Here is a 144,179-nt window from a genome sequence, read left to right as displayed (position 1 = left end):
AACAGCTTTAGATCATGATATGTCTAGCATGAGAATGGTGAATGCATACCCCTGAATTGTTCTACATCAGAGAACTAGAAACTGGAACTAAATATAAAGAGTAGGGCTTAGTTCTTTTTATGTACCTCTTATACTTTAAGATTTGTTAATCTTATAATTGAAACATGAGTGTGTAAGTCAGAAAACCTCAAGGCAGAATCTATATAGCAGATTGCAGTAATAAAAATGATCATATATATACATATATATATATATATATGTAAGAGACATAAGAGGAAAAAACTGAGTTAGTAAATATTTTTAATAGTGACTTTTAGCAGAGTCTATGTTTGTGTGATATACAAGGAATTTAGAATCACTAGGGTGGTCATAATAACATCACACCATAAATGTGAAATTTGCAATGGTGATTTCTGTTGCTCTTTTAAAGAGCAACAAATTAATAGTTAGAAACAAACCAGTTTTTTTCAAACTCCTGGTTCTTGTGTTAATAATTAATACACAGAAAAGTTATTTGTGTGGTAAAAGTTTTTGAAGCCCTTTTTCTTACCTGTCAAATCAAATCCATTCCTTGATCTCATTCTTTTACTTCTTAGCAGTTGTAATCTCTAAGCCTAAAGAAATTCATGGGGAATGAGTGAATTAGTCGTATTGCATCACTATTTCCCATGCTATATTGCCAATTCTTTTTATTCTTGAGCTTAAAAAGGAGCTCTGAAGGGCTTGTTCAAATGTGCAAATGTTTGCAGAATGAAGACAGTAGAGAAAAGAGGAGAGCTCACTTTTATGTAGGTGCCTTTGTAAAGAAGTAATAGAGCATACATTTCTCCTTGTTACCCAAAATTTCAATACCCTGAAAAGTAGCTTTGTTATAAGAAATTAAATTAAAGGAGGGAAAACACAGTATCTTAATGGGGGCAGCAATAGGCTGGCTATCTGCTATGCATGTACATTTTCCTGGGAGTCAAATGCAACCACTCAAGCTAATAAGCAATATCTGATCAAAGTCTTACTGTCCATAGCATAGCTTGAGCTATCATTTTCTCTTTAAGTGGCTATCATAAAATTATGTAATTTAAGTTATGTTTTAAAGTCAGACCTATAGCCATGGCATATATTTTCATTACTAATTAGAAAAATATGTTACCAAAACAATGTAAGACTTTTATGTTTACAAAAAATGAACACATACATTTAGAGAAACTTTATAAAGATATTTTGTGTATAAAAATAAATCAGAGACGGGTCAGGCAGTAGCTAGCAGGTTAAGCACATGTGGTGCAAAGTGCAAGGACCAGCATAAGGATCCTGGTTGGTCACTTCACAGGTGGTGAAGCAGGTCTGCAGGTGTCTGTCTTTCTCTCCCTCTCTCTGTCTTCCCCTCCTCTCTCCATTTCTTTCTGTCCTATCCAACAACGACAAAGACATCAACTATAACAACAATAAAACAATAAGGACAACAAAAAGGAAAATAAATAATATATACTTTTTAAATCAGAGGACTAAATTTCTTGTAACACATTAAACGTAAGAGGTTTTATTGCGAGCAAGGAAATTAGAGCAAAGGACTGACTGGGAGAGCGTGTTGAGGTTAAACAATATTTTTTTTTACTTATTTTTAGATGCCATAGAAAGATCACACAATTCACACAACCACACAGTCAACCTGACAACCCTCTCCTTACTTAAGGTACCACTCACAATGTGACGTGGTCACCACCCGCTGTGTTGCCAGGCTGGAGGTCCTTTGTTCCACTGGTGCCACTGGCTTAGCGAGGGGCGCTGGCAGCTGGGAAGCTGTTACTGAGGCAGGTGGCATGTGCTTTAGGGTTTTAGCCCACCTGCAGCATCCCGTTCAGTAATGGTGGAATTGCTTCCTCCTCCAGCTGATTTCTGAGCCTCTATTTATACTTAGCTGGCCTCTGGTTTCAGAGTTACATCTCCATCGGCAAGGTTGGGGTTGACGTCTTATCTGATGCACACATATGTCTCTGTCTTATCACACCATGCCGGCGCACTACGGTTACTAAAGGTACACTTGGTTTACAAGTTCATGTTCACTACATGTATATATTCACTACATTAGGGTTACATGCTCACTACAGGTTTATACATAGGGTAAATGACAGATCATGAATCTCTAACTCTTTGTAGCAGCTCTATGAAAAATTCTGTCTTAAGCTACTGTTTTATAAAAAAAAATACTTGATTTATTTATTGGATAGAGACAGAGAAATTGAGGAGGAGAGAGAGGAAGGGAGAGGAAGAGACACCACAGGACTGCTTCACTGCTTGTAAATGCCCCCTCTGCAGATAGGAACGGCGGGGGTGGGGCTGGTACTTGAACCAGAGACCTTGCCCATGTAACCTGTGAGTTCTACTGGGTGTGCAACATCCAGTCCCAATTGAAGCCACTCTTGATTTTTTTGTCTCTCTAATTTGGGATTTAACTGTTCTTTCTTCTGGCGAAATTAAACAAATCAAGTGCTAAGAAAGGTCTTACATAAATCAACAATGAACAGTTTTGAGGAAGACACTTTTTTTTAGCAATACAGTGTGGCATTTTGCTTAGGTGTTGTGAAAACTGCCCTGATTTTGTTTTCTCCCTGAGAGTGAGAATGCCATTTACTTCACCTGTAAGGAAGCAGGACTTTCTTCCCTTAGTGCTGCATCTACTTGGGGTCCCTTGGTTTTACATAAAGAGTAATAGCTTGACTTTTATTTGAATGAAGGCACTTCTTGTGTACATGTTGATACAATAATCCCCCCAGTGAGACGCACTGGACAATGAACTGTTGTCTCCTCTCATCCCTCAGGAGCGTCAGTCAAATGGAGTAGATCTACGTCCCAGATACTGCACTCCCTTTTTCCAGTTAGATCCAGTTGATGATAACCAAGCTTTGAGTGAGGCCCTGAGCAATGGCCCTACTAACTCCATCTTCATGTGTACGTTCCGATGAGAGTTGCGTGCTACCCTGCATCTATGGCTGTGGTGTTGCTTGACAACAGTGTGCGTTACCTCACAAAGCACCGTTACTGAACACCTAGCAGACTCAGCATTCTAATTGTCTCCTTGCTGAGCATCTCTTTAATTCAGAGACTTCTGTGCTGTGTGGCCTCTGAAATGCATAACTGATCAGATTGTGTAGTGGCTATTGAAAGTCTGGAATGATTGGAGGCCACTCATTCAAAAGGAATCAATTTTTATGAGATACACTTAGGAGTAACTTTGCTTTTGTTTTAGACCCAGACTTTATATTCCATCTTCCATTTCCTGTTTCCTTCCATGTGTTCATTTTTGCTGTTGAAAGGAAAAATAGGTATTTATCTTGGCATCAGACCTCTTTTGGTGCAGCTATTATCTCCCTAACTTCTGAGCTGCTAAACTATAGAAATGCGACACAACCTCTGTAAATATCAGTCATTCAGTCTTCACAAGTGTTTTTAGCAGTGCTCAGTTCATAGGTTTTGGAAGGACCTCTCATCAATGAAATAATAACACATTTGCATCAACAATGTTCATATGCATAGACATAAGCATACATATGCCTATTATTAGAAACATGGACATTTTGACCATTGCATATAAATAGACTCTTTACATTTTTATTTCCTATTTTATTCCAATAAATCCAACATAGCCAGTTAAGAGAGAACCTGATAGCTTGGCATCCAGCAGAGAACATATATTCAGGATAATGCTCACAGCTTGCTGTAAATGCATGTCTATGAAGACAACCTGACACAACCATGAAAACTGTTTTGCAGAAAAATATAGGAAATGGAAGGAATAATGGAAAATATAAGTATATTCTAATCGGTTTCTAGGAAAGAGGGATGTGTGCATGAAATACTCTTCAACTGAAGGCTGACACATGATATGTCAAGATACATTCAGTGTTCCCATCTGAAGTTCAAATGGCAATTCTATTCTTAGACATTCTTTTGATTTAAAGTGCCTCCTCTTCCTACGCAGTTCAGTGGAATCACTTTTCTTTTGTGAAAATAAAAACCACTGTCTTGGAAATTATATTCCTACTAGTGTTTGAACTAGTCAGTCCTACTCTAAAACAGATGCAAATCGCCACCAGCCAAACACCCCTTTGTTTTAGCCCAGTCCTGTGTCTTGATTTTCCTTTTCCTCTTCTCAGTTTCCCCTCCTCCTTCTTCTTCTCCTTCTCCTCCTCCTCCCTCTCCTCCTCCTTCTTCTTTTTGACACTGTCTATAGCTTATTAGTGGACTCTATATGCACACAGATCTGTCTCTTAATTACCATCTTTTTTAAAAAAAAAAATCCCTATTTCCTCCTCTAGTCCTTGGATTAGGAGGTAAAAAGAAAGATAATTAAACTCCATCATAGTTTTTCTTCATTACTGGATAGAGACAAATTGAGAGGGGAGGAGGAGATAGAGAAGAAAGGAAGAAGTTAGACACCTGCAGACCTGCTTTCAGCACTCAGGAAGCCTCCCCCCCCAACTTAGATGGGGACCAGGACTTGAAACTGGGTCCTTGTGCACTTCGATGCGAACACTTAACCAGGTGCGCCGCTACCTGGCCCCTTCAATGATAGTTTTAGTGCTGAAAAATCCTGTTTATTAGTCATATACTTCGACCAAGATTTAAACTTCCTCTATCAGGAAGAGGAAAGGAACGGCCAACTGTTTTATCTGCAAATACACCTTCAGGAGTCAGGCTGTTCTGGGGCTCACACTTACTCATCTGCCACATACCTCTGAGCCGGCATTGCACTTTGCGCGATGCAGAAACCCATTACCCAGCAAAGACACAGGCTAATTGTAAAGCACCGAGTCACCTGGATCTACAGGGCACTGATTATTCCTCCTGTCTCCTTCCTTGTCCCACCAAGTGAATGGCAAAACTCCTGTATGCTGATTTATAGTGTCTAGCCCAAGAATTTCTGAGAGAGGTCTGGCACCAGACCAAGGGAGCCAAGGGAGCATGTGTGTTGATAATTTGGTAAATAAAAGCCTTTTATACCTTTGGGCTGGAACTCTAAGCAAGACACTAGAAAAGCAGCATTCTAAAAATTGCTGTTGAGGGCATTTTCAGAGAACCTAGGAGTATCAACTCCATTAAGATAAAGAAATACGGGAGTCGGCTGGTGGCGCAGCGGGTTAAGCGCACATGGAACAAAGTTCAAGGACCGGCATAAGAATCCCAGTTCGAGCCCCTGGCTCCCCACCTGCAGGGGAGTCGCTTCACAGGCAGTGAAGCAGGTCTGCAGGTGTCTGTCTTTCTCTCCCTCTCTGTCTTCCTCCTCTCTCCATTTCTCTCTGTTCTATCCACAACAAGGACATCAATAACCACAACAATGTTAAACAATAAGGGCAACAAACTGGAAAATAAATAAATATAAAAAAATTTTAAAAAAATAAAGAAATACGTACACATGGTTGCAAAGCCAGCGCTGGCAACTGGAAGGGGAACACTGCATTTTCCATAATTGCCATTTTAAGAAAATATTGCAGATATGGAACTCCAATCTGAGTAGGACTGTGTACTAATGTTTACTTCATAGTCAGTGAAAAAAGAAGACATTGATCTTATTTCTAAGGAAGGCATTTACTTAGTTTCTTCATTTTTATATAGTTTTATTTAGCCTATACTCTGTGATTACTTCTGTATAGTAAATGCCTTCTTCAAATAAAGGCTATAACTACATTATAAAGTCCCCCCCTTTTATGCCTCCAGGGTTATTGCTGGGCTCGGTGCCTGTACCATGAATCCACTGCTCCTGGAGCCCATTCCCCCCCCCCCATTTGTTGCCCTTGTTGTTGTAGTTTTGTCGTGGTTATTATTGTTGTTGTTGATGCCGTTGTTGTTGGATAGGACAGAGAGAAATGGAGAGAGGAGGGGCAGACAGGGGAGGGGGGGAGAAAGACAGACACCTGCAGACCTGCTTCACTGCCTGTGAAGCGACTCCTCTGCAGGTGGGGAGCCGGGGGCTCGAACCAGGATACTTACACTGGTCCTTGCGCTTTCTGCCATGTGCGCTTAACTTTCTGCACTACCGCCCGACACCCTCAAAGCCCCATTTTAACGTTCGGTATCTAATTCAAATTTCACTTATATCTCAGAATAAGACTCATATGAAAACAGACATAAAGATTATTTTCAAGTAGTATAATATGTGTAATATTAGCATCTCTCTCATCCAAATGTCTGCTATCTGGAGGCCAACTCTGCTTCTGTGACTAGGACTGGATTGTGATAAATATAAAGAAAGAGGTACAGACACACTGACATATTTGAATTGGAGCTTAATATTAAAAAATTATGGCATAGGGGGCCTGGCAGTGGTGCACCTGGTTGAGCACACATGTGCACAGGACCCAGGTTCAAGCCCCTGGGCCCCACCTGCAAGGGGAAAGCTTCACGAGTGGTGAAGCAGGGCTGTGGGTGTCTCTCTCTGTCTCTCCCTCTCTACCTCCTCTTCCCTCTCAATTTCTCTCCGTCTCTACCCAGTAATAATAATAAAAATAAAGAAATACAGATATTTAAGAAATTGCAGCGGGAAGCATACAGATTTAGTGCTTTTATTGCAGAGGATCTGGGAAAGCTGTTACCCTCCACTATTAAGGCCAAGTCCTTTTGTTTTCATACCAACATTTTCCCTTGAGACGCTCCCCCCAGTCCCCTTGCAGACTGCTCTCATATGAGGTTGAGCTCCTACCTGGGTCCTGGCCTGGTACAGCTGGTACAGCCTGGTACAGCTCCCTCTCAGGCCCTGTGCTTTTTCTAAGACTGCCCTGACAAAAAGTCCACAGAGCACTACTCCATCAGCTCTCAGCACCTATGCATCATTTTATTGCCAACTACAACACAGTGTGTGTAATGAAAGATTTTAGAATGATTGGCATTTAGGGAAATTACTACGTGAGGCAGTATACCTTTCTGTAACAGAGACTCTTAAAATTTGTCTAAAGTATTTTCCAACATATTGTATACCTTTGTTTGCTGTTTGTTTTTGACATGAATAAAAATGAGTAGAACTACAAAAAACAACAACAACAAAGAATTACCTATATTGTTTCACCCGCCTGTTATCTTAAATAGACTGATGGCTGAGTATCTGAAGTCGTGAAGACAAGTCTGTGTATTTCTCAGGACTCTAACTCCGTTAGCGTCTCTGTGTGTTGGGGAAATGTTGTTGTGAAGACTCCCTTACCTACAGTATCCTGAAGTCTGTCCTGGGAGGGCAGCTATGTGGATTATCTAACCCCTCCTCCCAAACAATAAGGATGAAAGTCCTGACCCTCAGGTGAGGACTTCTAGCCATGCCTCCTCATCTGCAGGTGTGACAGACACTTGACCTCACAGTCACATGTTACCAGTGTTAGCCAGGGCAGTGGCAAATTCTGAGATTTGCTTTACTGTTTATAGTCACATAACCAGTTTCCCTTTTATTTTATCACTTGAAGTTACTCCAGCAATGTATAAAACAAAACAAAACGAACAACGAGGAGGGGGAGGAGTGGGTGGTGGTGTTCTCCATCAAGTGCCTGGGTTCAGCTCCCTGCTCCCCACCTGCGGGGGGCGGGGGGAATTTCATGAGCTGTGAAGTGGCGCTGCAGGTGTCTCTCTCTCCTTCTCTGTCTTGCTTGCTTGTCTCAATTTCTCTCTGTCCTATCACATAAAAAGAAACTAGGGAAGGATAGAGACAGGCTGGGAGTATAGGTCCACCTGTCAACACCCGTGTCCAGTGGAGAAGCAATGACAGAATCCAGACCTTCTAGCTTCTGCTCCCCATAACGACCCTGGATCCGTGCTCCCAGAAGGATAAAGAATAGCGAAGCTTCCAATGGAGGGGATGGGATGCAGAACTCTGGAGGTGGGAACTGTGTGGAACTATACCCCTCTCATCTTACGGTCTTGTTTTTAATTATTAAATCAATTAAATTTAAAAAAAAAGAAAAAATGGTTGCCAGGAACAGTGGATTTCTTGTGCAGGCACCAAGCCCGAGCCATAACATCAATAGGAAAAAAACAAAATATTGGGAGTAGGGAGGTAGCACAGCGGATTAAATGCAGGTGGTGTAAAGCACAAGGACCAGCGTAAGGATCCCGGTTTGAGCCCCCGGCTCCCCACTTGCAGGGGGTCGCTTCACAAGCAGTGAAGCAGGTCTGCAGATGTCTGTCTCTCCCCCTCTGTCTTCCCTTCCTCTCTCTATTTCTCTCTGTCCTATCCAACAACGACGACATCAATAACAACAATAACTACAACAATAAAACAACAAGGGCAAGAAAAGGGAATAAATAAATAAATATTTAAGAAAATGTTTTTGACTTCAGATGTAAACTTGTATTTGTTTGGTATTCCATAACTTATTTTAAGTATGAATTTATTGCAGTTGAGGAAAGCTGTTCTATAGACAGTACTGTTACTGTCACTTGGGTTACAGTTACACTTCTGCCCAAAATAATGCTAGTGGCTCACTTCACCTACTTGGGACTCCATGTTCTTGTAGACTCTATAATAATCTCCTATTATGCAGTAATCCAAAAAATAATAAGCCCAGGTAATGGTTCATTTTATCAAAATCAGGTGGGCATGGGAGATAGTAGCAAAGAAACTCTCATGCTTGAGACTCAAAAGTCCCAGGTTCAGTCCCCAAACCACCATAAACCAGAGCTGAGCTGTGCTGCTCTGGTAAAAAAAAAAAAAAAAAAAAAAAAAAAAAAGAAGTTAGGTAGCTAAAATTGGAATTAACACTTTATAAGGCTTTTTTTTTTTGCCTCCAGGGTTATTGCTGGGGCTCAGTGCCTGCACCATGAATCCACTGCTCCTGGAGGCCATTTTTCCCCCTTTTGTTGCCCTTGTTGTTGTAGCCTTGTTGTAGTTATTATTGTTGTTGTTGATGTTGTTCGTTGTTGGATAGGACAGAGAGAAATGGAGAGAGGAGGGGAAGACAGAGACGGGGAGAGAAAGACAGACACCTGCAGACCTGCTTCACCTTCACCACCTGTGAAGCGACTCCCCTGCAGGTGGGGAGCTGGGGGCTCAAACCGAGATCCTTAGTGGGTCCTTGCGCTTTGTGCCACGTGCACTTAACCCGCTGCCTTACTGCCGACCCCCTTTATAGTGCTCTTACATTACTCTTACATCAGAAATTTTGTTGCTGTATGACTAAGATTCTAAAAAAAAAAAAAAAAGTGCGAGAAGAAAATAAAATCCACAACAGAAATGACCATAGAAACCACTTTCCTCATGCGTATCTGAGACTGGAGATTCATGAAGCCCTCTTCCCTGCCTCCCTGATGCATTCAGCTGTACGTGCGTACTCAGCCGTTACAGAGATTCCGAATATGAGCCAAGGACTCCAGTAGGAAACATTTTCACATATTTTGCTTTTGGTCTCTTCTTACTAAGAACTTTGGAGAGTCTAATCCTTATGTTGATTTATGTCAAAGAATCACATTGTGCTTACCTTTTTTGTCCACAAGTAATATATTTTTTAATTAAGTATATCATCTTTTGGGTATTTGCCAAAGCAAAAAAAAAGACTAATATGTTTGGCTTAGAGAGTTAAGGTATAAAATACTCAGATGCAAATATCTTTCCAACCCCTTTTGCCTATTAACAATTTCTGGAGATATTCCTGTGATTATTTCCTTGATACCGTTAAGAAAAACTTGCATCTTTTTCTGAAAATGGGATTAAGTTTAAACTTAGTAAAGGGATCCACAACCTTGATTTGTCATGATCTTGATATAAATTAGAGCAGTTGTGAGACCCCCAGATGTCAGTAATTCTAAATCACCCTTTTTAGCATTTGTTAGGAGGATTGCAGTCATGAAGGCAATTAATTGAGCCAGGTTGCATGTCTGAGGAGCCATAAATTTCTCCAGTACTAATGCACTTCTAGCAAAGAAATTGATTTCTCTTCTCCTCTCTCTCCTCTGAATTCCCTTCATTCCAGTGTTCTCTCCTTTTCTGACCACCTTTCATCATCTCTCCTTTCCCATCTGCTTCAGAGTTGTTTGTGAACAATAAGGACACTGAGAAACCATGGCAGATTCAACCTCATGAAAACTGATGCCACTCTCTTGTCAGCCCAATGGAAAACAAACCTTCCAAAGACATTTGATCTTCAAGATGTTCACCTGAAAGACAGGACCATGGTGGGCCCCATTGTGAACAGTCCTCACCCCAGTGTTGCACCCTTGAGCAGGAAGAGAAAGACTGAATAGTTTTGGGCACAGTGCCACACGCCAGGGGCACTTGGCCACATGAAGGCTGCCCAAGCCCTTTCTGCTGTCAGGTGAGGGAAGATAAAATGTCTATGACCCTTAAAATGCATGCCCACACTGCACTGATGCACACTGAGCAGCAAGCTTTGAGGGGAAAATACATTACTTGTCTCTGTCTAGGTAGCATGGCAAATAACATAAAATTAAAATAAAATGCCAGGATAGGGTTATTTGAACAATGTAGTATGAGTCCGTCAAACATTTAACTTCCCTTCTCTATCTTCATCTGTGGACTAAATTTTGATAACATCTACCCCATGGTGCTGGATGAAAATTAAGTGAGGAAATCAGTGGAAGGCACTGCTAACAGTCATGGAATGGTAGATGCTTGAACGTCTTTATTGAGCAACATCAGGGCAATATTTCTGTGCATCCGCTTTATAATTACTGTTGGTTGAATTCCTGTGCACAGGTGAAGAATGATACAGACTGCCCCATAGGTGAAGATTAAAGTCTACCCCCCCCCCAACAAAAAGGTAAAGTCAAACCCTAACACTCCTGCGAAAAGAAAAATTTGGGCTTTCTAGTATTAGTATTTTTATTAGGATTCCAGCTTTTCTCATTTCCAGTTACATGATTTTCTTAATGTAGTTAGTATTTTATAAAAGAAATTCTATTTACTGTAGTAATCTTTCTTTGCCAGTTATGCAGATTCTTCCTGGGGTCAAATCACAATCACTAATTTCAGAGTGGACACACATATAGAAGTAATTGTGGAATTGTCCTCAGGAAAAATGCTGGTCATTATTGAGGGAGCTATAAAGCTGAAGCTTTCCAAGTAGAAGGGTAAATACTTTCCATGTAGGGTTTGGTAGGAATACGGCTTATGGCTTCATTTGGTCTCCAGAGAACTTTCAGGATACATGCTTGATCAGACAGATGCTCTTTAAAAGCTGCACTCGATTAATTTTGTGGTCATCCTGTTAATATTTTATCGTAGAAGTTAGAATCTTTGCTTGGTTTCTGGGCACTAGTGCCCGCTGCAGACACAGAAGCCCATCTACACTGACTATGGACTGGCTGGCTGCCTCTGAAAAAAAGGTCACCTGTCCATTTGTGGCGGTGGTCATTGGTCACAGACTATGTGACACTGTGGTTTATCACGACTTGGCAGAGAAATTTCCCCCAGAGGAGTCCCAGTGAAGCATTTTGAGACATTCTGATCTTTGTCTGGCAGTTTTGCGTCTGACTGCAGATGTTCCTGTGGCCAGGAAATGGATGATCTTTATCCCAGTTCCTTTGGAGTAGGGATAACATGGCGAGAAGTAAACCAGCTGTGCAGTAGACAGCAAGTCAGGATTTGTGGATTCAATTGGATGCTCAAAATATTGATCCCGGGGGTTGGGCGGTGGCGCAGTGGGTTAAGCACATGTGGCACAAAGCACAAGGACCGGCGTTAAGGATCCCGGTTCGAGCCCCCGGCTCCCCACCAGCAGGGAAGTCGCTTCACAGACAGTCAAGCAGGTCTGCAGGTGTCTCACTCTCTCTCCCCCTCTCTGTCTTCCCCTCCTCTCTCCATTTCTCTCTGTCCTATCCAACAACGAACAATGTCAACAGTGGCAATAATAGTAACCACAACGAGGCTACAACAACAAGGGGAACAAAAGGGGGAAAAATGGCCTCCAGGAGCGGTGGATTCATGGTGCAGGCACCGAGCCCAGCAATAACCCTGGAGGGGGAAAAAAATTGATCCCAGGGGCAATCAGAGAGAGGGGAAAAATAAAAGAAGGGTTGTCTTGAAGGGTTTTTCATGCACTCCATAGAGAGAGAACGTTGGGAAGAAAATGGGCTGACCGGGCCCATGTAGCTCAGTTCCTAATATGTAACAGAGAGACCCCTCCTGGCAAAGCTGAAATGAGAGATGAGTGGCGCGTCCATATCGCAGTGACCAGGAATGCGGGACAAGGCGAGAGATCTCAAATACAAGCGCCGTCCCCATGCAGTCATGCTTCACACACGCCAGAGACGATGTTCAGGAGGTCTTTGGTCTGAGCATCATGTCATCCATCCTGCCACCTTTCGGTTACCCATTAGTGACAATGAATCCAGCCTCGAGGGTGATGGACGTTGCTTGGTGGCTTGGGGATACTTATCCCAAAGGCTGATGTGCCCTGCAGACCAGCAGCAGAACTGCCGTGCCTCCGGATCCACACCTCCCTTTCTGTGACTGGCCAACAAGGAGGAAGAGTTGCATCATGTCCCCCTCTTCTCTTTCCTTGGTGGGCTCACAAGACCCCTGTCTTCCTTATTACTATAGGTTGATGCAAAGACCACATTCCAGGATTTTTAATTTAATTAATTTATTTATTTTTAGAAAAACCCATAGGACAGTAGATTTAAAGCCTTCTTTCCATGCTGGGTTCTTTGGTTTTTGAAATAACCCATGTATTCTTATTTTATTTATTTGTTTATTATTAGAGATTATTATTATTATATTATTATTATTAGGGGAGGAATGACAGAGAGACATCTGCAGCCCCGCTTCACAGTTTGTGTGTGTGTGGGGGGGCTTGAACCTGGGCCCTTGTGCACTGCAGTGTGCGTGCTCAACCAGGTGCACCACCACCTGGCCCACAACAATGGATTTTTTTATTTTTACTTCATTTTCTATTGCCAGGTGGTGGAACGCTATACATAGTTCAGGGGTTGTTTCTGAAGCTTCCACAATAATTGTGATGCTGATCTAGAGTGAGTAGGAGCCTCCGATGAGAATAGGAGCTCAAAGCTCCCCCTAAACTTCTCTTCAATAGGACTGAGACTAAAGGAGACACACAGGGAGAAGGGCAACAGACACGATATGACCCGAAGTCTAGGAAAAGTAGTTAAAAGTGATGAAAAGTTCCTGAAAACACTGAGTGCATAGCAGTCCGTATTGGATTTCTACTGCTGTTGTGATAAATCACCACACACTTACCGGCTTAAAACATCAAAGATTTACTGTCCGATAGTTCTGGAAGTAAGAAGTTGTAAAATCAAGGCCTGAGCTGGCTTGCATTCCTCTTGGAGTCCTTCTTCTGGGCAAGGATGCAGGCCCCTGTCCTCCTTAGCTCTCAGAGGCCATTTCTCCCTCTTGGCCCATGGGCCAGACTCTCTCCACCTTCAAAGCGAGTAGCCCAACGTTTCAGCTCTTTCTCTCTGACCTCTGCTTGTCTGTCACCGCTTCCCTACCTCTCATCTTCTGCATCATGTCTTCCCTGATGATGTTCGGTCACCGAGGTCATCCAGGAGAGTTCCCCTGGTTCATGATCCTTAAAATAATCACATCTGCAAAGCCTCCCTTGCTGTGTAAGTAATATCTGTTTCAGAGGTTAGGATGGGGGACTATTGATCTTTCAGCTATGCAACCTTTTCAATAAGGCAGTAAATCCTCTGAGAATTATTTCTTAAATTTAATAGGAAAGTTTAAAGGAAAGTTGGAATATGTGAATGAAAAAATTGACCCAATAGATTCAAATATTACTGATATAGTTTGGATTTTTTTTACTCTAAAATAAATTTACACTTATGAAAATCTGCATATGTGTAAGCCAAGATTTTTTTCTCCTCATATACCCTTCACTTTTGTCTTTTACCTGGGCACTTTACAACTTTATGTTCAGGGGCCAGGTGGTGGCGCACCTGGTTGAGATCACTTGTTACAATGCTCAAGGACCTGGGTTCAAGTCCCACTCCCCACCTCCAGGGGGAAAGCTTTGCGAGTGGTGAAGCTGTGCTGCAGGTGTCTCTCTCTCCCTCTCTTCTCGATTTCTGGCTGTTTCTATCCAATAAATTCAGATAATATTTTTTAAAAAAGTATATTCCCATTTAATTAATGCATTAACTAAATCTGTTGAATGCATATCCTGTATCAGAAATTAGCATATTTCTTTTGTATCATATTCCTGGGAATGAACAACTGAGCTAAATATCATTACTCCAGAATAATATCTTAGAGGGTAGGAATACCATGGTCAGGAAGAGTATAAATACCGTGCTAAATTGTGAAACTGTGTAGGCAGAAAGTAATTTGGGAAGGGGAAATTGTCCAGGTATAAAAATGTAGATATTAGATATATCTTCTGTATGTTATGTAGTTAGGCAAGGTCTTTTTGAGGGGAAAAAAATTGCCATTGATTAAAACCTGGAGAAAAATGAGGGGACAAGTCTTGGTTTTATCAGAGGTGGAGAAAATAGATTGAGGAAACGCTCTGGGCAGTCTTGTAGAGCTAAGAAGGACACTGCAGCTGTAGCAGAGTGGGACATGGAAAGGAAATGAAATATAGTAGGGACAGGTGTGGCATACCCTGGCTGAGCACACAGGGCCCAGGTTCAAGCCCCCCGCCCCCCCGGTCCCCACCTGCAGGGGGAAAGCTTTTCAAGTGGTGAAGCAGGGCTGCAGGTGTCTCTGTCTCTTCCTGTCTGTCTCCCCACCCCCTCTCAATTTCTGGTTGTCTCTATCCAATAAATACATTAGTTAATTAAGATGATGCAAATACATATGTGGAAATATAAGCATAATAACAGCTTTGTGCATTACTGCATAGATTTAAACTTTTTTTCTGGTTGAAATAGAAAAAAAAAAGAGAGAGAGAGAGGGGCTGGGTGGTGGCACACCCAGTTGAGAACTCATATTACTATGCTCAAGGGCCCAGGTCTGAGCTCCTGTCCCTACTGGTGGGGTTCACTTCATGAGCACTGAAGCAAGTCTACAGGTGTCTGTCTTTCTCTATCTCCCCCTCCTCCCTCAATTTCTCTTTATTCTATCCAGTGAAATAGGAAAGGAGAAAGAAAGAAGAAGAAAAAAAGGTCACTGGGAGCAGTGAATTAGTAGTGCTGGCACAGAAACCCCAGAGATAACCTTGGTGGAGTGAGAGAAAGCAATTTGGGGAAGGCAGGGAGGGAAGGAGGGAGGGAAGGAGAATAGGAATGGAAGAAGGGGAGAAGAGAGAGAGAGAGAGAGAAGAAAAAATATATACACATACATAGATATATTAACAGGGTTATTTATGGGCTTGGCTCCTACACAATGACTCCTTCATCCTAGCAGCTCCGTTTTCCTCTTTTTATTTGAGAGGAGATGAGAGGGAGAGAGTGGGAGAAAGTGACACTTACACCATTGCTTCACTGCTTGTGAAGTCCACCCCTCTGCCCCATCCATAGGTGAGGGCTGGGGTCTTGAGCTGGGGTTTTCGTGCATGGTGAAGTGTACACTCTACTCGCTACACCATCACTTTACTCCTACATACATTATAATTTAAGACCATTGATATTAGCATTTTAATAATAGCTGCAGGGCAATGGATAATGCTAGACCTAGTTATATTTTGCAATAAGTGTGTCAAAGTCTAATATTTGCTTAGATGTAGGTTCAGGTGAAGGCCATAGCATAGTCTCCAGAATGAATATTGTCCTCTTAGAATGTTTTAGAGGAAGAAGGTCTTGGCCAGCAAATGGTGTGAAGTGCTTGAACTCAAGATACCTTTGGAAAGCAAAATGAATGAATCATGCCACGTGAGGTCAGGGCCTCTGCCTGAGCTTCCAAGGGAAGGGAGTTATCATTTCTAGAGAGGAAAGATGACAGTGGAACCTCATCTGTGCAGAACATCTAGAGCTCATTGACTATGTCCATTGTGTTCTGAATGTAGCTGTCATTTCAATTGATGGATAAACTTAGACTTGAAATCTAGTCTGGAGGTAGAAACTGGAAATAGGAGAGTGATGCAGCTGCAAGCCAAGAGCTGGAATGAGAACACGCTGCACTTCCCATCACGACTCAGTCTTCACATCGCCTTCTTCCTATTCTGTGCTTCTGAACTCTCCGGTGCCCTTCTGATGTGCTTTCTTAGCGACCAGTACTGCCAAGCCAGCACCAAAGTATTTTCATGTGTTGAATATGGACGTAGTGGGCAGCCGCCACCCCCACAGGACAGCATGTAGGGTGTGCTGTTGCTGTTACTGTATTGCAACCCTAGAACTAAGTAACTGACTCATCACATCTGACGAAAGAAGTAAACAGGAGCCGACCTACGCTATCTGTGAAAGGGAGAAACTACAGGGATAGCTCTGTGGTTAGTGTGATGTTTGCCGTGGAGGAAGGAGGGCCAAGGCCTCATGGCCTTGGAGCACTCTCAACGCAAAAGCATGCACGTAAGATGTGAATGGTACTTTCCGTCACAGACCTTGTAAAGCACACTTCTCTACTGTATTCGGATCACTCAAAAATAGTGACTGTTAGAACCTAATGAAATGATTAGCAAAGAAGAGGAAGACTTAAATATGAGACGACAGCTTGCTTCATGGTGTTGTCTGTCTTAAATGTGGGAAGACTGCTTCATGGTGTTGTCTGCCTGTGCAGCTGGCTGCCTCTGAGAATGTGTCAAACACGTTACCCCTTGGCAATTTCATTTAAACCAGATTTCATCTCTCACCCAGATCTTCCAGGACTGACAGATGCCCATTAGTACACACTGCAGTAATTTACAGCGAGGAAGCACAATCAAGTCTATGCAATACTTTTCACCTGAAGAATGTTGTGAGTCATTGAAATTCAAACACATAACTAGACCTGTAGGATATTAACTTAGATCCGCGCTCTGTCCACCAAGGAATGTCAGTGTTTTAGAGAAACGGATGTGGGGAGGATGGGAAAGACAGGGACTGGATTTGGGGGCAGTCAGGAGCGGAGTCAAAAGACCCCAAATCTTCCTACATCTAAGACCATGGATCCTCAAGCTTCCTCCTAGAAAAAAAGTCAATAACGCGTCAATAACTATCTGTTATTGCTTTTTTCTAGCTTCTTTTTCAGGAAGGGACTCATGGTTTACAGTAAATACAGTTGTTGATGCATGTGTAAAATTTTCTCAGTTTTCTGCAAAACTCTCTCACCCCCAGCCTAGGTCCTTCTCCACCATCACACCACACTGTCATGCACTGAGACCTGAAGGCTGCTGCCCCCACCCCAGCCTTTGTTTTGGTGCAATACATCAAACCCAGTCTAAGTTCTGTTTTGTGTTTCCCTTTCTGTTCTTCCTTCTCAACTTCTGTCCATGACTGACATCATCACATATTCCTCCATCTCTCACTGGCTGATCTCACTTAACATGATTCCCTCAAGCTCCAGCCAAAATGAGATGAAGAAGGTGAATTTATCATGTTTAATAGCTGAGTAGTATTCCATTGTGTGTATAGACCACAACTTACTCAGCCACTCATCTGCTCCTGGATATTATAGATTGTACTGGTACACACAGATCATTTTAGATGAGTGTCTTTGATTCCTTAGGATCTATCTTCAGGGGAGGAATTGTTGGATCATAGAGTAGGAACACTTCTAGCCTTCTGAGAGCTCTCCAGACTGCTCTCCATGGAAGACAGACCAATTGACATTCTCACCAGCAGTGCAGGAAGGTTCTTTTGCCCCCATAACCTCTCTAGCATTTGTTGTTGCTTGGCAACTTGAAGAAAACATATAAATGCAATGAACTCTTTCCACAATGAGATAGCCAGGCACCCATATCTATTAATATTTAGCACTGGAGCTTGTACAACCTCCAGATCCTTGTCAGTCTGAGCTCACAGCCCATGGTCACAGCTGGGAACATTTTACTCACAGTCCATGGTCACAGCTGGGAACATTTCAGGCTGTGCTCACTTCAGAAACAGGCTTCCTCGAGTGGCAGAGTAGGCTGGCCCAGCCTTTTTGTGGAGAGTGGGGCAGTCACTACCACTGCTAGTTCTTAGTGAGGGTATGGTCCTGTAGAAGCCTCCAAAGGGCTTATGATGACGTTCCCAATAGGTGTGTCACTGACTTTTGGATGTTAATTTTGTAGCCTGTCACCGTACTATATATTGCCTGATAATTTCCGGGAGCTTTCTGCTGCATACCTTAGGCCTGCCTGCCTGCCTTCTCTCTTCTCTCTTTTCTCTTTTCTCCTCTCTCCTCTCTCTCTCTCTCTCTCTCTCTCTCTCTCTCTCTTTCCCTCTCTCTCTCTCTCTGTCTCTCTCTTTCTTTTTTGCCTCTGGGGTTATCACAGGGGCTCGGTGCCAGTACTATGAATCCACTGCACCCAGAGGCCATTTTTTCCCATTTGTGTTGCCCTTGTTCTTGTTCTTGTTGACATTGTTGTTGTTGGATAGGACAGAAATAAATTGATAGAGGGGGAGAGAAAAACACACCTGCAGACCTACTTCACCTCTTGTGAAGCAACCCCCCTTGCAGGTGGAGAGCTGGGGGCTCGAACCGGGATCCTTACACTAGTCCTTGTGCTTCATACCATGTGCGCTTAACCCGCTGCTGTGCTACCTTCTGGCCCCCTCCTTAGGTATTTCTGTGTATACTGTGATGTCTTCTGCAGATAGTGCGAGTTTGACTTCTTCTCTTCCAATCTGTATCCCTTTAATTCCTTGCTCCTGCCTGATTGCTATGGCAAGAACTTCCAACACTGTGTTGAATAGTAATGGTGATAGTGGGCTGCCCTGTCCAGTACCTGGTCTGAGGGAGAATGCTTTCAGCTTCTCTCCACAGAGTATGATGTTGGCTGTAGGTTCACTGTGCATGGACCCCACTGGGTTAGGAATTTTCCATCTCTTCCCATTTTTTGTAGTGTTGTGATCATGCAGGGATGTTGGGTTCTGTCAAAGGCTTTCTCTGCATCTGTTGATATAATCATGCGGTTTTTAGTTTTCCTTTAAAGGTGTGGTGGATCACATTGATTGATTCATGTATATTAAACCAGCCTTGTATCCTTGGGGTAAATCCCACTTGCTCTGGAAATGCAGTATTTAAAAGTCCCAGTAGTTTTCTATGTAGAATAACCTCCTTGAGAATGAACTTAATAAAATTATACCTTGTTGAGGAAGAATAAGAAGCCGTCAGAAGAACAGATACAAGCTTGTCGTCTGAGTGTTTCAGAGCTGTTCAGGCTGGCGCATTCTCACTTCTGGTCTTTCCACTAGGATAATGCTCTCTTATTCGTAGTGGAGTATCATGAAATCTACTTCTGGGGATGTTGTCTGCGTATTCTCCACTTTTTACCCCACTCTGATGAATCTGTGTTTAGTAACTAGAATAACTTCCTTTGAGAGTGGCGGTGGACCCTGGAACGTTCTCAGCAGATGAACCAGACCGGTTAGTAAATAGAGCTCAAGAAGGGTCTCTGAAGGGGTGGGGGGTATAGCATAATGGTTATGCAAAGAGACCTTTATGCCTGAGGCTCTCAAGTCCCAGGTTCAGTCTCCCACACTGCCATAAGCCAGAGCTAAGCAGTACTCTGGTAAAAAAGAAAAAAAAAAAAAAGGGTCTCTGAGGGGCCTGGCTGCCTGGGGAAGTCCACCGGATACCTAGAACTCCCTAGAATAAAAACCAGAAATGTCTCTTAAATGAACAGTCCTCAAAGGTGGGAATATGTACAAACCTCGCCCACTTTTAGAGACCAGAGACACTCGCCCTACAGGGGAAAGCATGCCCAGGAAACCGGCCCTACTGTGCCTGGTCTGTTTCTGCTGCTTCTCATCTCCCGAACCCCTTTCCCCTGGATTTCTCAGTGAGGCTCTTTCCTGGGAACAGTCTCTGTATGTGGAAGCCTATTTAACTGTCCAAGCCGATGAGTTAGATCGGCTGAGAGAAATGGATTCCTTCCTTTCTGTGGCCTAACAGATGAATGGGGGAGCAGTCCATCATCCTTGCTCTGCATTACCTATACTTCAGTGTCTACGGATGATAGCGGGTCTTGACACGTGTACATTCACCTAGTGGGATGGGGCCTATGTGAGTCAGCAACTAATGTCAAGTCCTTTAAATAGGTCTTCGTAGCCCCAGTTGGTAATGTGATTCAGGATGTACATTAGTGCTTACGGAATTAAGCCCATTACTTCAGTAATATCCACTCTTCGAAATTATATATTCGAACAATATCGTGTTGTCCTCTATAATATCTCTAAGAGCGCTTCTATTCACTAACTACGAAACGGAAAGTAAAAATTTTGTCTTCTTTTTTTTTAATTGCCAGCAGGGTCATTGTTGGGCCTCAGTGCCAGGCACAATCAATCCACTGCTCCTGGAGGCTATTTTTTCCTTCCTTCCTTCCTTCCTTCCTTCCTTCCTTCCTTCCTTCCTTCCTTCCTCCCTCCCTCCCTCCCTCCCTCCCTCCTTTTCTCTCTCTAACTCTCTCTCTAATTTTTATTATGACAAGGAAAAATTGAGAGAGGACCAAGAGATAGAGAAAGGGAGAGGGGGCCGGGTGGTGGCGCACCTGGTTGAGTGCACACATGACAGTGCACAAGGACCCAGGTTAGAGCCCCCAGTCCCCACCGGCAGGGGTAAAGCTTCACGAGTGGTGAAGCAGGACTGCAGGTGTCTCTCTCTGTCTCTCTATCTCCCCTTCCTCTCAATTTCTATCTCTATCCAATAAATAAATAAAGATTTAAAATTTTAAATGTAAAAGAAGATAGGAAGAGAAAGTCACCTGCAGACCTGTTTCACCGCTTGTGAAGTGATTCCCACTACACCAGTGCATGAACCAGCAATGTCATGCCTGAGATCCCTTCTGCAGAAGGGGAGGTTGGTGAGCAAAAGTCTGAGATGTGTGAAAGGCTTACTGAGGCCCACTGGCTTTCATTTCCTGTCTTCCCCTTTTCTTCTTGTTGACTCTCTCAGCCTTCTAGATATGTGTGATTCATATCTAGGAACCATAATAAATTTTGTCAGTTTTCTAGATCTAAGCAATTTCTTGAGCAGTGTAATTAATTTGTAAGAAGACATCAGCCAACTGTAAAGCTTGCATTTTGAAATAGCAGCTCAGAAACTTGTTAAAATATAAGACTTGCCATAAAAGTAAAAATGACACCAATAACAACACAAGTCACTGAAACCTAATATATAAATAAATTACAGCCATGTTATCGGGGAAATTATAATGAATGTTGTCTCAAGATTTTTCAATATAAGATCCATTTTTCAGGGTACTCATAAATAAAATGTAAAAATGAGTAAATCTGACATGTATTTGTTTGTAATATGAAAACATAGACATTCATTATGGATATACTGAAAAGAAATAGCCTCCAAAAATATTTTTTCTATTCCCAAAAAAGTTAGTTCCTCGGTTTGAAACAGTACTCTCTAAGCTCTTATACAGTTTTTAAAAATATTTTATTTATTTATTATTTATTTATTGCATAGGGAAACAGAGAAATCAAGAAAGAAAGGGCAATAAAGAGACTGCGATGGGGGAAAGCTTTGCAAGTGGTGAAGCAGGGCTTCACTTAGTCACTTAGTCAGGTGCATCAACCCCCCCGCCCCACTGTCTTTAAGGTTGTTACTAAGTACAGATTACCCCACACACACACACACACACACACACACTTTAACATGATCACCACAGTGGCTAGCTGTGGACTATGTGGTGCTGCTACTTTCTTTCTAGCTCTTCGGAAGGGGTTTCCTTAGCCAGCAGGTAGCCCATTCTGCACAGACCTTTGTCTGCATCCAGTGTCCCTTTACTGCCTTGAAAAGATACTTATAAGGATCCGCTCATATGCTGTCGAGCAGTTGCAATATGCTTAGAAAACTTTTTTTTTCCATTTGGAAGAAGAGGACCTACACAAACACACACACACACACACACACACACACACACACACACACACACACACACACACTCTTTTTTTTTCTATGCTATAAAGACAGCTGAAGCTGTACAACTTCAAAGCTGGCAGGTTTGCATTTTTATCAAGGAAAGAAAATTATGCCATATTGGAAGAAAAAAAAAGTACTATTTTTGAAATGTGAGCAATTTAAATTATGCATTAGAATATGCATAGGAAAACTTTCTGATTCATGTTAACTGGTTACTTCAGTGTAACCAGAGCCATCGCGTAGCCTTCCTGAGCGACTTTTCCTGGGGGGCTGGAGAGTGAGCTCACTGCAGAGCGCCCTTGCTTTGTCATGGCCACAGCCTGGCCCACACTTCCCTGAGGGAAGGCTGGTGCTGTCCCCGTCCCTTTCTGTCTGAAAAGCTTGTCCTGCAGTTAGGCCACCCCAGAGACAACCGAACAGCAACAGAGTTTTGCTGGCATGTGAGCAAAGCCCAGGGGCTTAGGCAGAAATGAATTCTACCCTACACATTTGCATCATGAGCCAGAGCAGTTGCCAGCTGAGTGTGTCAGAGATTCTTCTCACTACTCTCTACTCCACCGGTGAGAGATGGTATAGACGCACACTTTCCATGTGTTTATTCTTTCCCTTTTGTTGCCCTTGTTGTTTTATCCTTGTGGTTATTATTGTTGTTGTTGTTGGATAGGACAGAGAGAAATGGAGAAAGGCGGGGAAGACAGAGAGGGGGAGAGAAAGACAGATACCTGCAGACCTGCTTCACCGCCTGTGAAGCGACGCCCCTGCAGGTGGGGAGCCGGGGGTTCGAGCTAGGATCCTTAGGCCGGTCCTTGCGCTTTGCACCACCTGCGCTTAACCCGCTGCGCCACCGCCTGACTCCCTTTTTTTCTTTACGTGAAATGGCATTTACTGGAGGCTGCCATACTAGGAAGGGGTGTGTGGGTGTGTGCACAGAGTTGGGCTGCGGTGTTCACGTAGCACCAGTCAGTCAGCCTTATCAACTGCATGACTTCCTCCTCAGAAAGGATGTGAAAAGTCCTGTGCACACTCAGCACACTCTGAGCTCAGCGACTGGCACGCTGACTCAGCACCCTCAGTGGCCACACCAGCCAGGCCTCAGGCCTGTGGACTCCTCCCTTTGTTATCAGCAGGGCTTCACTTCTTCTTCTAGCGTTTGCCCTTCTTCCGCAGCCAGTCAACAGCATCAGGTTGAGCCTGATGTAAAGTTTCGAGACCTCCTTTGAATCTGGAGAGGTGGCAGTCGTTGACTATGTGGGGCATAGTCTGTCTGTAGCCGCAGGGGCAGTTCGGGTCATCTCTGGCTCCCCAGCGATGGAACATAGTGGCGCACCGGCCATGGCCTGTTCAATAGCGAGTGAGGAGGGCCCAGTCATAATGTGCTAGGTCAAAGCCGGGTTGATGCTTGCAGGGGTCTGCGATGAGGTGTTTGTTCTTTACCTCAGCTGACTGCCAACTCTGTTTCCAAGAGTCTGGAACAGAGAAGTTCAGTGTAGGCGTAGGGGACCAGATTGGGTGACGAGACGTCAAGCGTTGGACAGGGTGGGCGAAGATATCTGCGTATATTGGCAGGTCCAGTCTAGCGTAGATGTGGGAAATGAATTTAGATGATGCCGCATCCCGACGAATATCTGGCGGGGCGATGTTACTAAGAACTGGCAGCCATGGAACCGGGGTGGAACGGATGGTTCCAGAAATTATCCTCATGGAGGAGTATAATTTGGAATTGACCAAGTGGACATGGGGGCTACGGAACCATACTGGGGCACAGTATTCTGCAGTGGAATAGCATAATGCCAGAGATGATGATCGTAATGTGGAAGCGCTCGCGCCCCATGAGGAGCTGGCCAGTCTTGCAATGATGTTATTCCTCACGCCCACCTTTGCTGCAGTTTTTATGAGATGTTCCTGAAATGACAGGATGCGATCGAGAGTAACGCCAAGATAGACTGGCTGGGCTTCGTGCCGGATTCTCGTATCGTCAAGCTGCACATTAAGCTCACGCGAGGCCGAGGCATGGTGTAGATGGAAAACAGATGATACCGTTTTTGCAGTGCTAGGGATTAGTCGCCAGTTTTTACAATAATCAGATATCAGAGACATGTCTTTCATGAGTGTTTCCTCGAGGATGTCAAACTTGGATGCCTGAGTTGCACAGCAGATGTCATTGGCATAGATGAACTTCCTTGAGGAAGTTTCTGGAAGGTCACTGATGTAAATATTAAATAGCGTAGGAGCCAGAACAGAGCCCTGGGAGAGGCCACTTGAGACAAGTGTCTATCTGCTAGACTTGTCACCCAGATGCACCCGGAATCTTCTGTTTTGGAGAAGAAACGATATAGTGTTGGCCACCCATGGAGGCAGGCATCTTGAGATCTTGACTAGGAGACCACGGTGTCAGACCGTGTCATAGGCTGTTGTGAGATCAACAAAGACAGCACCGTCTTTAAATTCTTCTGGAATCCATTTTCAATGTAAGTTGAGAGGGCCAGGGCTTGTTCGCAGGTAGATCTTCCTAGGCGGAAACCAGCTTGGGCGGGTGATAGGAATTTCTCTGTAAGATGAGAAATATGTGACAGAAGCAGCCTCTCAAGGAGTTTGTAACACACGGAGAGGAGAGAAATTGGTCTATAGCTGGCAGCCAGTGTTGGGTCTTTCTTTGGTTTCAAAACTGCTATTACCTTCGAATGACGCCAAATTTTGGGCATAGATTCGGATTCCAAGATGTGGGACAGGAAAGTAGTGAGCCACTTCTTTGCCACAGGGCCCAGGTTAAGAATGAGTTCTGGGGTGATGTTATCATAGCCAGCAGCCGTTCCCGGTTTAACCCTCTTGAAAGCGTCTTCCAGTTCAGACAGTGTAAAGGGAGAGAGTTTTGGAGATGGACAAGATAAACAGAAGTGGGATGACCACTCATGGGAAATTTCTCTTTTCCAGACTGGGTCGATCTTAGCACGTCCAACTTGAGTTAGGTGACTGGCCACTGAGTTTAGAGATACGGGAGGATGGGAGACGGGAGAGGGTTGTCTACCGGCACCCAGACTATGAAGAAGCTTCCAGGCCTTCCTACTTGAGTGGGTGAAGTTCAGACTTTCTGTGAGTTGTTGCCAGCGGGCTTGGCATGCTGCATCCAGGGAGGCAATGAGATGGTCAGCCACATCTGGGTCGCCCGACTCATCATACTGCTTTAGTAGTTGCTCGCATTCAGCATCAAGACAAGGCGTATAGTTAGCACGTCTCCCACGAGGAATGGCTTGGGAAGCTGCTTTGAAGATGGCTTGGCGGAAGCGCCTGTAGGAATCTTCAGAGGGGATAGAGTTAATTGGAATTGCAGGAATAGATTTATTGGTAAGATCACTGAACAGACGCCAGTTTGCTTTCCGAAAGTTCCATCTTAGTTTCTCCGAGCACAGAATCAGTGGGAGCTGGAGACCAATGTGGATGATTGCTGGGCGGTGATGACTGTGCGGGAAGATCTTGAGAACTTGTCTCGTAGCGGGAAAGGCTTGGCCGTTGACTGTGCTAATCCAGCACAGGTCGGGTGACGAGTCTTTATTCCATCTAGCACTGTGAAAAGAGCCTGGCTGTTTGGGATTGTATAATAGGGAGAGGTCATTCGGTGAAGCCCAGTCGGCTAAGATAGAGCCGTCAGCACAAGTGGAGGAATATCCCCAGTCTTGGTGATGACTATTAAAGTCTCCAACGTAAACGGCTGGGTGATTCGGGCTAGGCAGGACCTCATTATCCCATGAGGCACTGGGAGGCTTATATACGTTGATGAGCTGAATAGTTCCAATAGTAATGGAGTCGTAGAAGGTCTAAGAGGCCGTATGGTAAACGTCCGCAAGATACGATTTGGCGTAGATGGCTCGGCCGTGTTTAGGATGGAGATTGTAGCATATTAAATCGAATCCACTGATGGTGAATCGAGCAGCTTCATCAACTGCTATATGTGTTTCTTGTAGGCTTCACTGATCCAGGCTGAGATTTGCAGAGGCGGGGGACGGTCGGGGAGGGAAAGAGACACACAACACTGATGCTTCCTCCAGTGGGATGGGGGCCACATGGCTAAGCCGGTGCTGTACCCAGCTGAGCTCCTTTCTGGCCTGACCGTGAGCATCCCGGGAGGGTAGTGAAGGTGGAGTGGAGAGAAGCCAAGACAGGAGGACTCTTCTCTTTGCCCAGAGGTTCAGGCTCTGCACACAAATAGACTCACTGCAAGAAGAGGCATGGTGTGTTTTGGTCTGCTTCAATAGTACCATGTATTCTAGTGTAAAAAGATGTGAAAATGGAACACCATGCATTCAAATGTATTTAGATAATAGCTCAGTTAATATAGGCATCCGAGGACAGCGTGGGCTAGATTGGTCTACCAGATGGAGAAGAGGGTCTTCGCTGGCTGCACACAATCTGACTAAAATTCAGGATAGCGATCATACCATTGCTAAAACTTACATTCTCCATGTCCTCTGGTGAGTGATTGTCATCGTCTTCCTTCCCAAATCAATGCACAATCTTGACATTTCCTCAGCAGAAGCCACCTTTTCCTTCATTCCCCATCATAGCAAAAGAGGTCCCCATAAACAGAACAAACATGTCCTGTAATGGCCCCGTAATGACCCTGCTGGTTCCCAAAGTAACTTTGCTATACATATCAGACAAAGACAGAGAAGGAAAGACACCACAGCACTTCCACTTTCCCCCGTGTGACAGGAGGTAGGGAGCAGGCTCAAATCTGAGTTGAGACCATGACAGAGTGGCTGCACTAACTAGGTAAGCTATTTTGCTCTCCCAAACAAAATAAAAAACACCTCTGGAAGGAAGGTGTGTGATGGATTGAGACTGTACTAGAGAACTTCTGATCTCTGCTCTCGGGTGCGCAGAGCAGGAGGTAGGATGCTTCAAAACTTAAGATGGTATATCAAGACTCACATCAACGTCGTGACTTAATGGAGTTTATCAAGGAATGGAGCCCAGTGGTCTTCATCTGTCCCAAAGCCTAGGGCAGAGGGGTGGTGGCGGGTGGGGACACCCTGGCAGCATCGAGCTGGACATAGAGGTCAACACAGTCGATGAGAGGTGAAGGCCAATTGCAAGTTGGCAGGGCTGTGTGGAGTCTGATGTCCTCAACAGGCCTGTGAAGTGTTGTGCGTTGTGGGCTCTCAAAGCAAGAGAAATCTCATGCTCAGCTCAAAGCCTAACTAGAATCACTCACAACTCCTCCCTAGAAGTCTAGTAGAATAAAAAAAAAAGATATTCCTATTTCCAGATCTGAAAATGAGTCGCCCCATATTACAAGTCAACTCAGCAAGAGTGGGACTCAGTAAGAAAGAATCAGACTGCAATGCTAGAAATTTTAGAAAAAATGTTAGGAAAAAAAAGGTGTCCAGTGGTGTCATCTACAGAGCTGACATCAATGACAAATCATGATTATAATGGGATAATATAGAGACAAAACAAAAAGATAAAACATTGTGGCAAATAAAACAGGATAATATAGAGACAAAACAAAAAGATAAAACATTGTGGCAAATAAAACAGAACAGTGGTAAATATCAGTCTAAAACACACGTTGACTTGTAATAGCCAAGAGGTAGAGGCTGAGGAAGCGTGTATCAGAAATTTGAGCATTGTGTACTAAACCACACATCTCTGAGACCAAGAAGGATTAAACAAATCAGATGGCTGGGAAAAAAAAAATCAAAGTTAGCACAGAATCTAAAAGACAGCTAGAGGTATAAATAAATAAATAAATAAATAAATAAATAAATAAATAAATAAATAAACAAACTACAATAAAAATCAAGAAGGAAAAAGAAGGAAGAAAGGAAAGAAGGAAGGGAGGGAGGGAGGCAGGAAGGAGCAAGCCCAACATTTCCATGCTGTGAAAGATCATGGTTATAACTGACTTCTCATCAGAAATTGGCTGGCCAAAGACAGTGACGTGACATTTTTAAATTGCTGAGGAAACAGCCACCTCCTGAGAATTCGACTGCAAGAGATTCATTTATAAGATAAGTGGGGTCAGTGGCTGGTGATATGGTGAAGCACACTCATTGCCACGTGCAAGGACCTGGGATCCAGCCCTCACTCCCTTCTTGCTGGAGCAGGGAGTGAGCAGTGGGGTGGAGGAAAACTTCATGAGCATTGAAGCAGATCTGCAGGTGTCTCTCTCTCCCTCTCTACCTCCCCTCTCCTCTCAATTTCTGCCTCAATTCCTTGTTAAACCCCACTAAGTCATAAAGTCGATGTAAGTCATGATATATTTTCTTAAGTTTTGAAGCAACCCTACTTCCTGCTCTGTGCGTCTGAGAACAGAAACCAGAGAGGGGAGGGGACACAGAGAAGGGGAAAGAAAGATGGACACCTGCAGACCTGCTTCACTGCTCATGAAGCGGCCCCCTGCAGGTGAGGGGCAGGGGGCTCAAACCTACAAACCTAGGTCCTTGTGCATTTGCTCTTAACTGGAGGCACTGCCAGGACCATAGGCACCAAGCCCCCATGATAATCATGCTGGTAAATCACAACAACTTTCTTATACAAAGAAAACCACATCAGACCAGTAAGATGAGGACTTGAACTGAGTAAATCAGTTACTCAAGCGTGAGACTGTTGTCGGCTCCATTAATGAAGCCATCTCAAGTCGAGCGGCAAAGGTGGTGCTGTCTGAGGACTGAAGAGAGAGTGGGAGTAGGTTGTGGTGTGCGAAGAGAAGCCCTGCCGTTCAGCTCTGGCTGGAGTCCTGGCTGGAAGTGCACCTCAGAGCCTCTGGACTCTGAGAAGTAGCGACCACACATACAGTGTTGTCTGGGGAGATGGTGTCAGAGTTGGGGGCAGGACTAGGAAGCTGGATCAGGGCAGAGTAGCTCCCACGTATGGGAAAGTGTATCGGTACTGTTAACTGTAGACCCCATCAATCTGGCCGAGGGCCCATCTGAATATTCACATGCCGCACAGGGACCTCTGCATCCCTGTCTGTCTGAGCTCACAGCCCGTGGTCACAGCTGAGAACATTCTTTATCGCTTGCTTTATTATTTTTTTTTCCATTTTTGGTATGACTTTACTCTCCACATTTCATTATAGTCTTCAGAACAATGGCAATACCTGTTTCTGTTTTTTTTGAATATTGCAAAAATGCAAAATTAATTTATTCATAATGCACTATAGCAAGTGAATCAGTGATCATCACCTGTATAGGGGAAGAAAACTATTTTACCTCTGTTTCTCTAGGTTGTTGAACGAGATATCACTCACTTTTCACATCACTCGTTGCACGCCCCCCCGTTTTACCCTGAACAATCTTTCTTAGGAATGTTAACTAAATATGATAGTGTCTCTGAGGGTCGGGCGATAGCACAGCGGGTTAAGCTCAAGGACCAGCGTAAGGATCCCTGTTCAAGCCCCCGGCTCCCCACTACAGGGGAGTCACTTCACAGGCGGTGAAGCAGGTCTGCAGGTGTCTGTTTTTCTCTTCCCCTCTCTGTCTCCCCTCCTCTCTCCATTTCTCTCTGTCCTATCCAACAACAACAACAACGACAATGATAACCACAAGGATAAAACAGCAAGGGCAACAAAAGAAAGGGGAAGCCTCCAGGAGCAGTGGATTTGTGGTGCAGGCACTGAGCCCCAGCAATAACCATGGAGGCAAAAAAGTGATAGTGTCTCTGACTCTGGTTTCCTTATTAAACCTCTCAAATTAGTCTAGTTTAACCTTCCATTTGTATTCAGTTAAAGCAGAAAAATGTGTTAAATCCCCACTAGGGAAAGATAAAAACAGGCTGGGGGTGTGGATCCACCTGTCAACACCCATGTCCAGCAGAGAAGTAGTTACAGAAGCCAGAACTCCCTTCTGCGCCCCATAATGACTCTGGGTCCATACTCCCTGAGAGATAAAAATAGAGAAGCTTCCAATGGAGGGGATGGGGTACAGAACTCTGGTGGTGGGAACTGTATGGAATTGTACCTATTATTTTACAATCTTGTTAATCATTATTAAAGCACTAATTCAAAATTTTATAAAAATACATTAAGTATCAGATCCAAGAAGGATGACAGAGGACCTAGTGGGGGTTGTATTGTTTTATGGAAAACTGTCAAATGTTATGCATGTTCAAACTATTGTATTTATTGTTGAATGTAAAACATTAACTCCCCAATAAATAAATTAAAAATTAAATAACACATGTATAACAAGAAAAAATACATTAAGTATCAAGTACCTTTCCTCCCAACCCCCCAAAAAATGGCAATCTAGAGAGACTTTGTAAAGCTTGGTGTATGGTGTCCTCGATTGCTCCTTGTTACAGAAGCCAACCCCATGGGCTTGCTTTAAAGGCTGGTATTAGACATTTCCCTCTTGATCATGTCTGCTCAGAAGTCACAGTGAGAAGCAGACTGTGCTTGCATCAGAAAGAACACAGTTAGGCAAACTGAACAGTCACATGCAAACAAACAGAGCCGGATCCCTACGTAACACCACACACATAAAGTAATTCAAAATGAGTCTCAGAATTGGAAGTTTGACCTGAAACCATAGTGTGCATTAAAGAAGGCAATATATTGCTGATGTCAGCTTTAAAGAAGAGACTGGAGATTCAACAGCTATGACGAGGTGAAAAGCAAAGATAGACAAGCACACATGTAGCTAAAGCACTTTGCCTTCAAGCAAGAAGGACATTCTACCGAAGGGGGAGCAGGCATGCACATCATATACCCAAGAGTGTTCGTAATATCCAGAACGTGCAGACAACTCATAAAAACGGTCACTAAGAAAAAGAAGCAGCTTGGGTTAAGAATGGACAGACAAGACCTAGGGATGACCAGCCGGCAGGCACAGGGGGAGGCGCTCACCATCTCCTGTTTCAGGGAAAATGCTGCCCCAACAGTGCCAGGCATTACAGCCCAGAAAACAAAGGGTGCCTGTTAGGGAGGACGTGGAGACAGAGGGCCCTTGTCCCCTGGGGCGAGGATGTAAACGGGGGGCACACATTTACGGAAAGCATGCGGGCATTCCTCAAAGAATGACAAATGAAAATTCAGACTCCTCAGTTATTCCACTTAGAGTATGTGTGTAAAAACACAAAGTCTCCCATTTGGAGACATATGTGCTCTCATGCTTATTCCAGAATCATTTACAGTAGCCAAGAGTCAGAAGCAACCTACGTGGTGACTGATGGGTGAGGGGCGAGAAGATGCAGTCTGCATACCCAGTGAGTGCTGCTCAGTTAGGGAGAGAGGGGAGGGGTGCTGACATTTGCAACAACAGGATATGTCTAGAGGGTAAACACCAGATTTCACTTATGTGAGGTTTCTAGGAAAGCTAAAATAAACAGAACAAAGGTTTTAGATTATAAGGTCAATTGGTGGTTACATGAAGGGAAGGGGGTAAATTATGACAAAGAGGCACATTTTTATAAATACTTCAAAATTTTTCTTTTCTTTTTTATTTAAGAGACAGAGAGAAAGAGAAATCAGAACACTGCTCAGCTCTGGCATATGGTGGTGCTGGGAACTGAACCTGGAACTACAGAGCCTTATGCATGAAAATCTTTTGCAGAACCATTATGCTGTCCCCCCAGCCAGAAATTTCAACTATCAAAGATAAGAATGATATGTTCACGGAGTCTGGCGGTAGCACAGTGGGTTAAGCGCACATGGCGCAAAGCGCAAGGACCCCGTTTGAGCCCCCGGCTCCCCACCTGCAGGGGAGTCGCTTCACAGGTGGTGAAGCAGGTCTGCAGGTGTCTGTCTTTCTCTCCCCCATCTTCCCCTCCTCTCTGGATTTCTCTCTATCCTATCTAACAACAACAATAGCTACAACAACAGTAAAAAAAACAAGGGCAACAAAAGGGAAAAATATATACATATATAAAGAATGATATGTTCAGTGGTATACTTAATGTAGCATCTATACCTCTTGTTTTTGTTTTAAAAACGATTTATTTATTGGATAGACGCAGAGAAATTGAGATGGAAGTGAAAATACAGAGGGAGAGAGACAGAGAGACACCTGCAGAGCTGCTTCACCACTCGTGAAGCTCCCCCTGCAGGTGGGGACCTGCAGCTTGAACCTGAGTCCTTGTGTTGCACATGATAACATGTTCACTCAACCAGCTGCACCACCACCTGGCCCCAGTCCATTTTGAGCTTCAGTGATTCTTAAGCTTACATGTTAAAATATGATTTTCTTAAATAAAAATAAGTCTTAAAAGGACAAAACAAATGTCTAGAGTAAATGCAAACCATCTAGGCCGCCTTGATTTGATGATTTTTTTTTTATTCCAAAGGTGTTAGACATTTGTTTACAAAATACAAATACAGATAGTTACTGCTTCTAGTGATACTTGAAGATGACTACATTTAATTTGGTTGGGAAAGGGTAGAATTTGAAGAAACAAGTCTACTGAAATGGACATATATCCATAATTCTTGAGGGAAAGTGTGTGTTATGAGGTGAGTTCGATTTTACAGCTCATAGGATAAGGAAATGCTGAACTAAGGAGCGTCTCTGTGATATGAACAATAATTTCCTATTGGTTTCTGAACCCTTATTGAATGAGGTTGCTGTTTGCTTGTTTGTTTGTTTTCTGGACTGGACTACACTTATAACCCACATATTCTCATTGACATGTGGTTTAGTTAGAAACCCTCAGCCTTGTTGCCTCTCTTCCATTCCTCTGGAATACCAGGTCTAGAGAATGCAAGTGGGGGAAGAGTGGCCTTTAATTAAGAGAGAAAAGACTACAGTTCCGAAAACAAAAGCAGGTGGCAGGATTATTGATCCAGCTTGCCTCCAGCCCAGCACATTGGTTGATGATATTGATTGCTGAAATACTAGCAATTAACGAGCCCACAAAAATATTCAGTTTTCTATGGTGATAATACCAGTATCCAGAGGTACTGTTGCCTTCAGGTCATTTGAAAATGACAAGGATGAAATATATTCCATCAGTGGTTCACACTCTAGCCAGCTTTATACTCTAGACAGTTTCGGGGCTTTCTTTTGTTCCTCTGTTTAAAAACCTATGTCACATTGGAATCCTTAGAATTTTGCTGCTTCCAGAGGAAGTGGCAGTGCTTAATTTTTAAGGGTCTGTTTTTTTCCCACTACTAATTATAGATTTTGGTAGGAAACCAAAAAAATCTATTAAGTATAAAGTGCTTGGGCTGTTGAGATAGTTCATGTGGGAAGGTGTCTGCTTTGCCAGGGCCGAGGCCTGGCACCAGATGGGAGGTTGGTGCCACCACAGGAAGCTCTGGTGCCCTGATGTCTCTCCACCCCAGGTGCTTCCCACACACACCCACCCACCCACTCACCCACCCACCCACTCACTCACCTACTCACGTACCCACTCACTCACTCACCCACCCACCCACTCTCACTCATCCACCCACTCACTCAGCCACTCACTCACCCACTCACTCACTTACCTACCCACCCACCCACTCACTCACTCACTCACTCACCTACTCACCCACTCACTCACTCACTCACTCACCTACTCACTCACTCACTCACTCACCTACTCACTCACTCACTCACTCACTCACCTACTCACTCACTCACTCACTCACTCACCTACTCACCCACTCACTCACTCACTCACTCACCTACTCACTCACTCACTCACTTACTCACCTACTCACCCACTCACTCACTCACTCACTCACCTACTCACCCACCCACTCACTCACTCACTCACTCACCTACTCACTCACTCACTCACTCACTCACTCACCTACTCACTCACTCACTCACCTACTCACTCACTCACTCACTCACTCACTCACTCACCTACTCACCCACTCACTCACTCACTCACTCACCTACTCACTCACTCACTCACTCACCCACTCACCCACTCACTCACTCACCTACTCACTCACTCACTCACTCACTCACCTACTCACCCACTCACTCACCTACTCACTCACTCACTCACCCACTCACTCACTCACTCACCCACTCACCCACTCACTCACTCACCTACTCACTCACTCACTCACCTACTCACCCACTCACTCACTCACTCACCTACTCACCCACCCACTCACTCACTCACTCACCCACTCACCCACTCACCCACTCACTCACTCACCTACTCACTCACTCACTCACTCACCTACTCACCCACTCACTCACTCACTCACCTACTCACCCACCCACTCACTCACTCACTCACCCACTCACTCACTCACCTACTCACTCACTCACTCACTCACTCACCTACTCACTCACTCACTCACTCACTCACTCACCTACTCACTCACTCACTCACTCACTCACTCACTCACCTACTCACTCACTCACTCACTCACTTACTCTGAGTGTAAAAAAGCAGATTTACACAGCCCAGATTTGAACACAGGCTGCACCATACTGAAGGAAACTTTGGTGTGGTGGTGTCTTTCTCGCTGCCTTTCTATCTCTGTCTTCCTAGCTGAAGAAAGTGGATTAAAAAAAAAAAAAGTCTGGAGTAGTGAAATCACATAAGTGCAAGGCCTCAACTAAGCAATGATTTAAAAGCAAAATGCTGCTGTAGAAGCAGATGGGTCTTACAAAAACCCTAAGAAAACATGGGATTGCAAAACAAAATCAGGAAGAAATTGGACTGTAGATGGAAATTCTAGGCCAGACCCAGCCATCTCCCGAGACATGGAGGCTCCTTCAGGAACCGGACCCCTCCTGCCCTGCTCTGATCTCCTTGCCCTGGAAGGTGTCGGCCAGCTTGGTGGAGGGAGAGGTGGCATTTACTTGGGAGCATGTGAAATTGTACACCAGTGCAGTCCTGAAAATCAGCAGTTCCCCAATGAAGTGACCTGCTAATATGACAAGTACAAGGGATAACATCAATAGCTCAAAACAAAGAATCCTTTGGGGGAGAGGACACTGGTTAGTCTTTAGTGAAAGAAGATTTGTCAGGGAGTTAAGGAACTTGATTTGGGCTGGCTCTTCATCCACTCACCAGCTTTTGTTTGTTTCTGTATCACCTTAGGAAAATTTCGTTTTCAAAGTCTCGATTCACAGTATCTTTAATCAGAATTTTTGATTACTGTATAGTTTTTTTAAAAAACAATCCCTGTACTAGACACTATGGACGCTTCACACTAGCATCATGGTTAGAGAACGCCCTTGCTGAAAAAGCCGACCAAGGGGGGACCCTGCGTTGCACTGGGTCGTGTTCGGTGTAGGGCCGGGCTGTAGGAATGCCTGCGTGCTGCAGTGATTCACTCTGCTCCGCTCTTCCTGCCTCTCTGACTGCCGACTCTGCAGGCAGCTGCTGACCTGTCTCTGCTGGAAAGGCGGCCCAGCTTGGTCGCTGCTTGGAGACGGATTGAACTGATCATTTTTGCTTCCTGCTACTGTGTTTCTGAAACAGCATCTGCACCGTTTTCTTACTTTCAGGGGATAGATTTCTCTTTCTGGGCTTCCATTTTGAAATGCTAAGGAAGCAATAAACAAAGTCCCCTTATTTTTAACCTTGAATGTTTTCTTCCTCTTCCTGTGCAGCTCTAATGAAAACCTCAGATTCATTCCCGTGTCCTCTGTGGTAATATTCATTACGGATGTGAGGTCTCTCCCTTAATTAAGAACTAAAAGGCTTCATTTCCTAAAACAAAAGCATGTGGCAGGTTTTATTGATCTGCCCTGTGTCGCCAGCTGAACACATTAGCAGAGGTTATTGATTACTGTGGCGGTAATGAGCTGGGGTTCCTTGTCAGGTGAAGTCCACATTCCTTGGGAGCGTTTCCGTGAAGCAGACTAGTGTGGCCAGGCAGGCTCTCTGTGATCTCTGCTTCAGGAGACGTGCACAGCTTTCTTGCCAATGCATCATCCTATAAAAATATAACTGCAGTCATTAAAAACGTTATTTTCTAGTCATTATCTCTTGATAATCTCTTCTGAATGCTAATGATGCACTTTTGAATAGACGCTAAGGCCAAAACAAGTGTAGCATTAAAGGAATGTGATCACATATGGCTCCTACCGCTTTTAATAAGTTCTCAAGTAACCATCACCATTAACTTGTGATGACCGAGCTGGGAGACTTAACTAGTTCAGCGTCCTCATTATCATTCATCATGAACTCCATCCGGAGTTTGATTAAGATTGGATCAAAATAGCTTTGGAGTATGATGACCAAGAAGACGCAAGAATCTAAGTGGTAAACCAGCATGGCTGTTCTTAAGAGAAAAGGTAGTTCCCTCATCTTTGGGAGAGATGCTTTAGGAGAATATTGGTAAGAACAAGGCTCACCCTAAGATTGTTGTAGGAGGGGGGCCGGTCGGTGGCGCAGTGGGTTAAGCGCACGTGGCGCAAAGCACAAAGACCGGAGTAAGGATCCCGGTTTGAGCCCCCGGCTCTCCACTTGCAGGGGAGTCGCTTCACAGGTGGTGAAGCAGGTCTGCGGGTGTCTATCTTTCTCTCCCCCTCTGTCTAACCCTCCTCTCTCCATTTCTCTCTGTCCTATCCAACAACGAACAACATCAACAATGGCAATAATAATAACCACAACGAGGCTACAACAACAAGGGCAACAAAGGGGGGAAAAAATGGCCTCCAGGAGCGGTGGATTCATGGTGCAGGCACCAAGCCCAGCAATAACCCTGGAGGAAAAAAAAAAAAAGATTATTGTAGGAGAGCAAATTCCAGTATCCGCATATAAATGCGTCTGGGTGGGGCTCTGACAAACAGGGTGAATGAGAGCTTATCCTCACATGAAGGTGAGCTTTGGACAGCTTGGGTCATTGTGCGTTATGTGGGCTTGTGGGTCATATGTGCCTGTTTTATGTCAAAGGAAACCAGGGCTGGGCTGTGGTGCACCCAGATAAGCGCACATAGTGCTAAGTGCAAAGTACCCGTGCAGTGCAAGGATCCAGGTTCAAACCCCCGGCTCCCCACCTGCTGGGGGACACTTCACAGGCAGTGAAGCAGGTCTGCAGGTGTCTGTACTTCTTTCCCCTTCTCTTTCTACCCCTCCTCTCTCAATTTCTCTCTGTCCTATCCATATCACAGTGCCTGCACTGAGCCCCAGTGATAACCTTGGAGGGGAAAAATGAAGGAGATGACATGAGATTACATGATCTTATTATTTTCAAAAATGCATTTGGTATATCATTCAGATATTTCCATGACTTCAAAATGACCCGGGAGGGTAAGGCTCTATCCTGTTAGATGGGAGAGAATGAACCTCCCTGGTGAGCTGGGGCAAGAATAGATGCTCCAATGGGAGTGTGAAATTGCTGTGTGGGTTTTGGAATTTGAGCAACATTGATTATTTTATTTCAAACTTCCCGTCCTTCTCTAGTCTACTGAGAAGTTTTGCCCAGTTGCTGGATATGTTACAAGACCCTCTAGATAGACGAGCAGACAAAGCAAGCATTCGCCTCTGCCTGTCACCAGGTCTCCAGTGCCTAAGTGACCCTTTAATGGTCACAGCCTCAGCCTCAGCCCTGCCACCTATGTGAGCGTTGTCTGTGATGCAATGTGCTGCTGGCTCAAGGTGCTTCTCTCTCTGCTCCATCTGGAGACTGCGTGCCTCCAGTAGAGTGACACAGAGATTTCCTGGACAGACAGAAGCAACACTCAAAATAGCGTGTGTGTGTGTGTGTGTGTGTGTGCGCGCGTGTGTGTATGCACACAGATTGTGCAGGTCTAGCTATAAGATGACAGAGGTGGGGAGCCGGGGGCTCGAACCAGGATCCTTACGCTGGTCTTTGTGCTTTGCACCATGTGCACTTAACCCGCTGCGCTACGGCCGGACTCCTCAGTTAAAAAAATAGCTTGCTGTTTGGAACCTAGACTCAAGGTCGACCTTTAAGATGCATTCACACTTGGTGTGGTTTCAAAAGCCAGGTTGATCCTCATAGTAACGTGCTTCCAGTACCAGTCATCTAGAGGAAAAGCCGTTCCTTGGTGACTTTGTTTGCCTTCGTGACATGGCATCGTGAGCTGATTAGATCTTCGCCGTATAGATATCTGTTGTTGTCTTTCCCGAGGGACACCACACTTCGGGGCCAGTGTGAGCAGACTGCATGGCCTGACTCATAGGCTCCTGCCCACGTTGTTCTGTATGGCCGGTCGTGGGTCACACCTGCCCTGCTTTCATCTCCTAGTGGCGCAGAGTTTAGTGGAGAAGGTTTGCTTCTTCAGCATAAACATCTAAAACTTTGAAATCAACTCAGTGAAAGTCAATGCTTTGTGACAACCATGGACAACTTTTGGTAAAGGACAGCCAAGTTGCGGTCATTCTAAGGATACCACAATGCCATGACAGTCGCTGCATGTTTTGCAGATCGACTAATAGCCAGCCATAGCCCATAGCATCTTCTCTCCTGTCAGTGGACAAAACTTGCTTGAGACGTTAAAACAAGCATTAGGATTGAAATCCCAAGTGACACAAATGGTTCACTTAAGAAGAAGTTACAAGTGCAGTCAATCATAAATAAGTGATAAAAACAAACTGTGAGTGAAGTTCTGTTATTTGTTTCGGGAAAGATATCAGAAGGATTCATAAAAGTGCTGCAGGGAGTCAGGCGGTGGCGCAGCGGGCTAAGCAAACGTGGCGCGAAGCGCTAGTATCGGCATAAGAATCCTGGTTCGAGCCCCCGGCTCCCCACCTGCAGGGGAGTCACTTCACAGGCAGTGAAGCAGGTCTGCAGGTGTCTGTCTTTCTCTCCCCCTCTCTGTCTTCCCCCTCCCATCTCCATTTCTCTCTGTCCTATCCAACAATGATGACACCAATAACAACAACAGTAACTACAACAGCAAAAAAAAAAAAAAGGGCAACAAAAAGGGAAAATAAATAAATAAATGTTTAAAAAAATACATGTGCTGCAATCTCTGAAATAAGTCATAGAGTGTAAATAAGTAAGGTCGGTCTGTTCATCAGTAGAGACAGAACAGATGGGCCAGTTTACTTGCACCCTCAGACTATACAAGGTACATTCTCATCACGGGGTCTCAGCAACTGCACAGACCTCTGTACTGTCATCTTACAGCTAGACCTGCACAGTCTGTGTGCGTGCGTACACACACACACACACACACACACACACACACACACACTTGTGTGTGCACGTGCACTGTTTGATGCCCATATCAAAACTGACTTTCACTTTGGGTGGCCTTGAATCAGCCCGTCACGTGTGCTGTATTGGGGAGTAGGGGCTGCCTATGGTTGTAAATATGCCTGCCCATTATTTCTTAGATCATACATTGGGGTTTTTGGAGGGTGGTCTCTACCAATCTGGTATTCTGGAAGAATCAATTGTAACACTGGGTCCTGAAATCCTCTTTGGTCATCAGTTTAAGAGAAACAGTGTATATTATCTAGTGGTAAGCCTGTGAGTTACTGTAGCTCACTTCCTTGTATCCCTTCTTTTTTAATTAAAAACATTTTTTTTATTATCTTTACTTATTGAATAGAAACAGCCACAAATCGAGAGAAAATGGGGTGATAGAGAGGGAGAGAGAGAGAGATACCTGCAACACTGCTTCACCTCTTGTGAAGCTTCCCCCCCTGCAGGTGGGGACCAGGAGCTCGAGCCTGGGTCCTTGTACACTCGACCAGGGGCGCCTCCTTATATCCCTTCTTAGGTGGACCATTAGTCTCTCTTTCTATGGCTTCCCTACCCACTCAGGTCAACAGTTGATGTTCCAGTGTTGGTAAATGTGAACTGCACACATGCCCTTGAAGGCGGGAGTGTCATGATGGCTCTTAAGTCGCTGCCACAGCCTTTATTAGATTAAGAGTCTGGCTGTCTAATGGGGCGGAGGACGACAACTCCTCACTCAGCAGCAGAGAAAGCTATGGTGATGCCCTCTGCCCAGTGTAGGTGGCATCGACTCACACCCCATGGCAGCATCCTGGAACCCACCTGGCACATGAAGGAGAGAAAAGATGGGGTCTTTGCCTCTGTAGTCAGCCTTCTAGGTGGGCATGCAGGGGAGGGGACACAGCGCTCCAGCACCGAGAGGGCCCTTCATCCTTTCCTATGCAGAGCATTCTGAATGATTGTATCAGAAAAAGAGTTCCCCCATTTTTCTCAGGACCATTTTCAGATGACTCTTGAGCTCTGATTTTGAAAACAAATATGAAAATGGATGAGAGGAGAAATGATATAGGAGAGAACTAAAGGTTCTTCAGTTCCACTGACAGAAAGACAGGATGGTGTAGATTAGCCAAAGCAAATACTTGCTTTAACATTGAAGGTCAAGGGAGAACTTTAAGAATAACAGCGCCTCACCTTGCTGATGTTGCTATTGAAAGAATGATATAAGAGCAGCGCAAATAACATATTTTGTTGAAAATATATTTGATTTATGTCACATAAGCTGTAGCTACAATTTCCCTTGGGAATTTTCTGTTTGATATTCTTTATATTGAAGAAGTTCTACTTTGAGTAAAATGATTCAGCAAAATATGATTGTCAATATGTATTATATATGTACTGACATATTATTAAATGTATAGAGAAATAAAGTTGTATGGGTTAATGTATGAGTTAACTTTTAACAAGGAAACACTACTAAATATGTGCATATGCTTATCTTTTAAACAAACATAATGATTTGAAGAATGTAGAAAGATAATATATATATAATGCTATATATATAATAGTGATATATATATATATATGTCATTCTAATATACATATTAGAATGTTAACATTGGATTTCCAATTGGTTGTTTTGGTTGTTACATTGGTGAAAGACAGCTATATATATAAAATGATCTTACTTACTTATTGGATAGAGACAGCCAGAAATGGTGAGGGAAGGGGAGAAAGAGAGACACCTGCAGTCCTGCTTCACCCCACGCAAAGCTTTGCCCCTGCAGGTGAGGACTAGAAACTTGGACCCAGGGCCTTGTAACATGTGCTCTCAACCAGCTGCACTACCACTGGCCCTTAGAAGTACACAATGTTGAGAGTCATTTCAAGGTTGAATATAGACTGTTAATGACTCTTTTAAGGTGAGTGTTGGCTTTGAGAGCACCCGAATGGTCAGAGCTAAAGCATTCTGAGCATCAGAATAAATTAGTCACAATTGATAAGACTCAAAATAGTAAAGAAAGCTAACCAGAGCTATAATCACCATCATCATCATCATCGAGAGAGAGAGAGAGAGAGAGAGAGAGTTTTGAATGATGAAATAACTAGAAGAGAATAGATGGCTTCTGTACAGAAGAACCCCAAGTCATGTCTGTAGCTATTCCTTTCTCCAGGAGGAAGCTACCCATCTTCCATCTTGAACGTGTGATGCGCTTAGGGGAAAGAATACGGCATGGGGAAGAGAGGAGGGATAAACTCATTCACAGGGAGCACACGCTGAGCCCAGTGATCTGCTAGAGAGGTCAGTGGAGCTCCCAAGTCACCACATTCTTGGTTGGGATTCAGTGCAAAGAAAGATCTAGACTAGTTTGAATGGAGGAGAAAGGTAGCCCTCCACATTGCTCTCCGGGAGGCTGGTGCATGGCTCAATGTCACCACGTACTACCTTGTGGCTGCTGGGGAAGGACCAGTTTCTACATGGGCCGCAGTGCTGGGGTGTGCAGGCCTTCCGCGGGCCTCTGTTCAGTGAGCTCTACTGCCTGCTAGTTGGTCCCGTTCTGGGCCCTTGCAGCTCTGGGGAGTACAGTGGAATACACAGGAAAGGGTGGGTGCTGTGGCACTTTTCCATGGTCACTGAGGAGTGTAAAGCAAATAGGCAGGCTGTTGTCTGGCCTGGGTTGGGGCTGTGTGGCTTGTCCCCTGTGTGGAACCTGGGCTTGAACCAGCAAACTGGCACTGCACACAGTGAGAGCTGAGACGGCAGGACCCCAGCATGTGTGTCCTTAACTTGCTGCTGTCCCAGAGTTTGTGAGCTGCCCACGGACTGATCAGGCCATATTCACACTCACAATTAGCTCATGAATGTATCCCATCACACAGACCCTCTGTGGTAGCGTTTTTTCCATAGTAGACATAACTGCTGGATGTTATGTCAGCCTGCCCATAACTACAGCTCTGTACACTTTCTTTCTATTTATTTGTCTGTTTGTGTATTATTGGATAGAGACAGAAGAGAAGTTAGGAGGGGAGGAGGGGAGAGAGAGAGAGGGCGAGAGACAAGAGAGACACCTGCATCCCTGTTATCCACTCATGAAGCTTCCCCCATGCAGATGGGGAATGGGGGCTTGGACCTGGGTCCGTGTGCATTGTAACATGTGCTGTGTGCTTAACCACAACTCACTGCACTTTCTAAGGGATCCTAACTGATGGTTTCCACTGCCACATATTTTCCCATAAAAACTTAAACTTGAATGTCAGAACATTTATGCTTTCAGGAAAAGTTTCTTTGTGTTACAGGTTAGCAGTGGTCGGTTGTCGCAGGAACTCCGTGTTCCCTGAAGACCAGGCAAGTTGGGCCAGTAAGACAGCTCACTAAGACTGCGTTGCCATGCCTGCATTCCAGGGCCCAGCCTGGCCCCCGGCGCAGCACACTGGGGGAGCTTCATGCCATGCTGACTTTGCCTCTCTTGCTTGCTCTTTTGCTCGCTAGCTGAAAAAGTGTGTAGCGGTGAAGTGCTAGCAATAACAAAGCAAAAAAATGACAAAAGGAAGAAAGAAAGAGGGAAAGCAAGACAAAAGAAAAAAAAAATGAGGCTAGGCAATGGAGACTTCAGGCCCCATGGGAACCTCAAGTGAGAACAAGACTGTCACACAGGCAGGGGGGCCTGGGCAGGACTGGCTGCCTACAGGGAGTCCCCACAGACAGGGAGGTCCTCAGGTGCAGCACCCAGCTAGGCTCTGCTCCTTGGATTGTGCTTAACGCAATTATGCCAGAGAAAGCACAGGGCCAGTTAGCCCAACGGAAACGGTTCAGCAGCCTGGCTGCTTTACATGACATTCACGGGGTCTGTTGTCCATGACTCTCATCCCTTCAGGACCAAACTGCACTGTAAGTGCAATATGTCATCCATCCTTCATAGTTATTGTCCACCCAAAACATCAAGACCCTGTGCTCTGGGAGGCATGGTTATTATCAGTAAGTGAACGTCAGACTTTTGTCTCTGGGAAACTTTTGCTTCAGACCTTCCTTTCCGTGGCAAACAACAGGAGTCTTGCTTCAGGCCACAGGAGCGAGGGTGGAGTCAGGAACTCATAACCTTCACAGCTGCACGTCTCAGCTGCTGGCGTCGCAAATGACACTAAGCCGTGCTCTGTGCATAAGGGTGTCTAGGGTCTCTTCACCACTTTTTCCCCGACAAGGCAACTTAACTACCAGTCAAGTTCATAGTACTATGTCTCAGAAAGTCATGATCTGAACTGCTTTTATTTCACAAGTTTCTAAACCAGTAACTAAGAATGAAAATGAAAAAAAAAAAGTCATTCTTTATGGGGGTCGAAAACCTAGCAGCCTTATGCATGCTGTTAATTATGTCAATTACCACTTCAAAAAGTTTAATTTCAAAAGGAAAAGAAAAAAAAAAAAACAATAACACAGTGTTTTAAGGAAGGGTCTGCCTAGAAAACATGGCAGAAAATGTCTTTACACAAATAGAAACACAGATTTTCTTTCACTGACATACTTCCTGAAGTCCAAGGAGAATAAACTAGAAAGACAGTGATTTTTATGAGGTTTCAGCACGAGAGATACGGTAATTCAGCAACTGTGTGAACATCTAGCACAGGTCCCCTGTGTATATCAGGAGTTAACCAGACACAATGTGTGTGAGGTTTGAGTGAATAGACCCCAAGGCTGGGAGAGCAAAATCCAGGCCATTTTCCCTTTGTTACTCACCTGTGTTGCATACTAGCAAAGTGAGTTTTGCATGTGAAGAATGTATTACAATATAACTACTCAGGACTGGCATGAATAGAAAACTATGTGATTTGTTAAATTTAATTGTCATCAGTATTACATAGTTAATAACATGTTTAAATTTATCATTTAAGGGAAGAAATCCTCAATATGTTAACATCATTGCGGTCTTAAAAACGAACATAGCTGCTTAAAAGATTGCTCTTGATTCTAATTATAGTATCTGTGCAAAAGTGTCCTCTCATTTTCCAGCAGGGCTCACTAGCATTGTGCACATTATTTTGAAATACAGCAGTGTAGGATCAGCCTAGACCCTACGAGACTATGTTTTAGTCACCATGAACTGTTCCACTGTGTTTCTATTCCGATAGCAGGTCCAAGTTGAGTAGACAAAAAGAGAGCAGTCATTATTTGAGACATTTTGAATTTTTTCAGGAGGTCACCTTCCAAATAAAACCTATTAGTATTCAGTGAATATATGAAGCACTGTGCATTCAAAATAGCAGCCAGGCAAAAGGAACAGAATTCTCAGAGGAGAAGGGTTATCTGGACACATATTCATCATCAGAATAGCTAGCTAACAGAAAGCAGTGTGCAGACATCCCAGCCCTGTAACCCCAGACAGCTGGAGCCCCGGGCCCACACAGCCATCTGCTCTCACACAGCCCTGGCTGTCCAGCCTCCACTCGCCACAAGTCAGTTAAGGACATTTGTTTTAAACAGGACATGCAGAAATAGAAGGCAAGATAACATTGAACGGCCAACTTTTTCTTTGATGCCTCATCTAGGGATTAGGGGTGAATGGAATGGAAGGGAATTGTGAATGTGCCTTTCGTTTCTATAACAGTGTGCAAGCAACCCTAGTGTCTCATAGGAGAGTCCTCTCTCAAAGAAGGGTGGAGACACAGGTGGTGGAGACATTACAGAGCCAGCTAGCTGTGTGTCCTGCCGATTCAGCTCCAGGAATATCGGCGCACATTAAGCCGAGCAGTCATTGGAGCAAAATACGAGTTCTTCAGAGCCTCAAAATACGGCAAATGTTCCTGGAATCGTGCTTATTTCAAACTGAATTGTATAGCAAGGCATGTTTACCATGCTGCTTGTAGAGAGCATGATTAGAAACATGGATTTTACCACATACAGACGTCTGTGGTACAAGCCAAAGTTCCTGAAGTCCAAGAGTGCTGAGTATTTCATAGTGACTATTACAAAACAGAGGGATCTGTGAGCGTCGCCACTTTTCTGTGTGGAGTACGGGGGGGGGGGGGGGGGCTTTGCTGCGCGTTCTGCAGCACGTTCACCTGAGTAGAGATGGAATGACATTGGTGATGGTGTCCGTCTGCAGTAGTGTGTGTGTGGTACGCTGTCTTTTAGGGGCGACCAGCCTGTGGTGTTTTCACATCTACCCCGTCATTCTAGATGTTTGTCCACACTGACTGTGTGTAACTGTCAGTTCGACATCATCTCCAGGCTCCAGAATGCTTTCCTCACTTATAACCACATCTAATCTCCCCGCCACAGGGGCAGAGTGAGTCTTTGCAATGTGATGGGATTGTGAAATACTGGAATCCTCTGTAAACTCACAAGGTTTTAGATACATTTTAGTTTATAAGCAACATTATCCAGAGTGAGGCCACAACACTAGGTGTCTGCCATTCTGAGATAGTTGGCTTCAGCTTTGAAAAGTGATTTATTATTATTATTTTTTTAATTGGAAATGTGAATAGAACATCTGGGGAGGTGGCTTAGAGGGTAGCCTGCATTCTTTGCTAACCTTAGGCCCCAGGCTTAATACTCACTATTGCATATTACCAGACCAGTGCTCTGGTACCTCTCTCTCTCTCTCTCTCTCTCTCTCTCACCTCCCTCCATCTCTTTCTCCCTCCCTCTGTTGGTATGCTTCTAATTCTACTCCTAAAAACCCCTTCTGTTTCATTTGGTTTAATCCCCCCTGCTTAACCCTATTCTATTTACATAACTAAGCACCAGCATGCCTGCATGGCATTGGTTTAATCCCCACTGGTTCATGATGTCTTTTTGCTCCGCCCCCTCTCGTAGTCACCGTGATTTGCACCAGTCACTTTTCTCTCCACCCTCTCTACATCACATCCTGTTTACACCCTACTTGGCAAGTATATGTAAAGACAGCATTGTGAGTTTTAGTTTTAGTTTAGCTTGGCTTAGATTGTGCTGCGTCCTGCATGAATAAAGAGATACTGCGTACAACCCAGCCATGAGTCCCGGGTCGTCTGTCTCCGCTCACGAAGCTAGTCTGACATCCCTCCTTCCTCCCCCTTTGTTCCCTCATTCAATAAGTAGATGCAGAGAAAAGACAGTTGAATAAAAGAATCAGGTGAGGAATTTTTTCTGTAGAAGAAAGTTTGTGTAGGAGAGCTGAAACACAGTAGGCTTGGTGTCATGTGCTGAGTTAGAGCAGAAGACGTGCTATCTTACAGGTACAAAGGAGGGAACACAAAGGAATGCAGTGGCTAAAACATTCAACGTGCAGTCATTGACTGAAAGAATCAACATGGAGCTATCAAAGACAGCCTGAAATAAGTCCTGACTAACAAATATATTCACTGTACTGAAGGAACAGGCTGGCAGAGAGGGTGGTCACATTTTTCTGAGTGGTATCAGCTGTGTAAGAGTGATACATATATATGGTCTTCTTGAATTTAGAAAGTTAGCACCTCTTCTCCCCTCCCATCCCCTCCCCTTTCTTCCCCTCCCCTCTCTTCTTCTCTCCTCTCCTCTCCTCTCTCTCTCTCTCTCGTTCTCTCTCTCTCTCTCAATTCTGTCAATGTTTTAACATACCGGCAGTCATTTCCTAAGGACTCCAACCTTTCTCAGTCCTGAAATGTAAGACAGCGATCAATCGTCAAAACTATGCTTATGACGAGGCCAGTAACAGTGTGGAAACATAAGAATGTCCAAGAACAATAGCCAGTGTTTGCACAGCACCAGGCTAAGAAGCATCCTAGGTTTTCTCTCTCTCTCTCCATGGCCCCTGCAGGTGCAGGACAGACTTGTATGTCGCTGTGCTGCCCTGGGGAGCCAGAGGAAGGTAGGTAGCTCTGGGGGCCTCCAGGGACCAGCTTCTCTCTAAGCCTATCCAACTTTGTGAGTATAATTTCCTTTGGAACCTGGCAAGGATGAGTCTCCCCTGAGGGAAATGCATTGACCTTAGCAGACAAAGGGGTGGGGTGGGGGGTGAACAGCTTGGGTTTATTATTAGATGTGCTTTTCTGAAGTGAAGGTTCTAAAAGTTTCAGAAAGTGGTATTTAAATTGCTATAGCTGCTGGGCACCTGTAGTTTATGTGCTAACCATGTATGTATGTTTTATGAAGCTTTTTAATCTGCAATTCACTTTAAAAAAAAAAAGACAATTACCATAGCAACTGACATAAGAGAGCTCTGAGCTCTCAGACAAAGCCGTGTGTACCTTCACGCCTGTGTAAACTGGGCTGCCTGCTCTCAGGACAGTGAAAAGCGTCATTATTTCAGTCTTATTCCTGGCATCTCCCGAGGCTTTAATGGAGGAGGGAGGGAAGGGGAGAGCCACCGGGGTTTGTGGCAGGCAGCACTTTGGGCTCCATGTGTGGACTTAGCAGTCTCTTAAGACAGTGCAACATAAAGTCAGGCTTCTCCTTTCAATCACCAAGCACCACATAAAATGGCATTTTCACATCAACAGTTCCCAACACCCACAATGCGGACTGATCGCTGCTATTTGTAGAGTGACAGTACCATGTCACTAGGCAGCCATTCACATTTCAGATCCACACAGAAACGTGGCGGAAGTTTTCGCATTGCTAGATCACTAATAAGAAAAGATTCGACAGTGTTCTCTGTTAACAGCCCACAGCGATGCTGATTCCAGTTTTCTGTGTGTAGCACACTAACTGCCATTTCAACAGCACGTGAAACAGGTTCTCTTACGCAGTTTGCTGGAAAGCATAAACACGACCCAACAAAGATTGCCCTCGATTTTAAAGCTAAAAAAGTGATTTTATTTCCCAAGTAGATTGTAATGTGAGATCTGCTTTTAATCTTTTCTTTTAATCTAAATCTGGTTCTAAAATATTTGAAACAAATCATCACTGTGCAAACTAATGACAGTTTCTGATGGTGGGAAATCGTGTGGAGTTGAACCCCTTTATCCTATGGTTTTGTCAGTGTTTCCTTTTTATAAATTAAAAAAAATAATAGCTTAATAAATTTTATACTCAGTTTGGCTCGTCATTTACTATCCATTGATTACATTTTATCATATGTACATGACTATAAGGTAGTGTCAGGATAATTTAAAAATCCATAAGCTCTGTCTTCAAGGAGTATATATTATAGAATAAAATAAATAATACAAGATGGTTTTAAAAAAGTTAAATAATACCAAATAATAAAAGATGATTTTTTAAAAGTTAAATAATACCATCCATGCAATAAATCAGGGGACAGTCTTCACTTCCAAAGGAAACTTGCTATATCCTTTTATCCTTATATTTATATCACATGAAGAAAGAAATAATCTCATTTATATTACCTCCCAGAAGCAAGATATATCCCAGGGAAACTGATTTTAAGTTCATAGATAGGCTGCGTCTTTATGCAGTAAGCTCTCATTTGACTTAACTTCCTCTGTTCTGAAAAGGACTTCTCTTCCCTACCTCTGGAGGGCAGGACATGAATTCTGCCCCACATGAGACACTGCATTAAAAAATGTCCACCTTAGGGCCAGGCAACAGCGCATCTGGCTAGCCACACACGTTACAGTGCTCAAGGACCCGGGTTCGAGCCCCTGGTCCTTGAAATGTGCAAGCTCCCTTCTCAGGAGCTGGTGAGATGACAGCAAAGAGAACCAACAGTGCCCCTCCTTTTAAGTGAAAAAGTAATATGCAGAGAAAGGAAACGCAGTGATCTTAGGGATCAGAAAGTGCTGTGGGGAAAATAAAGCAAATAGAAGGATGGGTTGGGCAGGCAGGAAGGCTTGGAGGAAGGGGTTACAATGGAGGAGAAGGATATTGGAGTCAGGAAAAGATGTGAGCAGGGGCACCCAGCACACAGACCCCTCCTGGCCTGTGGGTGCAGTGTGTGTATGTGTGTGTGTGTGTGTGTGTGTGTGTGTGTGTGTGTGTGTGTGTGGGAGGGGGGGTCAGAGGATGGGCTGTGGCAGGTCTGAGTGGCCACGTGGCAGGTACTGGGTTCAGCAATAAGCATTTACAGACTTACTGGTGGTTTTTACTTTAAATGTCACGTGGGAAAGTAATCAGTGTGGGTGAGAGGGAGGGCAGAGTCAGAGCAGCTCTCTTCTCCCGGGAAGAAAGCGGCAGGGTGGCTGGCATCCATGGCGTCTCAGGAATGAAGTCTGCGTTCATTTTCAGGCAGAATTAGCAAGGACAAATGGAAACAAAATTAAAAATGGGAAAGAGGGAGGCCCAAAACTCAGTGTGTGTGTGTGTGTGTGCGTGTGTGTGTGTGCGTGTGTACACACAATCCTATGTGTTTTCCCAAACACATAGCATTGCCTACCTCTGATTTAAAATAGCACCAGGAATTGAACCTGCTACCTCAGAGCTTCCGTCCTAAACATCATTTGCCTGATAAGTATGCTGACCCCGGGCTTCTTGGGTTTTAATCCCAGTATCTGATACGCTGAGAAGACAGATAAGGCAGCATCATCTGAGACGCGTCTGAAATGAATCACTCTTGGTGTGAATTTTTTTCTAGATAGCCAGCGGCTTGAACCAGAATCCTTACACTGGTCCCCGTGCTTCGCGCCGTGTGCGTCTAACCCACTGTGCTACCACTGGCTCTAGAGAAAAATGTCTTTACTAATGATTTTTGAACCATTTCTGATCCATTTCAGAAAATATTTGTTGTGCCCCACCAAGCACAGCAGAGAATATGTTAATAGGAAACAGATGTTTGGGCAAGATTAACACGCATGTAGTATCCCAGGACCCGGCCTCAAGCCTCTGGTCCTCACTGCAGGGGTGATGCTTCACAAGCAGTGGAGCAGTGCTGCCAGTATCTCTCCTCTCCGTCTCTAGTTGCCTCTCTCCCTCCCTTTCTATCTCTGCTTCTTACCCTTATCAGAGAGTGTGGGGAGGGGGGAGGTGGTAACCCTGGTGTCAGTCAGTAAGCAAGTCAGTAGATAGAATATCCATGCCAGTATTTAATTCTGTACAAGCCACAAACCAGTTTTATTCATGCCACTTCTGACAAGTGCCTAGTAGATGCTAATTAATTGTCTGAAGTTCAATCTCCAGGTTTCTTTGCACCTGTACTATACAAACTGGGTGATCAGCATTTTTCAAATAATCTTATCCTGTTTCTTAAATCCACACTTATCCTCTTCAGAGTATGGAATGACTTTTGAGATTAAAAAGAAAAAAAAAAGCTAGTTAGAAGCAGTCTATTAGAAAGCAACTGTCAAGGCACATTATTGGGTAGATAAAACCTTTTCATGAACACTAGGAAAAGACATGAGACATGAAAGAGTTGTGCAGTCATTCTATTATGGGTCGAGTGAGGAAGACGAGACTAGGAAGCCAGCTTTTGAAACTCCCTCTGAGCCTAGGTAGAAGGTTGTGAATGTCAGTAGGGAGCCTGAGTTTTGAGCACAAATCAGATTCATCGCTAGAACAAACACCTGAGCTTTTACATCTGTATCTGCTTTCCCACCCTTTACACCAACTCTCTCTACAAACTATGGAGTTCACAGAAGGATTCTGTGCTTCCTGACTAAGAGAGGAAAGAAATTCTGTCAGCTAAATCAATATCTTACTCATGGACAAAAGAGAAGATGGTGAATAGCAGCAGCAACCTTCTGTGGTTGGAGAAGTGCCCTGGGACCACAGGTGTGGTTCTCTTCAGGGCTGGGCGATTCAAGCTTCCACCTGGGCAGCTCATTCTGATCCCTTTCAGTTTCAGAAGAAGAAAGAGCAGCGATCTATGTTTAGACCTCGGCGCTGTGACTTCAGCTTCCACGAACAAAAGTAATCACAGCCATGACTAGACTTTGACACTTAGACCTACATCTTTTTGTTTCAGAGGGCCTCGGATGTAGTGTCTGCGAAGTACTCAGAACAGTGTGAGATCTGCAAACAGAAAGGACACATCCTGCCATCACGAGGATGGAGGCAGGCTCTGGACCACCGATCTCACCGTGCTGAGTAATGGGAGTCACTGCTCTCACCGTGCTGAGTAATGGGCACCACTGCTGTCACAGTGCTGAGTAATGGGCGTCACTGCTGTCACCATGCTGAGTAATGGTCACTGCTCTCACCATGCTGAGTAATGGGTGTCACTGCTGTCACAGTGCTGAGTAATGGGCATTACTGCTCTCACCGTGCTGAGTAATGGGCGTCACTGCTGTCACAGTGCTGAGTAATGGGCGCCACTGCTCTCACCATGCTGAGTAATGGGTGTCACTGCTCTCACCATGCTGAGTAATGGGCATCACTGCTCTCACCGTGCTGAGTAATGGGCGTCACTGCTGTCACCATACTGAGTAATGGGCGTCACTGCTGTCACTGTGCTGAGTAATGGGCGCCACTGCTCTCACCGTGCTGAGTAATGGGCACCACTGCTCTCACCGTGCTGAGTAATGGGCGTCACTGCTGTCACTGTGCTGAGTAATGGGCATTACTGCTCTCACCGTGCTGAGTAATGGGTGTCACTGCTCTCACTGTGCTGAGTAATGGGTGCCACTGCTCTCACCGTGCTGAGTAATGGGCGTCACTGCTCTCACCATGCTGAGTAATGGGCATCACTGCTGTCACTGTGCTGAGTAATGGGTATCACTGCTGTCACCGTGCTGAGTAATGGGCATCACTGCTCTCACCATGCTGAGTAATGGGCGTCACTGCTGTCACTGTGCTGAGTAATGGGTGCCACTGCTCTCACCGTGCTGAGTAATGGGCACCACTGCTCTCACCATGCTGAGTAATGGGCGTCACTGCTGTCACCATGCTGAGTAATGGGCATTACTGCTCTCACCGTGCTGAGTAATGGGCATCACTGCTCTCACTGTGCTGAGTAATGGGTGCCACTGCTCTCACCGTGCTGAGTAATGGGCGTCACTGCTCTCACCATGCTGAGTAATGGGTATCACTGCTGTCACTGTGCTGAGTAATGGGCGTCACTGCTCTCACCATGCTGAGTAATGGGCGCCACTGCTGTCACTGTGCTGAGTAATGGGCGTCACTGCTGTCACCATGCTGAGTAATGGTCACTGCTCTCACCGTGCTGAGTAATGGGCGTCACTGCTCTCACCATGCTGAGTAATGGGTGTCACTGCTCTCACCGTGCTGAGTAATGGGCGTCACTGCTCTCAGCGTGCTGAGTAATGGGCATCACTGCTGTCACTGTGCTGAATAATGGGCGTCACTGCTCTCACCATGCTGAGTAATGGGTATCACTGCTGTCACTGTGCTGAGTAATGGGCGTCACTGCTCTCACCATGCTGAGTAATGGGCGCCACTGCTGTCACTGTGCTGAGTAATGGGCGTCACTGCTGTCACCATGCTGAGTAATGGTCACTGCTCTCACCGTGCTGAGTAATGGGCGTCACTGCTCTCACCATGCTGAGTAATGGGTGTCACTGCTCTCACCGTGCTGAGTAATGGGCGTCACTGCTCTCAGCGTGCTGAGTAATGGGCATCACTGCTGTCACTGTGCTGAATAATGGGCGTCACTGCTCTCACCATGCTGAGTAATGGGCGTCACTGCTCTCACCATGCTGAGTAATGGGCGTCACTGCTCTCACCGTGCTGAGTAATGGGCATCACTGCTGTCACCGTGCTGAGTAATGGGCGTCACTGCTCTCACCATGCTGAGTAATGGGTGTCACTGCTCTCACCGTGCTGAGTAATGGGCGTCACTGCTCTCACCATGCTGAGTAATGGGCGCCACTGCTCTCACCATGCTGAGTAATGGGCGTCACTGCTCTCAGCGTGCTGAGTAATGGGCATCACTGCTGTCACTGTGCTGAGTAATGGGCGCCACTGCTCTCACCATGCTGAGTAATGGGCGCCACTGCTCTCACCATGCTGAGTAATGGGCGTCACTGCTCTCACCATGCTGAGTAATGGGCGCCACTGCTGTCACTGTGCTGAGTAATGGGCGCCACTGCTCTCACCATGCTGAGTAATGGGCGCCACTGCTCTCACCATGCTGAGTAATGGGCGTCACTGCTCTCACCATGCTGAGTAATGGGCGCCACTGCTGTCACTGTGCTGAGTAATGGGCACCACTGCTCTCACCGTGCTGAGTAATGGGCATCACTGCTGTCATTGTGCTGAGTAATGGGCGCCACTGCCAGTGCTTGTTGCAGTCTGGGCTATGTGGCATCCAGAGGGATCAGGACCTGCTGCTCTGCCACCTCCTTCTGTCCCTTCTTTCCTCTCTCTTTCTCTCCTATCCCCTCTTTTTCCCCTCCCCACCTCCATTCCTTCCTTCCTTCTTTCTTTCCTTTTCCTTTTCCTTTCTTTTTTTCCTTAAGTATAGAAAGTCAGCAAGTCTCTTCAGTGCGTGTGAGCCAGACTGGGACCCGGGTCTTGCACAGGGCAAAGCGGCACACTGTCCAGAGAGTGACTTGCCCCACTTCACTGTAATCTTGGTGTCTCTGTTTAGGTTTTTTCTCTTGTCACTGTTTTTGTTACAAGTCCATAGCTTTCATCCCAGTCTAAATATTTTCAGATGCCACCACCTGGAGCCACTCTCCTCTTCTTCCCTGTCTTTTAAGTCCTCCGGACTCACGTGCATCCATCCACCCTAGAGCAACTGCTGACTCTGACTCTGCCGGCAGCTTGAGCAGCAGCAGAAGAAACCAGTGCCCCCGTCAAAAGCCGCCGTCCATCCTTCACGTGAGTCTTGTGCATGTCACTCTTCTGTCCAGTCGACTAGAGGTGTCATCTGCCTTCATGTGACACATGACCATCTCCCTCAGCATGACTGGGAAATAATTAGCCAGCATTCCCATAATGTTCAAGAAACATTAAGGACCAAAACTCTGACGACTGTACACCCTATTTAGTGGCACTGGCTAGCTGGATCCTTCAGTGTGATCTGGACCTAAGTAGAGAGGGTCCTGGGGAAGGACTCTGGGTCCTTGGGGGACATCAAGGGACTGAAAGTGCCCAGTTCCCATCTGGCCCGGGCCCAGGTGCCTGGCAAGAGAGCGTTCTGCCCTCCGCGCTATAGTTAGAAGGAAAGAGGCGATTTGAAAAGAAAATGATTCTGCCTTTTGAAATTCACACAGATGCCTTGGAGATATATAAAATAAGCAGTATGGAACTATTTCAGTTTCTTGAAAAAGCGACAGTTATTCTGAAAGTTAGCTTTGGAAATACTCATGTGGTAGAGCCATTTGAAGTCATTAAAGGGTTGTAAGAGAGAAATGGGCTGCATCTGAGATGTGTTGCTTTATAAGACGGTACCGTGATTAGGTGTTGGTATGCATGAGACCCCTTCTGTTTCATTGGTTTAATGCCCCCTGCTTAACACTGTATTCTATTTACATAACCACTGTATTCTATTTACATAACCACTTCATTCTATTTACATAACCGCTGTTAACAAGCACCACCCTCCCTCCAGGGCATTGGTTCAATCCCCACTGGTTCATGATATGTTTTTGCTCTGCCCCCTCTCCTTGTCACACTCTGATTTTCACCAGTCACTTTTCTCTCCACCCTCTCTATGTCACATCCTGTTTCCACCCTACTTGGCAAGTATATATAAAGACAGCATTGTGAGTTTTAGTTAGTTGTTAGTTTAGTCTAGCTTGGTATAGATTGCGCGGCGTCCTGCATGAATAAAGAGATACTGCCTACAACCCAGCCATGAGTCCCGGGTCGTCTGTTACCCGCCTGTGAAGCCAGCCCGGCAAAAACGACATAGCCCGGCAAAAACAACAATTAGGTTGTTTCTTAAAATACTTTATTTGTTTATTTTGGACAGAGATAGAAATAGAGAGGGAAGGAGAGAACAGAGATGGAGGAGAGAAAGAGAAATACCTGCAATACTGCTTCACCAGTCCTGAAGCTCTCCCACCTCCACCCCAGAAAGTAGAGACCAGGGGCTTGAACCCCGATCTCTGGTGGGTTGGTTTGTTTGTTTACCAGAGCACTGCTCAGCTCTGGCTCAAAGTGGTGCAGGGGACAGAACCTGGGACCTTGGTGTCTCAGGCATGAGAGTGCCTTTGCTATCTGTCGTTCCCCTCCCATTATCATTATTATTTATTTTCGGTAGAGCATTGCTTGTCTCTGGCATTTAGTGGTACAAGATATTGAAACTGGGACTTCAGAGCCTCAAGCATGAGAGTCTCTTTGCATAACCATTATGCTGTCTCCCCCTACTCTTTGCCCTTTGTAATGTGTGTTCTTAGCCAGCTGTGCTGTCCTGCCCAGCACCACACCTCCCCCCAGTTAGGTTATCATTTATTCCTTAGAAAGTCATGGCATGGAAAAATGAGAAACGTTATGCATGTATAAACTATTATATTTACTGGGGACTGTAAAACATTAATTCCCCATTAAAGGAAAAAAATGTTAAAAAGATAAAAGAAAGAAAATCCTAGAAGATGAAAACCAAAGGACACATCAAAAGAAAGGGACAAAGAACTTGAGGATGACTAAGAAACAGGGGCAGAATGAGTTCACACTATCATGATACAGAATAATGTTTTAGATGTATTTATTTATTTATTTATTTTAAATTCTTTATTGAGGAATTAATGTTTTACATTCAACAGTAAATACAATAGTTTGTACATGCATAACATTCCCCAGTTTCCCATTTAACAGTACAACCCCCACTATGTCATTTATCATCCTTCATGGACCTGTATTCTCCCCACCCACCCACCACTGAGTCTTTTACTTTGGTGCGATACGCCAATTCCATTTCAGGTTCTACTTGTGTTTTCTTTTCTGATCTTGTTTTTCAACTTCTGCCTGAGAGTGAGATCATCCCATATTCATCCTTCTGTTTCTGACTTATTTCACTCAACATGATTTTTTCAAGGTCCATCCAATATCAGCTGAAAACGGTGAAGTCACCATTTTTTACAGCTGAGTAGTATTCCATTGTGTATATGTACCACAACTTGCTTAGCCACTCATCTGTTGTTGGATACCTGGGTTGCTTCCAGGTTTTGGCTATTACAAATTGTGCTGCCAAGAACATATGTGTACACAGATCTTTTTGGATGGATGTGTTGGGTTCCTTAGGATATATCCCCAGGAGAGGAATTGCAGGGTCATAGGGTAGGTCCATTTCTAGCCTTCTGAGAGTTCTCCAGACTGTTCTCCACAGAGGTTGGACCCATTGACATTCCCACCAGCAGTGCAGGAGGGTTCCTTTGACCCCACACCCTCTTCAGCATTTGCTGCTGTTACCTTTTCTGATGTATGACATTCTCACAGGAGTGAAGTGGTATCTCATTGTTGTCTTTATTTGCATTTCTCTGACAATCAGAGACTTGGAGCATTTTTTCATGTGTTTCTCAGCCTTTTGGATCTCTTCTGTGGTGAATATTCTGTCCAAGTCCTCCCCCCGTTTTTGGATGGGGTTATTTGTTGTCTTGTTGTTGAGTCTGGCAAGCTCTTTATATATGTTAGTTATTAAACTCTTATCTGATGTATGGCATGTAAAGATCTTCTCCCATTCTGTGAGGGGTCTCTTGGTTTGGATAGTGGTTTCTTTTGCTGTGAAAAGCTTTTTAATTTGATGTAGTCCCATAGGTTTATACTTGCTTTAGTCTTCTTTGTAATTGAATTCGTTTCATTGAAAATGTCTTTAAAATTTATGTGGAAAAGAGTTCTGCCAATATTTTCCTCTAAGTATTTGATAGTTTGTGGTCTAACATCCAAGTCCTTGATCCACTTGGAATTTACTTTTGTATTTGGTGAAATACAGTGGTTCAGTTTCATTCTTCTGCATGTTTCAACCCATTGTTTCCAACACCATTTGTTGAAGAGACTCTGCTTTCCCCATGTAATAGTTGTAATATATATATACGTATATATGATATATACATATATATAATATATATAATATACGAAAATCAATCAGTATTGTCCACCACATCAACAAAAGCAAGACCAAAAATCACATGGTCATATCAATAGATGCAGAGAAAGCCTTTGACAAAATACAACATCCCTTTATGATCAAAACACTACAAAAATGGGAATAGATGGAAAATTCCTGAAGATAGTGGAGTCTATATATAGCAAACCTACAGCCAACATCATACTCAATGGTGAAAAACTGGAAGCATTTCCACTCAGATCAGGTACTAGACAGGGCTGCCCACTATCACCATTACTATTCAACATAGTGTTGGAAGTTCTTGCCATAACAATCAGGCAGGAGCAAGGAGTTAAAGGGATACAGATTGGAAGAGAAGAAGTCAAACTCTCCTTATTTGCAGATGACATGATAGTATACATGGAAAAACCTAAGGAATCCAGCAAGAAGCTTTTGGAAATCATCAGGCAATACAGTAATGTGTCAGGCTACAAAATTAACATTCAAAAGTCAGTGGCATTCCTCTATGCAAACACTAAGTTAGAAGAAATTGAAATCCAGAAATCAATTCCTTTTACTATAGCAACAAAAACAATAAAATATCTAGGAGTAAATCTAATCAAGGAAGTGAAAGACTTGTATACTGAAAATTATGAGTCACTACTCAAAGAAATTGAAAAAGACACAAGGAAGTGGAAAGATATTCCATGTTCATGGGTTGGAAGAATTAACATCATCAAAATGAATATATTACCCAGAGCCATCTACAAATTTAATGCTATCCCCATCAAAATCCCAAGCATATTTTTAGGAGAATAGAAAAAATGCTACAAATGTTTATCTGGAACCAGAAAAGACCTAGAATTGCCAAAACAATCTTGAGAAAAAAGAACAGAACTGGAGGCATCACACTCCCAGATCTCAAACTGTATTTTAGGGCCATTATCATCAAAACTGCTTGGTACTGGAACATGAATAGACACACTGACCAATGGAATAGAATTGAGAGTCCAGAAATGAGCCCCCACACCTATGGACATCTAATCTTTGACAAAGGGGCCCAGACTATTACATGGGGAAAGCAGAGTCTCTTTAGATGTATTTCTAATTAATTTTTTTATTTATTCTCTTTTGTTGACCTTGCTGTTTTATCATTGTTGTGGTTATTATTGTCGTCATTGTTGGATAGGACAGAGAAAAATGGAGAGAGGAGGGAGAAAGACAGACTCCTGCAGACCTGCTTCACTGCCTGTGACGTGACCCCCCCTGCAGGTGGGGAGCCGGGGGCTCGAACCGGGATCCTTACACCAGTCCTTGCATTTTGTGCCATGTCCACTTAACCCGCCGTGCTACCACCTGACTCTCATGTTTTAGGTATTTAAAGTAGTTCATAATATCTCTCTGGTCTCTTGTCACGGTGTATTTAAAAGTGCCAGACTGTAAAGTCATTTAACCTGCACAAAATTTGTAGTTAAAATCCTGTATGTGTCTAACTAGTCACGGGAGTATTTAGAGGCAAGAAGAAATGTCAAGGCCATAAATTAACTTTTGCTGCCCTGGATGTTTTGACAGATGCGGGAGGGAACAGAAGTACAGAAGTGTGAGCGTGAGGCTTAGGGGAGTGAAGCCGGTCATCTGACGTTAACAGCTCATCTTAAAGCTGACAGTGCTTTGTCCCTATGTAAGGCACAATAGCACGGGGGCACAGAAGTATCTCCACATCACTGACAGCCGCCAGACGCCAGGCAGAAACAGACACAGGCCTGTACACACACTCACGCATGTGCACTTGAGCATGGATCGCACTTGTGGACAATCAGGAGAACCTAGGCTCAAGAATATTTGTTTTTTTGGGAGTCGGGCAGTAGCGCAGAGGGTTAAGCGCACATGGCGCCAAGTGCAAGGACCATCAAAAGGACCCTGGTTTGAGCCCCCAGCTCCCCACCTGCAGGGGGATCGCTTCACAGGCAGTGAAGCAGGTCTGCAGGTGTCTGTCTTTCTCTCCCCCTCTCTGTCTTCCCCTCCTCTCTCCATTTCTCTCTGTCCTATCTAACAATGACAACATCAATAACAATAATAACTACAACAAGGGCAACAAAATGGGAAAAATGGACTCCAGGAGCAGTGGAGCAAACAGTAATAATAAATAATAATAAAATTTAAAATAATAATAATAGCCACAACAAGACTACAGCAACAAGGACAACAAAAGGGAGAAAATAATGACTTCTAGGAGCAGTGGATTCATGGTGCAGGCACTGAGTCCCAGCAATAACCCTGGAGGCAAAAAAAAAAAAAGAATACTTGTTTTTTATTAGCATTTCCTATAATCCATTTGTAAATAATAACTAATAATTAAACATGACTTCACCTCTGTAAAAATGCCATATAGATGGTATTTCCTCTCATTAAACAGACAAGACTGCTTATTTTTACCATTGAATTAATGGACAGTTTGATGAAGATGATGAAAAGCATTTTGTAGCTGGAAGATTTAGCATTAGTTTCAAATATGAACAGTGACTTTTATAGTTTAGGTGAGGAGGACTTCAAGAGGCAAGGTGTGACGGAAATGTCTGTTCTTTCCAAACAATACAGTGTCTCTAACAGAAAAAACAAACAACTCTCACCTGAGAAAGTTGTCTCCTCTCAAAACGAGGAGCCCCGTCATGCAGTTGAGGTATAAACAGAAGGCACACTACAGACCCAGGCTTTGAAGTGGAGAAAAGAGATCTCATAGACGCCTGAATTGGTATTGGTCTTTTGTAGACTTAATTCCAGTTCCCCATGTCACAACTGCTCAGTTCAACCTAGGTGACAGCTAGAATGCTCTCGTCTTGAGAATATATGCTATTGGCATAGGGATAAGTGAAAGAGATAAACTGAGCAGAGGGCCGAGCGTGGAAATATTTCTGCAGATGTCTGAATATGTCATTTGTTACAGGGGTGGCTTTACAGTTCAGTGAGGAAGCAATACACTTTTCTTTAAATAGTGCTCTAGTAACTGATGGCATCTATGAAAAGCAAGTAAACAAAATGAATCTAGATGTCAGACTGGAAATAAAGTTCAGTCTCAGGTAAACTAAATACATGGACAATGAAATATCATTCATTAACGGTATTTACTTAGTGAGTTACGTGCCTCAGAGGCTAGAAAATGCCTAGCACTAGTTGGTGCATAATAAAGGGAGTTTTCTGCCTCACATAGATGCTAAAATGTTAGTATTTAAACAGGCAAAGAACACTTGCAAATCAAGAAGGAATGCAGAGCAATTCCATCTGTTTATTTAATTTATATGATTTTTTATTTACAAAATGGGAATATTGATAAGACCGATGTCAGGATCAGGCAAAAACTAGTAAAGTCGTGGGCTCCTTGGAATATACCTAAAATAGACCTACTAGCTTTTTTCCAAAACGGAGACTCCATTTATTTTTTTAAAGAGAAACACAGTCACTCTGGTGAAAATACAAAAGAAGTCACCAGTAAACATAAACACTGGAAGGGAGACAGTTCTATTAGTAATATGTTATTTTTAAGCTGAGGTTCAAAGGCTGATTACACATAAATATATTTTGCCTCCAGGGTTATTGCCGGGGCTCAGTGCTGGCAGTAGGAATCCACTGCTCCTGGAGGCCATTTATTTCATTTTATGGGATAGGACAGAGAGAAATTGAGAGGGGAGAGGGAGACAGAGAGTGAGAGAGAAAGAGAGACACCTGCAGACCTGCTTTGTAGCTTGTTAAGCTACAAAAAAGGAGTAGGTGGGAAGTGAGGGCTTGAACCTGCACCCTTGTGCAGGTCCTTGCGCTTTATACTGTGTGTGCTTAACTGGGTGAGCCACTGCTCAGCTGCCCACATAAACGTGTGCATTAAATATAGTATTGAATGAGGTAAAATGAGCAAATCAGAGTTGAGACTGCACTGTTTCATTATAAAGTGTTATGATTAATACACAGGCTCTCTCTTCCCCCTCCCTCCTCTCTTGCTTGTATCATTAGCTGTCTGGGCAACACTGCCTAGTATGCAGGGACCTAGAATTTAAAGTTGGCAAATAAAGGCAAGTAGCCAATGAGTTCATACTAGAAGACACTCGCTATCACTAATTTAAAAGTCTGGCCCTGAACTTTGGTGGTGGGTGTAGTGTGAAGCAATACCCTTTAATCTGGGAGTCTTAGAAGCCCTTATTAAATGACTCATAAATATTGTATTCAACTAAAAAAAAAAAGGCTCCTGTGATTGGTACTATCTTTTTTGTACCCAGCAACTGAGAAGGAATACTTGGTGTCCTCATAATGGTGAATTTCAGATTCTAGAAGCCCCGAGCACTGGTCTCCCCTCTCCACACTCAGCCACTGAGCCATCTGCCTAATGATTCAGGCCACGCTCCAGGAAGGACTTGTGTAACCTGCTCTATCCCAGCACACGCAGCAGGGCGGTGTCACAGTCGGTATGACACTGGACTCTCATGCTTGAGGTTCTGGCTTTGATCCCTGGCACCCCATGGGCCAGGCTGGTGCTTTATCCTCTTTCTCTCTGTTTTTCATTGAGAAAATAGTTAGCTGTTTGACCGGAGAGGTAAAGCAGTGGGTGTAGAGTTGAACTCATAAGTATCAGGTCCTGAGTTCAGTACCTGGCTTCACAAGTGCTAGAGTAATGTCAGGCTCTGCTTCTCACTATCTCCCACAAATACATAGTTACGGGATACAGACGGAGGCCTTGAGACCATCTTGCTATCCAGATCTATTCTATTTCATAAGAATTATTATTTGATTAGAAATTATATTCATAAAGTGACTTCAACCAACATAATAATAATGAAACACTTGTGTGTGCTTAAACATAGATTATAATGAAAGTATATAAATAAGACAATAATTGTCACAAGGCAATTTAAAGATCAGTTCTGATTGTTAGAATAATATCATCCATACTAGAGATACTTATGTAAAAGTTAAATTAACTAAATTCTGTCAATCCTCTAGACCATTTACTATATAAGACCACAGGTAAAAATACTAAACATTTATAGCTGATTATATTAGCTTCTTAGTGTAAATGAAAATTAATATTTTCAGGGAGTCATGTGGTAGCACAGTGGGTTAAGGGCATGTGGCGCAAAGCACAAGGACGGGCATAGGCCTAAGGATCCCCACCTGCAGGGGAGTCGCTTCACAGGCGGTGAAGCAGGTCTGCTGGTGTCTTTCTCTCTCCCTCTCTCTGTCTCCCCTCCTCTCTCCATTTCTCTCTGTCCTATCCAACAGTAACAATAACTACAACAACAATAAAACAAGGGCAACAAAAGGTAATTTAAAAAATTATCATTTAAAAAAAAGAAAATTAATATTGCCATCTTTAGTAAACAATGATCAGTGGTGAGTTATGGTGTCATAGTAATGTAATCAATATTCAAGTCTGGCACAGTGGGAAAATGTCAGTGCAGATTTCTTTCCCAGAAATAAATGGCTCCCTTTTAACCATGAGAGCCAGAAGGGTGACCTTGAGGCCGAATGGGAAAGCCTGCTCACCAGGACTGCTGACCGGTACTGCTGTGGACATACAAGGGCTCAGGGCTGGTCAGGGCAGAGGGGACGCAGAAGCAAGATCCCTGAAACCAGCATTTCACTGCTGTGCTCACAGTGTCCTCTAACAGTTTTAGAAACAGTTGAGCTAAAAATGAATTCCCGTCACTTAAGTTAATCTTGGTGAGATATGTTGCGAGTACTGTCCCTGTCACACAGACACTGTTTCTCACATGCCTGGACTTAGAGCCTAGGCCTGGCAGCTTTGAGCTTGGTGCCACTGATTCTGCCTTCATTCCTTGAGCTCACTAGCTTATTGTTACTCTCTTTTACCACATGGCTTTTTGGAAGCACTAAACAGCCATCCCCTAAGTTGTCTTTATGTTATTTTTTGTTAAACTTCTCTGTGAAAGTCTCCAGTAGATCTAAATTCACATAGAAATGGTACACATTATGATCGGCTTTAGAACGAGGAGCTATGAAGTCATCTTCACATTAGGAAGTGCTGAATGAGATTTTTCTAAGATGTTCAGAAGAGGAAGTAAAATCGATATGTAACCAAGGCCTGTACATCCTGCCCTTTGTGGAACAACAGTAGGTGGTGTGCTTACAGAGGTAACAGCGGGGAGTCTCTCTGTGAAGCTGAGTGGTACAGTGAGAAAGTGGGGTGACAGGGAGTGTGCTGCCCAGGGTGCAGGATGCTGAGCGGCGTCTGGGCTGAGGGCAGAGTGTGAAGCGCAGAGTGGAGGCTGATCAATCGCATGGAAGACGGGATGCCCAGGGCTGATTTCCAGTGGTCTTTTTGTTCAAATACAGGACTTGTGTCATTTCACTAAGAGGACAAAAAGGCGTTTGCTTTTGTGGTTACTTCACAGAACAGAATGATTGATGTTTATAAAAGGCTATTGACTTCAAAATAAAATCATCGCTGCTATTTCAATGTTTAGTTCTAAACAGTCTTTTTGCAGTTAATTGAGTTAAACCTCACCGTTGAGCGTGTACTAGAGGAAAAAAAAAAAGGCGGCATGTGAGAATGATTGACAACCAGGAAAATATTGATGGGTTTGCTGGTTTACACAGTGCAGCAGACAATCCTTGCTTCCATTGTTTCTTTGATGGCTAGTGATGGGGAGGTCCAGCCTAGATGTGATTGGTGCAAGCCAAGATACTCCCATCATGCACAGGGGGCAACAGACTGTTCACTGCTAGCCAGAAAGATGGTCTCAGAAGTGGAGACATCAGCTTCCTTTCCAGAACTGTACCTGAGACATCAGGCACGTGCTCCCAGCTGGCTGTTGAGATCTGCTTCCAGAGTGTTGATGGGCCTGGGGAGGTGTGGAGCAGGTGTCCGTGGTGCGGGAGGGAAGCCTGTGTCGTTGAGGGCTCTGCTGTGGGCCTGGGGGAGAAGCTGCAGGACTGTGCTGTCTCTCCCTGCTTCTGTCTGTCTGTGTTTCTGTCTGAAAGTGTTGGCCCAGCAGCAGCAGCAGAGAGAGTAACTAGACATTAGTATCTTTCTGTTGTTGTGTTAAGACTTAACGTGTATTTCTTTATTTTTAGTAATGATTTAAGGTTTAAGATGGTCTCATAGCTTGCTGCTCTGTGCTTGGTGCCATTGATTTCTGCTTCACTCCTGAGGTCACTAGCTTATTGTTATTATTTTATAGAGTCTCTTTTATATCTATTTATTTATCATTGGATAGAGACAGAGAGAAATTGAAAGGGAAGGGGGAGATAGAGAGAGAAAGACAGAGAGACACCTGCAGCCCTGCTTTACCACTCGTGAAGTTTTCCCCCTGCAGGTGGGGACCAGGTGCTTGAACCCGCATCTTTACATACTGCGATGTGTGTGCTGAACCAGGTGCACCACCACCTGGTCTCTTAAGGTCGCGCGCTTATTATTACTCTACTTGACTACATGACTTACCCTCCACAAAGTTTCTGTGCTGCCCTCCCCCAACCACCGTCATTCTCAGTCTCAGGAGATAATTTATGGGTCAGCTTTTTATGATCCTTTCACCTGTAATTCCATGTGTGAATGCAGCCACCTGACAGTTCTCTTTACCTCCTCCTTACTTCAGCAAAGATGGTCACCAGCAGTGGCCCCCATCTTCTCCTGAAGGCCATGGTGTCACCCATTCCAACTGCAGCTCTGTGTCTCAGTGGACTCAGGTCCCAGGACTTCAGTTTCAAGGACGTTGAACTGTTTTGATTCAGTGTTACTCAAATAGAAGCAGAAATGACACCTGGAAATAGAGGGCGGGATTTATTTATTATTTTATTTTATTTCCGCAAATCCCGGTTCCCAGAGAAAAAGCTTAGGGGCCAGGTGGTGGCGCACCTGGTTGAGCGCACACATTACAGTGCACAAGGACATAGGTTCAAGTCCCTGATGCGCGGGGGGGGGGGGGGGGAACTTTGCAAGTGGTAAAGCAGGGCTGCAGGTGTCTCTTTCTCTCTCTCTCTCTCTCTCCCCTCTCTCTTTCCCCCCATTGCCTCTCAATTTCTCTGTCTCTACCCAATAGTAAATAAAGATTATAAAAAAAAAAAAACCTCTCCATCTAGCACCAGTTTGTGTGAAGTCTGAGATGAAAAGGCAGATGGCTCTGACAAGAAAAATGTGTCTGGCTACTCTGCTTGCTGTCTGAGCTGGTGGAGACTGAAGCCGGTTTGGGATCACAGAGGACTGAAAAGGTTCATCACATCTGGAGCCCAAAATGTAGCATCTGTTACAGCGATGACAAGGAATCCTTAGCAGGAGCGTGACCATTGCCCTCCGAGTCCTTTTAGATAGAAATGTTTACTGAAATCACTCTTTCCGAAAGGGAGCCAAATACAGAAGTAAGGGGGTGGTCTTGAAGCTGCTGATACCTCACCACTGACCAAATGGAATAAGATCAGCGGGACCCTTTCCAGCAGGCTAGCAGGCTCTCTGGCTGTGTCTGTGCTTCAGACATACCTCCTCGGGTCTGGGGGAAGGAAGTGCCAAAACTGCCACAGGCTCCGTGTAGAAAAGTCTGCACGCGGGGCAGTGGGGATAGATAATGGCTATGCAAACACACTCATGCCTGAGGCTCCCGAATCCCAGGCCAGCCCCCCACACCACCATCAACCAGAACTGAGCAGTGCTCTGGTTAAAAAAAAAAAAAATCTGCACTTAATCCTGTAATTGAGGTGACTCTTGTAACGCTTGGACCTTCAGCTTTGAACAGGCTAGATGGAAATAGTTCAGGCTTTGAACATACAGAAGTAAAGACTCTTCAATGATAAGTTCAGGGTTTTAATTGTATTAGTGATTCGATAATGATTTACAATATTATAAGATCACGGGGGTATAATTCCGTATTGTTCCCACCAGCAGTATTCTGTGACCCATTCCCTCTACTGGAAGCTTCCCTATTCTTTATCCATCTGGGAGCAGGGACCCAGGGTCTGTATGGGGAGCAGAAGGTGGGAGGTCTGGCTTCTGTCATTGCTTTTCCGCTGGACATAGACGTTGGCAGGTGGATCCACACCCCAGCCTGTGTCTGTCTGTCCCTGGTGGGGCAGGGCTCTGGGGAGGTGGGGCTCCTCACACACTGGTGAGGTCGTCTGCTCAGGGAAGTCAGGATGAAATCACAGTAGATTTGTAGCTGGGTGGCTAAAGATAGAAAGCTAGAAAAATATATGAAGTGTCAGGGCCGGGTGGTGGTGCACCTAGTTGTTAGAATGCACAAGGACCCAGGTTTGAGCCCCCAGTCCCCACCTGCAGGGGGAAAGTTTCACAAGTGGTGAAGCAGGGCTGCAGGTGTCTATGTCTCTCACTGTCTCTACCCCTCTCTTCCCTCTTGATTTCTGACTGTCTCTATCCTATAAATAAATAAAGTTAATAAAAAACATTAAAACTATGAAGTGTAAATATAATATGAATATAAATATGAAGTATATATATAATAACTACCACTTTATATAATATTAACATTTTAGTAGAGCCTACTTTTATAGCTGTACTTTAAAATTCATAAATGTGTTCAAGATTTGGTTCAAAATAGAGTCAGCATTCCTTAGCTCCATAGAAACAGTTACAATAAGGTAAGAAATCAACATTGGAATACTGCCCCGGCCAGCAGGGCGGTGAGCAGGGGCTAGCAACCCAATGAGACCTGAAATGATAGGGACAAGAGACGCGAAGAACGAGAGCAAGTCAAGTTTCTGATCAAGCTCTAAATTTTATTGAGAATACAGGCATTATAAGGCTTTGGGGAAGGAGAGGGAATGCTGGAGGAGGGGAAGGGGGAGCAAACTTCAAAGAGGAATGTTCCTTGCAACAAATGGCAGGAACCAAACTGTGTGTTGACTCACTTATGTTGACACACTTGATTACTGATAAATGGTTTACCTAAGGGGAAATGGCCTGCCCAGGGGGTAATTAACATTTGTCTTGAGGGGTTCTGTTGTCTCAAAGCTTATCATCTATAAAGCAGAGAAATGGCTCCTGGCAGAATACGTCTTGAGGCTAGCATTTTAATGAATGGAAAGTCATAGAACTATTTTGAAGGACAACTTAAGAATGTGTGCAAAGTATTCAGAAGCCTTTAAATAAAGACTTTTTACCTCAACTTCTTTTTATCATTGATAAATGAAAATACTAATATTTAGGTTAAAGTTCATTCCTTTGAAGTTTGTTTTTTATTGTAAGAAAGGGAAATATCAAAGAATCTTCCCTCCAAGGACTGGCAATAATGCAGGTACACCCATGCATTGAAATTCCGGGCAGCCTTCATGAGTTATGAACAGTAAACCCCATCAGTCTCGGCACTAGGTATTTCCCAGAAGACACTGGGTCCTTTGTGCCAAAGATTCACAATATGGTCCCTGCCATTTTGGTATCTCTCTCTTTCTCCCCATCTCTATCTCTTTGTATCTGGAAAAAGAAAAAAGTCAGCCCAGCATATTGAATTCCCAACAATAACACCAATAAAAAATTACATTAAAATATATAATATACTTTTTAAAATATTATGTATCATTGGATAGAGACAGAGAGAAATTGATAGGGAGAGGGAGAGGTAGAAAGGGAGAGAAACAGAGAGACACCTTTAGCCCTGCTTCACCACTCATGGGGACCAGAGGCTTGAACCTAGGTCCTTGTGCACTGTAATGTGAGCGCTTAGCCAGGTGCACCACTGCCTGGCCCCTTATAATATATTGTTAAAAGAGTGCATATACAGTATGGCTTCATGTAAGTGTGTGTGAATACATTTGACTCCAATCACACATACTTGAATCAGATGTGTATATACATGTATTTGTACATGTGTGTATAATGTATCGTGACATATGTGCATATCAGGTGATCTACACTGAAGACAAGCTCTGAAGCAGATATCGAGTAAAGGTCTGTGTAGCATCCATTGGTTTCTAGGGACAGAGTGATCACTTCTGTGAAGTTAGCCGCAAGGACTCTCAGATCCTGCTCTGCGCTGTGCCACAGGCTGGCCCCGCTCGTGTCAGGATGGGGGCTAGGCCTGCACCCGGTGTGCTGAGCAGCGTCACATGTTCACCAGCAGCACTGGACCTAGAGTTGTGCTCTGAGTGTAAAAATATAAACAGAATGTGTATTTGAGGAAGAACTCCCCTCCTCAGAGGATCAATAGAAATCAGTGCGGCCTTCGCAGTCATGGCGTAAGTGTGATTGGCCGGCTCCTATAAGCTTTCCAACCCCTTCTCCCCAGAAAACCTCAGAAGCAGAAACAGTGGGCGCAGACGTAGAGGAAGGAGAAACAAACGGGGTGGTGGTGGGGAGGGCCGAGGGTGAACTTGGATGGGAACTGAGAACATCCTTTATTTACTCATTCGGAAACACGAGGATACGTTCGTGATGTGGCCTTGGAATCAGCAAAATGTAAAACCATTCAAGGAAGTGTTGGCAGATGACAAAACAAATACCCAATCTGGTTTAAATCAGCAAGGCTGAGACTGGGGAGGTAGCATCGTGATCATGGAGAAAGGCTTTCATTCCCAAAGGCACCAAAGGTTCCACGTTCAATTCCAAGCCCTAGAAGCCACAGCTTAGCTGTTTTAAAGAGAGAGAGAGACAGAGAGAGAGAGAGAGAGAGAAAGAGAGAGAGAGGGAGAGAAAGAAGAGAGGGGAGAGAGAAAAAAAATGAACAAAATAAAACAAGTTTGCAGCTTTGATTTTCTTGCAGGTCAAATTCTGTCTGTTCATACTATTAGCTAAAAATAAATAAATAAACAAATAGCTGAGTGAGAAGCAACAGTTTTTTTTTTCCTTGGACCTTGGCGTGCCTGGCTTCTCCCCTTTCTCTTCCATGGCATCCGAAGGTTCATGTTGTCCAGCACCCTTCTGCACAAGTTAGCCAGAAAGCTCTAACTCTCACTGCTTTGTGTAGATTGGTGCTGTCACGATGGGCTTGGGGGTGGGGGTGCGGCCGAGTGTTGGCCGGCCACTGCCTGGCAGGCCTTAGTCTCCATTCAGGCTTCTCCTGCCCGCTCTGCACTCAGATGGACGCGCACAGGACCCTGTCTCCTTGTCTTGCCTGTGCCGAGCCTGTTCAGTATTATAGAATGGCATTAAAATCACCAAGCTCAGGAGTCGGGCGGTAGCACAGCGGGTTAAGCGCAGGTGGTGCAAAGCGCCAAGGACCAGTGTAAGGATCCCGGTTCAAGCCCCCGGCTCCCCACCTGCAGGGGAGTCGCTTCACAGGCGGTGAAGCAGGTCTGCAGGTGTCTATCTTTCTCTCCCCCTCTGTCTTCCCCTCCTCTCTCTATTCCTCTCTGTCCTATCCAACAACAATGATATCATCAACAACAACAATAACTGCAACAATAAAACAACAAGGGCAACAAAAGGGAATAAATAATTTTTAAAAAATCACCAAGCTCTCTTAACCCTGCATGTGTGTGCTTGGTGTTCAGAATGATTCCCTGCCACTTTGGGGCTATTTGGTGTAAGAAGTGAGCACGAGGTCCCTGTGCAGGTGAGGCTGTCAGAAAGGGAAGCAGACAGGCAGGGCCTGTGGAGAAAAGCATGGTGGGTGGGCTCTGGGGTGATGCCACAGACACACGGGGTGAGAATATGACCCTGCCCCCCTCGATCCACACTCTACTAAGTCGTTTCCACGGGAATTCTAGAAGGAAAAAAAAAGGGGGTGGAATCCAAAGAAAGTGAATACAGAGACTGGCTAAAATAGTGGTCTAAATGAGAGCCAGCCACGGGGAACTCCGTCACTGTGAGTGAGCTGAGTGAGCTGAGTAAACTGAGTGAGCTGAGTGAGTGAGCTGAGTGAGTGAGCTGAGTGAGTGGGCTGAGTGAGCTGAGTGAGCTGAGTGAGTGAGCTGAGTGAGGTGAGTGAGTGAGTGAGCTGAGTGAGCTGAGTGAGTGAGCTGAGTGAGCTGAGTGAGCTGAGTGAGTGAGCTGAGTGAGTGAGCTGAGTGAGGTGAGTGAGCTGAGTGAGTGAGCTGAGTGAGTGAGCTGAGTGAGTGAGTGAGTGAGCTGAGTGAGTGAGCTGAGTGAGTGAGCTGAGTGAGTGAGCCGAGTGAGCTGAGTGAACTGAGCTGAGTGAGGTGAGTGAGCTGAGTGAGTGAGCTGAGTGAGTGAGCTGAGTGAGCTGAGTGAGCTGAGTGAGTGAGCTGAGTGAGCTGAGCTGAGTGAGCTGAGTGAGTGAGCTGAGTGAGCTGAGTGAGCTGAGTGAGTGAGCTGAGTGAGTGAGCTGAGTGAGTGAGCTGAGTGAGTGAGCTGAGTGAGGTGAGTGAGTGAGTGAGCTGAGTGAGTGAGCTGAGTGAGCTGAGTGAGTGAGCTGAGTGAGCTGAGTGAGGTGAGTGAGCTGAGTGAGTGAGCTGAGTGAGCTGAGTGAGTGAGCTGAGTGAGTGAGCTGAGTGAGCTGAGTGAGTGAGTGAGCTGAGTGAGCTGAGTGAGTGAGCTGAGTGAGTGAGCTGAGTGAGCTGAGTGAGTGAGCTGAGTGAGCGAGCTGAGTGAGCTGAGTGAGTGAGCTGAGTGAGCTGAGAGTAGTGCTGAGTGAGTTGAGCTGAGAGTAGTGCTGAGTGAGCTGAGTGAGTGAGCTGAGTGAGTGAGTGAGCTGAGTGAACTGAGCTGAGTGAGGTGAGTGAGCTGAGTGAGTGAGCTGAGTGAGTGAGCTGAGTGAGTGAGCTGAGTGAGCTGAGTGAGCTGAACTGAGTGAGCTGAGTGAGCTGAGTGAGTGAGCTGAGTGAGCTGAGTGAGTGAGCTGAGTGAGTGAGCTGAGTGAGTGAGCTGAGTGAGGTGAGTAAGTGAGTGAGTGAGCTGAGTGAGGTGAGTGAGCTGAGTGAGTGAGCTGAGTGAGTGAGCTGAGTGAGTGAGTGAGTGAGCTGAGTGAGTGAGCTGAGTGAGTGAGTGAGCTGAGTGAGTGAGTGAGCTGAGTGAGTGAGCTGAGTGAGTGAGCTGAGTGAGTGAGTGAGTGAGCTGAGTGAGTGAGTGAGCTGAGTGAGTGAGCTGAGTGAGCTGAGTGAGTGAGCTGAGTGAGCTGAGTGAGTGAGCTGAGTGAGTGAGTGAGCTGAGTGAGCTGAGTGAGTGAGCTGAGTGAGCTGAGTGAGTGAGCTGAGTGAGCTGAGTGAGTGAGCTGAGTGAGTGAGCTCAGTGAGTGAGTGAGTGAGCTGAGTGAGTGAGCTGAGTGAGTGAGTGAGTGAGCTGAGTGAGTGAGCTGAGTGAGTGAGCTGAGTGAGTGAGTGAGTGAGGTGAGTGAGTGAGTGAGGTGAGTGAGCTGAGTGAGTGAGCTGAGTGAGCTGAGTGAGTGAGCTGAGTGAGTGAGTGAGCTGAGTGAGCTGAGTGAGTGAGCTGAGTGAGCTGAGTGAGCTGAGTGAGTGAGCTGAGTGAGCTGAGTGAGTGAGCCTTGCAGCAAGAGAGCCAGTGGTTCTTGGTGTTTGCTGATCCTTTAGGGTGCCAGTGGGCTGTCATCTCTTTTCCAGCAACTCTTCCAGGGGTCCAAAGCCAACACAGCTGAAAGTTGGCATGTTGTAGGCATGACAAAAAATTCCTGAAATCTCTCCTGGGGAAATGTGGGTGGTTATGGAAGGTTAGGCTCTCTGGCCCACTGTAAGCAAAATTAAAAATGCGTGAATGGAGGCAGTCCAGAGGTAGCTCAGCAGGTTAAGCGCATGTGGCGCAAAGCGCAAGGACCAGCATAAGGATCCTGTTTAGAGCCCCCGGCTCCCCACCTGCAGGGGAGTCGCTTCATGGGCTGTGAAGCAGGTCTGCAGGTGTCTATCTTTCTTTCCCCCTCTCTGTCTTCCCCTCCTCTCTCCATTTCTCTCTCTGTCCTATCCAACAACGACATCAACATCAATAATAACTACAACAGTAAAAACAAAAAGGGCAACGAAAAGGAAATAAATATTTTTTTAAAAAATGCATGAATGGGTGCCCTTTTTAAAACATCACAAGAGAGAATAGAGGAGAGGGAAATAGAGGAAGACAGACAGGGAGTGAGGGAGAGGTGAGGAAGAGAGAGGGAAAGGGAAGTAGGGAGAGAGAGAAAGGGAGAGGGGGACAGAGGGGGAAAGAGAGAGGAGAGAAAGGGAGAGGGAAAAGGAAGTGGAGAGGGGGAGGGAGCAGGAGAGGTGAAGAGAAAGGGGGAAGGGAAGAGGGAGGCAGAGGGGATTGTTTTGAAGGGGCCTATACCTGGATCTCTGACTGTCCAGCTGTGCAGACAGTCTGTTGGCATCCTGTGTGTCACATCATTGGTGCTTCCATCTTTCTGGTCCTCATCTCTCTCTCCAGATGTCCTTTCCTTGTGTGTTCCTTCCCTGTGCTCACAGATCTGTCTTCGGTTTCCTGCCTTAAAGTTCCTCTCCTCTACAGTTCCCTGGTAATTGCCACTAGCTGGCTGCCTGCTGCTACCACTGTGATTTGAATTTTAAGTTAAAAATACTTAATTACTGGGAGTCGGGCACAGCGGGTTAAGCACACCTGGTGCAAGGCACAAGGACTGGAGTAAGGATCCCGGTTCGAGTCTCCGGCTCCCCACCTGCAGGGGAGTTGCTTCACAGGCAGTGAAGCAGGTCTGCAGGTGTCTGTCTTTCTCTCCCCTCTCTCTCTGTCTTCCCCTCCTCTCTCCATTTCTCTCTGTCCTATCCAACAACGACGGCATCAATATCAACAACAATAATAACTACAACAATCAAACAAGGGCAACAAAAGGGAAAATGAATATTTTAAAAAATCTTAAAATAAAAATAAAATAATTACTTCCTTTTAGCAGTGTCTCAAAACTAAGCATCAAAGGTATGCCCCTCAAAATGGTCACTTTTAGATGGCGGTTTCACAGGCTGGTGATGGTTTCTGGTGACCTTTGGCACTACTGAGGCTCTAGACAACAACAGCAACAAAAGAAGGAGGGCGGAACAACTGAGCGAGAACAAGGCCTGACAGAAAGGGGGCGGGCGGTGACGCGGCACAAGGCCACTCAGTGCTGAACCATGTCTAGTGTAGACAGTCCACCACCCACATGCACATCCCTCAGCAACGCCACAGTGCCAGTGGCGGGCTCACGGCAAGAAGGAAAGGCCCTGCTTCCTCAGCTTCTCCACCTCACTGGTGACACATGACTTTCATGTGTCGCCAGATAACGGGAACCACCCTGCCACCTCCCAGAGAGCAGCACCAGAGTTCTCACAAGTCTTAGAGTTTGCTTCCTTCCTTTCGTTTCTTTCTCTCTTTTGTCTTTGACAGGTTTGTTTGTATCCTTTCTGTAGATTCTGAAACATGAGAGAAGCCACTGTCTTTCATCTCTTCACCTATTTCGCTAAACATCATCACCTCCAGCTCCATCCATTTTGTCCCCAAAGAAACAATATCATTTTTGATTGCCGAGTAGTATTTCATGGAGCAGATATCCCATGACTTCTCTATCCAGCCATCTGTGGACAGGCATTTCGGCTGCTTCCCTCTTTGGCTGCATGCGCCCCTTTGAATTAGTGTTTGAGTGCCCACTGGGTAGATGCCCAAGAGTGGGATTGCTGGGTCATAAGGTGTCAGTATCTCCATTTTATTTATTTACTTCAGGACTCTCCAAACAGTCATAAGAGCTGCACCAGTTACACCCCCCCCCCCAGCAGAGCTGCAAGGTCTCTTTTCCTCCACAACCTTGTCAAGTCCTTTGAGAAGGGGTTGGTTGGCTGCCAGGACTTGAGGTCTACATGATGGCCATCCTGTTTTTGTTCTGACTGTTGACAGGAGATAGAGACGGGCACCTGCAGCAGCCTCCACCACTCACGAAGCTCCCCTCCCAGGTAGGTGGGGGCTGGGGTCTTGACCCTGGTTCCTTGCCCATGGTACCACCACCCAACCCCATGATTCCTTTCCTTAACAACTCTTTCCCCAAGAGGGGGAAAAAAGTCTGCTTAAAAAAATGTCAAATCACTTTTGAAAAAATAAACAGCATTTCACCTTCCCAGACAAGAATGGTGATGGTGAAAGTGGTGAGGCCTGCACTGAGGTGAGCGGGGAGAGTCAGACTCTGGCTGGGCCTTGCCTCCTGGGGAAGGGGACACCTCAGCAGGAACACAGAAACACTGTCATAAGGCCTCTTAGATGCATCTTCCTCCTGGGCTCAGACTTCACTCTTCTTTCTTCTGGGCAGTAGATCTGAATCTGTCCTTTGATCGGCTTCTATTTGGAAAGAATTCCTTTGCTCTGTGAATTCTGGTGGCATGGCCCTTTTCCTACCCAAACTGCAATGGCTTTGTCAGTCAACTAAGTAAGTGGCTCCTCTTGTTCATGATGTGGACAAGGCTGTTACGGGGTGGGGGGTGGGGGGCAGTGGGGAGAGAAGTAAGTTCCCTGGGCAGCTGCGTGGAAGAGGTAGCCCCCAGGTCAGACAGGTAGAAAGGGAAATCTGTATGTTCAGTGTTGGAAGAGATCTGACAGTGAGAGTGAATAGTCGAGAGCAAGCCTGAGGAATCTGTGCCGAAGTCAGTGAAGGACCAGAGGACAGACCCACTGGACAGACTGCCTGCCCCAGCACCACATGGGAGGGCCTTGGAGTCTGGGGAAGCTCTGCTGTTGAGCCTTCTTCTCCTCCTCCTCCCCCTCCCCTTTCTTCCACTCCTCCCTCCTCCTCCTCCTCCTCCTCCTCCTCTCTCTGAAAAAGTTGTCATGGAGTAGTGGCATCGTAGATGTGTGAGTCCTGTGCGACAACACAAATAATATAAACAGATACGCAGGTCAGGAGACTTCGTAAGAAGAATGTGGAACAGAATCAGAACAGACAAGAAGACACCTGTGCACTAGGGCAGCAGCCACCCTTGTCTTTACATTGTTTCTTGTGATTTGGCCGGCAACCAGCAGCGGATTTACTCTTATTACAAAAGCAATAGATGTCTGTTGTGGGAAGTTTGGTGGCATGTGTGCGTGTACGTGTGCGTGTGCGTGCGGTATGCATGTATTAGGAGGCATCACTCCTTGCCCCTTGCTAAGCAGACCAGCCCCTGTGGAGGCTGAGAGGACGCTGTGGAACAGGCTGGCCTCTGTACAGACTGCTTTCTGTAGAGGAGGGGTTTTGCCATTGTTGAAAACAGGAAATCATATTTTGAAATGTTCTTTTGTGCCCTATTTTAGCATGAGTTAGTTCAGTTTCAAACACAAATGTTAATAAGTGGGGCATATTGTTTTGCATTCTCTCTCTCTCTCTATATATATATATATATAGCGATATTATGTTATATGTCATATACATTTTCCCTCTCATCTTGTATCAGGCTGCAGATTTAACTGTGGAATAACTAGTGTTTTGAAACAAATTCCTTTTAAATGTTTCTACTTTTCTAAAACAGCATTATTCTCAGTAACAGACAAAGATTTACTCGTGCATGTCTGGACTCTCGCATAGCCCTGTGAGTTAAAAGCTGGCTCAAAGGTAACACGCAGGGCCGGAGGAAATAGCTCAGCAGTTTCCACAACAGACTTTCACATCTGAAGCAGCACGGACATCCAAGTTCACTGCCCAGCACCATCATAAGCCAGAACTGAGCACTGCTCACCTAGTCATTATGGGGAAACTGAGGCAGGGGGACAGTCTGAACCTCCCGTATTCCACAGGCACGTGGCAAACATGGGCTGCGACCTGCTGAGTCTCCAGGCTTCCTCCTGCCTGCACTCACTCCATGATGCCGACACAGGCGCACGCGCGCGCACACACACACACACACACACACACACACACACACACAGCCTTGTGTCTGAGGCGCATAAGAAAGACTCCACACAGTTAAATCACCACCTGAAGTCCCCGTTGGATAGAACCCAAAGTTTGTCTTTCCAGTCATGTTGGCCTAGTTCAAATATGACTTACTGCACCCAGCTGAAGAAAGAGCTGAGCCTTACGGTATAAAAAGCACGGCAGCATTAACCAGCACTGCTAAAATCTAAGCTACCAAATGCAGTGAAGGGTGAGCAAGTCTACAGGCTGCGGTTGGCAGGGGCACCCTTCCACTTACAGGTTCCTCGGCCTCAGCCAGCGTGCTCTGCCGTAGCTTCCTGGGCATACCGCCTAGCAGGACATCACATCAGGCTCTCTGGTCCTCACACATAGTTCTGCGCCTCTCTCTGTGAGTGTGCTTCCAGCCCGGCTGTGTCTGTCTTGGGAAACACTTTGTTCGTTTTCCCTGTAACATTAGACAGCATTTAAGTAGCTGAGAACTGGTACTGAGGCTTCTGTGGAAGGGAACATGTTAAAGAGCAGAAGGTGACAGAAAAAACAAGGCTGAGAAATGTGCGTCTCAAGTGAGCATATGGCTCTGTGTCTCTGAAAACATGTAAAGACAGGCAGACAGACACAGAGATGCCATATATCCGCCTGGGGAAACACTTCCACTGGGTTAGGGGTGATCAGTGGTCCTCTCTTCGTTCTGAAGATGCCAATGCTGAGTGTGCACTTCTAGGTGCTAGACTGTTAGGTCTATGCAGTGCGTTGTTCACACAGTGGCAGGTGTGTAGTGCCTGGTGTTTGCATATGGACACATACACGAAATCTAAACCGCAGAATAGCTGATATGCTGGAGATGTATTTTTACTGCCTTTATTTATTGGCTAGAGACAGCCAGAAATTGAGAGGGGAGAGGGAGTTGGAGAGGGAGGGGGACAGAGAGACACCTGCAGCCCCTCGCAAAGCGTTCTCCCTGCAGGTGGGGACCAGGGGCTCCTTGCGCTCAGTCAGGTGCACCACCACCTGGCCCCTTGGGGATGTCTGAAAAGGAAGCATTGGCCTTTCACTCTGAAGATTCTTGTGCTCTGGAGATGAGACACGGCGGGGGAGGGGGGAGGAACGGCAAGATACTTCACATTTGATTCCTGTTGGTCTCCTTCTGCATCTTGGTATCTTTCAGTGGTTTAGAACAGCAGACCAACGTCCTTGGCAACTTTCTCATATGACCCAGTAATTCCTCTCCTAGGGATATACCCCAAGGACTCCATAACACCGAACCAAAAAGGTCTGTGTACACCTATGTTCACAGCAGCACAATTCGTAATAGCTAAAACCTGGAAGCAACCCAGGTACCCAACAACAGATGAGTGGATGAGAAATCTGTGGTATATATACACAATGGAATACTACACAGCTATTAAGAACAATGAACCCACCTTCTCTGACCCATCTTGGACAGAGCTAGAAGGAATTATGTTAAGTGAGCTAAGTCAGAAAGATAAAGACGAGTATGGGATGATCCCACTCATCAACAGAAGTTGAGAAAGAAGAACAGAAAGGGAAACTCAGAGCAGGATCTGACTAAATTTAGAGCAGGGCAGCAAAGTACAAACCCTGTGGTGAGGGGGAGGGTGGACATGCGGCTTCCCAGGTTGGCAAGGGGGAGGGGCGGGGGTGGGTGGGTGGGAGGGGACACAGTCTTTAGGTGGTGGGATTGGTGTCTGTGTACACTCCTATTAAATTGTAGTCATATAACTCACTAATTTATTAATGTGAGAGGGGAAAAACTGATTGTATGTCTCAAACTTTTCAAAGCACAGACTGAGTCTTTTTAATACCTAGGCTGAGTCTATGATATGTGGACTCGCTCAGAAGCCTAGACCTTGGCAGCCTTCTCACAGCAGTGTGTGTACAACAGCGCATGAATGTCTGGGTCAAGCAGCTAGTGTCATTCCTAGCAGACACTTGGGAGTGACTTGGATCAGCTTCCCAGTTGCTCGTTTCTGATGTAGGGCTGACATGAAGTTGCAGACATTTTCTGTTTGTTTATTTCTAGATATGTTTTTCTGAACTTACACCTGACTTCTGACTCCTGTATGAACAGAAGCTGTCGGTAGGGCCTCAGAAACTGGTGACTGATATGCTGAGTAATCAGAAACTCAGGAGATGCGTAGCTAGGACATTTGATCGTGCTGGTGTTTTATTCCGGCGACATTAAGGTGACTGACCACAGAGACCGGTGTTGTAGCCAGGTTTACCCAATCCAGCCATTCAGCCTCAGTTTTACACGGTTTCCCCAAGGACCCTAATGTAACCCAAATCAAATGGAAAGTTGCTGACATAAATCACTATCCCAGTATTAAAGCTGAGCTTAAGCTGAAGCTGCTTCTCTGGGAAACATTCACTCCGGGGAGCTAAGACTAAAGCATGAGGCAGAGGGCTTACCCAAATGAGCACCCTGATCCTCAGGATCCCCGCCAAGACTCTCCCTGTTGTCCTCACTGACCCAAAGACACTTGAGCATCAGCTGTTCTCAGTCCTGACCAGCTCTCTGTCCTGCAGACCTGGCCCGTTCTTCTCCGTCCTCCCTCGCCCTGGGACAGGGCAGTCATGTGAACACAGTGGGCCTCCGTAGCTAGAGTCTGACTCATCAGCAGTGCCTGGTCTCGAGGCACTTCCGCTGGTCTTGCAGGGAGCCTCCTCTGTCTACTTTGCCCACCTTCTCCCACTGTGAACACCTGCCACATTGACTTTGCAAAGCTCACTCTCGCTCTCTCCTGAATTCCTTTTATTTTTCATTAGTGATTTAATAATGATTCGCAATATTGGAAGATAACAGCGGTACAATTCCTTACACTTCCCACCACCAGAGCTCCGTGTCCCCTCCCCTCCATTGAAAGCTTCCCTGTTCTTTATCCCTCTGGGAGCATGGACCCAAATTTCTTTATGGGGAGAAGCAGGTGGGAGTTCTGGCTTCTGTAATTGCTTCTCCACTGGACATGGGTGTTGGCAGATGGATCCACACCCCCAGCCTGTGTCTGTCTGTCCCTAGTGGGGCAGGGCTCTGGGGAGGGGAGGTTCCAGGACATATTGTTGAGGTTGTCTGCCCAGGTTGGTATCTTGGTAGCATCTGCAGCTTGGTGGCTGAAAGGCAGTAAAATATAAAGCAGGGTAAATGGTTTAATAAACAGGAATCCAAAGGTAGGAATGGAACAGATGAAATTAGGGGTCTTTGTGTGGGAAGAAACTAGGAAGTCTATTTCAGGTATGTTTCAGGGGCCCATGACTTTAGTAATTTTTGTCTGAGCCCAACAGCTAACATGCAGGGGGCTGAAAGTCTTGTCTGGGGAGATGGTGTCAGGTTGAGACTAGGGCTAGAAAGCTGTGCCAGGGCAGAGAGTAGCTCCCAACCATGAGGAAAGTGTATAAATACTATCAACTGTGAGACATTTGAGGTGAATGGCAAACATCCTGTCTTCTGCTCCTGTTATTTCCATGTACACTTCTCTCTCTCATTTATGTATTTATTTACTTATTTTCCCTTTTGTTGTCCTTGTTGTTTTTCATTGTTGTGGTTATTATTGTTGTTGTTGAAGTCCTTCGTTGTTTGATAGGACAGAGAGAAATGGAGAGAGGAGGGGAAGACAGAGATGGGGAGAGAAAGACAGACACCTGCAGACCTGCTTCACCACTTGTGAAGCTCTCCCCCTTTTAAATGGGGACCAGGGGCTTGAACGTGGGTCCTTGTGCACTATAAGATGTGTGCTCAACCAAGTGTGCCACCACCCGGCCCCACATTCTAAGTTTTCAAAAGTGTGTCTGACCCCCCCCCATCAGTGTTGTAGACCATGTGGCAGAGATGTTTCAGATTAGAAGGGGCTGTGTTTTATCCTACACAGGAGCCCTGAAATTAGCAAGCATTCTAGCTTTCTCTTTTGAGAGAGGGAGGGAGGGAGGGAGGAGGAAGGAGGGAGAGAAAAACAGAGAGAGAGAGAGAGAGAGGTGGTGGGGCTATCACTATTCTGGAATCTACTGAGTTATCAGAAAAGTCATGATGCATTTTTGCACAGAAAAACAGAAACAAAAACAAATAACTTTTCTAACAACCCAATATTGGGGGGGGTTGTATATCTTTACTTCCTAAATGACTGAAATCCCCAGTTAGCTATTAATTTTTTTTTTCAAGTAAGCATACAACTCTTTCTAGATACTCCCTGATGAATTGCTGGCCTGTGGGACAAGCTGTGCCTAAGAGCAGCGGGACTGGGAGGTTCTCTGCGGGGCATCCAGGGGAGGCTTAGCTGTTGGAGGGCCTGGGCCGCCCTGCCAGCCCCTCTCAGCACTGCGGCTGGTTTCTCTGGGTGACAGATGTGTGTGTATGTGTGTGTGTGTACGTGTGCATGTGTGTATGTGTACTGTGTGTACGTGTGTGTACGTGTGTGCGTGTGTGTATGTGTGTGTGCGTGTGTATGTATGTGTGTGCGTGTGTGTACGTGTGTGCATGTGTGTGTATGTGTGCGTGTGTGTATGTGTGTACGTGTTCGTGTGTGTGCATGTGTGTGTACGTGTGTGTACGTGTGTGTGTGTGCGTGTGCGTGTGCGTGTGTGTGTGTGTGTGTGTGTGTGTGTGTGTCTTCTTCCTCTCCCTGCACCACCCCTGAATGAGAGCCAACAAGGGACTTACTTTAATATGAGCCAAAGGAATTTTTGATCTGCTACAAAATTTATAGGCCCGGATAACAAATCTAGCAGCAAGTCCTTTTAATCAGTTTTCTCAGTCCTCTGAACATGGCTACAAATCAACTGAAATGAATAATGTGGCAGTTTACTATTCAAATTCATTTTTATCTAAACATCACAGTTGGAAAAGTAGGGAGGCTTCACGTGTAAGTAACAAGCCCACCCCAGCTATAACTCCGTGCCGGGGTACTGCTTCCTGCTTCCTGCTTCCTGCTAGGAGTAAGGTAGTCCCTCCTGTGTAAGGAGGGCACCTGCTTGTAGCAAACCTGTGATGTCCCACCCAGATGCCGACTTTATGTAAATATTTATTTGTTTCTTTTTGTCATGAGGTAGACATAATCAGAATGTCAACGTGTGTGTGTGTGGGGGGGAGTTAGAATGTTGAGTTTAAATAAGTGAGCAGAGATGAAGAGCAACTGGAAAGCTAGTTAGAGGTGCTAGGTGGTCGACCACGAAGGAACTGGAGCCAGGGAGTTGGGCACTGGACATGCATGCTGGAGACCCCAGAGTTCCCCCCAAGTACCAGAGTTGAATAGCATTGCTTTCTTCTTGTTTCTGTCTCTCTTTCTCTCACACATTTTTTTCTCCTTTATTAGGGCGAGTAATGGTTTACAGTCGATAGTAAAATGCAGTAGTTTATTTTTTGTACAAATAATAAAATAAAATATAGGTGAGTTGGGCGGTAGCACAGCGGGTTAAGCGCACATGGCGGAAAGCACAAGGACAAGCTTAAGGATCCCGGTTTGAGTCCCCGGCTCCCCACCTGCAGGGGAGTCGCTTCACAGGCGGTGAAGCAGGTCTGCAGGTGTCTGTCTTTCTCTCCTCCCCACCTTCCCCCTCCTCCTTTTCTCTCTGTCCTATCCAACAATGACAACAAGAATAACCACAACAATAAAACTACAAGGGCAACAAAAGGGATTAAATAAATAAATATTTTTAAAAAAATAAACAAAACATAGTAGTTCATTTAAAAAATAAATGCTCATGGTCTGGGAGGTGGCGCAGTGGCTAAGGCACTAGAATCTCAAGCATGAGGTCCTGAGTTCAATCCCCGGCAGCACATGTACCAGAGTGATGCCTGGTTCTTTCTCTCTCCTATCTTTCTCATTAACAAATAAAGAAAAATCTTTATAAAATAAATAAATTAATAAATGTTCATTAACTTAAATTGTTAAATACACTATGCAATTCTGACATGTGAAAGTATCTGACATGTGAAAGTATCTTACAAAATAATGATCATAGAGTGGGGAGATAGCATAATGATTATGCAAAGAGGCTCCTGCCTGAGGCTCCAAGGACCTAAGCTCAGTCCCCCACACCACCCTAAAGCAGAGCTGAGCAGTGCTCTGGTAACAAAATAAATAAATGCATGCATTCAGAATAAAATCATTATCACTGAAGGCAATTTCCTGTGGTACAATTTTCAGTAGGAAAGAAGAAACCGGTTTTTGCTCCCCTGAGAGGATGCTTGCTTTGCAGTGTGGGGCCAGCTCAGCTCCAGGCCCCACCACGCTGGAGGAAGCTTCAGTGCTCTGGTGTCTTTCCCTCTCTCTCCCCGTCTCTGTGTGTCTATCACTCTTTCTTTTAAAAAAAAGGTCAGCCCAGAGTGATGAAGCCCCCATGGTGACAAAAAGAAGTGTCACTCCCTGTCCTTTATAACTACCATTAAGCTCTCAACAGTGAGCGGGAATAAATGTACCCAAATGCCCAGGCAGGATGTTTCTGTTCCAGCCCCACCCTCACCTAGAACATAGTGTCTCCAGCGATAAGCAGGAGGGCTTGTCAACTCCAGGTGACGGCCTACTAGCCTGAGCGGGGCTGATGCTGTGAGTACTCCTCTCACAGCAACTGCGGTTTGTCTTGGTGTTTATGACTGTTACTTGTCTTCGGTCATTTCACGGGGTGAAATAATGATGGACCAACAGCTGTCATCACACACAAGCCAGGTTCTCGTTCCCCTCAGGCACCTGCCTGCCCCTCCCATCACTGACTCAAGACTTCCTCCAGCACTGTGCCTGGTGTCACCAACACCCTCTCCGCCACCCTCCCCCCACCCCCCGTCCACTCCCATCTCCCCCCATTCACAGCAAGTGTTTCCTGGCCCCATTGGCTTTTCCTATCCTGGATACACGTATGTATGTATGTATGTATGTATGTATGTATGTATGTATGTATGTATTTTTGCCTCCAAGGTTATTGCTGGGGCTCGGTGCCTACACTACAAATCCACTGTTCCTGGAGGCTATTTTCCCCATTTTGTTGCCCATGTTGTTGCGCTTGTTGTATGGTTACTGTTATTGTTGTCATAGCTGTTGTTGTTGGGTAGGACAGAGAGAAATGGAGAGAGGAGGGGAAGACAGAGAGGTGGAGAGAAAGATAGACACCTGCAGATCTGTTTTACCGCCTGTGAAGCGACTCCCCTGCAGGTGGGGAGCCGGGGGCTCGAACCGGGATCCTTACGCCGGTCCTTGCATTTTGCACCTTGTGCGCTTAACCTGCTGTGCCACTGCTCAGCTCTCTCCTGGATACATTTATAACAGTACCATTTATGAAATAATATTTCTCTTTGTCCCTGTCTCCTTAACACAGAGACACTCTAGCCTCCGTTCAGACATTCAAACGCTCAACAATTTATCGTTAGATGGTGTCACAGCTCATAAGCATCTTCTCAGCTACCTACTCTAGTCTTTGTTGCTGTTCTTTGTGCTTCTCCTTATTCAATAGGACAGAGAGAAATCGAGGGGGAATGGATAGAGAAGAAGAGAGACAGAGAGGCACCTGCAGCCTTCTCTCTGAAGATGGGTTTAGAGGCCTGAACCTGAGTCCTTGTGCATGCTGACCTGTATTCCATGGGGTGCACCACTGGCCAGTTTATTGATGCTCTTAGTCCATGTAAGGATGTCTGATTTCTTTTTTTAATGTTTTTTTAATTTTTATTTATTTATTTTCCCTTTTATTGCCCTTGTTGTTTTTAATGGTTGTTGTAGTTATTATTGTTGTTGATATTGATATCATCGTTGTTAGGACAGAGAGAAATGGAGAGAGGAGGGGAATTCAGAGTGGGGGAGAGAAAGACAGACACCTGCAGACCTGCTTCACCGCCTGTGAAACGACTCCTCTGCAGGTGGGGAGCTGGGGGGCTCGAACCGGGATCCTTATGCCGGTCCTTGCACTTGGCGCCACGTGCGCTTAACCCACTGCGCTACCGCCCTACTCCCCCCAAGGATGTCTAATTTCTAAAGCGTTCTCAGTCACTCAGCTTTCTAAGAAGATACCCAAAACAGCTCACTTCTTCAGAGAGCACCTTTACTGGGCTGTCAGCTTGTCTACAATTCAAGTGTCAACGTTCCTGAGACCCCTGCCTAGCACTTTTAATTTAGTTGCCCTGCATAATAGTAAGCAATGACTTCAGTGTCAGACTTCCTCCACCATATACGTACTTCTTCCTTCACAATGTCACTCTGTCTTTTGATCCCAGCAAACCCCAATTCTATTTGAGTAATTTGATAAATATTTTCTAGTACTTGGAAATTGATTCAAGAATGATCTGAAAAAAATAAGGTCAGTAACTCTTTGTCAAGTGGGAATTTGAAATTGAAGTGAGGAAGGTTTAGAATATGTGGAAATGTATCTATGAACCCATCGGGTTTACAGTTCAATTAATTTTTTTTTTTGAACCAGGGCACTGTTCAGTTCTAGCTTATGGTGGTGCCGGGGATTGAACCTGAGACTTTGGAGCCTCAGGCATGAGAGTCTTTTTGCAAAGCCATTATGCTATCTACCCCTGCCACAGACTAATTTTTGAGGGGTGACTTTTTTACCCATGTGAAACTGAGAATCAACAGAAACACTCTAGAGTTGAGGAGCCACAAATCTAAAGTGACTCATTTGCTGGTCTCACCTACTCCAGGCTCCAGCCACATCCTCAGACTCCTGAGCATCCTAGAAGCCTCCATCCTCCTAGCAAAGCCACCCTGGACTTGCACAAGGTACACAGGCTTCAGATGTCTGCAGTCAAAAGAGCTCTAACCTAAAGCAGAGGCAGGTACACTGGATTTTCAAAATTAGATTACTCGCGAGTTAAGACACAATAGCCGCTCAGTCATTTTGGAATCCAAAGTGTTTGCTACTTTGCTACTAGTTTTCCCCCTTTGTTTGCTACTTTTCCTCTGAAACAGTATTTGATGTTCACACAATTCTTAGGACATCTGAGATGGAGGAAGGGCAGTCTTAAGTATCTGCATGAGTATTTGGGTGATTTGAATATCAGAAGACCAACCTATGTAGCTTTCTTTTGATTAAATCATAGAAGACAGGACTGCGGGGCCTGCAGCAATACCTTAAACTGCATGTCACACTGGCAGACAGCAAACGGGGCTCCTCCAGCAGCTCTGGACTTGAGAAGTTTGTGCGAAACTACCTGTCAGCTTTCTTAAATTTGAGACTAGAGGCAGCGGAGTCTTAAAGAACTTAGCACATTAACAGTAGATGCCATAACATATTTTAAAAACCTGTTATCGACAAGAAGAGGTATTCATTCTCTGTGGAATAATATGATATCAAGTGAGTCTTATATAGAGAAAATGTGTAGATGGAGAACATTGAAGTTTAACCATGAATATATAGAAACATTTCTGTTCATGGTACAGCAGTTATTTCTTTAGAATATGTATGCTGAGAGATATGAAACAATGAAGCTGACGTAACTTTCTCAAATGTCACAATACCTTTTTACCAGGGTCAAAAATCAGTGCCCACACTTGGCTGACAAATAGTTTATGCTTATTTTCTCAAGTTTGTATGCAAAGGACATTTTAAATGTAAAAGAATGAGCAGATGGATCAAAATGCCTTAGGGTCAGAGAGATAGCTCAGCCTGGTAGAGTATTAACTTGGATGCCTGAGGTCCCAAAGGACCCAGGTTCAGTCTGTGGCACCATTTTACACCAGAACTAAGAAGCGTTCTGGGCTCTCGCTTTGCCGTGTAAAATGAAGAAGTAAATTCCAAAACAGGATGAGCAGATGTAGGTGCCTGTGCTGTGCTGTGCTGTGCTGTGCTGTGCTGTGCTGTGCTGTGCTGTGCTGTGCTGTGCTGTGCTGTGCTGTGGAGAAAGTGTCATCGCAAACCTTTAAGGGGTGCGAGGCAGAAGAGGTAAGAGCAAAAGGCTCTGTTTTAGATCTGGACATCACCAGCCTCTCAAGTCAACATTTATGATAGTCCTAGTACTAAGTAGTGTTCTCACTGACAAAGATAAGTGGGCTTTCCACTTTAGCAAACCTTGAGATAAAAGGAGTTTTCTTAGAAGGGATCGGCATCAGTTGGTACGACTTCTCTAAGTGGCTTTTAGGCTAGAGACTCGGACACTCTGAGACAGAACAAGGCTTCTGGTTAGTAAGCTGAGGGACTTTCGTTACAGTACCTGGTCTCCCAGATTTTCAGTCATGCCCGAAGGGATCGCAGGAACACTTCAGCTATTATTAATTGATCCCCAGGCTTTACACATCTGCAAGAATTTGCGATAGATCAAATGGAAGTTCTCTATCTTAAGTCTTTCCATCATTTATGTAGCAGCACTGCCAAACATACAGGAAAAGTATGGGCAACATCATGCTCAAGACTGAGTGAAAGGGAGTTGGGCGGTAGCGCAGCGGGTTAAGCGCACGTGGCACAAAGCGCAAGGACCTATGTAAGGATCCAGGTTCGAGCCCCTGGCTCCCTAGCTGCAGGGGAGTCGCTTCACAGGCAGTAAAGCAGGTCTGCAGGTTGCCGATTGTTAGGTTATTAGGGTCAGCCTGAAGGAGGTGGGCATCGGCGAAGAATGAAGAATGAGAGACGAGTGAGTTGACGCTTAATCAAGCTCCAGCAGACGTCTCTGTCACACTCAAGCAGAACTTTATTTTTATAGTCTCATAAGGCTTAGATCATTCAAACAAAAATCACCAAGGTATTGATTATTAAAACAAAAATCACCAAGGTTTTAGTCACTACTGCAAAAATCACCAAGGCTTTGATCATTAAAACAAAAATCACCACGTAAGAACAGCACAGGTAGGGAACGCCTCCTGCTTTGTGGAACAGTCACATTCCAGGGGCACTTTTCTCCCTAGGGATCACATCACAGTTTCTGTGTCTTTTGTTATTCCTGTATCTGTGTGCTAGGCAGATGTCCTATTGATTAAGATTAATGTTCTACCTGTATGTTTATGCCATTCTCTTGCCTCTATGCATCAGAAGCCAATGGTTCATAGAAAGTCTAAGCTGGCCATAGGTAAATATTATTAAGACCACACAGAGCTGAATCATGGCAAAAGGCGAGATGGTTTCAGTTTGGCCTGGAGAGTCCAGCCGCGCTGAACTTCCAGCGAAGCTGGTACCGTGTCAAGCAGCTCTCATGGCGGTGCCTGCGCCTGCACCAGCAGGTGTCTGTCTTTCTCTCCCCCTCTGTCTTCCCGTCCTCTCTCCATTTCTGTCCTATCCAACAACGACAACAGCAATAAAACAACAAGGACAACAAAAGAGAATACATATCTAAAAAAAATGTTTTTTTAAAAAAAACAGACTGAGTGAAAACGGAGAAATGGGAGGAAAGACGTGATGTTGGGATACGCTGCAGGGACTGGCGTGGTGGATGAGTGACAGGGTGTGAGTGTGTATGTGACAGGATGTGAGCAGTGATCAGATTGGAGGGGTTTGAGTTAGCCTCCACAGTGAACCTTTTTGTATTTTTATTTGTATCTCGAAGTAGACCACTCAGTGCCATTCATACATAACCGCTACCTTATAGCTCAGCTGTATGTTTTTGTAGTAATCTCTTTTTAATTTTTATTATCTTTATTTATTTATTTATTGGATAGAGACAGCCAGAAATCTAGAGAGAAGCGAGTGATAGAGAAGGAGAAAGACAGAGAGACACCTGCAGCACTGTTTCACCACCCACCAAGTTGTTTCCCTGCAGATGGGGACCAGGGGCTTGAACCCAGGTCCTTGCACATTGCAACATGTGCGCTCAAGCAGGCATGCCACCACCCAGCCCTTGTTAGTTAGTTTTTTTTGTTGTTGTTTTGTAATTTTCCATTGCAAAAATGGATGTGTTTGTGTTTTATAGTAAGAACCCAAGTGCTCGTTTTCACTTTATTTATTTAATTATTTTTGGTTTCCCCTCTTTTAAGACATTCATTCCTCTTCTGACTTTGTGTGTGTGACCTCTGCCTTTTAGATGGAGCAAGCATCACACATGATCTCATTTAGGAACTTGAGCTTGGCAGGCATCAGTTTAAAGAGTGCTGTGAGAGCATCATGTCACTGTTGACTTGAGAAAGGAAACAGCCCACCAACGCTGGTCTAGGTGGTCATGTGAATGACAAGCAGGACCCAAGGCACAGAAACAGTCTCTGTAGCCCCATCAGCAAGACGTGGCACAATGCCTTCAGGAGAGTGCATTAGCTGATGAATTATGCTGAGGGCGCACATTCAGTTAGCTCCAGTCACATGAAGCCAGACATGGAGCCATCCGGGAGAGCTATTAGAAGGTTGTTAAGTCCGTGCACTAACGCTGCTTCTTACAAGAGCCAGTGCTCCGTTCAGGTAGTTTAAAATCCACAACCTTTTTTTTTTTTTCCCATTCATCCCTCAAGATGACAGAAAGACCGATAACCGTCAAGAAAGCAGAAGCCATTTCAGCAGAAATAGCTGACTCGAAAGCCAGGAGCCACCAGATGTGATTCCAGGTTGCCTGCCTTCCCAGCAGCCTGGAGGAGACAGGCCCTGCCACACTGCTTTATCCATGCCAGTGTGCTGAGCTTCTGAATATTTCATTCCAGTTTAATGTTTATTTTATTATGTTTTTAACTGTAGTGTATTTTTAATGTGGGACTCAAAGGGGGGTCTTTTATAAATTTAATTATTAATTATAATAAAGTCACAGGGAAATGAAAGGATGAATTAAGAATTTATAATAAGAAAAAATTTATGGGGGGGGGATATTGATCTTATAAAGAGATACAGCATAGTGTTTAAAAAGAAAAGACTACTTCAGTAGAACAAGAGGCCTGGGAAATAACTTTTGAGAATTGAGGGGCCAGGCAGTGGCTCACTGGGCAGAGTGCACACGTTACCTACCATGTGTGAGGGCCCAGGCTCGAGCTCCAGATACCCCACCCATAGTGATGCAGGTCTCTCTCTCTCTCTCTCTTTCTCTCTCTCTCTCTCTCCTCTTTCTCCCCCTGCCCTTTCAACTTCTGTCTCTATCCAAAACAAACAAGTAAATTAATTAATATGTCTTTTGTTTTAAGTTGAAATCAGAACCAACTATAAAATATAATATCACTAAAACTGAGAATTCCGGCATAAATTCTGGCTATATTAGGCTGACCAAACATGACAAAATTAAGCACCCTTTGCTAGCACTGTTTATCATAGGTGGTTTTATTCATATTCTTTTTTAAAATTATTATATATATTTTTTTGTCTCCAGGGTTATTGCTGGGGCTTGGTGCCTGCACTATGAATCCACTGCACCTGGAGGCTATATTTTCCCTTTCGTTGCCCTTGTTGTTTACCATTGTTGTTATTATTGTTGTTATTGCTGTCATTGATGGATAGGACAGAGAGAAATCGAGAGAGGAGGGGAAGACAAAGAGGGGAGAGAAAGATAGACACCTGCAGACCTGCCTCACCACTTTGAAGCGATCCCCTGCAGGTGGGGAGCCGGGGGCTTGAACTGAGATCCTTAAGCCAGTCTTTGTGCTTCGCACCATGTGTACTTAACACACTGCGCCATCGCCTGGCCCCTCTAGGAGATTTTTTTAAATCCCTGCTATAATTGTGTGGGTGCGCACAAGTGCACTATCTTAATTTTTTAATATGTTTATTTATATATTATTGGATAGAGACAGACAATTTGAGAAGGGGGTAGATGGCATAATGGTTATGCCAATAGACTCTCATGCTTGAGGCTCCACAGCCCCAGGTTCAATCCACCGCACCACCATAAACCAGAGCTGATAGGGAGAGAGGAGAGAGACAGAGAGACACTTGCAGCCCTGCTTCACCACCCATGAAGGTCCCCCACTGCAGGTGAGGACCAGGGGCTTGAACCGGGGTCCTTGCACACTTGTATTGTAAGTGTTTAACCAAGTTCGCCTCCGCCTGGCCCCCAAGCATTTTCTTAACTTCTCTTAGCCTTAGGATAGAAAACACACTGTGGCATTACTAGTATAACAGAGTGGAAACTGGGTTATCTGATCATCCTCTCATCTCACAGTGCGAATAACAATGCTATTATAATCCCTTGACTTGTAAAATAATTCAAGTATTGGCTGAATAGCTGTGAGGGTCTATGGAGCATGTCTTCGCCTGTGAATAGCAGGAGCCAGAGTGGGCGGGGTGAAATGAGTCTAAAGTCAGCAAACTCCAAAGATGGAATACTACGCAGCTGTTAAGAACAATTAACCCACCTTCTCTGACCCATCTTGGACAGAGCTAGAAGGAATTATGTTAAGTGAGCTAAGTCAGAAAGATAAAGATGAGTGTGGGATGATTCCCACTCATCAACAGAAGTTGAGAAAGAAGAACAGAAAGGGAAACTCAGAGCAGGATCTGACTGAATCTAGAGTAGGGCAGCAAAGTACAAACCCTGTGGTGGGGGGGAGGGTGGACATGCGGCTTCCTGGTCGGCAAGGGGGAGGGGCGGGGGTGGGTGGGTGGGAGGGGACAAAGTCGATTGGTGTCTGTGTACACTCCTATTAAGTCGAAGTCATATAACTCACTAATTAATTAATGTGAGAGGGGAAAAATTGATTGTATGTCTCAAAGCACAGACTGAGTCTTTTTAATACCTAGGCTGAGTCTGTGATATGTGGACTCGCTCAGAAGCCTAGACCTTGGCAGCCTTCTCACAGCAGTGTGTGTACAACAGGGCATGAATGTCTGGGTCAAGCAGCTAGAGTGTCATTCCTAGCAGACACTTGGGAGCGACTTGGATCAGCTTCCCAGTTGCTCGTTTCTGATGTAGGGCTGACATGAAGTTGCAGGCATTTTCTGTTTGTTTATTTCTAGATATGTTTTTCCGAACTTACACCTGACTTCTGACTCTTGTATGAACAGAAGCTGTCGGTAGGGCCTCAGAAACTGGTGACTGATATGCTGAGTAATCAGAAACTCAGGAGATGCGTAGCTAGGACATTTGGGGAGTGGGGCTTGAACCTGAATCCTTGAGCTTGATACTGTGTACGCTCAACTGCTCAACTGGGGCCACCACCACCTGGCCCCTGAACTCAGTCACTTATGCCAGGCCTCTGATATGTGTACTGCTTGCACTATAGATAGATATGATTTTATTCAAACACACTAAATAAACGATGTCATGAAAGAAAAGCAACAGTGGAGCACACACTGTGAAGTCAGGGTTTATTTTTATTTAAAATTTTAAAATATTTATTTATTTTTCCCTTTTGTTTCCCTGCAGACCTGCTTCACCGCCTGTGAAGTGACTCTCCGGCAGGTGGGGAGCCAGGGGCTCGAACCGGGATCCTTACGCCAGTCCTTGTGCTTTGCGCCACATGTGCTTAACTTGCTGCGCCACCATGGACTCTTCTCAGGGTTTATTTATATCCTGTTTCTTTTCCATTGACTAACCCTGTCACCTGAAGTGATGTATATATAACATTTCGTAAGTTTTATTATGTGTAAAAAGAAAAAAGGGTAATATCATGTTCCTTACATAAGTTGAAAAAATTAAGTATCAATGATCATCCGATATGCTTAGAATTTAGTAAACTATCAACTAATTATTACCATTAATGTGAATGTAAATGTATAGTATGCGGTTTTCTGTTGTGTGGATGTTTTTGCAGGAAGTAACTCATTGTAGATTTGTTTTCTGTTGTTACTATTCAGAGCCCCTTCTTTCTCCATATCAGGATTTGACTGTCGTCTGCTTCTCTAACCAGTGCACTTAACGTCTTCACAACCAGGCAGATGTAGACATGGCAGCACAGCTTGTCCCTCACAGAGCACGGGAATCAAGGCCTGTGCGTGAGCACGGCTGCAGACTGTCCACACTGCTGCTGTGACGCAAGGTGTCCAGTCTTCACAGGCCAGGCCTCCTGAAGGCGGCTCAGCCCCCACCACAGCCTCAGGGAGACATCCTCACCTTTCTCCCTTCCTGCTTATGATGCGTCCACTTTAAAAGTCCCATAACTCAACCATCAGACCAAAACAATTTCGACCTTTGTATATTTGAGCTCAAAAAGTAACTGAGTAAGCAGCTGTACAAATGAAAACAGAAAGCCTATACAGTTGAAGGGGGGCTCTGAACTTGGCTCAGTCCTCTTCAGCCATGTCAAGTCCTCTAGGAAAGTGGGGTTCACAGGGGAGCGATGTGGCCACTCAGGGGAGTGGGGTTCACAGGGGAGCCATGTGGCCACTCAGGGGAGTGGGGTTCACAGGGGAGCCGTGTGGCCACTCAGGGGAGTGGGGTTCACAGGGGAGCTGTGTGGCCACTCAGGGGAGTGGGGTTCACAGGGGAGCTGTGTGGCCACTCAGGGGAGTGAGGACCAATGGGATACCCTATGGCCAGTCAGGGCAGCAGCTCCAGAGGCCTCCTGGCTAAAGGAGACCTCAGATAATGAAATTCCATGTTAGCATTTGTTTTGAAGTTCAGAGAGACGAATTCTTGCCCTAGTCTCCGGCATCATATCCTGGGTCTGGTTCATGTTCGCCAGAGATGTGGTTCCTGGCTGCTGACTCCTAGGAGATGAGTTTTTGTGCGGAACTCAGAGCACTGCAAGCTGTCCCAAATAAGCATGTCACTAAGTAGCCTCTGCCTATGTTTCACTTCTGTCAGTGATGCTGTTAATACTCATTTAAACTTAAGGAAATCATTTACCTAAGTAAAGTATGAAAGGGGCCTTATACACAGAAAATGTCATGTTAGGATACTATTATATAATTGTTTTATTGGTAAAAAAAAAATGCAGAATTTCAAGTGCCAAGAAAGGAATTGCTAAAGAAGCAGTTGAAAACAACTTGAAGTAGAGTGAAGTTTATTCTTCTCAAGTTCTTCAAATGATATTCTCTGCTTTCTATGTGTATATGTCTGACATTCTGCTAGGCTTCTTCCCGCAGTCACTTTGAAGTCAGATTATGTATTCCTTATTTGAAACTCCTGTTCAGATAAAACTTAGTTGCCTTGGAAAGCAAGTGTGTGAGAGAGCTGTGTGTGTGTGTGTGTGTGTGTGTGTGTGTGTATGTAGCACAACATTAAATGTTTTACTGCTGCTCAGATCTTTTCTCCTCATAGAGAGGTCCACTGTAACTGTCACTTAAACTTATAATGTGGAACGACTAATTTTGTGATAGACATAAGCATAGGCAGAGCTGTCAAGAAGATTCATTTCAAATCCAAAGCTTCCATGTTATTTAAAGGGACAGACAGCAGGGACAGACAGCACAGCGGCTCATTACAGAGGCATTGCAGTCTAGCAGGCCACTGACCCAGGAGTAGGTTCAAATCTCTTTTCTGTCTTCAGTTCTCTTTATACCCTCCCTGTAATAATAACAATGCAAAACAACATAGACAATAAAGTCATTACCAAGTGTATCCTAAAAGTACTCAATGAAGTGTGTGCAGAAGTATACTGTCAAGTGTTGAAGTTCTCGACAAAAGCTTCTATGGCTTAGGAAGAAAAAACATCTTCCAAAGTGGAAATTATCCTAGAGTTTCTCCACATTCTAGTAAAAGCCAATCTCCCCCATATATAGATCACACGAACTGAGAGGCGTGGACACTAAGAATGAAATGCAAACAGGCTTTTGTTCCATTACAGACTTGCCTTATAAATCTGTGTGAGCTCTACTAAAATATCCCTGCCAAATTCATAGTCTACACCATTTGTCTGTTTCTACTCAGTATCATTAAGTGATGTCTGGCTGAAGGAAGTCTTTCTCTATTGTGTGCATTCTCTTTTATATTTCTTTATTCATTTTCCTTTTTGTCGCCCTTGCTGTTTTTTTTTATTATTGTAGTTAATATTGATGTCGTCATTGTTGGATAGGACAGAGAGAAATGGAGAGAGGAGGGGAAGACAGAGAGGGGGAGAGAAAGACAGACACCTGCAGACCTGCTTCACTGCCTGTGAAGCGACTCCCCTGCAGGTGGGGAGCCAGGGACTTGAACCGGGATAGTTACGCGGCTCCTTGTGCTTAGCGCCAACTGCGCTTAACCCACTGCGCCACCACCCGACTCCCCTGTGTGCATTCTCTTGACATCCAGGCACTACTGGAATATGGCATGACTGCCAGACTACCGACACCTTGCCTTCTCTGCTGTTTCACAGGACAGCTCTCTGCTCAGCTGTGACGCTGACCTTTCACTCGGAGCAGCTGCTCACCAGAGAGAGAACTAAGCTTCTCTTGTCAATACCATGTTACCTGAATCCACTCAGTTAAACAACTGAAAGAAAAATAGATTAGAAAAGTATAATTTATTATTTGATAAATAAATCACACAGACTATTTATTGCTACCGGGGTCATCTGTAGAGCTCAGTGCCTGCACAATGAATCCATCCCTTCTGGTGACACGCTTTCCTTCCTTCCTTTTGTCCTTCCTTCCTTTCTTTTTTTTTTTTTTTTTTTTTTGATAGAGATTAACAGAAGTTGAGAGGGTAGGGGGAATAGGAAGAAGGAAGGAAAAAAAGAAAGAAAGGAAGAAAGAAAGCGAGCTACATGCAGCTTTGCCTCACTGCTTGTGAAGTTTCCTCTCCCGCTGCAGGTGGGGACCAGGGGCTTGAACCCAGGTTCTTATGCATGGCAATGTGTGCCTTCTACCAAGCCACTAACACCTGGCCCCCACGCAGTAATTACTATTCTAAACGACCCTCTCCTCTTCCCTAAGCCAATAACCCCCATGTTCTTGCAAATGTGACTTAGTAACCTTTTATTTCAGTGTGTGTATGTTTCAGGATTTGACAGACTACGGGATATTAAGTGGTATTGAGTTAAATAAGGAAGGGTGTTCTAATGAAATCAGATAGGAATATAACAGACTACTGGTAAAACATTACAACATTTGAAACGGTTCAAGCCTGTGCTCTGAAATCATCCTGCTAGAATCTCGACACCAAGTTCTGAGTTAGCGATTTTAAATTTTCCTTCTGGGTTTATCTTGTTGCACTTATCAGATTGGCACATCACTACTTGATGACACTGGCACCAGGGTCTATAAATTAATGTTTATAAGGCAAGTAAAACACCATCTGACCACCACAGCTCAACTCCTGGCATAGAAATGATAAACCAGAGGCTTGAAGCCAGTAGTCCCCTGGATCCCCAGCTCTAGGTCAGCTTTCTTGAATGGCCTGATTGACGAGATAACACCACAGGCTTCATTTGCACTTGGTTGCAGTAGTTTGGGTGGGTGGGTGGGGCACACGGTTCCCTTTGAAAATTTGAAAATGCATTGTTAACATCAGACCATATCCAGTGTAAGGAGAGATTTAAAACACTCAAAAAGATTATTGGGTGTAGAATCTTTCAACTTAACAAAGAATTTTTAGACAGGTCATAAAATGAAATATTTTGCATAGACCCAGTTTCATAAAAAAAAAAATATATATATATAGAAGCCATGTTATGAAATGTTTTAAACGTCAGGTTAGATTTTTTGTAGAGAGGTGTCCCAGATGGCAAGTCAACTGCAGCAGCCACCATCCCAAGAGAGAGGGACTATGCAAACAGAGCAGTGTGGGGCAGGCAAGGAAGGACCCAGATCTCTGAAGAGTAGGTGCTCATGGCTCAACCTGGACACTCCAGAAAAACAGCCCTTCTCCCCATCTGGCAGGGCATAAAGGAGTGAGCCGGCAAAGAGCAGCTGTGACATCCCCAGCCCCCATCCTCACACCCCAAGAGTCCTCATAGAAGGGGAAACTGAAACACGATTGCTCTAAACCAGCACACAGGGAATTTTGGGAAATCCCTCATCCCTTAACTAATAAAAAAAAAGTATAATAACTGCCACCTGTTGAGTACATTTCAATTTTCTGAAGGATAAAGAGATTATGGTGTTGTTGTGTGTGTATCTGTTTGCTGTTGGCTCTGAGCATATTGCTTCTCTAGAATGATTAAAAGACACTCTTCAGTAGAAAGAAGCAATGAATTAGACATGAAATCCAGTGTATTTCAGAGCAATCGAAAAGGAAAAAAAATGTCTTCACACACACATGCAACTGCTGGAAGTCAGCTGTATGTTTAGTAAGACATAAAGGGGCTGGGGGCCAGGCCATGGCACACCTCATCTGCAGGGGGGACTCTTCAGGAGCAGTGAGGCAGGTCTGCAAGTGCCTCTCTTTCTCTCTCCCTCTCTATCGCCCCTTCTCTCTGTCCTGTCATATACAATAAGAAAGAAAAAGAAAACTGGCCACCGAGAGCAGTGGTTTTATAGTGCTGGCACCAAGCCCCAGCAATAACCCTGGTAGCAAAATAAAAGGGGAGGAGGTGGATATGAGAAGGAAAAAGTAGCAGGTATTTTATTTGTACACTCTAAGAAGCTTCTTAAATCAGTGATGCAAAAGCCATTTCTAGATCATTCTCAAAATCTCGTAGAACGGGAGTGATGAAGTAGAATGCTCATAGTCCAGAGCTGTGACTCAGGCGGATTATTTACACATCAAGATGTCAGTTGCATTTCCACTGCTGGGGTTCTGGCCAGTCCCATCTGCCAAAACCCATTTTACGTGGAAGTGCAAAAAGCCCTGCCAAGTGCAGGGACTGCTCACAGGTGACAAAGCCACTGTTAAGAGTGTGGGGGTGAGAACAGACTAAGGTGCTGAGTTGCACTGAGGGCAGGCGCGTGATCGTGCTGGGCCTGTGTGTTCCTTTAGCTCCGAGGCTGCATGGCGAATGTGTTGGCACGGGAGCTCCCGCACTACCACTGTGATTCTTAATTCATTGCTACCGTTTATTGATTCACCTACTTATTCTGTAGAGAGACAGATAGAACTCGAGAAGAAAGGAGGAGATAGAGGAGAGTGAGAGACACCCCTACAGCACTCCCTCATTGCAAGTGGCCCTCCCTCCGCAGGTGGGGGTCCGGATCAGGAAGTTGAACCCAGGTCTTTGCACACAGTATTGTGTGCACTCAGCCCCTTGTTGCTGTTTGGTATGCATGCATAATAGTCATACTCAGAAACCTAAGTCATTCTTTGGTTTATTTTATTTTATTTTATTTATTTATTTTGGCAAATTAAAAGCAAATCTTCAGTGAGCAAAATCAGTGAAGTTCATTGCTTGGAATAAAAGTTTAGACGCAGAAAGTAAATAAAAGGACTGCTGATTCATCATTTAGTCTGGGGATCCACTGCTTCCTCGTACCTGTTGATTTCGGGTGTATGTGGTGGCTAGGTAATTTTGAGTTTTGGGACCAGGAGAATGAACTGGCAAAACTGCCCTCAGATTATCCCGAGATTGTAAATTCTAGCCAGGGACCAGGCAGCTCAATGGACAATAGCTGTCGGCAAGCAGAAGACAGCTAGGTCTGCTGTTGCCCCCTTAAGGAAAGCAGGAGAGTGGGTGCTGCGGGTCCTTGCCCCTCCACAGAGCGCTCTGCTGATCGGATGGCAGCCACGTCTCCCTCCTCTGCCCTGACAGCCCACCGCCAGCAGCAAGCAGAGCAGATGTTGCCCCCAACCAGCAGAGGATTGTCTCCTTCTAAGGGGAAAGGCTCCCATGTGTGTGCCTCCCACTTGTGATCAGCTCCTCTGTTACATAAACAACAGATTGTGTTGTCCTTTCCTTAGAATATAGAGTTTTAAGAGATTCCCACAGAAGTGTGTGTTTCTGTGCAAGAACACGCTGGTAATTAAAGCTGACTCTATGCCGTTCTTCTCCAACGTCCTCATCCTGCCTTTCAAATCTGGCCCTCAGAACAGGTTTCCTCTTGCCAATGGCGTTTATTTAATTGTGTCACCAAGTGTCTGCATATTTATTTTCATTTTTGTAATTTTATCCTGGATGTAAATGCACTAATTAATGAGTTTAAGTTTCCCACATGTTGACATATTTCATCTTGATTTTCATTGAGATGATAGGGAAACACAGGACTTGCAATGAATTTTTACTTCTTCCATACGAATTCCCAAATATTATTATTTTTAAAAGTTGAAATCCTATATTGTAAATTCTTGTGCCTAGGAGGGCATGTAGCTGAAAATCTGGGATTTCTTCCTATGGTCTTTCTAGCTCTAAAACTGACTGGGACGCCCATGCTGGATCCATACTCTTTGTAGTGCCAAGACAATTATATGGAAGGTCCTGGTTCTACCAAACAGCAGAATCTAGAATCACAAAAACAGAGTGTGGACCCTTAGAGTGTTATAACGGAGGTTGACTGCTCAGGAAGCATTGAGCTCAGTTACTGCAGTCACAGGAAGCACACCACCACTAGTGGGAGGCTGTGGGCAGTGAGGCAGTGAGGCACTGAAGTCAAGGTTCATTTCTTTGTTTACTGACAAAGAAGGTGAAAGGTCACAGCACGGAAGCTCCCTGCAGTGAAGGAAGGCTGACAGCCATGTCAAGGCGTCCAGCATGTGACAAAGCAGCACACTGTCCACATGAGCTATTGTGTCTGCTGGACATGGACCTTTAAAGGAACCCCCACCTTCCTTCTTTTAAAAGCGACAATGTCATATGTCAGGGAGAACATGATGCTTTCTCATGATCATGCCTGTGACTGTGTAACATCCAAGTCCAAGACTTTCTCAAACCAATTCTTTGGCTTTTGTGCTTACGATTAATGTAAGAAAATAGTACCGTTGGGAGTCAGGCGGTAGCACAGCGGGTTAAGTGCACGTGGCACGAAGTGCGGAGACTGGTGTAAGGATCCTGGTTTGAGCCCCCGCTCCCCACCTGCAGGGGAGTCGCTTCACAAGCGGTGAAGCAGGTCTGCAGGTGTCTATCTTTCTCTCCCCCTCTCTGTCTTCCCCTCCTCTCTCCATTTCTCTCTGTCCTATCCAACAATGACGACATCAATAACAACAACAACTACAACAACAATAAAAAAGGGCAGCAAAAGGGAAAATAACTATAAAATATTTAAAAAAAAAAAAAAAGAAAATAGTACTGTGAATAAAATTAACATGGAAACGGGGGCACTCAACCTCCTGCTGCTATTAACATCTGTTTTTTATCTGGGAAGTTTGATCAAATACTAGCTTCAGAGCAGAAGCTGTAGTCAGTGCTGAGCTTGAAAGGCTGTGTGCCCATGCTCACTGTGTTTGCGTGCTTCGGCCTTCAGAAGAGAGCACATGAAGTGTTAGATTTAGGAAAAGCACTTCCTACATGAAGTGCTGGGGGGTACAGAGAGCTTCCTGGAGGAAGTTTCTAAAAACCAAACTGACTGTGGTTTTCAAATAACTGTACTAGGAACAGAGAATGTCTGTCTGTATCCAGAAATTAAACTAAAATTTATTATTTGACACAATTTGACATTTCCTCACAGTTTTTCCCTTGATTTATTATTATTTTTTTGTTTATATTATGACACATATATGGAGAAATAAATAGTAGCCAAAGTTTAGGATGCTGAATTGAGTTCTTTTTTTTTTTTTTTGGTCATAATCCTTTTAAATTTCATTTGATCAGATGTGGTTTCACATCAGTGTCCAACAACGTGGTTCTAACCACAAAATCCATTTTGGTCTCCGTTAATGTTTGTGTGTGCATTCTTCACGTTGAGTTCCATGGGGAATGCTCGTAATGAAATCAACCACTGTTTTAAGTGGTTGAAGCACTTTTGCTAGCTCAGCATAACCTAGCAGGAGAATCACCAGTCTGTCTATTAAACATCTGCAAGAAGACATTCTGTCTTTTTTTTTTTAATCATGTCTTAAATCATTTGCTTACTTGCCTATAAGAAAAACATTTAATCTAACTGGAGAACTTTTCAATTCATGAAAGCAGAGCTTCTCGTCCAGAATAACAAATCAAATTCAAAATAAGCAGTACGGAGTTATGCTCATCCTTACTGTCCAGGACTCTTCTCTTACATAATTACCAAGTGCTCTGAGTGTGCAGGGATTTTATTAAGCATCGCACATATCATGCTGCATCAAGCTTGAAGTCGCACCATCTACTTCAATGGCTCCATCTATGTCCAATTCAAGAGCCATGTTTAGTTGTGAAAGTTGTGAGACAGGAAAACGGAATGGGATAGTCACAATGCACAGATGGTCATCATGAGGATTTTTACAAGAAAGATGTTCTTGGTGCCTGGTCTGTAGTAGGCCTTCACTACATGGTAGTGATAGATTCACACACGCACACGGACACACACACACACACACACACACACTGCAGCTAAGACAGCATAATAGTTTGAGACTCCCATATTCAGTCCAGAGCTGAGAAGCACTCTAGTAAAACATTAATCATCATCATCATCACCCCCCAAAACACATACTCACTGGATTAATCTTACAAATGTAGCTGAATTTCAGAAGCCTGAACCTTAAAATATATGCCAATCCCTTGTAAGTGGGTTTGGAATGCAATGGAAATAGCTTACAAAGAATGGTAGGAATCCTATTTTCAGTGTCCCATACAGAGCAACATGGAGATCTTTAAATAATGTAGGCCATACTCATGCTATTCTGTCTGAATCTTTGATTTGACTATGTACTTGTTGATTTATATTCATGTTTATCTATTTTCAGTGAGAAAATATGTTGATTTTATTAATTAGCAGAGAAAGACCCAATGCATGGAAGTGACTTATCTTCCAACAGCAAATAACCTTAACTTTCAGAAATAGTTTGAGTGACGGATGTTATATCACAAAAAGCTCGTCTTATTAACTAGCCCCTAGCTCTAGCACGGGAGTGATCAAAGCAAATACCTACGGTTGTGAAAACTGTACTAATGACCCCCTTCATGCAGATTCTTTTTAATGTAAAAATCAACTCTACGCATTACTCTCCTTGCAAAAGCTCTATAGAATACATGAAATAGGTATTGCTAATTTAAATTACAAGAATGCAGTAAGCAGAGGAAATCTGAGTTTTAAATTCATAGATTTTCTTTGCAGTCAGAGTTCTCTGCCAGTCTTAAAACTCATAAGGTTCAACTGTAACATCTTCAGACTGAATTTTAAATTTCAAATTTGTTATTATTTTTATTATTGGATAGAGACAAAGAAATTGAGAGGGGAGATGGAGAGAGGGAGAGAGACAGAGAGACACCTGCAGCCCTACTTCACCATTCGTGAAGATTTCCCCCTGCAGGTGGGGGCCAGGGGCTTGAACACTTGTCCTTGTGCGCTGGAATGTGTGCGCTAAACTAGGTGTGCCAGTGCCTGGTCTCTTGAATTTTACAAAAAGATTATGCAGTCAGTCTTAAGAGTATTTTTATTTAATTGAGATTTTGTTTGGTAATTCAATATTGTAGAAAGTGAAACTTAGGAGCTAGGTGATGGCATACCTAGTTCAGTGCACACATTACAATGTGCAATAACCTTGGTCTAAGCCCCCAATCCCCACCTCCAGGGGAAAAGTTTCATGAAGCAGTGTTACAGTCAATCTCAGGCTTAGTCTCTCGCTCTCCCCTCTTTCTCTCCTCCCTCTCTTTCTCCCTCCTCTTTCCCTCTCTCTTTCTCTGTCTCTCTCTCTCTCTCCCTCCTTCCTTCCTTCCCTGGCCTTTGAACCAGGAGAGAAATTGCCGAGTCATAAGGTATTCCCATTTGTAGTATTTTGAGTCTCTAGAATGTTTTCCACGAGGGTCAGGCCAACTTCCATTCAAATCAGCAGTGTAGAAGTCCTCCTTTCTCCCCACATCCTCGTCTTTGGGATTGTGTCAAGGATGCATATTTTGGCATGGGAGCATTAGCTATAACTGACTAATGTACACACCTACTCGTTACCAAAAAGAGAGGCAAATTTAAAACTAGTACTAATAGTGATACCACCAACGTGCAAGGACTGATCCATGAGACACAGGAAGACTCAGCTCTGACCTCCCCATCTATGATGACAAAACCATGAGAAAAGTATACTTATTCTTATTTAATCTGGAGACATTATGGAGAATAAGAACCTCTAGACCTTTGTCATGGCATTTCTCTTACGGGTTTGTTTTTCATTCATCCAGTTCAAGTCATTAAAAAAAAAAAAGCTAATTAAAAGTGATAAACTGACATAGTTTATCCCAACCACAGGTCCTGTGCATTCAGCCATTCAGCATACTATGGAAGTGAGTGAGTGAGCTGCTAATCAACTGTAATGATCTCTTCATGTCAACTCTGTCTTAATGTTGCCATCACAATTACCAATGATGGGCTTTACCCAAGCTGACCTATAATTAGAGCCCATTATAATAGCCAGCTTATCATAGCACGCATAAAAAGCATAGCATGGCATGCACTGAGAAGTAAAGACAAGGAATTCTCGACTTTCAGTCATGAAAAAAGTCCACCGGGCGGGGGTAGATAGCATAATGGTTATGCAAAGAGGCTTTCATGCCTGAGGCTCCAGAGTCCCAGGTTCAATCCCCCAAACCACGTGTTTCTCTCTGTCTTTCTCTCTTTGCATCTCTCTCAAAAATAAAATAAATAAAATACTTAAAAAAAAAAAAAGAAAAATGTCCACCATGAAGATGATAGCAGTAGATGTGCTGGCATGATGTGAACCTGAAATGCCTTTAATAAGACACTGCAGATATTTTCTTTCCTTATTAACTGACAAGACATCACTTTGCTGTTCGTTTTTTTTTTTTTGACATATTATGATAAACCAGTGAAGTGCAAATGTAAGTACTAATTGATGGCTACATAATTATTATCTTCAGGCTGTCATTATGAAGTCAACTCAAGACTAGCTTCTAGCCGTAACTTTGACTAATTGCACAAGAATAAGCCAGGTACAGGGCGACTCTTACCACAAGTTCTCTTTAGATGCAATTAAATGGAGAAAGAAACATAAAAGTCTTGCAATTCCTTTAACATTGTAAAAGAAAATATTCTCGAGATGTTTAATGACATTGCTATCAGTCTTAAATATTGGTTTATATCAAGAAACCAGGTCTTTCTGCCAAAATATAAATTTAAAATAGGCAAATCTAAGAACCTAAATTAAGTAAACTAGCAGAAAGACAAACAGTAAAATCATGCAGGTGAGGGAGGCTATTGCATTAAGTATATACTCACAGGCATGTCTTCTTTTTAATAATCACACTATTTGTAATGAAAGCCAGATAGACTTAGGTGAATATTGGGGAAACACTTCTGACAGGGAAATGTGTGTGAGAATTAAACTATAATCCATAAGCTAGTGTGTCTATAATTCTGATACTTTTAATTGAAACAACTGTTGGATACTATAACAAATATACTTTGATCTATGCTGGGGCTTACATGCAGTGGCTCCAACCGGGGGTGGGGGGTGAGCCTTCGACCCTCCCTCACCAGCTCTAGAGGCTGCGTGATTGAGAAAGAGGCATCAGGGAACGTTCTGGTACAAATGTTCGTTTATTTGGAGAAGAGTATATGTCTTTATACTGAGTTAAACAAAGAACAATTTTCACATATGTCAGAAAGTACAGGTTTCTTAAAGGTAAGTTTCCCCCATGGTAGGAGGCTGGTATGACAAGAACTGATGAGATACATAAAGGTCAAACGATTAGTCTCCATGATGCCGGCGAGTTAATTATCCAAAGGCATTTGAGAGAAGCATAGGGGTTAAACAAGTAAGGTGAGGTAGAGAAGAAGAAAAACAAAGCTAGATGTAAATGACAGACATCAAAGGGCACAAGGAAATAGGATTTGGGGGTTTCACTGCCTGGTATAAGCAGGTGTATGATACAGTGTGTTCTCCTTTATGATCAAAAGGTGAAGTGGATGTGTGAACTCTGAGTGAACCCTAAAGCAGGCAGCCATTTGGCCTGCTGCTAGCAGGGAGAACTAAGTGTGAGAGGCTTGTAGGCTTTCTATGGGCTTGAGAGACTAATAAGGAGAAACTGAGTCTGGGAGACTTTTCCCTCTTGGCTCATCTCTATAAGGAGAGAGGCTAACAAGTGGGGTGTCTTTCCAGACCTCCATCCAAGTATGGGAGAACTCTCCTAAGCTCTACCAAGCTTTCACATTGTCTCACATGTATATATATATATATATATATATATATATCTTCAGGGGCAAGGCTCGAAGTAGATCTTGTAGCCACTGGTATTACTGTAGCTTTTTGTATTCATTTCATTGGGAGGTTGGTGGCTTCCAGTACAGAGTTGATACATGGCCAGAGTTTCTCATCTTCCCCATGGCCGGTCTCTGTAGAACACTGTCACACCCAGCTTGAGTCCTTTCCGCCATCACGCACCAGGCTCCCAGTGTCTGCAGATGCCCCTCCCTTCCCCAGGGCCCTTTGCTTTGGTGCAGTACACCACACTCAGTCCGACTCTTGTTTTCTTTTTCTGTCCTTGCTTCTCAAATCCCACCTGTGACTGAGATCACCCAGTACTCATCCTGTTTGGTCTATCTTCCCTGACATGACTCCTTCAAGTTCCATCCAAGAGGAAGCACAGATGACTTCATCGCGTTTAACAGCAGTGTAGTGTTGTGCTGTATGTGTACCACAACTTTCTCATCTGCTCACCTGGCAGGTGTCTGGGTCACTTCCGTGTTTGGACTATTACAAGTTGTGCTACTGTGAACTCAAGTGGACATAATTAGATACTCTTTGGATGGGTGTTTTTGTTTCCTTTGGATAAATCCCCAGGGGCGAAATCACTGGGTCACAGGGTGGGTTCAGTTCTGATATTCCAAGGTGACTCCAGACTGTTCACCCACAGGAGCAGACTAAGCTCTGTCTCTACTGGCAGTGTAGACCGTCTCCTTTCCCCACCACATCATTGTCCATAATTTCTGTGATTGTCCTTTCTGAGGTGTGACATTATCACAGACGTCAGGCTGTCTTGGTTTGCACCAAACATTGTTGTCTTTATTTACGTTTTCCTCATAACCAGTGACTCTGAGCAGAGTATGACATGGGTGTCATTTTGTTAAACAAATGCACCAAAGTATTACAAACTTGCTGAATCCAGAGCCTGGCCATGTACTTCTTCAGACGCCCCTCATCATTCAGTCATCACTAACTGTTGTCTGGAGTAAGTCAGCTCCTAGAGGAGCTCTAAAGAATCAGGTGACTGTCTTTGAAATTCAGAAATAGTTGTGGAGAATTCGTGTTATTTTCCAGGTGGTATCTGTGCCTCTTTTTTTTTTTCCTATGAAATTCCTCTTTGTTTTGTTATTTGGAGTCAGGGGCTAGCACATGTGCAGTCTCACCACTCCTGGGACGCCTTCCCATTTAGAGAGAGGCAGAGACACCATACCACCAGACTCTCTTGCAGTGCCATGAGACCATGAAGCAGTGCTGGGATTCAGACCTGGGCGATGAGCGTTGCCAGGCTTGCTTCTCACCCCGCGATCTGTGATTGCAGCCACTCCCATGGCGCTGGATGCTTGCTTACACTTGATTCACTTTTGCTTCCGTACATCATCTCAGTTTATTAATACTCAGAATGCATGTGTCCACCCAGAAGCTCATAGATAGCCCATCATTTGTCATTTTAAAGGATTTTAAACAGTACTCCTATGCATACTCTTATTTATGTTTTTGGTAGATGTGTATACATATAACTTTAGAGTCTGTATCTAAAAGAGGCTTTGCAGGTCTGTGCAGTCTGTTTGCCCAGCTCTAGCAGAAGGATGTCATGCCATTCTCAAAAATGATTGAGGCCATTTATATATTTTCCAGGGGTGTGTGACTGTGGAACTGATTTCACATCCTTGGAAAACCTGTTATGTCCACTTTCGGCTTTGCTTTTCCAGGTAATGTTCACCTGTGTATGTGGTGGTTTGTTTTAATTCAGAATTCCCTTGAAGAAACATACATATAAGGCTTCTATACATGTGTTTGTTATTTATGTCTTTCTCTGAGAAGTGCCTATTCAAATTCCAGGCCCCTCATCTCATGTTCTCTTTGTTCCATATATTGGCCTGTATGAGCTATTTATACCTTCTAGGTAAGTAACCTCCTTACTCATAGAGTTGCAATTCAGCTATCTCCTCTCCTGTCTTGACATGCCTTTCTTTTTTTTTTTTTTAATATTTATTTTATTTATTTATTCCCTTTTGTTGCCCTTGTTGTTTTATTGTTGTAGTTATTATTGTTGTTGTCGTTGTTGGATAGGACAGAGAGAAATGGAGAGAGGAGGGGAAGACAGAGAGGGGGAGAGAAAGAGAGACACCTGCAGACCTGCTTCACCGCCTGTGAAGCGACTCCCCTGCAGGTGGGGAGCCGGGGCTCGAACCGGGATCCTTATGCCAGTCCTTGTGCTTTGTGCCACCTGCGCTTAACCCGCTGCGCTACAGCCCGACTCCCTTGACATGCCTTTCTTAAAGTATATTTTGATAAGTGGAAATGAGATATATTTAGTGACAATTGAACAAATACCTTTTGGTCTGCCTACCTACCTGTCTGTCTATCTATCTATCTATCTATCTATCTATCTATCTATCTATCATCTTTCTATCTCTAGAGACACAGTTGTCACTCTAAACTGTATAGCCCAGTTCACAAAGGCATCTTTGAAAGTCAAATGACTCTCCTTGCTTTCATTATTTTCTGAGGAGAAACATGGAAACTCTATATGTATTAATAGTCATTTAGCTAAAGTGCATTTCTCATTTTCTTTTTATGATTGAGTTTATGACCTCAGAATTATTAATTTTATGGAGCATAGAGAAATGATTCATAAATCCACAATTAAATTATGTGTATGTTTGTGACATTATGAATTTGGCAGCTTATTTGCCTCGAAGAATTGCATCAAATCATTTAAACTGCTAATAACATATGGAGCATTTGCATTAGTCTGTGGTGCTCCCCACCTTATTATTTATTATTTAATATTTAATATTTTTAATATTTATTATTTAATATTTTTTGTCACTGCTCTCTTTAGCTTCAGTTAATTGAAGACCTATGTTTGTGATGCAGTCCTGGTACAGGGATGATTATATTGTGCGTGAAAACTGTTCTTATAGCAAATCACTGGAAACTAGATGATTTAAAACAGCACAGATAAGTGTCCCAGGGTGTAGTGCAGCGGACTGAGTGTTGAGCCTTGAAACATGGCGCCCTGAGTTCAGTCACTGGAATATGTCAGCGGGTGCTCTGTTGCTCTGTCTACTCTGATATCCCATTAGTAAATACACGGACAGATGAATATTGAACAAAAAGAGCATTACGGGCCAGGGGAGTAGCACAGGGATCCTGTCGACTTTGCTCCCTGAGGTGCTGAGGTCCCACAATTGACCCCTAGCACCACCATAGCCACATCTCAGTAGTTCCCCTCTCTTTTTCAGTTTCTCTTGCTAAAATAAAACGAATTAACCTTGGGTCCTTAAATCTGTCACTCATGTGCTGTGTGGTGTTCTCAGTTCTGCAAGTCAGACGTGTGGAAGGAGTCTTCCTGTGCTGAGTGCAAGGCGCAAACTTGGCGGATCCTTTCCGCATGCTCTGGGGGTATGTGGTTTCCTGCCATTTCTAGCCAGAGTCATAGAGTTCTCCGTTCACTGGTGACCCTGTTCATCCATCTTTCAACACGGTCTACCCCCCGCACCCCCGCACTGCGTCCTTCTCACTCACTCGGCTGTCAATGGCAGAGCCTCCTCTGTGACTTGAGCCTTGCTTCCTCTTTTCTTAAATCTTTATTTATTGAGTAGAGACATCCAGAAATGAGAGGAGGGAGGAGATGGGGAGGGAAAGAGACAGAGAGACACCTGCAGATCTTCACCACTTGTGAAGCTTCCCCCCGCAGGTGGGGGCTGGGGCTTGAACCCCGGTCTTTGTGCCCTGTAACATGTGCGCTCAACTAGGTACACCACAACCTGTCCCCTTTCTTCCACTCTTCAGGACTGTTGTGATATAACAGCACAGTCTCCCCATTTTAACCCAGTTGGTAAGCCTTGATTTCTCTCTGCAGTATCACACAGGATACTCACAAATTCTGGGGATTAGAGTATCAACATGTTTTGGGTACCGTTATTTTGCCTACTACATATATGCTAAAACTTGACATAGTGGTAACATTTCTAAGCTTGATAGGCCTGAACTTCTAGGTGAAAGTTTGGAGACAAAACAGCAGTAATCCGTTTCATTCTTTTGAGTCTCAAGTTTAAAATAATATGATGGGGCCAGGCGGTGGCACACCTGGTTAAGATCACATAGTACTATGCTCAAGGACCAGGGTTCAAGCCCCCACTCCCCACCTGCATGGAGGGTCACTTCAAGCGGGTCTGCAAGTGTCTTTCTTGCCTCCTCTCTATCTCCCCACCATCCTCCCTCAATTTCTCTGTCTTATCAAATAAAATGGGAAAAGAAAAAGGGGGGGAATAAATGGCCACTGGGAGGGAGCAGTAGATTTGCAGCAATAACCCTGGTGGCAGTAAAAAAAAAAAAAAAAAAAACCTGGGGGCTGAGCCATAGCATATTGGGTTAAGCGCATGTGGCACAAAGCACAAGAACCAGTTTAAGGATCCTGGTTCGAGCCCCCAGCTCCCCACCTGCAGGGGAGTCGCTTCACAAGTGGTGAAGCAGGTCTGTAGGTGTCTGTCTTTCTCTCCCCGTCTTCCCCTTCTCTCTCCATTTGTCCATCTGTCCTATCCAACAACAACAACAACAACAGCAGTAACAATAAAAATAACAACAAGGGCAACAAAATGGAAAAAAATGGCCTCCGGGAGTAGTGGATTTGTAATGCAGTCATGGTGCCCAAGCAATAACCCTGGAGGCAAAAAAAAAAAGACTAAAAATTCCACTAACTCGAGGTAAGTATATATACACAATTATGCACCACATGAAGGTGACCCAGAAACTTCAAATTTTAGACCTTACATGAGGTGCTGATGCCAAAATATAATCCTTCAGATCTATGTAAATATTTGTTCAGTGATAGCTCAGATAAAATAGAAAACTCTAGTTAATTTTTTCAATAATGAAATTAAGATGTGGATACTAGAAGGAATCATATGATGCCTGTGTCCGCGTGAGGTAATGATGCTCAGTGTTCAAAATCAGCATTCTTACAAAAGGGAGAAAGGCATTCATTTCACTGGCTATATGTGCTGTCCTCAAGCATGGCTCCTGACTGGAGAGTAGGTTATCATGGAGAGAGTAGAAGCATCAATCTCTGTTGAAACTATTACACCATGATAGATGAGTAGAGCTGGACTCCAGGTCAGATAAGAAGGAGACAATTATAATTCAAGGAACACACTGAAGGCCAATGTCACTCAGAAAGATACACACAATCTTTAAGCAATCAAAACTGACTTATGACCATGTTGAATTTTTCTCATGATATCATTTACCTCACAATAGATTAAAGTACATGTAATATATATATATATATATATATATATATATATAATTTCCATATAGTGTATTTATCATATGTCATTTCAGAATTACCAGGAAAAAGGTCACCAGACAGTATTCAGCAATAATTCATGAAAAATGTCTGAAAAAAAAATATCTGAACCAAATTGCTACATGAAGGGGCATAGTAAACTCTACAAAGCTTGCCTTGTTAAAAAATGTCAGTATATTTCAACCAAGACTACTGTATCCTGCTAGACAGTCATTCAGACAAGATGGAGGCATAAAAACCTTCTCAGATAAGCAACAGTTGAAAGAATCAACTATCACCAAGCCTGTCCTGAAAGAAGTTCTGAAAGGTCTCCTATAAACAGTCAGACCACCCTAAATAGGCCATATATCAGAGGTTCCCTTCTCTCCCCACCTCCTGGATTCCACCACGGCTGTCTATCTCTGCCAGAGGTTCCCTTCTCTCCCCATCTCCCGGGATTCCACCGCTGCTGTCTATCTCTGCCAGAGGTTCCCTTCTTTCCCCATCTCCCGGGATTCCACCACTGCTGTCTCTCTCTGCCAGAGGTTCCCTTCTCTCTCCACCTCCTGGATTCCACCGCTGCTGTCTATCTCTGCCAGAGGTTCCCTTCTCTCCCCACCTCCCGGGATTCCACCACTGCTGTCTATCTCCGCCAGAGGTTCCCTTCTCTCCCCACCTCCTGGATTCCACCACTGCTGTCTATCTCTGCCAGAGGTTCCATTCTCTCCCCATCTCCCGGGATTCCACCGCTGCTGTCTATCTCTGCCAGAGGTTCCCTTCTCTCCCCACCTCCTGGATTCCACCGCTGCTGTCTATCTCTGCCAGAGGTTCCCTTCTCTCCCCATCTCCCGGGATTCCACCACTGCTGTCTATCTCTGCCAGAGGTTCCCTTCTCTCCCCACCTCCTGGGATTCCACCACTGCTGTCTATCTCTGCCAGAGGTTCCCTTCTCTCCCCACCTCCTGGATTCCACCGCTGCTGTCTATCTCTGCCAGAGGTTCCCTTCTCTCCCCACCTCCTGGATTCCACCGCTGCTGTCTATCTCTGCCAGAGGTTCCCTTCTCTCCCCACCTCCTGGATTCCACCGCTGCTGTCTATCTCTGCCAGAGGTTCCCTTCTCTCCCCACCTCCTGGATTCCACCACTGCTGTCTATCTCTGCCAGAGGTTCCCTTCTCTCCCCACCTCCCGGGATTCCACCGCTGCTGTCTATCTCTGCCAGAGGTTCCCTTCTCTCCCCACCTCCCGGGATTCCACCGCTGCTGTCTATCTCTGCCAGAGGTTCCCTTCTCTCCCCACCTCCCGGGATTCCACCGCTGCTGTCTATCTCTGCCAGAGGTTCCCTTCTCTCCCCACCTCCCGGGATTCCACCGCTGCTGTCTATCTCTGCCAGAGGTTCCCTTCTCTCCCCACCTCCCGGGATTCCACCGCTGCTGTCTATCTCTGCCAGAGGTTCCCTTCTCTCCCCACCTCCCGGGATTCCACCGCTGCTGTCTATCTCTGCCAGAGGTTCCCTTCTCTCCCCACCTCCCGGGATTCCACCGCTGCTGTCTATCTCTGCCAGAGGTTCCCTTCTCTCCCCACCTCCCGGGATTCCACCGCTGCTGTCTATCTCTGCCAGAGGTTCCCTTCTCTCCCCACCTCCCGGGATTCCACCGCTGCTGTCTATCTCTGCCAGAGGTTCCCTTCTCTCCCCACCTCCCGGGATTCCACCGCTGCTGTCTATCTCTGCCAGAGGTTCCCTTCTCTCCCCACCTCCCGGGATTCCACCGCTGCTGTCTATCTCTGCCAGAGGTTCCCTTCTCTCCCCACCTCCCGGGATTCCACCGCTGCTGTCTATCTCTGCCAGAGGTTCCCTTCTCTCCCCACCTCCCGGGATTCCACCGCTGCTGTCTATCTCTGCCAGAGGTTCCCTTCTCTCCCCACCTCCCGGGATTCCACCGCTGCTGTCTATCTCTGCCAGAGGTTCCCTTCTCTCCCCACCTCCCGGGATTCCACCGCTGCTGTCTATCTCTGCCAGAGGTTCCCTTCTCTCCCCACCTCCCGGGATTCCACCGCTGCTGTCTATCTCTGCCAGAGGTTCCCTTCTCTCCCCACCTCCCGGGATTCCACCGCTGCTGTCTATCTCTGCCAGAGGTTCCCTTCTCTCCCCACCTCCCGGGATTCCACCGCTGCTGTCTATCTCTGCCAGAGGTTCCCTTCTCTCCCCACCTCCCGGGATTCCACCGCTGCTGTCTATCTCTGCCAGAGGTTCCCTTCTCTCCCCACCTCCCGGGATTCCACCACTGCTGTCTATCTCTGCCAGAGGTTCCCTTCTCTCCCCACCTCCCGGGATTCCACCACTGCTGTCTATCTCTGCCAGAGGTTCCCTTCTCTCCCCACCTCCCGGGATTCCACCACTGCTGTCTATCTCTGCCAGAGGTTCCCTTCTCTCCTCACCTCCCGGGATTCCACCACTGCTGTCTATCTCTGCCAGAGGTTCCCTTCTCTCCCCACCTCCCGGGATTCCACCACTGCTGTCTATCTCTGCCAGAGGTTCCCTTCTCTCCCCACCTCCCGGGATTCCACCACTGCTGTCTATCTCTGCCAGAGGTTCCCTTCTCTCCCCACCTCCTGGATTCCACCACTGCTGTCTATCTCTGCCAGAGGTTCCCTTCTCTCCCCACCTCCTGGATTCCACCACTGCTGTCTATCTCCGCCAGAGGTTCCCTTCTCTCCTCACCTCCCGGGATCCCACCACTGCTGTCTATCTCCGCCAGAGGTTCCCTTCTCTCCTCTCCTCACCGCTGCTATCTCTTGGATACTAGCCATTCTCATAGACAGAAGGGGGCATCTCACTGCTGTCCTGATTTGCATATCCCTGATGATATGAGCATAATGAGAGATAATGAGCATCTCTCTGTTCCCTCAATCAGTTCATTTGGGAAATACTGGTTCACAGGACAGTGGATGGTCCCTGAGTAGTTTCTTATCTCCCTGTAACAGGCATGCACAGAATTGTCGCCACCACTCCGAATCTCTCTTCACCAGGTGCCGGCACCTGAAGCTCTCTCACTCCCTGCCCACCTCTCAAACCCCCCATTTATTTATTTATTTATTTATTTGAGAGGGGAGATTGTTTCCAGTGCGATTGTTTCCAGTGCAGTTTTGGCACATAGACATGATTTCTTATCTCACCAATATAGATATCTACAAAACACTCTCACCCCCACACTAGGCTCATCGTCCTGTATCAGGACCTGAAGGGCCCCTCCCCCCCCCCACAGTCCTTTGCCTTGGTGCAGTACAGCAGCCAGCCCAAGCTCTCCTTTCTGTCCATCTCTCCAGTTCTGCCCAGGAGCGAGAGCACACGTGAACTCTCAGTGTGCTTACCAGCTACCCGCATTCCTTCCTGAGAGCAGCACCTGCTAAAATCCTCTGATGGTTTTCTTTAAATAAAATGCTTTGATTTTCTGTTGTTGATTTTTTTAAAAAAATTATTTATGCCCTTTTGTTGCCCATGTTGTTGTAGCCTTGTGGTTATTGTGGTTGATGTCATCATTGTTGGATAGGACAGAGAGAAATAGAAAGAGGAGGGGAAGACAGAGAGGGGGAGAGAAAGACAGACACCTGCAGACCTGCTTCACCGCCTGTGAAGTGACTCCCCTGCAGGTGGGGAGCAGGGGGCTAGAACCAGGATCCTTACACGGGTCCTTGCGCTTTATGCCACATGTGCTTAACCTGCTGCGCTACCGCCCGACTCCCATCTGTTGTTGATTTTTATGTATATTTAGATATATTTTTAATGATCATTACTTTTAAAATTTTATTTACTATTAGATAGTGACAGAAAGAAGTTGGGGGGGATAAAAAAGGGAGAGAGACACCCGCAGCTCTGCTTCACCACTCGTGAAGCTTTCTTTCCCCCTGCCAGGTGGAGACCAGGGGCTCGAACCCAGGTCCTTTCAAACTGCAGTATGGGTGCCTAGCCAGGTGCACCACCACCTGGCCCCTATATGTGGATCCGTTTTTACATTTTCATAATATTCAGTTAAGATCTGTTTTTACATAGCACTTACTCAAAGATTTAATGAAATCATTCTTTTTTTAATCATTGTGCCAAGCCTGGAGATGAGCAAAGAGAACACCAGAAATAATCATAAATTATAATGTTGGCTTCTGACCCTGTGTGTTTACACTATTTTATTGGGAAAGGATAATAATTGATCCACAGTGTTAGAAAGAAGACTTTACTATGTAAGGAAAGAATTATAGTTTGTTTCTTGGAGTTGTGATTTGTGGTTGAGCAATTTAGGGTCTTTCTTGCCTCAAATCCCCAAGCAGCTCCTCAGTGGTAAGGAGAGTCCTCTCCCCTCTTCCTTTAGAAAGCTAGGACCTCACTTGGATAGAGAACTAGTAACAGACCCCATGAAAAGGAGAGAACCAGTTTAAGGACTGGATATTCAGACAGCCTGTCTAGCAGTACATGTAGCTTTATGGCATAATATCAAAAAAGTTTAGCAACCAGGCAGTTGTTCCCCACTCCCAACATAGCGTTTTTTGAGGAGCAGAAAATGGTAAGACCCTCTTGAGATGTCTGTGGTGAAGCACTTACTGACGTGAAGTAGCTGGCTCTTAGGATAGCTAATATCTGGGGTCCATAGCAGGAAACTGGGTTAATAAATCTAACTGCTGATTTGCAGACATTCACACGTTCATTTTATTGAGTTATATGGAAGAATGACCAATGAAACTCTAGGTTTGTTCTTGTGAATGAAATCATCCATGCAGTATCATTTTCTCAATTAGCAATATCCCTAATATAAATCATTAATACCCATAATGTCCTTCATGCTGAATATTGACATGATCATCCCCCCACTAATAGTTACTAGCAGGAACAAACAAATACGCCCTTCTAATTTCTGTGTAAGAACTTCATCTGCAGCATCCTGAATGAATGTCTTAAACTTGTGAAGCCAATTATTTTGTCTACGAGCATAGCATTATAAATTCGTATACACAGTTACTGTATAAGTATAACTTTTTTTTCTATACATAAAGACACCCTGTGAATTTCAAATACCTCGTCAAAACATTTTAGCTTTTCTTACCAAGGTGTCTTTAGTAAGAGGGACATTGAATTATGATTCAAAAAAAAAAACGTTCACACAAATCATTGTCAATACATGTTTTAAAGAAATCATAAACTTCAATATACACAGGGGACTGATTTAATTGTCACATTGTTATCTCTTCTTAGAAGAATAGACTCTCATTATTCACAAGGCTAAGTACCATTTATATGGAGAAAGAGCCTGGCTTAGGTGAATAATTACCTTAGGACTAGAAATAAAGTCTCTCTTCACAGAGGAAAATATTTGTAGCTGGGCAGACTGTGCACAGCAGCTATTGGGAGTGGAATTCAGAGTAAGGTTGTAAGCTTAAAATATTTTTCTATAAAAAGGAAGAAAGGGGAGGACAGACAAATCCCCCAGGGAGACAGTCTGCAATGAAGGTTGAGTCTGATAGAGAAAAAGGCTATGGAAATCAGTGACTAACAAGACGGTCCTGATTAATGGCCTGCACGGGGCTTCTGCAGCCCCATTGGACTCTTTTCTGGGTGAAGCATTTGGAATCAGGTTGGAACTGTGATCTATACAGTTGTGTGGCTCTTCTACTTCCTTGTTTCAATGCAGTGACTTAGATAACTTTCAGCTGGTGTGTATGAAATAGGGGAGGGGGAGTGTCAAGTAAAAGCTGTAAGTCATTTTTAAGAGCAGTGTCACATACTCAGTAATAGGGGGGAAAGAAGACACAGGATTCATTTATTAAAGCTTTGAATTTTTCTATGAATGTTTATTTTGACATCATGTATCATCAGGATTTGCCTGAAGAAATTTAAGGGAGTAGCATTATTTATTCTGTCATTTCAATCACAACAAGATCGTTCTCATAGTTATAACTTTACCATGAAAAGAATTTACAAATGTTCCATATGCAGGGACAGAAATTTCAGGTTTTAAGTGTCTGTTATTGGAAAAGTGGGTAGCTTATATCTGCTCTCACTGGAATTTATGATTTAAAGCCTGTGCACTAGTCAGTTTCAGGGCTGGAGAGCTGGCATAATAGTTATGAAAATGATACTCATACCTCAGGTTCTGAGGCCCCAGGTGTGATTCCCAGCACCACAATAAGCTAAAGTTGAGCCGGGTTCTGTTCTTTTATTTATTTATTTATTTATTTATTTATTTGGATAGAGGCAGAGAGAAATTGAGAGAGGAGAGAGAGGGAGAGAGACAGAGAGAATTGCAGCCCTGCTTCACCACTCATGAAGTTTTCCCCCTGCAGGTTAAAGGTCTCTCTCCTCTCTCTCTCTCTCGCTCTCTCTCTCTCTCTCTCTCTCTCTCTCTCTCTCTCTCCCTCTCTCTCCAATATTGTTAAGAAGCCAGTTCTAATCATGTGAGCAAGGAGTTGGGTGGCCACACACACATCACCGTGCATGAGGGCCAGGACTCAAGTCTCAGGTCCCCACTGCAGGGGGAAGGCTTCATGATGGAGCTGCAGGAGTCTCTCTTCTTTCTCCCTCTATCTTCTCTTTCTCACCCTATATCAATCCATAAAGGGGACGGGGGCAGGGGGTTGTAAAAATGGCCACTGCGAACAGTGGGGCAGTTCAAGTCCCCAGCTACAGCAGTATTCCTGGGGAGCCAAAAAAAAATCCTAACTGACAAAAACAGCAGGCTGAATGATGTTGCATTGAACCAGTGGAAACCATTGTTCTGATTACCACTTATTCATTAGGAATGTGAGCCCCATATCTCTGTGTTAGTCGCTGGTTAGTGATACATTGAAGGAACATTTTGTCAATTGGCTCTGCTTCATGCTTTTCTAATAATATCTGCAGAGAAACGAAAATTAGAGGCTGATACATATTTATACAATGCCCTGCGCACATTGTGTGTGTGTGTGTGTATGTGAGTATGTGTGTATGTGTGTGTGTGTGTGTGCGAATGTGTGTATGTGTATGGACGTGTGTGTATGTGTATTTGTGTGCATATGTGTGTGGATGTGTGTGTGAGTATGTGTGTGTATGTGTATGGATATGTGTATGTATGTGAGTATGTGTGTTTATGTGTGTGAGTATGTGTGTGTATGTGTGTATATGTGTGAGTATATGTGTGTGTGTGTATATGTATGTCTGAGGATATGTGTGAGTATGTGTGAGTATGTGTGTGTATGTGTGTGTATGTGTGTGTATGCGTGTATATGTGTGAGTGTATGTGTGAGTATGTGTATGAGTGTATGTGTGTGTATGTGTGTGTATATGTGTGAGTGTGTGTATGTGTGTGTGTGAGTGTGTGTATGTGTGTGTATGTGTGAGTATGTGTGTGTATGTGTGCGTGTGTAGATGTTTCATTTATTTATTTTGATAAAGGCCTTAGGCATTTATCAGCTTCAATATAATGTAAATGGTGCTTAGAGACATTTGGTCAGCACAAAACACTGTGGCTTTCCTTACACTTAGGTTCTAGTCCTATGAACTTCTCTGAAATATCAGCATATTATAAAACTAGCTGGAGGCTGCTGGGAACCAGCTCCCTAGGTAGGGTGCATACCTTGCCTTACCATGTGTGGCCCAGAACTGGTAAAATTGTACATGCTGGAGTCCCAGCTCACCAAAAAAAAAAGAGGCAAAACGCCTAGATGGGAATCAGATAGTTCTATAAGAAAAAGTAGTGCTTGAGAACTGTGGACTTGTACTTTTTGCAAAATCAATATTATACAAGAAATAAAAAGTTTAAATATGTTTCCAGTTGAATAGGGTCAGTTTTAAATACTTGATGGTATTGCACATCATCTCTTATTTCAATCTACCTTTCCCTTTTAGTCCTGTCTTTAAATCCTTAACTCTGATCAATTCCATTCTTTGGAGATTTCACAAATGCTACTGCTCTCAAGGTCAGGTCTAGAAAGTGTGCACAATTGGGGCCAGGTGGTAGCACACCTGCTTAAGCTCTCATAGTACAGTGCACAAGGACCTGGGTTCCAGCCCCTGGTCCCCACCTGCAGGGGAAAAACTTCACGAGTGGTGAAGCAAGGCTGCAGGTATCTCTCTGTCTCTCTCCCTCTCTAACACCCCCTCCCCTCTCAATTTCTCTCTGTCTCTATCAAATAAATAAATAAATAAATAAATACACTATTAAAAATAAAGTATACATTATTTGTGATGACAATAAGATCTTGCCTGTTTTGGAAAATGGTGAAATGCCTGTAGTCAGGTGTGCATTGACATCAGCCGCAGTTAACATCTGCACGCACCTCCAGCAGAACCTGGGAGAGGTCACTTGAAAAACGTGCATCTGTTGTCATGAAGATCAGGGACTTATAGATGCCTGATCAAAGTCTATGAAGGAACTTTTTGTTGATTTATTTATTGGGGGATTAATGGCTTACAGTCAATAGTTTACAGTACAGTAGTTTGTACATGTGTGACATTGCCCAGTTTTCCACAATATCAACTCGACCCCCACTAGATCCTCCTCCACCATCCTGTTCTTGGACCTGAACCCTCCTCACCCTCGTCCCCCACCCCAGAGTCCTTTACTTTGGTGCAGCACACCAACGCCAGTCCAAGTTCTGCTTTGTGCTTTCCCTTCTGATCTTGTTTTTCAACTTCTGTCTATGAGTGAGATCATTCCAGAACATTCCATATTCTTCCTTCTGTCTCTGACTTATCTCACTTCACATGATTCCTTCAAGCTCCATCCAAGATGAGGTGAAGAAAGTGAATTCACCATTTTTAGTAGCTGAGTAGTATTCCATTGTGTATGTAGACCACAAAACTTGCTCAGCCACTCATCTGTTGTTAGAAACCTGGACAGGCGTAAGGATCCCAGTTCAAGCCCCCAGCTCCCCACCTGCAGGGGAGTCACTTCACAAGCAGTGAAGCAGGTCTGCAGGTGTCTGTCTTCCTCTTCCCCTCTCTGTCTTCCCCTCCTCTCTTCATTTCTCTCTGTCCTATCCAACAATTGGCGGCATCAATAACAACAACAACAATAACTACAATAATAAAACAAGGGCACAAAAGGGAATAAATAAAATATAAACTTTAAAAATATTTTTATTTATTTATTGTTGGGCAAAGCCAGAGAGAAACTGAGAGGGAAAGGGGAAATAGGGAAAGAGAGAAAGACCTGCAGCCCTGCTTCACCACTCATGAGGCTTTCCCCCTGCAGGTAGGGACTGGGGGTTGAACCCAGGTCCTTGTGCACTGTGATGTGAGCACTTAGCCAGGTGTGCTAAGTGCCGGCTCCCCCAGGATGAGCGTTTTGAAGTCAGGTTCTCTTGTGTCACTAGATCCAGACCCATCCATCCTCAGCTCGAGTGGGTTAGTCTCCCTCTGCCTGGAGAAGTGCTGGTGAGGCCATGGGTTCAGGGGTGCTGCTCCCCCTTCACGCTTTCCCATCACGTCTCTACCCTCTGCCTGTAATCACCTAAGAAGGCCGTCCACACAGCTCTTTTCAAGAGCTAGTAGGGTCACTTTTCAGTTGTGTTCTCTCCAGGTCCCTGACCATATGCACTGAACACATCGTGTCTCCTGCAGGGATTTCTCCTCCACATGCCTTGTGTTACAAACCCTGAGGGTGTATAACGGCAACTCAGTCTGTTCCAAGGTGATGCCAGTGTGTGCAAACCCCTCTGTCAACCAGATGCCTCTTTTTCCTCCCCCCTCCCCCCCAGGCGTCCCTAGTGAACACCCAGTGAAGGGGGAGTTATGGACCTGGACCGAAGGAAAGACATCAGCCTTGCAGAAGGGGCAGCTCAGGGGTTGGAGTCACCTTCTCGTGTGAGTGTTGTGTGCTCTCAGGACCTGCTTGAACCATGTGTCCTGTACCTCATTGCCAGACACTGAGAGGGTGGCACTTCTTATGCCCAGGTGAACATCCTGACTTCCCTCCAGCCTGTTCTGACTTTCCTGGCCAGGGTCCTGCATCTGGGAGAGTTTGTGGACAGAGAACAGTGGTTCTCAGCCCCTGAATCAGCGGTGATGCCCTACACAGCCATAGACAACTAGCAGGCAGCGGTCGCAGGTGCAGGAGCGGAGGCATTTGCACCCGCACACCTTTGCATGTGCCTCAGTGCTTCCACCCCATGGGGCCAGCCGTGGCAGGCAAGAAGCTCACTGAGGAACAGCAGACTGGAATAGATGCCACTGATCCACATGGGAGGTTGGGGAGCACAGCCTGTGCACCCCCTTCCTTCTTTTTGTTTTCATTGTTGTAGTTATTGTTGTTGTTATTGATGCCGTCATTGTTGGATAGGACAGAGAGAAATGGAGAGAGGAGGGGAAGACAGAAAGGGGAGAGAAAGACAGACACCTGCAGACCTGCTTCACCGCTTGTGAAGCGACTCCCCTGCAGGTGGGGAGCCTGGGGCTCAAAATGGGATCCTCATGCTGGTCCTTGTGCTTCGCGCCACTGCAGGCCTTTGGCCTTTGGTAGCATCTGTCTGAGGCCACTGCCAGGTGCATCGGGACAGAGCACAGCTGCCAGGCTGGCCGTGCCCCAGACCTCTCTCTGCCCCCGGAGGCCTCATGCAAGTGTCCTGGTTGCTTTGCTTCATCGGTTTGCCTTGCAAGCTCTGTGACTTTTCTGTGAGCCCCTGTCCACCCTCCTCTCAAGGTCGGAACACTCCTTCTGTAACTTGGGGCCCCATGTTCACCACTGCTGTGTGAGGTCAGTTACTGTAACGGCCGTAGGCTGCGAAAACCCGTGGCTGCTGGAGTCTCATGGATAGTGTCTCACTGAAGCATCGGCCATGTGCTCAGTTGCATCGTGTTTTAGGAGAGGAGACAGTGGGACTCAGCAGAGGCGGGGGCCTGGCAAGGGTTAAGCACTTAACCCACTGAGTGAGCACCTGCCCCCCCCAAGCATCAACCATTTCTTTCTTTCTTCTTTCTTCCTTCCTTCCTTTCTTTCTTTCTTTCATATTTATTTATTTATTCCCTTCTGCTGCCCTCGTTTTATTGTTGTAGTTATTATTGTTGTTGTATTTGATGTTGTCGTTGTTGGATAGGACAGAGAGAAATGGAGAGAGGAGGGGAAGACAGAGAAGGGGAGAGAAAGACAGACACCTGCAGACCTGCTTCACCGCCTGTGAAGCGACTCCCCGGCAGGTGGGGAGCCGGGGGCTCGAATCGGGTTCCTTGTGCTTTTCACTATGTGTGCATGACCCATTGCAGCACCGCCTGGCTCCGTGAAATTGATTTTTTAAATTTTTTAATATTCATTTATTTATTTATTTCCCTTTTGATTGCCCTTGTTGTTTTATTGTTGTTGTAGTTATTATTATTGCTGTTGTTGTTGATGTCATCATTGTTGGATAGGACAGAGAGAAATGGAGAGAGGAGGGGAAGACAGAGAGGAGGAGAGAAAGACAGACACCTGCAGACCTGCTTCACCACCTGTGAAGCGACTCCCCTGCAGGTGGGGAGCTGGGGGCTCGAACCAGGATCCTTATGCCAGTCCTTGCGCTTTGTGCCACGTGCGCTTAACCCACTGCGCTCCCACCCGACTTCCTGATTTTTAAGATAGTCCCAACAAGATGAGAAAAAGAGAAATGAGACATTTTGGCACAGGCTGAGCAGAAGAATTGTCTGGTTGGGCTCCCAAGCTGGGCTACAGCATTAGAGTAAAGCAGGGGCATGTGGGGAGTGGGTGGTGATGCACCCAATCAAGCTCACACACCACCAAACTCTAGGACCGGGTTCGAGCCCCGCCCCCACCTGCAGGGGGACACTCCACAGCAGGTGAAGCAGGTCTGCAGAGGTGTCTTTCTTTCTCCCTCTCTGTCGCCTCCCCCCTTACTTTTTCGCTGTCCTATCCAGTTAAATGGAAAGAAGAAGAAAAAAAAGCCAGCAGGAAAGGCGGATTCGTAGTGTGGGCACCAAGCCCCAGCAATAACCCCAGAGGCAACTAAAAATTTAAATAAATAACTAGAACAGGGATGCCTTCCATCTGCCACCAGCCTTAGCTCATGGCCCACTAGACCCTGATGGGCTGAAGGCTTTCCATGGAGGAGAGGTCAGAACTTGAGCCCAGGAAATGAAGGATCCAAATTAAGCAAGCTCACAGGAGGGCCTTTGTTGCCTAGCAAGGAGGGGCGAGGGACGTGGTCCTCAGAGACACTCGGCGGCAGGCCAGACTGCAGGCGCTTCTCTCACCAGAGCACAGCAGACGTGGGTCCCAGTCCGACTTCTCAGTGAATCTCATACTGCACAGGGGCCTTGCTCAATGAGAGGGGCCTCTCGGACTCTTCCCCTCACTCATCACCACTCGGAATGAGGTGCCGGGGGTGGACTGGCTGGCCAGTGTGTGTTCTGGAGGAGTGGACTCTGTCTTGATCCCGGGGACTTGCTGCAGAGCTGCAGGTGTCAGGAGGAGGCGCTGTGGGGTGGGAGTGAGCACGGGAGGATGTGCGACAGGCCCCGTGCATCTCAGACCGCGTGTCTCAGGATCCCGGGGAGAGATGAGCCTTCAGAGACATCAGGCCATGCCTTGCAGAGCTGATACACAGACGGAGACCCTGATTCTCACAGTGAGCTTCTGAATACAGCTCCAAGGGCACGTCCTGCCTGGGAAAACTCAAAGAGAGAAGTCCATGGGGGCCGGGTGGTGGCGCACTTGGTTGAGCGCACATGTTACAGTGCACAAGGACCCAGGTTCGAGTCCCCGGTCCCCACCTGCAGGGGGAAAGCTTCACCAGTGGTGAATCAGGGCTGCAGGGCTGTCTCTGCCTCTTTCCCTCTTGTATCTCCCCTCCCCTCTCAATTTCTCTCTGTTTCTATCCCATAATAAATAAATAAACATACTTTTTTAAAAAAGACTTGTTACTGTGGGAAGCGCCCCGTTGCTGTAAGAGCCTCTCTGTAATCCTGTAAGTACTCAGTTCCTCGAACCTCAGCACTTCAGCAACAACTACTGGTGCTAGCTGAGTTCTCACCACGTGTGAAGCCGTGTACGTGCACCCTGCAACGGTGATCACCTTCAAAATCCTAGGGGATGGGGATTTTTACTTTGCCTAATAGCTGCTTCAGAGGAAGATGTAAGAAAGAGTGAACAGGGGCTGGGCGCTGAGGCTGGCCGTGCAAACATCATCATGCCCAAGGACCCAGGTTCAAGCCCCCAACCCCCACCTGCAGATGGGGCAGTGGTACAGGTGTTTCTCCTTCCCTAGCCCTCTTCCCCTCTCAGCTTCTCTCTGAACTATCACAGTAAAAGAAAGGGGAAAGGAAAAGGGAACAGCCTCCTAGAGTGGGGCGCTGAGCCCCAGCAGGAAACCTGGTGGCAGTAGAGAAGTGAAACTGTCTGGAGAGAAAGCTGTCCATCAGACGCTCACCTCTTGGCACTGCTTTGAGCAGAGGTTCTGATAGCTTCAGGCCCCAGGTGCTTGGCAGTAGCAAAAGGCCTCTGGCCACAGGAGAGAACAGCTGTGCTTTCTGTGTAGAGAGCAGAGTCCCCTTGGGGGAAGCAGCTCCTCACATAGGAGGGCGGGATCCTTACCATTGCCCTGCTTGGCTCAGGGGCACATGTGCTAGGTGGGCAGTAACCAAGGCCACCTCTTGTCCAGGGCGCAGGAGACCCAGAGAGTCATGCCGTCGGGGCTGTGCTGCATGAGACCAGGGTGCTGAGTCCCAGGACAGACGCCTGTGTCTGCCGCGAGTTGGTGAAGTAGTAGACAGGAGAGAAAGATTCCAGGACCTGCATGATTCTATTTTTTTTCTTTTTTGAAAAATTCTATTTACTTATTGGATAGAGACAGCCAGAAATCAAAAGGGAAGGGGGTAATAGAGAAGGAGAGAGACAGAGACACTTGCTTCACCACTCATAAAGCTTTCCCCCTGCAGGTGGGGACCGGGGGCTCAAACCAGGGTCCTTGTGCACTGTAACACACGTGCTTAACCAGGTGCGCCACCACCCGGCCTTTTTTAAAAAAATTTTTTATTTATAAAAAGAAAACAATGACAGAACCATAGGATAAGAAGGGTACAACTTCACATAATTCCCACCACCAGAACGCTGTATCTCACCCCCTCCCCTAATAGCTTTCCTGTTCTTTATCCCTCTGAGATCATGAACCCAAGGTCATTGTGAGATGCAGAAGGTGGAAGGTCTGACTTCTGTCATTGCTTCCCCGCTGAACATGGGCGTTGACAGGTAGATCTATACTCCCAGCCTGTCTCTCTCTTTCCCTAGTGGGGCAGGGCTCTGGGGAAGCGGAGCTCCAGGACACATTGGTGGGGTTGTCTGTCCAGGGAAGTCTGGCTGGCATCATGGTAACATCTGGAACCTGGTGGCTGAAAAGAGAGTTAACATACAAAGCCAAACAAATAGTTGACCAATCATGGACCTAAAGGCTGGAATAGTGCAGATGAAGAGTTGGGGGGCCCCTCCATTTTGTAGATAGCTAGTAGACATATTTTAGTTATATTCCAGAGGTCCTGTGACTATACTAGTGTTTTTGGTGTGTTTTTGTGTTTGTTTTTGTTTTTTGAGCCAAGATGGCAACTTAGAGGCAAATGCTGGCATAAGCTCCAATAACAACTGGGTAGGGTAGGATATTGGGCCGTCCTTCATGATTCTTATCATGCGTGTGCTCAGAACCAACCAGGTGGTCAGCCAGAGAATCAAATACCCAGAAGTAATTGTCTCAGGATGTTTTACATTGTATTATAGCGCACTGCACTGGGTATATATCAGTCATAGAGTACTATTACAAATAAATAAATACAATATATATGCTGGTTTGTTCAGGTTAACTAGTAGTAATATAATTGCATTAGAACAACATCCTACTTCTACTTCTCTCTTAGATCCAGACGAAAGAGAAATGTTAAGTTAAAATGCTCAGAAAATCCTTTCATCACCTTGAAGAGGATATAAAACAAAAGCGTGGTTTAAGAAAAGCAATTTATTTCTATAATAACATCTCGAGAATGCATCTATCAATTTAGTGGTTAGAACTGTGAAGCTTTAGGAAGGGAGAGTCCAAAAGACTTTTTGAGGTGGAGAATCAGTCCTCTGATTAAGTTAAATAGCAAGGTTATGAAGCAAAAGAAAATTGTCCCCTGTAGTGAGAAGTCATAAATGGGGTGTCTGGGGAGATTTGGGTGGCAGGTCCTGGCAGGAACAAAGGGACACATGTAGTTAGGTTGGTCATTCTGACACTGGCAGGGTTCTCCTGCACTCTGGAGTCTCCCTTTACACTAAGAAACTGGAAACAAGCAATTAGCAAAGCACTGCTGAACAGGCTTTGATCTTGCACCTGGTTTTTGTACTTCGATTTTTCTTATTTTATTTATAAAAAGGAAACATTGACAAAAACCATAGGATAAGAGGAGTACAACTCCACACAATTCCCACCACCAGAACTCCGTATCCCATCCTCTCCCCTGATAGCTTTCCTATTCATAACCCTCTGGGAATATGGACCCAGGGTCATTATGGGATGCAGAAGGTGAAAGGTCTGGCTTCTGTAATTGCTTCCCTGCTGAACATGGGTGTTGACGGGTCGATCCATACTCCCAGCCTGCCTCTCTCTTTCCCTAGTGGGGCGGGACTCTGGGGAAACGGATCTCCAGGTCACATTGGTGGGGTTGTCTGTCCAGGGAAGTCTGGTCGGCATCCTGCTAGCATCTGGAACCTGGTGGCTGAAAAGAGAGTTAACATAGAAAGGCCAAACAAGTTGTTGACTAATCATGAACCTAAAGGCTGGAATAGTGCAGATGAAGAGTTGGGGGTGGGTCTCAGTTTTGTAGATAGCTAGTAGGCATATTTTAGTTATATTCCAAAGGGCCTGTGGCTATACTAGTTGGTTTTTTTTTTTTTCCCCTGTGCCTGAAATCTGAAATGCAGGTAGTTCCAAGTTACTGTCTGAGGAGATGATGTCATGGCTGGAAAAAGGGCCAGAAAGCTGGATCAGGGAAGAGAGTAGCTCCCTAATATAGGAAAGATGTATAGATATTGTTGACTGTAAACCGCATTGATTTGGTGTGATCTGGGGCCCATATTCATCTTAGGAGCCTATGTAACCTCTGCATCCCTGTAGATCTGAGCTCACATTCTGTGGTCATGAGTAGGAACGTTCCAAGCTGCCCCAATATTGACCCGTCTTCCTCAGGTGTAGCATAGAGCATGTTGTCCAGCCTCCCTTCAGAGGATGGAACCTTCTCTGCCATTGTTGATCCAAGCACTTGGGTTTTTCTTTGCTCTCCATTCAGCCTCGGCCTCACTGTCACCCTTTGGGGATGGAGCTTTGCATCATATTAGGCAGGGAATCTTTCAGGCCTCTGTAGTACTAGAAGTTTATGTGAGCACCTCGGTGTGAAGAGAATTTTGCAGAATTGACTCTAGTAATCATACGGGGTAGGTGGTGGCAGAGCCAGTCGAGCACACATGTTACCAAACTTGAGGACCCGCTTTCACGCGCCTGGTGCCCATCTGCAGGATGGGGAGCTACATGAGCAGGACTACAGGTGTCTGTCTTTCTCTCTCCCTCTAACTCCTCCCCCCATGTCTCCCTACCTCCAGTAAATAAAAAATTGAAGGAAAAATCCTGCAGGCACTCAGCCCCCGCAATAACCCTGGTGACAAAAAAATAAAAATATATTTTTTAGTTTTTTAAATATTTATTGGATGGAGACAGTCAGAAATTGAGAGGGGAGAGACAGAGACACATGCAACCCTGCTTCACCACTAGCAAAACTTTGCCCCTGCAGGTGGGGATGGGGGTGAGGGTCTCGACCCAGGTCTTGTGCACTGTTAACACTCCAGGAGCTCAACCAGGTGCGCCCACACCCAGCACCAATAAAAATATCTCTAGCCTTTTAAAAAAAAGACAGAAGATATTAGAAAGTATACAAACATTGGTGAGTAATGCTGTGTAGCTTTGTTACAACAAACATCAAGGCCGGTGGGAGAGGGTGGGCAGACCCGCAGACCACGTGTGCAGCATGAAGGGAGCCGTGGCCTTGCAGCCCTGTCCCCTGTGCAGACAGACGTGTCCGTGCAGCTAGCACTGCTGGGACAACTGGTTTCCTTGATCACAGACAACAGTACATCTCAGGTCACCAGACAGATGACTGTGAACTCTGGGAGCTAAACTCCTAGAAGGAAACGCGTGTAGACCTCATCATCGTCTGAGGATGGGAAGGGTTTCTGAGTTTGCTGGAGCTTCACGTCACCTCCAGCATCATCTCCCAGCAGCCCCCAACACACACACACACACACACCCCACGCCTGCAGCCAGCTGCCTGAATTTCCGCAGTGCTCTGGGGTACACAGCACGCTCTGCACTCAGGGCCTCTGACTCAGCCCTTCACCTCCAGGACTGGTCTCCACTCAGCTGCATGGTGCCCTTCTCCCTTTCAGATGTTCTACCATGCAGCACCTCTACAAGGAGACTTAGCCAAACTGCTCTTCTAACAATCGCGACTGCCTTCACCCTAAGCTTCATAAATCTGATCCTTCCAGCCTCCATTCTTCTTAACGTTTCCCTGTCAAGTTTATAACTTCCCAGCGTATCTGTCTCCCCCTGCTAAAACATAAACTCCAAGAGTCAAAATGCCTTTCCTTGGTTTTTTGTTTGTTTTGTTACCAGCGCATTCCAGATACCCAGAACTCTTAGTAACAAATCCTGGGGCTACAAGAAATGATGAAGTAGCGTCCTTTTCTCTATCTTGGATAAAACTGCAAGACTCATGTTCAGGAAGATGCACTCGAAGGAGAGGGTAATAGTGGATACTCTCCCTTACCGGTGGTTCAGAAGCAAGGGGAGAAAAGGGAAGCACAGCCCCTTGGTCTAGGTGGGGTGTTTTGCAGCTGAGCAAAGGGCTCTGTGCCAGCGAAGATGGGCTGGGAGTCCAGTGCCCAGTGGAGAAGAGGAGCTGGGCTTGGCGCTGGGGGTGGCGTGCAGACGCCTTTCACGGGGAGGAAGGAGCACTGCCATGTAAACACGTCTCCCCTTTGTAAAATGACAAGGAAATAGAGATAAATAAACCTGGGGATTAATATAATTTCCCAGTTGAAGGAACCTTTCTTTCTATAAAATATTTTTATTTACTATTGGATAGAGACAGAGAGAAATTGAGAGGAGATGAGGAGATAGAGAGGGACAGAGACAGAGAGACACCGGCAGCCCCGCTTCACTGCTTGTGAAGCTTTCCCCCTGCAGGTGGGGACCAGGGGCTTGAACTTGGGTCCTTGCGCACTGTGGTGTGTGCGCTTACCCAGGTGCGCCACCAGCTGGCTCCTGAAGGAACATGTTATCTTTACTCTTGCTTAATAAATGCTGATTAACCATAGCAACATATTTACAGGTATTTTAAGGTATACAGATTTGCTCTTCAAATGTTTGTATTAAATTCTCTGAAATTTGTAATTGGGGTGTGTTTGTATTTGTGTAGGTGATCACAAAATTCTGCATGGCTCATCTATTCAAATGTATTTAACATTAAGTGTTTCCTGAATTGATCTTTAATGTCAACTGTCACTTCTGTCATGTTTGACTTTTCATGCATGCCACCATTGTCTGGTCTCTTTCGGAAAAAAAAAGAAATCCATCACTTAAACTTTGTTTTTGTCTCCAGGGTTACCACTGGGGCTCATGCCTGCACTACTAATCCACTGCTCCTGGAGGCATTTTTCCCATTTTGTTGCCCTCATTGTTGTTATTGCTACTGTTGCTGTTGTTGAATATCGAGGGAGAGAAAGACAGACATCTGCAGACCTGCTTCACTAATTGTGAAGCCAACCCCCTAGGTGGGGAGCTGGGGGCTCGAACTGGGATTCTTAGGCCAGTCCTTGCGCTTTGCACCACATGAGCTTAACCCGCTGTGCCACCGCCTGGCCCCTCACTTAAACTGTTTATGATTCTCAGTCCTTGTAGAAGGTTTCTCTTCAGACTCCACGTTAATAAGAAACTGAGGATCCTAGTTGCTAAGTTACTGCACAGCTGATGCTGGAATCCATCCTGCAGTCTGCTTCCCCATAAAGCATGATGTGGATTCTTTTCTGTTCCGCACCGTGCAATCTGCATTCAAGTTCTCTGTCTCACTTCTTGGAATCTAGGTGTTGCTATCTCATGCGCCCCACTTCCAAGTTATCCTCTCATCTACGCTTCATTGAGGGAATATTTCTTGATGGGACCCAGAGCTGTTTTGCAAAGCACATTAGATTCATTCATCCTGTTGTCATCTTTCTCTGACTCGGGTTGTGCCTAGGAGTCTCCATTGCATAGCAGCGTAGGAGGCATTCAGGACCCAGGGAGCATTTTGCTAAATGATTATGTGAGTGCACAGAATAAGCCTCAAGATTTATGGGGCTAGTGTCACTCGTCTACAGTATTGGCTGATTCCAAGTCAAATGTGCATTTCAAAATCCCTCTGCCTGAGATGGGGGGTGGGAGGTGGGGGGGAGGCCTATTCTCACACGTGTTTTGTTTTGAGTGAAATTCAGGGGTGGGCTTCTCCTCCACAAAATGATATAAATGTCAAATGGAATTTTTCATTATGTTTGCTGTCATTTTTATCTGCAAATCTAAGAAGGGTAGATTAATGGATGCTAGAGATTTGCTTAGTGCTCCCCTTGGGGTGACTTGATTTTAACAGAAGGAAATGTCATATATAAACTATCATCGAAATTTCTCTAGAGAGACTTTAAAACTGACCTTTCACGAAAATAATTTAAAATTCCATGACTGTGATCCCACTGCTACAGCTTGCTCAAATCTGGCACAGAGCTAGCGCGAGCATGCAGCCCGAATACCAGTGGTGACAGAGGAAATGTGTGAATCAAGGTAGTTCCTCCCAAAGTGTAGGTTTTGTTTTTACCAATAAAATCCAGTGTTCCGAGGCAGTGTGTGTGCCTGTGGGAGCAGTAAGGGGACGTTGGCACAAGGTCTTTGGATCACAGACTCTCGCGGGGTTTAAAGTTCAGCTCGCCAGACTGCAGACAGTTCAGCTCTCTCTTTGTGTTCCCGAGAACTGGGACACCTCCTTCCATCCTAGATGAAATGCTGGGACGTGGGACTCAGGGGCCGCAGTACCACCCAGGTTCACCCGTAAGCAAGACAGCTGCCACTGCGAACTGCAGAGAGGGGATTCAGGAAGCGCACACTCAATACAAGGTCAGCAAAACACTTGTGAGGTTCACAGTTCATCAGGGAAATCAGCAGAAGGGCGGCTGCAGCTGGAGCATATGCTCATCACCTTGCCATCGGCTGCAGTTTCCATCAGAGGTTCTCAGAGTTGCCACTATTAAAAAGGTATCTGCCTCCAGTGGTCACCTTCTGCCTCCAAGATTCAAAAGACCATGCCAGTAACTTAGAGGGATCCGGTGTCAAGGACGGTGGCAGAGGCCAGGAGGGTGGCCTTCCTGAGGGTCCTGCAGCCAGTGTAGCCAGTCACGAAGTCTGCTTGCCTTCTGCCACCCGCACCTGTTGGCACCCTCACTTCCCTTAGAGGAATAGAACAGAAAGCCACTTCCTTTCTGTCGTCATAGTGGCTTCACTAAGCTGCCATACTTGCAGATAGAGAGACAGACACAGAGGACCAGTTAAGTGCATATGTTACCAAGTGCAAGGACTTGGGTTCAAGCCCCCTTCAAAAGCTTTGCTTCAAAAGCCATAAAGTAAGCCTGCAGGTGTCAGTCTTTCTGTCCCTCTCTCTATCTCCCTGTCCTCTCAATTACTCTCTGACCTATCTATCTAGTAAAAATTTAATAAAAGGAAAAAATGGCCAGCAGGAGTCTTGGATTTGTAGTGCCGGCACTAAGCCCCAGAGATAACCCAGGTAACAATAAAAGAGAGATGCAGACAGGCAGACACAGAGACAGAGGGAGAGAGGACAGCATTCTGCAATAGCACGGCACCAAATCCCCCCCCCCCCCAGTGCTGTGGCTCAAAGCTTGGTCATGTGCATGACTAGCAGGTGCATTATACAGTGGGCTATCTTGAGGGCCTGTAGTCACTGTCATCACGCCGTCCACCTGCTAAGTCCCCGGATTGCGTTACCTGGTCTGAGTTTGCCCCTGAGGTTTATTCAGTTGTGCTTCTGCACAGTACTTACTATATGCCCAGCATACCTACTATCTAAATGAATCACTGAAGTATGAGCACTATAATGACCTTTCTACCTCACAGTTTGGCAAAGAGTAGCTAATTATGTGAGATACAAGGACTAGAGAGAAAGGGATCTTTTTATTAATTAATTAATTAATTTTTTTACTGCCACCAGGGTTATCGCTTGGGCTAGGTGCCAGCATTCCAAATCCATCTCTCCTGGTGGCAATTTTTTCCTTTTTTTTTCTTTCTGTTTTATTGGATAAGATAGACAGAAATTGAGAGGGGAGGGGAGAGAGAGAGGGAGAAAGACAGATACCTGCAGACCTGCTTCACTCCTTGTGAAACATCCTCCTTTCATGTGGGGAGTCAGGGCATGACCCTGGATCCTTGAGCCTGGTGCTAAGTGCTCTTAACCAGGCGTGCCACCACCAGCCCCTTTCTTTTAAATTATATGGCAGTGATCTAGGAAAAGTTGTCAAGTAGAGGAAGAGTTCTTCACATCAAGTATCCTATGTTCTTCATTTTTTTCTTTTTTCTTTTTCTTTTTCTTTTTCTTTTTCTTTTTTTACCAGAGTACTGCTCAGCTCTGGTTTGTGGCAGTGCAGGGTATTGAACCTGGGACTTTGGAGCCTTAGGCATGAGAGTCTCTTTGCATAACCATTATGCTATCTACCCTCCTCCCAAGTTCTTCATTTCTTCCAGATGCAGTGTCTGGCATATTCACTTGTTAATTGGGAAATGCTTGCCCAGGACAGCAAAGTGTAAGACTTCTAGCAAAATCGATAGTTTTTCCTGTGCAGTAGTTGAACCAGTCACCAATGTTTTGCTCAGTTATCTATGATGTAGCCATGATATGAATTATATATATATTGACACAATGGAGAACTGTCCCACTCAGTCCTTATAATGTGTCCTAGCTTTTATGTGTAAACATTTGCTAAACATAGCCAGAGAATAGAGATGTCGTTTCAACATTGGCTGAGTGAATGGAAAAGGAGTGTGACTGTCCCAGTGCCATCAGTGGCCAGGAGGTACTGCCAGGGCAGAACCTGTCCTGAAAACTAGGGACTCTGATTCACAGCAAAGTTAATAAAGGAAGGAAGGAAGGAAGGAAGGAAGGAAGGAAGGAAGGAAGGAAGGAAGGAAACGAATGGAGGGGGGAAATGATGAGATCTTGTTTCATGGGAAGGAAAGGGCAAGTGAGGCTGTGTCTGTTCCTGGTGAATCTGAGCGCCCAACATGTCCAGCTGTGAGTGGAGCAGACAGATCATTCCTCCGCAGGGCCATTGATGGGAAGTAGAAACACGTCCCTCCAAAGAACCTTTGCCTGTGACTGTCCTGCTCTGAGAGCACGTGCGGATTTGACTGCCTGCCCCCAGGGGTAAGAGTCTGCCTTGAGGACGCCCTGTGGTGGCCTGGTTAGTCCTCCAGGGGCCACCACGCACAGCTGGCTCCGGCCCGCCCCTCTGTCCTATAGGTCTTGGAGGTGAAGGCTGCAGCTGCAGGAGCGGCCAAGGGCAGAGCAGTGTGACACGGAGCAGGTGGGGCAGATGGGGGCACGAGCATGATCGAGGATGTGGAGGCTTTCACGGGGTAGTTTTGGGTAGAGAAGAAAGAAGAGGACCTACCTAAGAAGTTCTGCGCTTCCTTTAGGAAGTAAACATATGTGTATGGTCTTTCTGATGGCCCTCTGGTTGTCTGTGTCGTAAGCTTCTTCACTGAATGCTATGTGTACTCAAGCAGAATGGGAGGACAGGTCACTGAGTTCAACCCAGCTACATTTCAGAAAGTCTCTACCATCTGTGCAAGCTAAATAAAGAACACTGCTGCAGGTTGGGGTCTGCAGCTCCGGAGCCATGTGGATCTGTGCAGATTGAGATGTGTGTGTGTGTGTGTGTGTGTGTGTGTGTGTGTGTGTGTGTGTGTGTGTTTTTAAAAATGGCATCTGCATGCACACAGCATACTTAGTTAGACCCATGTTTGCAAAGTGCATCCTTTGTTGTGAATTTAACTCTGCCATGCAGTGCTTCTGATGTAAGTGATATTATTGTAACTCGAACTTTCTGACTGTCAAGCTGGGAAAGAATAAGAAAAATTGCTAAATGAAGAATCAAGACTTCTGGGCTATTTCAGCTTTTTTCCTTCTTCTTTCTCCCTTCCTCTCCTTGTTTCTTTCTTTTGATAATTTATTATTATTTGTTTATTTATTGGATAGAGACAGCCAGAAATCGAGAGGGAAAGGAGTGATAGGGAGGGAGAGAGACAAAGAGACACTTGCAGCGCTGCCTCACCACTCGCAAAGCTTCTCCCCTGCAGGTGGGGACCAGGGGCTTGAACCTGGGTTCTTGCTCATCGTAATATGTGTGCTCAACCAGGTGCGCCACCACCCGGTCCCCTATTTCAGTTCCTAACACTAGTTTCCATTCCACACGTGAACTTTCAACGGTATACCAGGTGTCACTGAGAGACTTTCTAACTCAGCACATATTGGCCCAATGAAATGAAACCAATGATAATATCACACAAGCCGTGATATGAGAAAAGGAGCCATGAGTGTCCTTCCCACTCCTTTGCCTTGTTCTGCACCACTTTCCTCTAAGTATTCTGATAGCTTCTATCTCAGTTTCTTAGTTGGGTTTTATATGCCTCCCTTTTGTAGATGTTAGCTTTGCAGATAGTCATTTCTGTTTTGAGGTAGGTGGAAACATCTGTTCAGAGACCATTTATTTCCCTTAAGATCTTACAAAAGAAGAAAAAGATACATATATATTGTATATAATTATCACATATATGCACAATGTGATTATTCTGTGTGAGATACACACATTGGATTAGAAAATGATAATCTCTATGTGTGTGAATTCTGGGTATAACACTGTGCATTGCAACTATGTGGCACTATTGAAATACAGGACTTAGACATGAAGCTCATGTCAGAGTTAAAGAGTCTGTTTGGCCTAAGGTAGAAAAATCGCCGTCACATTTCAAATGATAAATGCCACTGGGCACAACAAAATCCACTGTGCAACATGAATTTGAACATAAGAGACATCAAACATATTTGAAGAGCTCCATGTTTTCACTATTCCTCAAACAGGTCTCATTACAGGGTTCTCGATTCTATTTTTATGTTTCACTAATAAATCTAATTGTGTCATTGGGGCAAGGGGGACACATAGCTTTAGAGTTTAAATTATAATCCAGGTGGGCTAGGTGGTGTGGCACCTGGGTGACAGATAGGACACCATAAATACTATCACTTAATAATCAATTTGTGCTTGTTGAATAGCATTCTTTCACGGTATTTTAGAGCAACACATTAAATGATAAAACTGATTCTCAAAAGGAAATTTTATAGTTGCTTTTGCTCCCCAAAATATTTCATGTCAACAGTCATTTTCTAAATTCTATATATTCAAGCATTAGAAATTTTTTCTTTTTTTTTAAAAGGAAGTATTTATTCCCTTTTATTGCCCTTGTTGTAGTTGTTGTTATTATTGTTGTCATTGTTGTTGGATAGGACAGAGAGAAATAGAGAGAGGAGGGGGAGAGAAAGAAAGACACCTGCAGACCTGCTTCACCGCCTGTGAAGTGACTCCCCTGCAGGTGGGGAGCCGGGGGCGCGAACTGGGATCCTTACGCCGGTCCTTGCGCTTTGTGCCATGTGCGCTTAACCCGCTGCGTTACTGCCCGACTCCCTGAGATTTTGTTTTTCTTAACCACAAATGTAATCCTGTGTTTAGATGGCATCTAAACTTATCTAATGTTCCACGTGCAGGGAAGTGACCTTGAAGCCTACTTGAGGAAGAGAGTGCCTACTGCTCCACACACTTCACGTTATTTTTAATTTATTTTTTATTTAAGAAAGGATAAATGAACAAAACCATAGGGTAGGAGGGATACAACTCCACACAATTCCCACCACCCGATCTCCATATCCCACCCCCTCCCCTGATAGCTTTCCCATTCTCTATCCCTCTGGGAGCATGGACCCAGGGTCGTTGTGGGTTGCAGAAGGTGGAAGGTCTGGCTTCTGTAATTGCTTCCCTAACACTTCCTCTCCACTATTTCAACCTTTGGGTCCATTATTCCTCAACAATTTGTTTGGCTTCGTATGTTAACTTCACGTTATTTTTGACACAAGCATCACAAACTCACTGAGGAGCCCTGGCATAATTCGGTGGGACCCACACAGCCTCGTGGTGCGAGAGGCAGAATCTAAAGGGACCTTTTGATTCAGTGACTTGACAGAAAACGCAGTTAGTAAAGGAATGCCTGATGGAGTCCAGGGGGAGGCTGGGAGTGGATCGCAGCCTCCTCTGCTCACGGAGCCATCGCTGGTTCTCAGGTGACAAGACTCGCAGCACACCTGCTGCTCCATCACTGATTTTGAATACTGACATCAGCGGGTTTTCCAAGAGGAAGGAGGATATCAGGATATTCTTGTTAGCAAATGAGCTCCTTCTCACTCCCCCCGCCCCGCGCCCCCAGCAGGACCTACAGGCACGCTTCCCTGGAGGACAGAATTCTCTGCAGCAGACATGAGAAGGCGGATGAGAAGGAGGAAGCAGAAACACACAGACTGCCTGCTTCCTCCCTCTAGAACACAGCATGCCTCTGACACTCCAGGGCAGGAGAACTGCTTCACATTAGAGTCAGGAGGGAACGTCAGAGACAACAGAATATACCACTGGCAGTATAACGTGCTCAGAGATTACAGAGTTACTATTATTCAATATGTGCAACTTGAGAAAAAGTAACAGAACTTTACAGCCTCTTAATTTTTATTTTATATGATGCTAATTAACTTTTTAATGATCCCTTCAACATTTTTGAGTATTTTAAAAAGACTAATTGCCCATATGTCTCTGACCTGCCCGACATGCAGCCAGAGCGTTTACTGTCACGTGTTTTTGCCACGCAGTCTTAACGGCTCAGTAAATCTCAGTCATTTGAAAATCACAGCATTGAGTCTCCTCTGTAAAGTCCACGTTGTGAGGGCCGGGCCAGGCTGCACCCTGTTGAGTAGACACATCACCATGCAAAAAAGACCCCGGTTCAAGCCCCCAGCACCCAGCTGCAAGACTGCTCCACAAGCAGCGTAGCAGTCTTGCAGGTGTCTCTTCTTTCTCTCTTTCCCCTTTCCCTCCCCTTCTCAATTCCTCTCTGTCCTAACAGATAAAGAGAAAAGGGAAGAAGGAAAAAATGACCCCTGAGAATGGTTGCACTGGGACCAAGCCCTAGTTGTATAAACTCGGGGGAAAAAAACAACAATTTGTCCATTATAGATACTATCAGATTATGTCCTCGTCACTCAGTGAGTCATTGTGAAAATGATTAAATGACCTTCAGAAGTCATTGATAGCATTGATTAGCAGTACCCACCTCTCCATGCTCAGGTTTCACCTGAGTAATGATTTAACTATATACATTTGGGGCTCATTTCTGCTCTCTGATAGTCATGACTAACTTTGTTACTGTCTACTCATGTTGGTACAAAAGCCTAAGTCGCTGCATGTGATAGACAGGGTATTTATCGTGAGAACTGAGGGTGGTACTGAACTTCCACACTTGGAACTCTAGCTGTACTAAGAAAACGGCAAGACTTTGAGCACATTACTCAACTTCCCCAAGCCTTCTTTTTCTCATATAGAAAGCAGAACCCAACAGTAGTGATTCTCACCTAACAGTGTTGGGTTGGCTTAATAAAGTAATCCCAGCAAACCCTCTTCAACAGTTTAAAGAGACTGTTTTCAGTTGAATGACCACGATCCGTAGCATCCTTCTGAGACACCCCATCTCCTCAGCACGCAAGTGAGATGCATATTGAAATCTTGGGTTCGCTGTGTGGTACTTTGCCAGGCGAATCTTGTGAAGCTTCCCCCTCGAAGGCTTAACCCGAACCCTCCTGTATAGGAAAGCCATACACCCAGCCCCTCTTCAAAAGGAGTTTAAAGGCCTGTTTCAAAGAGGAAGCAGTCTACAACTTCTCAGAAAAAAAAATATATATATATATGATTGGAAGTGTGCATGATAAAAGATGTATCCTGTGAGTGTGTCTCGGGCAGCCACCTCCCCAAGCTGAGGCCCTGGACAGGCACGGCTCCCTCTGGCCTCCAGCTGCCTCTTCTGAGAGCCACGCTGGGTCCTGGGTGGTCTGGTGCGTAACTGTGCTTTCTCTAATGAAGGGTTTGATAGAAGTAGTTTTTCATTTGTGTGCTCACTAAACACTTTTGGAAAAATACCTTTAATAAGTTTTTTTTTTCTCCAGGGTTATCACTGGGGCTTGGTACTAGAATTACAATATACTGCTCCTGCAGACCTTTTTTTTTTTCTTTCTCATTTTATTGGATAGAACAGAGAGAAATTGAGAGAGATGGGGAGATAGAGAGGGAGAGGGAACAAGAGACATCTGCAGACCTGCTTCACCACTCGTGAAGCGACCCTCCTGCAGGTGGGGAGCCAGGGGCTTGATCCAGGATCCTTATGCCAGGTCCTTGTGCTTCATACTAGGTGTGTGTAACTAGGTGCACCACCACCTGGCCTCCATAACTTCAAAAAGCTGAAAATACAAAAAGATAAAAGGAACTTTAAGCACAGGATTGGGGATTATATAAAGCAAGCAATATAAAGGCCGGTAGATGTTAAGTAGGCAGATCTGAAAGCAGTCAGTTGCAATACTGTGTTTAAGGGTGCACCACCTCGGCGTTCACTGACGCCAACAACAGAGCATCAGCGGCTCTGCTAAGGACACTCATGGAGACCTTCACAGGGGAGATGGGATTCAGATTTGTGCCTGAGCTATAGACTACCTATTTTTCTTTCTTTTAATTCTGTTTAAACTCAAAAATTATCCTCACAAAATGAAAATCTTAATGAAGCTAGCTCATCCTGCTACAAATATAGAATTAACAGAGAAAATAATTTGCAGACTTAAATCTCAAAAGATGGACTTTGTGATCAATACATTTTAATCTCTTAAAAATAAAAACCTGTGGTCCGGGAGGTGGCGCAGTGATAAAGCTTTGGACTCTCAAGCATGAGGTCCTGAGTTCGATCCCCGGCAGCACATGTGCCAGAGTGATGTCTGGTTCTTTCTCTCTCCTCCTGTCTTTTTCATAAATAAATAAATAAATAAAATCTTTTAAAAAAATAATTAAATAAATAAATAAATAAATAATAAAAAAATTGTCGGAAGGCCAGGCAGTAGCACAGGGGGTTAAGCGCACGTGGTACAAAGCACAAGGACTGACTTAAGGATCCCGGTTCGAGCCCCCGGCTCCCCACCTGCAGGGGGAGGTGTCACTTCACAGGCGGTGAAGCAGGTCTGCAGGTGTCTGTCTTTTTCTCCCCCCTCTGTCTTCCCTTCCTCTCTCCATTTCTCTCTGTCCTATCCAACAACGGCAATGGCAACAATAACAACAAGGGTGATAAAATGGGAAAAATGCTTCCAGGGTTATCGCCGGGACTCTGTACCTGCAGTGTGAATCCACTGCTCCTACAGCCATTTATTTTTATTTTTTGGATAAGACAGAGAGAAATTGAAAGGGGTGGTTCGGGAGGTGGCACAGTGGATAAAGCATTGGATTTTCAAGCATGATGTCCCGAGTTCAATCCCTGACAGCACATGTACCAGAGTGATGTCTGGTTCTTTCTCTCTCTTCATATCTTTCTCATTAATAAATAAATAAATTCTTAAAAAAAAAAAGAAATTGAGAGGGGAGGGAAAGGTTGAGAGGGAAGGAGAGACACCCGCAGACCTGCTTCACTGCTTGTGAGGCAGACTCCCTCTGCATGTGGGGGGGCTCTAACCGGGATCCTCGTGCGGGTCCTTACACTCCATACTATGTACTTAACCCAGTGTGCCACTGCCTCCTGCCCCACCTTGAGTAAATATTATTCTGAGAAATAGCCAATATTCTGATCTCTGTTAGATAAACTAGTTTCCCCTGAGTTTAAATCCAAATCAAGTAGAAGTTTAAAATGTCTGCCTTGGCTGAGAGTATGGATCGAACAGCCAACCCCCATATTCAGCGGGAAGCAATTACAGAAGCCAGACCTTCCACCTTCTGCATCCCACAATGACCCTGGGTCCATGCTCCCAGAGGGACAAAGAATAGGAAAGCTATCAGGGGAGGGGATGGGATGCGGAGTTCTGGTAGTGGGAATTGTGTGGAGTTGTACCCCTCTTATCCTATGGTTTTGTTAATGTCTCCTTTTTAAAATAAATTTAAAAAATTTTTAAAAATTAAATAAAATGTCTGCCTTTGGTGGGTGGCTTCTACTAAATGCTGTGGCATTCATCATCTCCTGTTGAATATGATGTGAGTTGGTTGATTTTCAGTGTCATAAACAGTCTAATGTCTGTGAACAGCTACTGCACTTCCAGTCTGGGCAAACTATGGAGAAGACTGGTACATTCCTGTATACAAGCTTTCGGTGTATGTCTGCCATATGTGTGAAATCAATGATTTTTTTTGTTTATATGAAAGTCAGTGTTAGCCAAGTTATTTATTTATTTTTTCCAGTTTTTCCTCCAGGGTTATCACTGGAGCTGAGTGCCGGCACTACAAATCCACTGCATCTGGTGGCCATTTTTTTTTTCATTTTATTGGACAGGACAGAGAGAATTTGAGAGAAGAGGGGAGTTGAGAGAGACGCATCTGCAGACCTGCATTACTGCTTGGCTAGGGAAGCATCCTCCCTGCTGGTAGGAAGCCAGGGGCTTGAACCCAGGTCCTTGCACTTGGTACTGTGTGTGCTTAACCGGTCTGCAGGTGTCTTTCTCTCCCCTTCTCTGTCTTCCCCTCCTCTCTCCATTTCTCTCTGTCCTATCCAACAATGATGACATCAATAACAACAACAATAACTACAACAATAAAAAAACAAGGGCAACAAAAGGGGAAATCAGTTAATTAACTAATTTAAAAATCTTAAAAAAAAAAAAAAAAAAAAGATCCAGCAAAGCTGTGATAGGGCCCAGCTGAGAGCAGCCCCTCCTCAAGTGCGGGCACCTGGAGGCAAGGCTTTAACAGCCGGCTGATGGGAAGGGGAGGCTGCTTCTCCCCTGCCCCTCTGGCGTCCCTTGGCCATCTTCGCAGTGGCGACTTGGGGAATTCCTGGAAGGTGACCCCCCAACCCCCGTCCATGCATCCTTCCTTCCTTCCTTCCTGGGGCCCCCAGTGCAGCCCCCCTCCCTGGAGAAGGGGGGAGTGTGTCCTGTCCTGGTAAACAGCTCTCCCTCCAGCTTCCCTGTGCCCCGTGGCTACTCGCAGGCCCCAGGTTGAAGATGGGCCTTCCTCCTGCAACGCAGCTCTCTGGTGAGTCAGAGCCATTTTTTCCCATTGTTGTTGCTGTCATTGTTGTTGGACAGAGAGAAATGGAGAGAGGAGGGGAAGACAGGGGGAGAGAAAGACAGACACCTGCAGACCTGCTTCACTGCTTGTGAAGCGACTCCCCTGCAGGTGGGGAGCTGGGGGCTTGAGCAGGGATCCTTACGCCCGTTCTTGCACTTTGTACTATGTGTGCTTAACCCACCGCCGACTCCTCTTTGACAATTTCTTGTGAAGGGAATGTAGCCAATGCTTCCAAGTATGTGTGGTTCTTGCACGTGCATAAAATCAGCAGTGACTAATCTTCAAAGATTATTGAGGGTTTCTCCAGAAAGCCAATGTCTAGGTGATTGTACAAGTTCTTTAGTAGTTGCCGTATTGTAGAGAGACCTGTGGTGATTTGGCACTCTTCTGCGATAACGTTGCGTCTGTGACTTGAGGAGACACCCAGGTGGAGAGGGTGGTTGTGGTCACCCTGGGCAGCTGAGTGGGCGGGACTAATCGAGAAAGCCCCGAAGCTCTCCAAAATGAATGCCGGAGGCAAGGATGCAGCCTGACAGCTTCAAACACTGTTGATGTGAACACAGAAATACTGAGTTTGTCTTCAGAAATAATGGAAAGCACGTTTGCAGAAGCACGGAAATACTGGCTGGCTTAGGACTAAATTCTGTGGTGTTGGGGTATGCTTACATTGTAGGGTTTCAGATTCACGTTGTCTGACTCTTCTTAGGCTGGAGTGTGTTTTGTCATCTGCATTCAGCTATTTGAAGTGAGAAAAGAAACACACATGCTCTGTAAGGGCTGTGTGACAAGCTCCCAGGAAGCAGCGAGGTGTGATGCAGGGAAGAGAAGCTGGCCACTCCTTCGAGCCTGGCAATTGCCTTACGTAACTACCGCCTCCCCAGAGCAGTTTCTTCCTCCTCCAGACCAAATATAGAAGGATAAGGTCCTTGCTTTCCTAGCAATGTGTTTTCGTCAATGTGTTGCCTACATCCCTACCTCTCGTTCTTTGTGTTGCTAGAACTGTATTCTGAAAATAAAGCCCTAGGGGTTCCACACCTCCCAGTTCACAGGGCAGATCCACAGAGCAGTGCCAGCGTGACTGCCTTCTGCTTCCCAGCCGTTCTGTGTGTTGTATGTTTTCCCTCACATGCCCCCTTCCAGTCCTGATGTCTGTGTTGACCAGAACTTTCCCCTCCTGTGCCCTACATAGGCAACACCACTGTGTCACAGCTAAGAGCACCAAGCATCCTTACTGTGTCTGCATCATCCCGAGCCCTGAGAATACACGCGCTCGCGCACACACCCTCCGCATCACCCAGGCCTGCTGTTTTACCCATAGCATACTCTCCAGGGCTAAATGGCACACTGACCCAACTGTTGCCCATGAGCTTGTCACATTACTGCCAGACAGGTAGGTCTCACCAGAAAAGAAACCTTTCTAAATTCTTATCAGGGACTTCTTGTGTCACCACTGACAGAGGAAAAAGTGACTCTATTGTGGTGTTTGGTCAGGTCAGGGGCTTTGGCTTGGTCCCTGTTCCCCGACACTTGTCTGAGCCCCAGCCAAGTCTGGGGTTTGGGGCTGGAGGTCCCCCAACACCCAGGGGTGGCAGGGCCTCATGCTTGGGTGTTGTGCTGTGCAGTTTGATGGCAAGAAAATGACAGGTAATTCCTAGGAAATGACTGAGGGTTTCCCTTTAACTAGCTTGGGGAGTTACGATGTTCACTACATCTATCTCATATGTTTACTTGCTGGTTCACTACATCTATCTCATATGTTTACTTGCTGGTTCTTCTGAAAGTAATAACTTTTTTTAACATGTTTCTTTTTTTTAGATTTTTAAAAATATTTATTCTTTTATTGCTCTTGTTTTATTGTTGTTGTCGTCGTTGTTGGACAGGACAGAGACAAATGGAGAGAGGAGGGGAAGACAGGGAGAGAGAGAAAGACAGACACCTGCAGACCTGCTTGACAGCCTGTGTGTAAATCGACTCCCCTGCAGGTGGGGAGCGGGGGCTCAAACCGGGATCCTTATGCCGGTCCTGGCGCTTTGCGCCACGTCCACTTAACCTGCTGTGCTACCGCCCGACCCCCTGAAAGAAGTAATTTCTATTACTCACACGTGCATGCTAAATGCTGCCTTAAAATTATAATAGAGTTGAGAGTCAGCGGTAACGCCGGGTTAAGCGCAGGTGGCGCAAAGTACAAGGACAGGCTTAAGGATCCCAGTTTGTCCATGGCTCCCCACCTGTAGGGGAGTCGCTTTAAGAGCAGGTCTGCAGGTGTCTGTCTTTCTCCCTCTCTGTCTTCCCCTCCTCTCTCCATTTCTCTCTGTCCTATCTAACAATGACAACATCAATAACAACAACAATAACTACAATAATAAAACAAGGACAACAACAAGGGAATAAATAAATAAATCTTTTAAAAAATTATAATAGAGAGGGCTGGGAGACAGCATAATGGTTATGCAAATGACTTTCATGCCTGAGGTTTGAGTTCCCAGGTTCAGTTCCCAGCACCACAGTATGCCAGAACTGAGCAGTACTCTGGTCTCTTTCTCTGTCTCTGTCTGTCTCTCCCCCCATGTGTGTGTATATCTTTCTCCCTGTCGCTCGCTCTCATTAAAATAATATTAGAGTATGTCACATTCATTGGGAATCTGTAGTCTTTTGACTAAAGCTCGAATTCAGAAGCATCAATGGTGAATATTTGAACTCTCCCCCTCTCTTTCCCAGATCAGAAATAAATACTTATATACACATCTATATAAATAAATACACCTTCCATCCATCCATCCTCCCTCCTCCTCTCCCTTCCTTTCACTTGTGTCAACTTTACTCTGGCCTTGAAGATTTATAAATGAATTGATCTATCTCGTTGAGTGGGCCAGATCCAGACATTTTGTTAAAAGAAACATAGGCAGTTTCTTTGGACAGTCACAGCACAGCACTGTGCCCCTTGCTTCCTCCCTGCGCCTCCCTGTGTGCCTGCCTCTGAGGGGCTGCAGCCCTTCCCAGGCCTTCCTGACCAGCAGTGAGAGCAGTGGCCTGGAGTCACGTGACTTTACTGTTGGGCATTACTTTTACTCCAGGGTTTTCCTACAGTCACCCCAAGAAAATAGTACTTTTCCAACAAGACATGTCACGGCCAGGCCGCAGCACACCTGGTTAAACGCACACATTACAGGGCGCAAGGACCCTGGTTCAAGCCACTGGTCCCCACCTGCAGGGGGAAAGCTTCACGAGTGGTGAAGCAGGGCTGCAGGTTTCTCTCTGTCTCTCTCTCTCCCTCTCTATCTCCCCCTCCCCCTCAATCTTTATCTAATAATAAAGATAACAATAAAAAAAGTTTTAAAAAGTAGTCCATGCCTGGTGAAGAAGGGTCGAGAGCTTCTAGGAAAAAAGCCTGAGGGTGTGTGTGGGGAGGGGAGAGAGCAGAGGTGTGGGATGTCAGGTCTTTGCGAGGGTGTGGACAGTGCAGGTCCCTGAGTAAAGGCCCAGCACACCAGGTGTCAGGCTGGGCTGGCTGATCCCAGCTGGAGAGGTGCTGCCTAGACTCAAAATTGGGTTTTCAGTACCAATTTGCTATGACTTCAGTACAGTCCCATTTCAAATGACTTAAAAGACTCTCTTCTCCAGGTCCTGGCAGGAACAGATCCCAGTAATAATTTGCCATACAGTTCGAAAGAGCAAAATCGGGGAATCGGGCAGTGGCGCAGCGGGTTAAGCGCATGTGGCGCAAAGTGCAAGGACCAGCATAAGGATCCCGGTTCGAGCCCCCGGCTCAGCACCTGCAGGGGAGTCGCTTCACAGGTGGTGAAGCAGATCTGCAGGTGTCTTTTTCTCTCCCCACTGTCTTCCTCTCTTCTCTCCATTTCTCTGTTCTATCCAGAAATGACGACATCAATAATAGCTACAACAATAAAAAACTAGGGCAACAAAAGGGAAAATAAAATTTTTAAAAGATTTATACTTAGCATAAACTTCTGTGATTTTTGTCACTATGTCCCAGTGTGCTTTGCACCATTTTAGTTTAATTATTTATTAATGAGAAAGATAGGAGAGAGGAAAAGGACCAGACATCACTCAGGTACATGCACTGCTGGGGATTGAGCTCAGGACCAGACATCACTCGGGTACATGCACTGCTGGGGATTGAGCTCAGGTGCTCCAGCAGGTGGCGAGGTCCTGAGTTCAATCTCCAGCAGCACATGTACCAGAGTCATGTCTGGTTCTCTCTCTCTCCCCCTATCTTTCTCATTAATAAATATTTTTTTCTACCAGAGCACTGATCAGCTCTGGTTTATAGTGGTGCGGGGGGATTGAACCTGAGACTTTGGAGCCTCAGGCATGAGGGTCTCTGCATAACTATTATGCTATCTACCCCCACCCATAAATAAAATCTTTAAAAAAAAAAAAGAAAAAGAGAAAAGGACTCAGGACTTCATGCTTGAGAGTCTTATGCTTTCACTGCCACCTCCCGGACAGACACCTTTTAAGTTTATCAGGGTAACACTGGTTTATCTGTTGCTAACATTTCAGATACTCTGTAATTTTGCCTACTAACGTAAGATCCCTGCCAAAACTCAGGTTTCCATCCACCGCCATATAATCACACCCAACTGCATCTGCCTCATCTGCCTCTGTTCCCACCATCAAAATAATGTTAGACTTCAGTGGGGAAGCAATTACAGGAGCCAGACCTTCCACCTTCTGGACCCTGTGGTAGCCCTGGGTCCATACTCCCAGAAGGATAAAGAATAGGAAAGAAAGCTATCGGGAGGGGGTGGGATACGGAGTTCTGGTGGCAGGAATTGTGTGGAGTTGTACCCCTCTTATCCTATGGGTTTTGTCAGTGTTTCCTTTTTATAAATAAAAATTTAAAAATGTTAGACTAGAAAAGTGACCCCGGGTGGCTTTTGCCTCATAATCTCACTCTCCCATGGTCCACCGGAGATGTGTCAGGAATCCGGGGAAGCCTGAGTGTGCGTCCAGGGCTGTGTGTTGGCCCACCTCAGGCAGTGGGCTGGCAGAGGGCCTAAAAAAGGAGCCCTTGTGTTTAGGGGGCTGCTGCAGAGGGCATTCAGCTGCAGGGTCCCCAAGTGTCAGGAGGGGCAG

This window comes from Erinaceus europaeus, chromosome 20 (genome assembly GCF_950295315.1).
Source record: "Erinaceus europaeus chromosome 20, mEriEur2.1, whole genome shotgun sequence".
Taxonomy (NCBI): Eukaryota; Metazoa; Chordata; class Mammalia; order Eulipotyphla; family Erinaceidae; genus Erinaceus; species Erinaceus europaeus.
The sequence above is the reverse complement of the archived record's forward strand: the minus strand, read 5'-3'. Positions refer to the sequence as shown.